Raw genomic sequence first — 144179 nt, forward strand, 5'->3', positions numbered from 1 at the left:
TTTTCTGCTACAAGTTGAAATCGAGGATCATCATGTTCCACAAGAGATCGGAGTGTCTCGGGGGAGGGGTGGGGGGTGGGGGGTCACGTTGAGAATGCATTGCGTAAAGCCTGCCTTCAATCCAGCTACACAGATGTGGGGAGCAGAAATCTGCGACTGGCTGTTCCTGACGCTGAACTGTATGGTATAAAATTGTATTTGAGTGACTGTGGAACGATACTGGGCAACTTACGCAGAATTTATATTTGGTGTGATGAGTGCCAGCTTGCTCTAAATGTAGAAAAATGTAAATTAATACACTTGAGTTTGAATAACAACCCTGTATTAATCGCGAACTGCTTGACGCAGGAATGTCAATTAACGATCTAATAACAGCGACTATTACAGAGATGGTTCGTGGACCTGGAGGCAAGAATACGGTCTTTTTGCGAAGCGATTTTGAAGACAACTGTAGAACCGGCATTTGCGACTGACTGGAGAACGATTCTATTGCCGGCAAAATGCATTTCGTGTAAGTACTACGAAGACAAGGTACAGAAATGAGGGCTCATTCAGCGGCAAACTCCGTTTTTCCCTCAGTTCATTTGCGTGTGACTAGTAGTGATACACGGTACCCTTCGCCGTGCACCATATGGTGACTTGCAAAGAATATGTCTAGATCTACAAGCAGTATGAACGATACGGCCGATGTTCTACGATGAAGCAACTATATTAGTTGTAAATATTGGCTGGGATACTTTTGTAGCTGTTGTACATAAGTGCGCAGATGGTTCGATGACAAATGAACAAACTCACGTATCGGTCGAACAAGTGCTTTCTAGTTACCTTCCTTCGTGGATGAGTTACATTTGCTTAAGATTCTTGCTATGAATCTGTCTGGCATCTGCTTCTCGTACTGTTTGTTTTACGTGATCATACCACTTAAGATCGCTCTGGATTGCTACTCCTGGATATTTCACGGTAAACACTGTTTCAAGCAGTCTATCGTTAACATTTTACCGATAGTAATACAGTAATGGTTTTCTTTTCCTATGTATGCGCAATATGTTACATTTATTTACGTTCGGTGTCAACTGCCAGAGCCTGTAGCATTCACCAATCTTCTTGAGGTCATTATCAAAATCGATACAGTCTTAAGGCGTTACCACTGGCCTGTAGACAAACGTATCATCTGCGAACAGTCTTCAAGAGCATCCGACGCTTTTTGCTATATCATTTATATACTATACATTGTAATTAATAGCAGTCCTGTCACCCTTGCTTAGGGTACTCCGGGAACTGCCTCTACACTTGTCGACTTTGTTCCGTTAAGAGTGAAGTGTTGTGTTCTATCTGCAAAGAAGTCTTGGCCTCAGTCGCAAATCTAGTCCAATAATTGATGAGCACGCCTTTTTTTCACTAAACAGTAGTGCAGGACGGCGTCAAAAGCTTTCCTGAAGTCAAGGATCACGGCATCAACCTGAACTCCGTTGTCTACAGCCCTATGGAGGTTCGGTTCGTAGTATATAATGCTTCTAGTAGAGGAGCAAGTTCTTTCGCTTAATATTTATAGAATCTTACATGCATCTCCTCTGTTCCTGATGTCTTCCCACTAGAACGATATTACAGTTACTTTACTATTCCACAATCGGTTATCCCGGTATCTCCCTTTCGACTTTCGTACGATGACTGAGAGGAGGGACTGTGTCAGGATCTTCCACGATGAAATAATTTCGGGAGACCGAATTCAGTGTTTGGACCTTCTCTCTGTTATCTTCAGTTTCGGCGCCAGTATGGTCTCTGAACGAATGTATAGATGATTTCGAGCCGCTTATTGATTTTTACATAAGACCAAACCTCTTATGGTTTTTACTCAGATAGATTAGTAGATTAGTAAAGTTCTACTTTCAAATTCAATGAAGCTTCTTTCATTGCACTCCTTATGCTTATTTCTCTACCTTCAGATTTTGTTTGTAGCTGTATTTTTGACATTTGTTGAATCTGAGATGAAATTCTCTAAAATAGACAGTGTTTAAAAAAAGTATCAGATATTTCCTACAGTATAAGGTCAAAACTACAAGAAGAGTTCCTGTAGTTATATGTGCCTGTTATATGTACCTGTTGAGACAATCAAGTGATTTTTGGACGTGGTGAAACTAATAACAGACTGAATTAAATGCAGTGCCAGTACCGATGTGTAAACCTTTCTAGTAAATCACTGTAGATCAGTGCTAAGTACAAACTGTAACATTTAGTGTGTGAAATGTGTTTTTGTGTCGCAATACAACAATTAACTTTACCATTGTAATTGTAGCGCTGTCCTGCTGTGTGCACTTATTATTTCTTTTGTATCTGGTAAACTGGTCACCCTCCGAACGAAGTCTATCAGTAGTTTAGTTTTGAAGAGTGATGATAAGTAAGCTGGTCCATAATAATATTGTAAGTGCAAAAGTAACGCTTCGTTTCCACGTATAAACCGCTTAAATGATTTTGATGACGTTTGATACGAAGAAATTTTGATCGAAACGGTGAGGAAGAACATAGGCTACTGGTACTTTAGAAAGTAGAAGAAAAAAAATCAATGAATCGAACATTTTTTCATTTTTTTTTCATTTGTGAACATATACCATATTAAAAAATTTCTAAGACTACTGTTCCATTTTTTTAAAGTTGGTTAGTTGTATTATCTTTTCGAGTATCTTCTTTAAAAAAAAATACACTTGAGTGGGATGCTGGCGATGCATGCACCAAGTTAGCGACTCGGGTGTGTTTGAAGATTACAAGCTGACAAACCCGGTTTTGCTGGAGTATTTATTTTGACAATTTTCTGTTAGAAACGACAGCAAAATATGAACTGTTTGTAGTGCAGTTTCGAAAAAATTTCATTTCCATGAATTCCTGACAATACCGTTCATCTTAGGCAGTACGCTCGGTGTGAGATGGTTCCGGATAGTCTCTGCAAGCTTGGCGCAGCTGCTTCGTGCGTCCTCAACGCGATTTTGCAGACGTCTCTATGGCAACGCCTTTTCATAGCCCTATTGACGGACATTGTTTTCGCATACAGCCGTTTGCGCTTCACAGTTCAAAGCTGCCAAAAGCGCAGCTAGGTGTCAGGGGTTTCCTTAAGTTGATTCGTCTATAGCAGTGTCTTAGTAGTAAAGAATAAATGTTTTAAAACTTCATACACGATGAGTCATTTTTTCACACATCTCAAGTGTTTATGACGTCATACCTCTTGAACTATGTCTCGTCCCACTATATATTTGTTTACGTACATTCAGAGGCATATGTAGATACTGTCCGCGAAATACGTTGCGACTATAGTTAGTAGCGAAGAAGTAATAAATTCAAACGTCATGCATGATGCGGCATTTTCTCACGGATCTGAGTGTTTCCGACATATCTCGTGATCTGTAATTCTGATCTACAGATCATAGGGTGCTATAATTTTGTAGATACATTCAGTGGTATTTATGTATACAGTCTGTGAAATATGTTGCGAATAAAGTTAGTAGCACACAAGTAATAAATTTAAACGTCTTACATCACTGGGCAGTTTTTTCATGCTCCTCATTATGTCGTCATATCTTCTGAACTGTGATTGGTGGGTGGTTCTTACCCACACAGCGACTGTTGCTGGACAATAAGGGTATGTGTACCAAGTTTGGCCGGAATTGGTCCAGACGTTTAGGAGGAGATGTGGAACACGCACACACATAAATCCATTTTTATAATATGTATGGATTCCGTGACAGTGGGAATCTAATGTTTACTCGAGTGCACATTTTCTGTCCTGTCACTCCCATCTGTGTGTTACGTGGAGAGAGACACTATAGGCAGTACTGCAAGTCGTTACCGCACATCCTGAAGCATCTTCTAGTCCTTATTTGCCGTGAAACACACACTCTTTCAAGCACACCTGGCTCCATTCTGATTGCGTCTCTTGTACTGGTCACACATTCCTATAACTTGTGCACATTTTCGATGGATTGTGCCTATACCAAAGCCTTTACATGCCCCCATTGCCAGAAATCCTGCGGATTCAGGCCAGGTGAATAGGGGGGTCATGATATAGGACCTCCTTACCAGTATAGCTCATTAAACGTTACGATGAGATACTGTCGCTTGATCCTTAGAAAATGGGGTGGTGCCCCGTGCTGCTTAAGCCACACTCATTGTCGTTCAGAAAGGGAAGGTTATCCAGTAGCGCTGGTAAGTCATTACACAGAATCCGTTAATCTGGTAAAGTGTACTACACATTACTCATAACAAATAAAACGTCTCACATCAGGTAATGGCTCCCTGTCAAATAGCTGTGGGAACCTTTATTCTAGTTTTGACCAATACTACCTCTTGTAGGAATAAGTGACAACTTTCTAAAAAACACCGTGTACGAGGGTGGTTTGGTAAGTTTGGTAAATTTTCTTGAAAGAATGGAACATTTCTGTTGTGCCTTCACGGTTGGTAAGCTTGTTTATTGCAAGGGCAGTGTAACGAATTTCAACAATGTTAATAGTATTATTCATTGTTGACAGCCGTCTGAATTCGTCAGTGTGTCTACATACTGAAAATGGAGATAAACGGGTTTCGTGCTGTTATTAAACAGTTTCATGTGAAGGGATGGAATGCCGCTCAAATCAAAACAGAATTGGATGGATATCACGCGGACTCCGCAGCATCATTGAAGGCCATTTACGTTTGAATTAATCGATGTAAGCGCGGTCGAACTAGCACCGAACACGTATCGCGCTCCAGCCGCCCATTTTCCACCACCATAAAGGAAACCTTTGACAAAATCCTTTATATGGTAATGCAAGATAGCCGAATAAAAATTCGTGAGGCTGCTGAGACTGCAGATATCTCAACTGAGCGACTGCATAATATCCTGCACGGAGAATTCGCTTTGCAGAAGCTGTGTGAGCGGAGGGTGCCGCTATTGCTCAGAGTCGACCAAAACCGCATCCCGGACAACATTTCGACACAATGTCTTGTGGCGATTTGTGACATTACTCACTAGAGTCAAAACAGCAGTCAAAACAATGGAAGCGGGTTGGCGAAAGAGCACCGAGAAGGTAAAGACCAGTTTGTCAGCTGTTATGATGATGGTCACGGTTTTTTTTTTCTTTTTTTTTTAATTCCCAGTGAATAAGACTCATCGATGACTTGGAAAAGGGCATAAACGTAAGTGGTTCAATGTTTGATCGCTTGAAACTTGCTTTGGCTGAAAACAGACCAAGCCTGGCATGCAAAAAGAAAGATGTGCTTGTTCATTAAGGTAATGCATTATCCTACACGTCAGCGATAACAATGGCGGAAGTGCATGGACTCGGATTGAAATTAGCTCCCCATCCTCCCTATTCACCAGATTGAGCTCCACCCTATTCACCAGATATAGCCCCAAGTGACTTCTTTCTGATACTTACCTTGAAACTTTGGATTGCTGAAAAGAAATTTTCATCAAATAAGGAAGTTGAAAGGGTCCTGTAGCCACCTTTCATCAAATAAGGAAGTTGAAAGGGTCCTGTAGCCACCTTTCATTAGTCCGGTAGCCCATTTTCATTACCATTTCTCTTTCTTTTCCTTGTTTCTCTTTTCTCTTTACTCTCATAGTGGCGTGATTCAATGAATGTGGTTGTGTGTCACGTTGCTAGACGGTGGCGTAGTCTGCTGCAGAAAGTCTGCGATACCGAGCGAGGTGGCGCAGTGGTTAGACACTGGACTCGCATTCGGGAGGACGACGGTTTAATCCCGCGTCCGGCCATCTTGATTTAGGTTTTCCGTGATTTTCCTAAATCACTCCAGGCAAATGTCGGGATGGTTCCTCTGAAAGGGCACGGCCGACTTCCTTCCCTAAACCGATGAGACCGATGACCACGATGTCTGGTCTCCTTCCCCAAACAACCAACCAACCAAAGTCTGCGATAGTCGTACAGATTCAGCAGCAGTTGTACAGAATAGCCAACTCGCGTGTTGGTCAAGTAGGCAAAGAGGTTTGCGCTACTTGTGAGAAATCCACCTGCGTTAGGTTGGTGGCGGAAATGGCATCTTTGGGTTTTCCGGGCCACGCGGAGCGTGGAAGAGGCTGATGAAGAAGCGGGAAGGCAGTCTGCCGCCGGTACGGGAAGCGTCCACAGCTGTGCTCCAGTCGAAGAAGGGTGAGTTAGACTGACCGCGTGGCGCGTTGTTACTTGGCGAGGGGAGAGCTGTTAGCTTTTGGTCTCGCTTTTCAAATCTGGAAGACTGCTTTACCTTGTCGCAACAAGGAATGCAAAACTTTGGCAGATTTTTCTTTTAGCAAATTTCTGTAGCAGACTTGGATCCGTCGGAAGAGCGCCACACAAAGGTGTCGATAAGAAGTGAGCACTCGCTTCTGTATGAATGTCTGTTTGCCTTCAGCTGTGCCTGCATCAGCTTTCACCTTTCTAAATATTTAGAGCTTTGCCTTCTCCTAAATTTTCTTTGCTTTATGTGTCTTTTGTCCGTGGGGAGCCAACCACGTGGTAGAACATTATAGTTGTTGGGCTACCGGCATCACTAACTGTCCGATCGCATGTTTGTTTTAGATAATGTTAACATGATTGTGTGATGTGATATTGTTGGAATTTGGCACTATACCTAGAAATTGTGTCTCCACAAACCATGGGTTATCAGGAATCGTGTACATGCCTCACATCCTTATCTTAGGAATAAATGATTTTATCTACAATGTTCTCTTGTGTTCCGAGATTACGTTTTTGCACCTAAGCCACTCACCTCGTAGCTTTCCCGTTAGCATATCCAATGCTTTTCCTTATGCACAGGTCCAGTGATTAGTCTCCCCTTGTATTTCATAACAAATTCTTTAGGTTAAGTCTTATTTTCAGGTGTGTTGCTGGGAGCTGATCTTCTGCAGTGTTCATGCATCTTCTATTTTATTTTAAATGTTTGATTGTCGTGAACAGTGCACGGGCAGTACTATTAATTACATCTTATCCGCTATGAGCGACCTCACAACGTATGCATTTTTGTGAGCTTTTGGTCTGTGATCAAATTAATTTATTTTCCGACTCGACCAAACCTTCGATTAGTTGTATGGTTAGAGTCGGTGGCGACCCTAATCTTCTCAAGTTAACTTCAGAAGCAATAAGCATTTACATTCCCAATAATAACGTAATAATCCGTAGTAACCGGTTAGTTACAAAGTAATAACTGCAACCAACGAGTATCTGGCAGAGTTTGGTAGAATCTACTCTTCCGATGGGACGGAAAGCTGGAGGATAATTGGACAAAGTGTGTATCCGTCAGCCGGCCAGTGTGGCCGAGCGGTTCTAGGCGCTACAGTCTGGAACCGCGCGACCGATACCGTCGCAGGTTCGAATCCTGCCTCGGGCATGGATGTGTGTGATGTCCTTAGGTTAGTTAGGTTTAAGTAGCTCTAAGTTCTAGGGGACTGATGACCTCAGAAGTTAAGTCCCGTAGAGGAGACTATGTCGAGAAGTAAGGTCAGTTCTTTACGAAACATACATTACTCTTGTTTCTTTGCCAGCACTTTCAAACCACCCTTGTATAAGCTGACTCGATGGACATAAAATTCGTTAAACACGTATCATCTGTGCAGCAAAAAAGAAACATTCCTACATAAGGTTGCATCACTTTTTATATAACCTGTTGTAACCTCCCAACAGAAAAAGTTCCGAAACCTCCCTACAGTAAAAATATAATTACTTATATCATTCACATTAAGCGTAACCTCCCAATAAATGAATTCCGTAACCTACCTATAACACATTGTGACTAACCTCTCAATAATGACTGTGAATTTAAACTGGTAAATTTTGGACGTCAGTAGCGCTGCGTCATGGCCCTGAAAGATCATTTTGAATAAATTGAAAATTGTTACCTCAATAAGGTCGCCGGATAACGCGTATATATCTGCTCCTATAAGAAATTTTTTTGGCACAGCTCAGTGCAATGCTGGCCGATGGATTTGTCATGTATAAAAAGAAACAACTGATTTTTCTTTACGATAATCAGGATGACCATGGATTGGAGAAATTAGTAAAATCTTTAAATTGAGTTGAATGATTGTCAAAAGTTAATTTTTATAAGAAAGATTACTATTAAGAGATTTCTTGTTTAAAGCATTTACATGAGACTTGATATAACAATCTACATATGTGCGAGGCTGCTTTTACCTTATACTACAACGCTCAGGCTCTTCCATCGCTCCCGACGACCGGCCCAGCCAACTCCACACACACGACTGCTCGCTACTACTTACTTCTACATCTGCTACACAGTTCCTACTGCATACAACATTGCTCTCTGGGCTGAGATTCTCTTACAGCTTACAAATCGCAGGCAGTCGGTGAGCACCTCATCTGCTCGAGTGCGCTAGCAACAAATTCCATAATCATGGACCTCTTACACTGTGGATATCATAACGTCCGTGTTTTCCAATGAGTCATCTTTGGAGTAATTACAAAATGAGCAACCTCTTTGTTGATTCTTGTAATTAGCCGCTACGTACGTGCGACTTTTTCTGAGAAGTAATTTCCACTAATTCGGCGGCTGGCAGCTTTTGTGCTATTTCTTCCCGTCGCAGAGTTTAAAAGAAGAACGGCGTCCTCGTTGCGACTATTAGAAAAACCGTCCCCGTAATTTCTGGCGGCACTTGAGTTAGGTACACGGCTGTTAGCGGCGTTCGGGCGTCCACCAAGACCCGTGTTTTTAAACAGTGTAGCTGCTCTCGTATTTTGCCGTCGCCGCTACGCGCAGGTAGCGAGCGGCACAGGTAGTCCACCGACGTAGCGGCTGCTGCGGACCGTATTTCTGGTGGCTCGACGGGGGTGGACTGCGCGAAAGGGTAGAAGGGCCGAGCGGAGGGTGGAGAGAGAGAGGGTTTGCCGGCGACGTGGCGCAGTTAGGCAGCGGCGGCCCGGACAATACCGCGGGGGTCATCCCCGTGTCCTGTTTTATCTCCGGAGAAAGTCCAGCGCCACTGCTGCTGCTGCAGCGCGCGCCGCGCCACCGTAATTACCGCACACAATTTATTTTCATTGCAGGCCCCGCGCCGGCCCTGGCTAACTTTATGTCCTGGGATCGCACATAAAGCACACCGAGACCCGCAAAATTCTGCGACCGTACCGGAGGAGCGCGGCCACCACCTAGGCGCCACGCCTTCCGTGTGTGCGTCCGTGTGTGCATGTGTGGTCCGAGCGGGCCCGGCCTCGCAGCGTGTACGGGCTTTTCGGTGAGGATTACGTCGCCACCCGTTGTCCCCGGCGGCGTGCGGTTTCGGCGCCCCTATCGGAGTGCGCGTACGATTAGCATATCGGCCGATAAAGTGTTCTGCGCGCACCCGGCGGCTTCCTCTCTTCAGCGCCGCCCCCCGCCCCACAGGGCGCGTGAGATATGCCTCACGCGGCCGCCTCCCGCCGCCCGGCAGCCTGTGCAGATAACGGCCGGGACACGCTTAGCCAAGCGTCCCGCGAATCGCGATCTGCTCGCTCTGGGGCCGATACGTGTGAGGTAGTGCTACTTGCTACTAAAGCAACAAGCGCCCTTGTAATTGCTCTTCAGCAGGGGTGTGTGATACTAGAGAAAACTCTGGTAACTGCTTTGCGTACCTTAGCTTCCTTCTCTAAGCTTATCTCCTGCTTATAGTTCCACCCCACCTGCGAAGTCAGGAAGCACTCATGAAGCTATAAATAAAAATCAAATACAATCCTGAACTCTCCATCCACCCAGGTAGCAAGAAATCGGCTAATTTCCTGAAACCTACTCTGACGTCTTGCTCAAAAGTTCATTAGCGACGGCATCGACTACGTATGTTGGGTGCTCCCCAACTGTATGCATTTGATAAAGGAAATCTTACTGCTCACCCTGAACTGCACTACAGAAGTATTTTCTTCCTAGTTCGGTAAAAATGCTGCAGATTTCTGGGAAGCTCTTCTTTAGAAAAGTCCCATTATCCATGTGACCGCTGTAGTATTCTGTTACTGTCCGCTTTTCCATTGGCTGAAGGCTGTCCCTACCACAAATACAGCATTCTTAAGTTCTACACCTATGATTTGATTCAACTTGGTCACTTCCCAGTCTAATCAAGCATATTACAATAATACTTAAATAAAGAAATGTTTTAAATATTCGGTCACACAATATTTCACAATAATTATCCATAAAGGTTTGCTCATGAGTAAGTAAGTTAGTATCCTGGTTCAAGTGCGCTCACGTTAAATGACAAGGAATTATCGCTAAATATTGTTAAAATATTTTGACTGGAATACTCTCTTTCAAATTCTAAAGGTGGCAGGGGTAAAATACAGGGAGCGAAAGGCTATTTACAACTTGTACAGAAACCAGATGGCAGTTATAAGAGTTGAGGGACATGAAAGGGAAGCAGTGGTTGGGAAGGGAGTAAGACAGGGTTGTAGCCTCTCCCCGATGTAATTCAATCTCTATATTGAGCAAGCAGTAAAGGAAACAAAAGAAAAATTTGGAGTAGGTATTAAAATCCATGGAGAAGAAATAAAAACTTTGAGGTTCGCCGATGACATTGTAATTCTGTCAGGGACAGCAAAGGACTTGGAAGAGCAGTTGAACGGAATGGATGGTGTCTTGAAAGGAGGATATAAGATGAACATCAACAAAAGCAAAACGAGGATAATGGAATGTAGTCGAGTTAAGTCGGGTGATGCTGAGGGTATTAGATTAGGAAATGAGACACTTAAAGTAGTAAAGGAGTTTTGCTATTTGGGGAGCAAAATAACTGATGATGGACGAAGTAGAGAGGATATAAAATGTAGACTGGCAATGGCAAGGAAAGCGTTTCTGAAGAAGAGAAATTTGTTAACATCGAGTATAGATTTAAGTGTCAGGAAGTTATTTCTGAAAGTATTTGTATGGAGTGTAGCCATGTATGGAAGTGAAACATGGACGGTAAATAGTTTGGACAAGAAGAGAATAGAAGCTTTTGAAATGTGGTGCTACAGAAGAATGCTGAAGATTAGATGGGTAGATCACATAACTAATGAGGAAGTATTGAATAGGATTGGGCAGAAGAGAAGTTTGTGGCACAACTTGACCAGAAGAAGGGATCGGTTGGTAGGACATGTTCTGAGGCATCAAGGGATCACCAATTTAGTATTGGAGGGCAGCGTGGAGGGTAAAAATCGTAGGGGGAGACCAAGAGATGAATACACGAAGCAGATTCAGAAGGATGTAGGTTGCAGTAGGTACTGGGAGATGAAGAAGCTTGCACAGGATAGAGTAGCATGGAGAGCTGCATCAAACCAGTCTCAGGACTGAAGACCACAACAACAACAACAACAACAACATTGTTAAAATAATTATTTATGCCTCCTTAAAGAAGCATCTTTTAGTTTTCTTTACAATTGTGGTATCTGTTAACAAATGTGATTGACCACTTTTAAATTAGCACAGTTTTTTAACAGCAGTTGCAGTCAAAATTTAAGTAAAGCTACTGGCATTACATAACTACACAAGTATAACAATAGGTATTCATGCTGTGTTCATTTGTGGAGAATACGATGTTCTGACAAACTTTAAAAGGCGTCAGAAGTCAATAAATAAAACAGATGTAGGTTAGTGCCTTTCAGGGATATAACTATGGTGCAATGTTGTCATCTGAGACATTGTTTGTTGAATTCTCGTAAAGCGCTGAAAAGTTTTTGATTCAGAAATTCACTGTGAAAATGATTATTCCCTGTGAAGCAATAACTGCTGCGTTTTAAGCAGAATGAAAATGTTGTCGTGTCATTGAATGCACCTCATTTTTCTCAGATTGCAAATGTATTCAGGTTTGCTTTAATAATTGCCTGTAAATTATTATAGGTTCTCAAAGAGATGTATGAAGCCATCTTTCAGCTTACCATTTTTGGTGCATCTCCTGCACGAAGGCCAGCGAGGGACAGCCGCGCAAATTTCCAGCTTTGGGGTTTGCCCATTTCAGGCGATACTGCTCCACTTTGTACCTGTACTCGCCCATACCAGTCACCTAGCCGAACAACCGAGGCGCGACCTGATCCCTGGACCTGCTTGCGTGCAGCCATACAACAATTCCACCTTACTTTGTGCCAATACTGGGCGGTCGATTATCTCACCTACGTATGCGTAACGTTAAAGTGCTCCCGGACATGTTAGAGAGCCACAAATTTTCGCGAGATGTTTGAAGCACATTCGGAACAAATCGGGCGAAAGATATGTTCACAGATTGCTCGACATGAATCCCGTCGATCAGTTGTGGAACATAATCAAGAGGTCAGTTCGTGACCGAAATCCTGCACAGGTAACACATTTGCAATTACGGACGGCAATAGAGGCAGCATGGCTCAATATTTCTGCAAAGGACTTACGACGACTTGTAGAGTCCACACCACCTCGAGTTTCTGCACTACGCCGAGCAGAAGGAGGTCCGACACGATATTAGAAGGTGTCCCATGACTTTTGCCACCTCAGTGCGTAGCCCACAGTGAAGGGTAATCGTGAAATCACGATCGTGTAACTTTACTTGTGTATTGTTGTCTTCCAAACTTAACGACAGTTCTCCAGGGTCTCTTCTATTGCCCAATACGTCAAGAAGTTGAGAACATTTTCGTTGTGCTTTCTGTGATGTTATATCGATACCACTGCGCAAACCAACATTTGTCTAGCCTCCTTCCGGAATAGTGCGATAGAGGCAAGATGGTTGCCGGCTTATATAAATTTGGCACTCCCTTCCCCGGAACTTGCAAGCACCTGCGTCACTTGACAGCTTAGAGCAATCACCAGCCTCATTTTACAACCTTTTAAACAATACCACAATTTTAATTCTGAGCATGTGCATGTGCTCTAAAAATCTGAAAGCGCTCGACCAACACAATGACTTCAGGACAGTTTATAGTACGTTGTTTCACAAGGAGCAGGCTCTTGCAGCTTCCACCGTTATTCAAAAGCTAGTTTATACGTATCGTGAATAGTGAGGGTCTTATAAAACTCCTTTTACGTCAACTGGACCTGCTTTTACGACCGAAAATTTCTCTCTGTAAAGAACGACATACTGCCTTCAGTTTTCTAGGAACTCTTCAATCCAAGCTCAAAGGAAGTTCAATATTTCACTTGCTAGTAATTCGGTTATTACAGAAACCAGACGGCAGTTATAAGAGTCGAGGGGCATGAAAGGGAGGTAGTGGTTGGGAAGGGAGTGAGACAGGGTTATAGCCTATCCCCGATGTTATTCAATCTGTATATTGAGCAAACAGTAACGGAAACAAAAGAAAAATTCACAGTAGGAATTAAAATCCATGGAGAAGAAATAAAAACTTTGAGGTTCGCCGATGACATTGTAATTATGTCAGAGACAGCAAAGCACCTGGAAGAGCAGCTGAACGGAATGGACAGTGTCTTGAGGATATAAGATGAACATCAACAAAAGCAGAACGAGGACAATGGAATGTAGTCGGATTAAATCGGGTGATGCTGAGGGTATTAGATTAGGAAATGAGACGCTTAAAGTAGTAAATGAGTTTTGTATTTTAGGGAGCACAATAACTGATGATGGTCGAAGTAGAGAGGATATAAAACGTTGACTTGTAATGGCAAGGAAAGCGTTTCTGAAGAAGAGAAATTTGTTTACATCGAGTATAGCTTTAAGTGTTAGGAAGATGTTTCTGAAAGTATATGTGTGGAGTGTGGCCATGTATGGAAGTGAAACATGGACGATAAATAGTTTGGACAAGAAGAGAAGAGAAGCTTTCGAAATGTTGTGCTAAAGAAGAATCTTGAAGATTAGCTGGGTAGATCACATACCTAATGAGGAGGTATTGAATAGGATTGGGGAGAGGAGACGTTTGTGGCACAACTTGACTAGAAGAAGGGATCGGTCAGTAGGACATGTTCTGAGGCATCAAGGGATCACCAGTTTAGTATTGGAGGGCAGTGTGGAGGGTAAAAATCGTAGAGGGAGACCAAGAGATGAATACACTAAGGAGATTCAGAAGGATGTAGGTTGCAGTAGGTACTGGGAGATGAAGAAGCTTGCAGAGGATAGAGTAGCATTGAGAATTGCATCAGACTAGTCTCTGGACTGAAGACCACAACAACAACAGTAATTCCGTCATAATACACGAGAGTAAAACGTGTTGCAAAATTCGGCAAAGGATAGTCGTCAGCGGCTGGTTGGTTGGTTGGCTGATTTGGGGGAGGGGATCAAACAGCGACGTCATCGATCCCATCGGATTAGGGAAGGATGGGGATGGAAGTCGGCCGTGCCCTTTCAGAGTAACCATTTCAGAGTAACATTTTCCTGAAGCGATTTAGGGAAATGACGGACAACTTAAATCAGGACGGCCGGATGCGGGTTTGAACCGTCGACCTCCCCAATAATAGTCCTGTGTTCTAACCACTGTGGGCCACTTCGCTCTGTATGTCAGCGGTGTGTTGTGTGCGTCGGATGGATGACGTGTCTGGTAACCGGAGTGACTTGGACATTTTTACAATCACTGCAGCACTCTGGTCCTCCAATGACTTGCGACGGACTGGTTGTAGAATAGGGGCCAGTGCCTTCGCAAACATTTTGCAGGATAGCATAGTAGTCCTGTCAGGTCCAGTCGCCTATCTCTGCCAAAAGATTTTAGTTGATTTTGTAACCCACAGTACGATTTTCTGTCGCGTCGGTATATAAAATTATGCCTTGTAAATTTGTCAACACTTCGCTCATTTTGGTTTTATTGAGTTTTTGCTTCTCAAAAAGGCTTTGACTACGTTTAGATATGTGGTGAAGGTCTCTTTGATTTCGGAGAAACATCGTAACATGGTCGTTTAAAGCTTCCACAGCTTCACAGCTTGTCTAAGGTGCCGTGTGCAACACTACTGAACTTTCTTGATTTATACTCAACACTGACAGTATCAGAGATGAACAGTGATGTTGAGTCCTCAGATAATCTGAAATCAGTTTCTCTTCGCGTTCGCTAAGTTGAAGTACCATACTACATTTGTTAATATTCCTATTCACACCCGTGGTCAGTGATGCTTCAACAAACCTGAGTCGAAAAGCTGTACTCTGTTTGTAATTAGCATATCTAAGTCTTTACTCACATTGAATTACCAAGTGAAGGTAATTTTCAGACAGGCATTTAGAACAATGTCACACGTATCTCTGTACATACCACACGCTCTAGTGACTTGAGTCCCTTTTTCTATAGCTAATAAACATAATCTCGTCCTCATACTGCAACATAAACATGCATCATTCTTCAAGTTTTCTTTTAAATGTGGTACCATTGCTGCTCCTGAAGCAGGGAGTCTATGCAAGTACCCGATTACCATTTATGATCAATCTTTAACACTTACCTGTACCCGAATTTTTCAGTATTTACTGCACTCACTACGTATTATCGTTTTAATTACGGTTATAAATATGCTTCCACCATCGGCATAAATCCTCTCATTTATCCAGATCGTATAACACCTCTGTGCCATAGATAAACAGACTTGTCATCCGATTTCACATAGTGCAGAGTCATCATATACTGTTGTAGTAGATAGTGTCCCACCAATAAGGCGAATGTCTGGATAGCTACGAGTTGGATAATACTCTGTAGTCATCTGCTGATTGATGTAGCGCTCTGTACGATGTATTTCATCCCATTCGAACTCAGAAATAGGAAGTTTAACACCCTTCGATGCATTTTCAATTTCTATCGTCGCATGCAAGCCCCAGTCATCATGTGCTTCTATACCCACGTTTACATGTTTCCTTCCACTGGGAGTTAAATTGTATGTAGAATTGAAAAGCATGGGTACACCTAATGCCTTCTTATTCACAGAATCTGCTCTCTGTGCCTACACCAGCGAGTGATGTCCTGTTGGGATGGGTTGTATATCAGTGACCAGTACTGTCCTCCAACTTGCTGTAGTTTAGGACCGTCAGCAGCATTCGATGTGTTGAGAGCAAATCACGGGTCCTCACAAACTGATGAGAGGGACAAACAATATCAGCTCCATGTCCTGCTCCAGCAACTGGGCTATGTGCGCTACAGGATCCCAGGTGGCTGGTGCAGGTTCAGACATGCTGCAGGCTGTTGCTGCCGCAGGTCGAGAGGTTGGTGAAGGTCTCGACAAGATGGCAGCCAAGGTTGCTGCAGGTCTGGAGGTGGCATAGGTCGATATGTTGGTACTCGCCCCTGTAGGCCTGGAACTGTCGCTGGCTACTGCAGAACAAAGAGGAGGAGGAAGCGTTACATACGGACCAAGGTACGAAAACATCCAATAATAATAATAATGCTAACCACAGACAAAGTTGTGATATGGGGTACTTACTTTTCCTTTTCTTCCTGTTCTTCATTTGGAGGGTATGTACTAGCAACACACAATATCCTGTTGCAGAGCATGCTCAACAACATGACAGTCATCATCGGTGCTTGTTTCACTACATGTGCCGTCTGGATTGCGACTGCTGTTGACACGTCATAGTTCTTCTTCTACTTCTGCTTCTGCTGCTGTTGGCTGACTGAGCGAGACTGAGGTCGCAGAGCTGTTGAGCCTGCCCCATACTCCCCCTCCCCCCCCCTCCAGTAACACGTTACCAGATACTGCCATCCTTTTGGCTGATGTCTAACACATGACAGGGTTCAGTGCTCCTATTGGTTACCGCCGTTTTTTTCCCAGACCGCCATCTTGGATTACGTCATGGGATGGATGACAGTGCCCTCTGGTGGCGGTACTGTCTACTAGGTCAGATGGACTCCTTATCTCATGGTGAACACACTGGATAGAGCTACTGCCTATATGAAATTGTTTAAATAAACAATGCATGCAAAATAAAGACTTACATCCATCATATCCAGCAGCCCAGCACAGGCTGAGTCCTTTTCCTGCCAGTACCGAGAAAGAGCTGGTGGTTAGATGACTTAGGTTAGTGGAGGTAGCCCAACTGATCTATTTACCCGCCAAAAGCTGGACTTCCCGTCATTTACTTGGGGGGGGGGGGGGGGAGGGGATTAATTTAGTGAAGGTAGCCCAATTGACCTATTCTCCCCCAAAATTTGTACTTCCCACCATGACGTCATTGCGACGTTGCAACATCTACCGCCGCCATATTGGATCCACCATCTTGAATAAATTTGGCAACAGTTCAGAGAGGGGTGATGTCCTTGTTGTCCCACTATTGAAGGAGCTTTGGAAAACTGTTAAATAACTCCGTTTTAATAGCGCTGTCATTAGTAAAATTACTGTCGGCATTGAGGAGTAAAAGTATTGACTGTGTATTGGCGATGGTGTACTTTACATAAGACAAAAATCTCTTTGAATTTTCTATTTCTTTGAGTTTAAGCCACATCTGGTCTACATGTACGTAGTTAGTACACTGGTGGGGATCCAAATCGCTGTAGCAGTACCCAAAGTGGGTCCCAAATGTTGGAGGATTGGTTTTCCTAGTGATCTGCGTTAACTTATATTTAGAGTATTCATCACTCTCGTCAGAAATTCTGTATAAGTCATCTTGTATTCTTCTACAGTCACTCAAAAACGACACCATTGTATGCATCACAGTGTCATCAGAATACAATTGCAGGCAGATGTTCTCCATGTCTGTCAGACCATTTGTGTATAAAGAGAACAAGAACGGTCCTATAACACTTCCCCTGGGGACTCCTGATGATACTCCTGATGACACTCAGTGTCAAGGCCACTCACATATTCCGATGCTCGAACCTTCCTTAACAGTCTGCAATGGGGCACCATATCTCAAGCTTTCCTAAAAAAAGAGGAGTATGGAATCTGCTTGTCACCTTCCATCATGGCTTACAGGATATCCTGTGAGAAAAGGGGAAGATGAATTTCGCACGAGCGCTGCTTTCTAAATCTGTGCTGATTTGTGGACAGAAACTTTCCTGTGTGAAGGAAATTATGTATTTCAGCTCACAATATGCCCAAAAATTCTGCAGCAAAGTGACTTTAAGGATATTGGTCTGTAACTCCTGGAGTTCGTCATTTTACCATTTTTATACACAAGAGTCACCTGCGATTTCTTCCAGTAGTTTGGGACTATGCGCTGGATGAGAGTTTCGCAATAACTGCAAGCTAGGTAAGTGGTCACCGCCGAAGAATAATCCCCTAATATGAAAGTAGGGCTACATCCGGACCTGGCGATATGTTTGTTTTCAGCTGTGTAAGTTGCTTCTAAACGCCAGGAATGTGTCTTTCTACTTCCTCCATATAGGAGTCTGCGCGACGGTCAAACGATGGAATGTCTATACGATCATTTCAGCAAATGATTTTTTTAAACGCGAGATTTTAAACTTCAGCTTCAGTGATAGTCCGCAATATTTGCAAAACGGCCACAGCAGTGTATTTCGTACCACCATAACTAAGTACCATATAAGGAAGTGGGCACTAAATACGAAGAATATATGTAGTATATAATGACAGGTAATACGTGTGGGTACCAGTAGTACATTCACAGAGAAGCAGAGCATGAGACTATGCTTTGGCAAAAGGGACATACTAGGGGCTGATCAGATGACAGTTTTCTATTAGAATTGCATTAACTTGAGACTTTCGTAAGGTAGGTTCTTTTTACTATAATTTATTTCGTTGCATAATTGATGTAACTTTTTTCTTCTGCAATTGTAACTTATATGACTGTAGCAGCACTGAAAGTTAACCATATGGGGCTGTTATAAATGATCGAGAATGTATGCAGAATTTAGGTTACTAACAACATTTATTTTCCCAAAACAAACACAGACATAAATTATGCTAAAAAGTAATCGATTGAATATCCTAAACAACTAACAATCGGTTTAAGGGTACAGTGGACAAGGATCCTGGGTGGGAGAAGTGAGTCAAGTACTCCGGCCCTAAAAATGTACATAATGCAATCTGACGTGTTTTTACTGCTTATGTGCAGCTGAGAGCAAGTGGTGATTGAGATATGTACGCCCTGACAATGCCGAAGCAGCAGTACGTTACCCTGTTTGCTTGTGTGGCGATATGACTTGCTGCAGGCGAGATGGGTGAGATGGAGGTGAGACGTGAGGCGGCATCTGTGAATCGATCGTGGCCACAAAATAAATGCAAAAATCTCACGGTCTAGTGATCAGGCAATTTACTCTCTACCAGAGCCCTGAAATCACGGTAGATTTCAGTGTGTGACACACCCCATTTGCTGGTCGTACCAGAGAGCAATCTGGCTCACTTATACTACAGAGTGCACAAGTATACCAAACGTCAAGACTGGTAAACCAAAAACGAATAAGTGTGCCCTCGGCAAATGAGTAGTCCAAGGCATTTGAAGTCACACTGTCGGTACAGTAAGAACTTCACCACAGGCTCTCCAGTCTAAACTACTCGCAATTGAAGTCAGTCTCAGGACAGGTCCCAAGCACCAACTACACATGCCAGAGCAGGGTCCAGAAGGCTTCTTACCAGACAAAAGTTCGGCACCCGAGTGCTTCCCAAACATTTAAAAAAAAAACTGTTTTCCCACAAAGCGCACAAACGACACCACCTTCACGCCGTCTTGAACCAATCTTAGGGCCTTTGAGGCGCTAAATCTCCCCTCACACATGACAGCACAAACTCCTGTCGAATCAGGGCAAGAGTTAATAAACCTGCATGTCCGGAAAAAAAAACCACCAATTACTGGTCATTTAAGTTTTCGCAGAGGGGAAAGATGATTTTCTCCGAAATCGCGTTGCTTTTCATGGGAACAAACAAACAGATACAATCTTAAAGATCTTTGTCGAAATTACCTGTGCCTTGAAAAATTATAAATACATTGTTTGTTCTCTATCAAAATCTTTCATTTGCTAACTATGCCTACCAGCAGTCAGTGCCTTCAGGAGTTAGAATCTTTTATTTAGCTGGCAGTATTGGCGCTCGCTGTATTGCAGTAGTTCGAGTAACGAAGGTTTTTGTGAGGTAAGTGATTCATCAAAGGTAAAGGTTATTGTTAGTCACGGCCATTCTTTTGTGAGGATTATTGAAAGTCAGATTGCGTTGCGCTAAAAATATTGTGTGTCAGTTTGGTTATGATCGGAATAAGTAAAGAGAGAAATGTCTGAGTACGTTCAGTTTTGCTCAGCTGTTTGAAAATCAAATAACGTAAGAGGTTTACCAGTATAGTCATTCATAACTTTTTAAAGGGGACGTTTCAAGGTTGGACCACCATTTGCGCGTAAGGCAGCTGCGATTCTTCTTGCAATACTGGCATGTAATGCTTGAATAGCCTCCCTTGAAATGTTATGCCAATCTTCGATCAGAGCCTCTTCTAACTCCTGTAGTGACGAGGCAGACGGAAATCTGCTCCGGAGTCTGCGCTCCAATATCGCCCACAGGGTTCGATAATGTTCAATTCTGGGGACTCCCGTGGTCAGGAAAGACGCTGCAGTTCAGTTGCATGATCCTCATACCACGATTGTACTGCCATAGCTGTGTAAATGGCTGCATTATCGTCCTGAAATATGGCACAACATTTGAATCATAGGGTGCACCTGATCACCTAAAATTTTCACACAATCCTTGGCTGTAACAAGGCCTTTGAGAACAATGATGGGACCAGCAGAATACCACGGTACGGCTGCCCACACCGTCACACTTCCAACTCCATGCTTAACCGCTGGAATCAAGGCTTCTTTTGGCGTTCTCAAGACGTAAACCCGGACCGATGTTAGAAATAACGAAAACCGTCGGACCATATGACGCGTTTCCACTGATCAGTCCTCGAGGATCATGCTCCTGACACGATGTTTTGCGCTTCTTTTCGTTGGTTGTCGTCGCTAATAGTTTCGGTATAGCAGCTCGTCCATGAATATTCACTTTATGGAATTCTCGGCGTAAAATGTCGATAGACACGGGGTCTCGAAGATGGCTATTGAGTTCTGGAGTCACTTTAGCCGCCCTAGTTTTGTGTTGTTTTGGCACAATTGGTGTTAGCGTACGACGATCTCTGTCATTTAGTTTTGATTTGCGCCCACTGTTACGTATAGGCCGGCCGGTGTGGCCGTGCGGTTTTAGGCTCTTCAGTCTGGACCCGCGTGACCGCTACGGTCGCAGGTTCGAACCCTGCCTCGGGCATGGATGTGTGTGCTGTCCTTAGGTTGGTTAGGTTTAAGTAGTTCTAAGTTCTAGGGGACTGATGACCACAGATGTTAAGTCCCATAGTCGCTCAGAGCCATTTGAACCACTTGTTACGTATACACGACGAAGTCTTTCCGTGTTTCGTGTAGGCTGTCATGACTGTTGAAACAGTTGCTCTTGAAACATTCAATAAGTTGGTTGTCTTGGGCCTCGCGGGGTAGCCATTCGGTCTAGGCTGCCTGAGGCATTTTGTCACGGTTCGCGTGGCTCCCCCCGTCGGAGGTTCGAGTCCTCCCTCGGGTATGGGTGTGTGTGTTGCCCTTAGCGTAAGTTAGTTTAAGTTAGATTAAGTAGTGCGTAAGACTAGGAACCGATGACCTCAGCAGTTTCGTCCCATAGTCCTTACCACAAATTTCCAATTTGGCTGTCTTGGTTACTGATGCTCCAGCCAATCGAGCCCCCACAACCTGCCCTCTCTGGAACTCTGTTAGCTCTTACATTGCAAATCGACCTCGGCCTCTGAATGCAAACACGAAGTGTACTACTCGTAAGCAACTTGCACTGATGACTAGTTCGTACTGAGCACACACAGTTAAGCGCAACACGTGCCTTTCCTGCGTTGTTGATCGTCAAACAAAACCATCCCATTAGTACCACTGTTCACATTATTTTGCTATCCCCTGTATGTCAGATTGCTTTCTACCATAGCACGTATCACTACTTTCTTTGTTGGTATGAATATGTCCCTACACCAAAAGATATAATCTAATGACGTAACACAGCGGCTCACATTCTTTTTGAGCAATTACTCCTGAGTGAAATAAGATATTACGTAATACCTCCCTCCTAACCCCCCCCCCCCCCCACCTCCGTCCCGCACCCCCACACCATAATCAGTATTGGCTCCTAACTAAACTTTAGAATGAAAAAGAATTTTCTATGAACACTTTTATTTTTAAAATGATGGGAGATAACTAATATTCAGTTTTTGTAACTGTTTTCTGAGACCACTAACTAATGAGCCAAATAGACAGCTAATATAGCTTATTCGTAACAGCTTCTCTTTCATAAAAATCATATACAACCGCCCAATTGCCGAAAGGTGTGTTCCTAAAGACTGGAAAGTAGCACAGGTTACACCAACATTCAAGAATGGAAATAGGAGTAACCCATTGAATAACAGACCCATTTCACTGACCTCAATTTGCAGTAGGATTTTGGAGTATATACTGTACTCGAACATTATGAATCACCTTGAAGAAAATAACTTATTGATACATAACCAACACGGATTCAGAAAATATCGTTCTTGTGCAACACAGCTAGCTCTTTATTCCCATGAAGCAATGAGTGCTGTTGACAAGGGATCTCAGATCGATTCCATATTCCTAGATTTCCAGAAGGCTTTTGATATTGTTCCTCGCAAACGACTATTAACCAAATTGCTTGCATATGGAGTATCGTCTCAGTTGTGTGACTGGATTTGTGATTTCCTCTCAGAGAAGTCACAGTTCGTAGTGATAGACGGTAAATCATCGAACAGAACAGAAGTGATATCTGGCGTTCCACAAGGTAGTGTCATAGGCCCTCTGCTGTTCCTGGTTTAGAGAAATGATCTAGGTGATAATCTGAGCAGCCCACTTAGATTGTTTGCAGATGATGCTGTAATTTACCGTCTAGTAAAATCATCAGACGATCAATTCCAATTCCAAAATGATCTAGAGAGAATTTCTGTATGGTGCGAAAAGTGGCAATTAGCACTAAACAAAGAAAAGTGCGCGGTCATCCAGAAGGGTAATAAAAGAAATCCGGTGAAATTTGGGTATACGATAAATCGCACAAATCTAAGGGCTGTCAATTCGACTAGATATCTAGGAATTACAATTAAGAGCAACTTAAAATGGAAAGACCACATAGATAATATTGTGGGGAAGGCGAAACAAAGACTGCGCTTTGTTGGCAGAACACTTATAAGATGCGACAAACCCACTAAAGATACATCCTACATTACACTTGTCCGTCCTCTGCTGGAATATTGCTGCAAAGAAGGGCAGCCCGTTTCGTGTTATTGCGCAATAGGGGTGAGAGTGCCACTGATATGATACACGAGTTGGGGTGGCAGTCACTGAAACAAAGGTGGTTTTCTTTGAGGCGAGATCTATTTACGAATGCGAATATATTTTGTTGACACCCACCTCCGTAGAGAGAAATGATCAGCATAATAAAATAAGAGAAATCAGAGCTCAAACGGAAAGGTTTAGGTGTTCCTTTTTCCCACGCTCCATTCGAGAGTGGAATGGTAGGGAAGAAGTAGGAAAATGGTTCGATAAAACCTCTGCGAGGCATTTAAGTGCGAACTGCAGAGTAACCATGTAGATGTAGATGTGTAATGAAATGAGACACAATTTTCAGTACATCGCGGGTGCTTCTACAGCAGACACTTGTTACAAAACATATTTCACGTGCACCAACACCCTCCGTAGTGATACTTCCTTAACCCGCAGCCTGCACACCCATTTAAAATGAACTGAATCAAAGTTTTACTCTATACTTACTGTATCACTTGATTGCGGCACTCCTTACCTCTCACACGGGAGACACTGGTCGACTTCAAGTTGCTAATGCCGTGTGTTTGACCACTGCCACTAATAATAATAATAATAATAATAACGATGGCAGTAATGATAATAATAATAATTTCACAACATTGTTTACACCCTGCAACCGTGTTGTAGCTATTACATAGTTACTGCTGTGGTGTCAGTTAGATCGTTTATTTTTGCGAAGTGAATAATGAAGCAATTTCTGGACTGTATCTGGAACTATCAACAGCTCGAACAAGGTAATGTCATCAGATATTTCAGCATATGTGATACATGTATCTCAGATATCCTGCCGCAGATGCATGGTAAAAAGCAAAAGGTATGTGTGTAGCTGTTGAGCTATGTGAGGAGGATGCTCATACATTCGTTTCACAAGCTGCAACCTCTACGACACTGTCTCACGCGTTGACGCTAGTATTTGCAACAAAACTGAATTAGTAACTCAAGCATACGGAACAGTGATCTTCCAAAAAAATAGCTCGAATGGCTCTGAGTACTATGGGGGTTAACATCTGAGGTCATCAGTCCCCTAGAACTTAGAACTACTTAAACCTAACTAACACAAGGACATCACACACATCCATGTCTCGCGTCCGTCGGCCGTCGTAATTTAATATATTATTATTATGTTGATTGTTGGCGACTTACGTGGTGGGCCTTAATGAAACTGATATTTCATTTAATTTTGATTTACAGTTAGATGCTTTTGGGAAGTTCCCCCCTTTTTAACAATATTAATCTTCAGTATAAATTATTTGTTACGTTAATGAACGTTAGACTCACTGAATCTTAAAACATGAGCATGTAAGTTGAACAATGGAATAAGCTTTTCATATTAATTTCCTCTGCTAGTCAGTACACTTTAAATCAAAAGATCTTCAGTTATTAATTACAACTACGGCCCACACGCGTGCGAGAGTATTTTTTCTTACCTCCGTTAACCATTGCCTCATAGTCGAAGTCCTGGCTCTGGCTCTCGGCTGTTGTTGTTGTCGTGGTCTTCAGTCCTGAGACTGGTTTGATGCAGCTCTCCATGCTACTCTATCATGTGCAAGCTTCTTCATCTCCCAGTACGTGCTGCAGCCTACATCCTTCTGAATCTGCTTAGTGTATTCATCTCTTGGTCTCCCTCTACGATTTTTACCCTCCACTCTACCCTCCAATACTAAATTGGTGATCCCTTGACGCCTCAGAACATGTCCTACAAACCGATCCCTTCTTCTAGTCAAATTGTGCCACAAACTCCTCTTCTCCCCAATTCTATTCAGTACCTCCTCATTAGTTATGTGATCTATCCATTTAATCTTCAGCATTCTTCTGTAGCGCAACATTTCGAAAGATTCTATTCTCTTCTTATCCAAACTATTTATCGTCCATGTTTCACTTCCATACATGGCTACACTCCATACAAATACTTTCAGAAACGACTTCCTGACACTTAAATCTATACTTGATGTTAACAAATTTCTCTTCTTCAGAAACGCTTTCTTTGCCATTGCCAGTCTACATTTATTATCCTCTCTACTTCGACCATCATCAGTTATTTTGCTGCCCAAACAGCAAAACTCCTTTACTACTTTAAGTGTCTCATTTCCCAATCTCATTCCCTCAGCATCACCCGACTTAATTCGACTACATTCCATTGTCCTCGTTTTGCTTTTGTTGATATTCATCTTATATCCTCCTTTCAAGACACTGTCCATTCCGTTCAACTGCTCTTCCAAGTCCTTTGCTGTCTCTGACAGAATTACAATGTCATCGGCAAACCTTAAAGTTTTTATTTCTTCTACAATGATTTTAATACCTACTCCGAATTTTTCTTTTGTTTCTTTTACTGCTTGCTCAATATACAGATTGAACAACATCAGGGAGAGGCTACAGCCCTGTCTCACTCCCTTCACAACCACTGCTTCCCTTTCATGTCCCTCGACTCTTATAACTGCCATCTGGTTTCTGTACAAATTGTAAATAGCCTTTCGCTCCCTGTATTTTATACCTGCCACCTTCAGAATTTGAAAGAGAGTATTCCAGTCGGCTATGGTACTGAAAATAAAAATCTTAAAGCTACGTATTTTCTGCAGCGTCGGTCGGATGTGGAGAAAAATGTATATTATGTTAATAGCGGGCGAGTTTTTCGCTTCCGCTAATTTTTTTATAAGTTAATATCCCCACGTAATGGCGTCGTTGGCTGCATCGGCCGCTGCGGTTGTTGAACTGTAAATTACTCGAATGCAGGTTAATTCAAAGGAAGGTGGACATGAAATTGGGATTACCTCTTACAAATTAGTCCGCAGCTCGTGGTCGTGCGGTAGCGTTCTCGCTTCCCACGCCTGGGTTCCCGGTTTCGATTCCAGGCGGGGTCAGGGATTTTCCCTGCCTCGTGATGACTGGGTGTTGTGTGCTGTCCTTAGGTTAGTTAGGTTTAAGTAGTTCTAAGTTCTAGGGGACTGATGACCATAGATGTTAAGTCCCATAGTGCTCAGAGCCATTTGAACCATTTTCTTACAAATTAAAAGTGAACAATAATATTAAATCAATATATTATTATCTTAATTAGTAAAGATATGCTTACATTTGCCAGCACTCGCAAAATGTCCGTCTACGCGCAACGAAGACAAGAGAAGAAGTGAAGACGACTAAAAAATTAACAAAAGAGCGTATCTTGTCGTCTGTTTAGATCATTTTGTTATATTTCTTTGCACTCGAAATTTACACAGAGAAATTATTATTTTACGGGTACATGATAAAAATTATTCAATTTTTAAGTGTCTCTTCTTTATAAATACTGTTTTTAAGTCTTTTCGTATTATTTCACTGGGGACGCTATACATGCACGAGGCAGGATTCGAATCTGCGACCGTAGCAGTCACGCGGTTCCAGACTGAAGCGCCGAGAACCGCTCGGCCACAACGGGCGCCTAGTGATCTTCCAAAAATAATTTCTTTTCCTCAGCCAAACACAACTGAAATCTTTCCTTTATTCCTCTCATAAAATTATATTTTACCCCTCTCGGAGTAATAACCCCCAGTTTGGAAACCATTGATCTAATAGCTACCCTCGCCTGACTTATCCTGCGGGATATGACCACTTCGCAGTGGTCAGTCTTATCGATTAGTAAACCCAGACACTTGAACACTTTCACATTTCTTGCCCGGCCTGACTCAATATCAAAATTTTCACCTTGCCCACTTCGAGCGACAAAATATTCCGCCTTGTCTACAATGTCTACTGGTCCTAATTGTTTATAAGCATCCATTAACTTTCTCATTCGATGCTTAGCATCATCCTTACCCAGAGCCATTAGTACTAATTGTCGGCAGACAGTAATGAATGTAAACGTTGAAGCCTTACCGCCACACCCAACTTTCGGCTCTGCCTGTTCCAGTTACCAAGAAGATCTTCGAAATACATTTTAAATAAGATTAGAAACATAGGACATCCTTATCTTTATCCTTTACATGTTTTAGAAGACCATTCAGCGAATGATTGACTGTCGTGTACTAGTACTTGTAGTAGCAGTGGCACTAGCAGCCTGTAACAGCCACCTCTCGAAGCTGCAGGCAACATCGCGAGGCAGTAGCAGCCGCGTTTCCGGTACACGGCGCGCTACAAGAGAGCGGCCGACCGCGCTATTATTTCCTAAGTAATTTATGTCGCTAATAAAGTTCCCCCTGTGGCCGAGAGGTGCGCTGACCAGACCGGAGAGCAGAGAGAAGGAGAGAGAGAGAGGCTCTCCGACAGAGTTCTGCTCTATGTGGTCCGCGGGGGCCTTTATTAATGGTAAGTGGTACGACGGGCGCGCGTTAGTACATATGCCCGACATCAATTCTTCAGCATCCCTCCTCGCCTGCGCTTCCTTCCGCCTTCCGCTCTGCGCCAGTCGACGTCGGCAGACACCCGCGGCGCGACCGTTTTCGGGAACATCGGAAAACTACTCTCGTTTGGCGGTCGCCGCCGCTCCCCACCCCCGCCGCCCCATCGGCGGCTCGAGTCTTGCTGCCATCTTCCCCGGCGCCGGCTCCCCGTTTTTGCGCCAACTTGTAAGATTTATAAGCTTAATAAGCTCTCTTATGATAAACTATAATCTATAGCCACAGGGCCCATTAGGAAGGCGGCGCGGACGGCAGATAATGCCGACCAATAAGTGCGCGGGCGGCAGGGGTGGGCCTTATGAGGAAATATGGCGGCGGCACTGTGCGGTGCGCGGCGTCGCTGGGCTGGGAGAGTGCGGCAGGCCGCGGAGACGACCCTGCGGCTTTATTGTGTGTGTGTGTGTGTGTGTGTGTCCGCCGGCCCGCCTTATTGCTTTACGGCACTGACCGATACCTCGCCCTGCGCTCGTAGGGGAACTCTTCCCGGCGCCATCTTCTGGTAATGCACACAGCCAGTGGGCAGCCCCTCCTCGACGCCTGTACACTGTGAGAGTTGCCTGTTCATTTGGGCGCTACAGTCTGGAACCGAGTGACCGCTACGGTCGCAGGTTCGAATCCTGCCTCGGGCTTGGATGTGTGTGATGTCCTTAGGTTAGTTAGGTTTAATTAGTTCTAAGTTCTAGGCGACTGATGACCTCAGAAGTTAAGTCGCATAGTGCTCAGATCCATTTGAACCATCTGAACCTGTTCATTTGGCACTTTAGTTTCTTCCCCTCACATTTAGCTTTTAGTAAATAGTGACATTCAACTTTGCACCGAATTACCCGAACCTTCTATAATATTCGATTAATCGATGTAAGCACTGCAACAGTCGCTTTGCATGGGCACTGAACCAATTTATATATCTCTGGGGAATCTGGTTGTTGTAGGCCAATGGGAATAGTTTGTGGTTGTAAGCTAAGAGGTCGTTACTCTATGTTCTGTTCCGTCTTGGGTTGGATGCTAGTTTTTGGTAATGTGTTTCGAGCAGGTCTGTACCCTATTTGTCCGCTGGAGATCCATGCTGTTGTGGGGACTCTACAGTGAACTGTCAATTGAGGCCATTTCAATTTATTTGCCGTGCTGAAGCTTAGTTAAAGTGATGTGTTTCTAATGGCATCCCTGGTCGCGATTACTCCAGGAGCACTAAAACACCTACTTGGGCATCATCATTTGTTGCAGGTCGTGGTTGACGTTTCGCATGTGGCTATCACTTTCTGTTTCCTTAAATAACCTCACTATCCGACGAACGGTCCGGACACTTGGATGATGTCGTCCAGGATACCGAGCAGCACACATAGCACACGCCCCGTTGGGCATTTTGATCACAATATCCATACATCAACACGATATCGACCTTTTCCCAATTGGTTTTATTTATTTATTCATTTATTTATTTGTTGTTCCGTGGGACCAAATTAAGGAGAAGTCTCCATTGTCATGGAACGAGTCAATACATTAAATTATAAAACTATATTAGAAACAGATAAAATGAAATATAAAAAAAACATATTCAGGTGACAAGTCGTAAGTTTAAATAAAGAAAATCAACAATGTAACACTGGAATTTGCTTAATTTTTTAGCTCTTCCAGGAGCTCCTCGACAGAATAGAAGGAGTGAGCCATGAGGAAACTCTTCAGTTTAGACTTAAAAGAGTTTGGGCTGCTGCTAAGGTTTTTGAATTCTTGTGGTAGCTTATTGAAAATGGATGCAGCAGAATACTGCACTCCTTTCTGCAGAAGAGTCAAGGAACTGCATTCCACATGCAGATTGGATTTCTGCCTAGTATTAACTGAGTGAAAGCTGCTAACTCTTGGGAATAGGCTAATATTGCTAACAACAAACGACATTAAAGAAAACATATACTGTGAGGGCAATGTCAGAATTCCCAGACTATTGAATAGGGCTCGACAAGAGGTTCTCGAACTTACACCACATATAGCTCCAACAACCCCTTTTTGAATCAGGAGAATTACCCCAAAAAATAATACCATACGACATAAGCGTATGAAAATATGCGAAATAGACTACTTTTCGTGTTGAAGTGTCACTTATTTCAGATAGTGTTCTAATAGCAAATAAAGCAGCATTTAGTTTCTGAACAAGATCCTGGACATGGGCTTTCCACAACAGCTTACTATCTATCCGAACGCGTAGGAACTTGAACTGTTCCGTCTCGCTTATAATATGCCCATTCTGTCTGATCAAAATATCGGTTCTTGTTGAATTGTGAGTTAGAAACTGTAAAAACTGAGTCTTATTGTGATTTAGCATCAAATTATTTTCCACAAGCCACGAACTTATTTCATGAACTACATTATTTGATACTGTTTCAATATTACACACAAGATCCTTCACTAACAAGCTGAATCACCTGTAATACTAGAAGGCATATCATTTATATAAATAAGAAACAGCAGTGGCCCCAGCACCGACCCTTGGGGAACGCCCCACTTAACAGTGCCTCATTGGGACTGAACATCACTACCACTCTCAATATTGCGGAGAATTGCCTTCTGCTTTCTGTTCTTAAAGTAAGAGGTGAACCAATTGTAAGCTACTCCCCTTACTCCATAATGGCCCAACTTCTGCAGTAATATTTTGTGGTCAACACAGTCAAAAGCCTTCGTTAAATCAAAGAAAACACCTAGCGTTCGCAACCTTTTATTTAATCCGTCCAAAACCTCACAGAGAAAAGAGAATTTAGCATTTTCAGTTGTTAAACCATTTCTAAAACCAAACTGAACATTTGACAGCAAATTATGTGAATTTAAATGCTCCAGTAACCTTGTATATACAACCTTCTCGATAACTTTAGCAAACACCGATGGCATAGAAATAGGTCTAAAATGTCAACATTATCAATGTCTCCCTTTTTATAAAGTGGCTTCACTATCGAGTACTTTAATCGGTCAGGAAACCGACCACTCCTAAAGGAAAAGTTACAGATATGGCTAAGTACTGGGCTAACATACGTAGAACAATACTTCAGTATTCTGCTAGATACCCCGTCATATCCATGAGAGTTCTTGGTCTTTAGTGATTTAATTATTAACTCAACTCCCTCTTGTCAGTATCATGGAGGAGTATTTCAGGTAACAGTCTCGGAACACTTTTTTCTAAGAGCGCTATATGATTCCCTGTTGGGACTAGGTTTCTATTTAGTTCACCTGCTATATTCAGAAAGTGGTTATTAAATACTGTACATATATGCGACTTATCAGTAACACGGACATTCCCACTACGCACTGATTCTATATCCTCGACCTGTCTCTGCAGACCAGCCACTTCCTTTACGACTGAGCATATGGTTTTAATTTTATCCTGAGACTTAGCTATTCTATCTGCATACCACATACTTTTTGCCTTCCTAATAACATTTTTAAGCACCTTACGATACTGTTTGTAATGGGATGCTGCATTTAGATTTTGACTGTTTCTATCGTTTTGATACAATTGCCACTTTGTTCTACAAGATATTCTTATCCCTCTAGTCAGCCACCCAGGCTGCCTGTTTGTGCTAGTACCCTGTTTTGAACGTTCTAACGGAAAGCAACTTTCAAAGAGCACGAGAAAAGTCTTGAGAAAAGCATTATATTTATCGTCTACTGTATCAGCGCTATAAACATCTTGCCACTCTTGTTCCTTGATAAGGTTTACAAAGGTCTCTACAGCAACTGGATCAGCTTTCCTAAATAGCTTATGACTATATTTAACACGTGTTGCAGCACAAAAATCTTTTAGAGTTAAAAATTGTGCATAATCATCTGAAAGGCCATTCACCTTTTTGCTAACAGAATGCCCTTCTAGTAATGAGGAATGAACAAAAATGTTGTCTATGGTTGTTCTACTGCTCCCTTGCACTCTCGTTGGAAAGAATACGGTTTGCATACGATTATATGAATTAAGGAGGTCTACCAGCATCCTCTTCCTTGCACAATCACTTATACAATTAATATTAAAGTCACCACATGTAACTAACTTTTTGTATTTCCTATAAAGTGAACCAAGAACCTCCTCTAGCTTTAACAAAGATGTTGTGAAATCGGAGTCTGGGGATCGATAATAACAACAGTTAGAAGTTTAGCTCCATTACATTTAACCACACCTGCACAACATTCAAACACCTTTTCAGTGCAGTACTTTGAAACATCAATTGACTCAAATGGGATGCCGTTTTTCACGTACATGGCTACTCCCCCACACCGCAAAGAGCTCCTCGAAAAGCTGCCAGACAATCTGTATCCTGGTAAAGGAAACCTCTGAATTATCTCCTTATTTAAGAAGTGTTCAGATATACCCAATTGGTAAACGGTCCATTTTAATACGGGTAATGTATCACGAAGCAAATACCGTCCGCGCTGGAGGAATGTTACGTGATACCACGTACTTACACGTTTGTGACTATTACAGCGCCATCTGTCACAAAGCGACAAAAGTGGTCCAACTAAAACATTCATATTTTTTTACGTACTACACGAATATGTAATAAAAATGGGGGTTCCTATTTTTAAAAAACCAGTTGATATCCGTTTGACCTATGGCAGCGCCATCTAGCGGGCCAGTCATACGCCATCTGGTTTCCCCCTTCAAGCTAGACGAGTTTCGTTCTTTGTAGATTTTTTCGTTTGATGCTTATTTCGTGAAAAATTTGGCCCGGTCACCTTCAGTGGACCACCCTGTATACATTTCCTAGTACAAATGAAATTATGCATTTCCTACTCGTTGCTGTAGAGCTAGTCTTTAACTGGGTTGCAGCCAGTCGGGTGCAGCGCTTGCGTTCTCTTCGCCTAGAGGCCGCTGCTGCCTTGGTGTCGTCCTAGAGAGGGATCTGTCAGCATGCTATTGGCTGACGTCTTCTTCACAGCCCTCGCCGTTTCACCGTTCCAGACCGGCGTGCCCGCGCATTCGTTATCATTAATTATTATTTTACATATGTACTATTTGCGTTTTATGCCTGATTCATTATCACGGGTATCCTTTTTCTTTCTTTTTCTTGTCATCAGTCTTCTGACTGGTTGCACCACGAATTCCACTCCTATGCTAACGTCTTCATCTCAGAGTAGCACTTGCTACCTACATCCTCAATTATTTGCTGGATGTAGTCCTGTCTCTGTCTTCCTCTACAGTTTTTGCCCTCTACAGCTCCCTCTAGTACCAAGGAAGTCATTCCCTCATGTCAACAGGTTTCCTATCATCCTGTCCCTTCTCCTTATCAGTCTTTTCGACATATTCCTTTCCTCTCCGATTCTGAGCAGAACCTCCTCATTCCTTATCTTATGAGTCCACCTAATTTTCAACATTCGTTTGTAGCACCACATCTCAAATGTTTCGATTCTTTTCTCTTCCGGTTTCGCCACAGTCCATGTTTCACTACCATAAAATGCTGTACTAGAGACGTACATTCTAGAAATTTCTTCCTCAAATTAAGACCGATATTTTATGTTAGTAGACTTCTCTCGGCCAGGAATGCCCTTTTTGCCAGTGCTAGTCTGCTTTTGATGTCCTCCTTGCTCCGTCCGTCATTGGTTATTTTACTGACTAAGTACTCAACCCATACTGTGTACTCATTAGACTGTTCATTCCGTTCAGCAGATCATGTAATTCTTCTTTCAGTTTCAATCAGGATAGCAATGTCATCAGCGAATCCTATCATTGGTATCCTTTCACCTTGAATTTTAATTCCACTCCTTCACTTTTCTTTTATTTCCATCATTGCTTCCTCGAGGTACAGATTAAACAGGCTATATCCTATTCTTGCACTGTTTTTAATAAATTCCACTCCTTCACTTTTCTTTTATTTCCATCATTGCTTCCTCGAGGTACAGATTAAACAGGCTATATCCTATTCTTGCACTGTTTTTAATACGAGCACTTCGTTCTTGGTCGTCCACTACTATATCGTCCTCTTGGCTTTTGCACATATTGTATATGACACTACTCTCCCTATAGCTTATCCCAACTTTTTTCAGAATTTCTAATAACTTGCACCATGTTACATTGTCGAATGCTTTTTCCAGGTAGACAAATCCTATGAACGTGTATTGATTTTTCTTTATTCTTGCTTCCGTTATTAACAACAACGTCAGAATTACCTATCCTAAAGCCAAACTGATCGTCATCTAGCGCAACCTCTGATTTCTTTTCCTTCCTTCTGTATATTATTCTTGTAAGCACTTAGACGCATGAGCTGTTAAACTGATAATGCGATAATTCTCGCACTTGTCAGCTCTTAACATCTTCGGAAATGAACTGTGTGGGTGATGCTTTTCCGAAAGTCAAATGCTATGTCGCCAGACTAATACATTCTGCACACCAACGTGAATAGTCATTTTGTTGCCACATTCCCCAATGATTTGAGAAACTCTGATGGAATGCTATCTATTTCTTCTGCCTTAATTGATCTTAAGCCCTCAAAAGCTCTTTTAAATTCTGATTCTAATACTGGATCCCCTATCTCCTCTAAATCGACTCATGTTTCTTCTTCTATCACATCAGACGTATCTTCCCCTCGTAGAGGCTTTCAATGTATTCCTTCTACCTATCCGCTCTCTCCTCCGCATTTATCAGTGGAATTCCCGTAGCGCTCTAAATGTTATCACCCTTGCTTTTGATGTCACCGAAGGATGTTTTGACTTTCGTATATGCTGAGTCTGTCCTTCTGACACTCATTTCTTTTTCGATCTCTTCACATTTTTCCTGCAGCCATTTCGTCTTGGCTTCCCTGCACTTCCTATTTATTTCATTCCTCAGCGACTTGTATTTCTGTATTCCTTATTTTCCCGGAACATGTTTGTACTTCCTCCTTTCATCAATCAACTGAAGTACTTCTGTTAGCCATGGTTTCTTCGCAGTTAGCCTCTTTGTACATATGTTTTCTTTCTCAACTTCTGTGATGGTCCTTGTTAGAGATGACCATTCCTCTTCAGTTGTACTGCCTGCTGAGCTATATCTTATTGCTGTATCTATAGCCTTAGAGAACTTCAACCGTATCTCGTCATTTCTTAGTACTTCCGTATCCCACTTCTTTCGTATTGATTCTTCCTGGCTTATGCCTTAAACTTCAGCCTACTCTTCATCACTACTATATTGTGATCTGAGTCTATGTCTGCTCTTGGGTACACATTACATTCCAGTATCTGATTTCGAAACCTCTGTCTGACCATGATGTAATCTAACTGAAATCTTCCCGTATCACCCAGCCTTTTCCACGTATACCTCCTCCTCTTGTGATTCTCGAACAGAGTATTCACTGTTATTAGCTGGAATTTGTTACAGAACTCAATTAGTCTTTCTCCTCTTTCATTCCTTGTCCCAAGCCCATATTCTCCTGTAACCCTTTCTTCTACGCCTTCCCCTACAACGCCATTTCAGTCCCCCACGACTATTAGCTTTTCATCCCTTTTTACATATTGTATTACCCTTTCAATATCCTCATACACTTTCTGTATCTCTTCATCTTCAGCTTGCGACGTCGGCATGTACACCTGAACTATCGTTGTCGGTGTTGTATTGCTGTCTATGCTGATAAGAACAACTCTGTCACTGAGCTGTTCACAGTGACATACTCTCTGTCCTACCTTATTATTCATGACGAATCCTACTCCCGTTATACCACTTTCAGCTGCTGTAGAATTTAACCTACAATCATCTGACCAGAAACCCTTGTCTTCTTTCCATTTCGCTCCACTAAACCCTACAGCATCTATATTGAGCCTTTGCATTTCCCTTTATCCTTTCGTTATTTAGTCTTTCCTCATGGTAACCTCCCCTTCCCCACATGTCCTGTGAATACACGTTACGTGTCTTTAATGCAGTGGTTTCCATTGCCTTGTGGATCCTCATGCCGTTGATCATTGCGGATTCGTCTGCCTTTAGGGGCAGTTTCCCACCCCTAAGACAAGAGAATGCCCTGAATGTCTGTCCGCTACTCCGCCCTCTTTCACAAGGCCGTTGGCAGAATGAGGGAAGTCTTCGGCCCACAGGTATCTTATTTACTGTGATATGTCATCTTCCTCCTCCTCGTCCTCTCTAGTGTCACTGTCACTGTGGATGTCGCTAACCACTCTCTGGAGATTGTGGTTCTTTCGGACATCTCCGAAAGAACAGACACAAAATATATATAATTTAGGCGAGGACGACCAAGGATCTCTTCACTGCAGATGCAGCCAGTTTCGAACTCTTACGGGAATCTCCGAAATGCCACGAGTGATGAGATTAATGGACAAGGGGCACTACGTTAGTAGCATGTAGATAAGTTGAGAATTTGCGTCTGACAGGAGGCGTGCCAGGGTAGTCTGTCAGTTGCGAAGATTATTGTGTCCAGATGGGGCAGTGGTCATCGCATCTGTCTAGTAACGAGGAGACTTGGGTTCGAATCTCGGCCTGGCACGAATTTTCCACTTTCCCTATTATTTAAACCAGTGCCCACTCCCAGCCAATGTCTGAAATTCCTTTGTGTCTTGTTCGTTGTTATACTGCAAATAGACAATTCTGTTACGTCATGCGCCGGCTGAAGTGGCCGTGCGGTTAAAGGCGCTGCAGTCTGGAACCGCAAGACCGCTACGGTCGCAGGTTCGAATCCTGCCTCGGGCATGGATGTTTGTGATGTCCTTAGGTTAGTTAGGTTTAACTAGTTCTAAGTTCTAGGGGACTAATGACCTCAGCAGTTGAGTCCCATAGTGCTCAGAGCCATTTGAACCATTTTTGTTACGTCATGCGCGCAGGAACTCTTCATGTGTTGTTTTTTAAATACTTTCTCTTAAGGCATTTAATTGTGCCCATTGTTCTTAGTCTCTTACTGCTATGTAAATATGTATTTTTGTTTCTGTGTAGTCTTAGTGTATGTCTATTGTTCGCGTATTGTCGACGAAAGAAGACGGAATGTTATCGGGAACCTTCTTCCCCCCCCCCCCTCTCCCCCCCGCCCACCCCCCTCCATGTGCATGTAGATGTCTGTCTCAGATTCGCACTGGGATAAAGTCCATGTCCAGTTAAGAAATGTGCCATATCACTGCTGGGATCGTTATGTTTCAATTTCAACCGCTCCCCTGTCAGGGAGGAAGTTGAACACTCTTCGTCCCTTATCACTTACAATCTACTCACCTTGGTACAATGTGGACAAACCGGAACTTTTAAGGGTGACGTGTCATCTGTATCAGTATACCAGTGGCTGATTCCTCACAAGACCCACGCAAGATAAGCTACTTTCTTTTTCTAAGCGCTTGGCGATCTGGAATTCCTAATTCTGTCACTTTCTGTTCAGGCCAAGCCCAGCACAAACCATAAATTTGGACGAAATCGGTGACGATGAGTAGGTGCGGTTCCCTCGTGAGTCTGCTCGAAATGTGTTTCTGTTAGATATTACGTGGGGAATAGTGCGAACTGAGAAACTTTTGGAACCGTAAAGAATGAGGCATGTAAGCTCCAGCAGTGTTTACTGGGCAGGTACGAGGAGAACGGCGAACGCGGCGTGCAGGTGTGGCTGGTTCGGCAGCCGCAGGTACGCACATTAGGGCCCAGCGTCGCGGCTCGGCGCGGGTAAGTGCCTCCATTAATTAATTAGCGTCTTGTCCGGGGACGCCAATAAAGCGGCGTGGGACGTTGCCGGACGGCCGGCGTTTTATCTCGAGGGCCCGCCCGATAGCGACCGGCCGTCGTGTGGTTCGACGCCAGCCGTTTTTGCTGAGGCTGCTGCGCAGGTGGCATAACGGCCAGGGGCTCCGCACTCAGTGGGATGCCTCGGCACACTGGTGACAAATTCTCACTATACCTGTGTCCGTGTCTTTTTGTGTCCACTGTAACCCTTACGAACGATGGCTCTGAATTGAAGTTGGCTATCTCACGTGCATGTGCACCACGTAAACCAGTGTTTCCCAAATGGCTCTGAAACATGATTATACACGACAGGCAAAGCAAATAAATAAATACAAAATATATACATTAAAAAAAGAAGATTAAAATTCGCTTGACGCCTTCGTAAGAGGCATCTTCCGCTCCTTCTCTCCTAACTATGTAAATGTAGACGAGATGGGGCTTAAATTCTAGGAAATAATATCTGAGGCACTTGAGAGATTTATACTAAATAATTTAATAAAAGACGGTGCTGATCCCCCAAGGTACACGAAACTGGTCACGACACTGTTGCAGAAGCAACGAGAAAAACATGCCAAATTTATATGAATCTCCAAGACCGGCAAAGTTTTACTAAACTCGAAATTTACCACGTACTTTAGTGCTTTTAATACCTTCCACAATGGAACTCTGCCTCGAAATCTGACATAAAATAAAATGAGATTCTGATCGTATGTAGAGTACCCCAGTGGCAAGACGTAATCAATACCTTCAATGCGCGGTGCCAATGGTAATATAACCGATGACAGCGCCACTAAAGCTGAGTTACTAAACACAGTTCACCGAAATTGCTTCACCAAAGAAGATGAAGTCAGTTTTCCAGAATTCGAATCGAGAACAGCTGACAACATGAGAAACTTAGAAGATGTTCCCAGCGTAGCGAAGCAGCTTAAAGAACTAAATAAAGGGAAGTCTTCCCGTCCAGACAACATATCAATACGTTTCCCTTCAGAGTATGCTGATACAATGTCTCCCACTTAACTGTCACATACAACCAATCACTCGTCAAAATATCCGTACCTAAGGTTGAAAGTTACACCGTTCACATCAATACTTACGAGAGGAAATAGGAGTAATCCGCTGAATTACAGACCAAGCGATTTGCAGTGGGATTTTGGAACGTATATTCTGTTCGAACATTGATCTACGAATTAGCGCGAAAGTAACGGTCTATTGGCACACAGTCAGCACGGGTTTAGAAAATATCGCTCTTGCGAAACATAATCACTTGTATATTAGCACGAAGCAATGAGTGCTGTCGACAGGGGATCCCAAATTGATCCCATATTTCTAGAGTTCCAGAATGCTTTTGACACAGTTCCTTACAAGACACTTCTAATGAAATTGCATCCCTATGCGACTGAACTAGAAATTTTCTGTTAGAAAGTTCACAGTATGTAGTAATCGATGGAAAATCATTAAAACACGAGGGATACCCGGCATTTCCTAAGGTAATATTATAGGCTCTAGGCGCTCCTGATCTCTGTAAAGCAATTAGGAGATAATCTCAACAGCACTCTTCGATTTTATTCAGTTTACTGTCTTGTTATGTCACCAGAAGATAAAAAAATCTCCAACATGACATAGATGCGACATCTGAATGGTGTGAAAAGTAGTAGTTCTCTCTCAATAAGGAAAATTGTGAGGTCGTACATAAGCACAAAAAGAAATCCGTTAAATTTCGACTACACAATAAATCACACGAATTTAAAGGCTGTCAATTCGACTAACTACCTATAAATTACAATTACGAGCAACTTAAGATGGAACGATTACGTAATGTTGTGGGGGAAATTAAACCAGAAACTGTATTTTATTGGCAGAGCACCTAGAGGATCCAACGTGTCTACTAAGGAGATTGCCTACACTACTCTTATTCGACTTCTGCTAGAGCAATGTTGTGCTATATGGGATCCTTACCGGACGGTGTTGGAGAAGGAATCGAGAAAGTTCAACGATGGGCAGCTCGTTTTGTGTTATCGCGAAATGTGGGAGGAGTGTCGCTGAAATGATGGCAGTCATTAAAACAAATGCGTTCTGCGTTGCGGCGACACCTTTTCACGAAATTTCAATCGCGAGCTAGCTCCTATGAATGTGAAAAGATTTTACCGTCGGCAACTTGCATAGGGAGGAATGATCATTATAATAAAATTTAAAAAATCAGAAAGATTTAAGTGTTCATTTTTCCCACGCGCTGTTAAAGAATGAAACGGCGGAAAAATAGTCTGAACGTGGCTGGAAGAACCCTCTACCAGGCACTTTAGTATGAATTGCAGAGTACATATGTAGATGCAGATGTAGATGTAGATGTAGAGGGCTAGACATATTGTTAAGAGGGTTGGGTTCCTTGTCATTTGGAGCTCCAGTGTTAGGCGGGTGATTGAGCACCTTCGGCAAGTAGCGGATAGGTCGGGAACGAAGTCCTGTGTTCATACTGCTTAGCTGAAGGTCACGTCCAAGACGTGGAGCACGCTATGCGGGTAGCGAGAGACCGCACTGTCTGCACCCGGCTGCAAATCGTGACTCAAGTCGCACCACTGGTGCCTGCCGTCTGAATTGGAGGCCTTCCTCGGTTTCAACAGGCGGCTGGCTGCTTGTGTGAAAATATGCAGTCTTTTTCGGAAAATGGATCCAGAGCCAGCGTTTGGCAGCGTCATTCGCAGAACCGATCACGGTCCTCTGGTTCGAAGCTGAGGGGAAGGTTCAGGCGATTCTAGGAGGATCTTCGCTGCGAGTTTCTCGATCTCCGATATGGAGTAAAAATTTGTAGAGCCCCTCGTAGTTATTCAGGCGTGGGCTAAACGAAGAATGCGGTTACTCGGTAGTGGAGTAAGGGTGGCAGTCACACGAGTTTTTCTTATTTTTTATGTTATTTATTTATTTTTGGGATAGACCTGTCAACCACTTTCTGATTTCGGACAGGGAAGATTACTATCCCCATTAATTAAAACAGTAGTATTTGTCATGGCAGACCGGGAAAACAAAGTGTTAGTATAGTGTTAATATAGCGTCTCTGGAAAAGCCCTAGAACCCTAGAATTTGTCTCGCTCACAAACGTTAGTAATGCCCTTATAGTGTTAGTAACAGAAACCTGTTTGAAATCAAATGTTAATACCAACGAAATTCTTAATTCCGACTGGAAAGTGTATCGCAAAGATACTTTGAGTGAGCACCGGTGGTGGATGCCTGTCTATATCCGTTACAATATGGTAATATCTGGTGAAATTAGTAGACCCACAGATTCCGAATGCGAAATACTTTGGGAGAAGCGAATTGTTAAAGGCGTACCAAAACTGATCGTGGCATGTTTTCATAGACTCTCTGCGTCACGAAAAGTAGTGGCGGAACATTTGAGGGGAAACAAGACAAACTTTTCTTGTAAATTTTTTGGTGTCATTACACTGTTAGGTAGAGATTTCATCTTACCATCTATAGACTGAGAGATTCAACTGATTAAGACGCGTAATATGGATAGCGAACCTTTTGAAATTGTTCTAAACGTTTTATCTGGAAATTTTCTTGAGAACCGGCTCGTGAAAATGACATGTTGGATGCCATGGTCACCAACAAGTTAGAACACCGATTCATTTAGCGTAGAATTGGAAATCAGTATTCGTAAGTCAGTTACAGCATCATTGAAGACGGCTATATAATCGAACATAAAGGGGGGGATGGGATGATGTATCTGATAGACAAAGGCGACGAGACACAGGCTTCAGATTACTAAGCGGTCAACATGAAACAATTATTTTCAGCACTGACGATTTTGAGAATGGACCAAGTTCGGGAGCATTGCACAAACTGCTCTACAAATGCAAAATTGTGGGGGATGGAAAAACCGCGCCGTGGGTCGACAACAATCTTAAAAAACTGCTAAGAAAGCTTTTTTCGTGAGTACTTCGAAGACTTGACAACAATGTGACTAAACTGTTGTCAAGACTTTGAAGTGCACACTCCACAAAACGTTCACGGAATCCATGTACTGATGACTTTGGTTATACATTCATCGGTGTATCTCATTCCCTATACATGGAGTGCACAGGGGCCTGAAGATGACGTTAATGAGATGCCAAACTGGTCGTGTAAATAAAAAACAGCTTCTGAAAATATACTGCTGTTTGGTGATTTCTCGTTGGTAAATATCTGAGCAGCCGCTGTACCGTGTCCACGATGGATTAACGGAAGTAGATGTAAATAGTTTAAGCCAACAGAAATTAACTACCACTACTAGTCATTTCCTTTGCTGTTCCTCTCGCATATAGAGCGAGAGGAAAACGTCTATGTGTCTCCTATGAGCCCTAATTTTTCGTGTCTTCCTCGTCCTTAAGCAAAATGTATGTTGGGGCAGTAGAATAGCTCTGCAGTCAGCTTCTGATGCTGGTTCTCTGATTTCCGCAATAGTGCCTCGAGAAAAGAACCTCGCCTTCCCTCCACAGATTCCCATTTGAGTTCCCGAAGCATCTACCTAATACTTGTTTGTTATTCCAGCTGACAGGTAAAAAATACAGCAGCTCGTCTCCGAATTGCTTCGATTTATTCCTTCAATCAGGCCTGGTGTGGATTCCAAACACTTGAGCAGTACTCAAGTATCGGTATCACTAGCGTCCTATATGCGGACTCCCTTACAGATAAACCACACTATCCTAAAATTCTATTAACAAACCGAAGTCGACCGTTCATCTTCCCTAGCACAATCCGTACACGTTTGTTCCTTTTTACATTGCTTTGCAACTTAATCCCAGATATTTACACGATGTGACTGTCAAGCCAGACACTACTAATGTTTTATTCTAACGTTGCGGCTTTGTTTTTCCTAATCATTCGCATTATCTTACATTTTTCTAGATTTAGAGCTAGTTGCCATTAATCACACAAACTGTAAATTTTGTCTACGTCAACTCGTATCCTCCCACAGTTACTTCGCTTCGACACCTTTCGTACACCAAAGCATCAACAGCAAACAGCCACAGATTGCTGCCCACCGTGCGCGCCAGATCATTTATGTATATGGAATACATGTAATGATTGTGGGGACCAAATGCATGTTACTGTATCACTCGTCAAACGTCTTCAATTCTTCCTGCGTTTCACCACAATTTTCTAGTGTTAGAACATTCTTATATACAACAGCATCTTATTCGACTAGTCTTACAAAGCTTCCGACTTTATCCACGAGATCAGTACTACAGACCTTGCTTTTTGCCTATAATATTTGTGGCCATCCATTACGGCATACATGGCGGCATGGATTCAGACGGAGAAGATAGAAAGTTTGTAAGGACGTTACTAAGAGTTAACTAACCGTATTCACATGAGCAGGGTACTGCCCTCACACAAATGGAAACTGATGAATGAGACATACGAATTGTTGCGTAAAGGAACAAATGGAGGTAAGAAATAACAGTCTCGTGAAGTAAGCTCTGACTTGTCCATCTGTGGATATACATATACGGAAGTATACGTTTTACGATTTCTTTCTGTAGGATGAACAGCAGATGCTCGAAGTTGCGTGAACATTTTTTATGTAGGGCTGCGCTGCTCACCCACCACTTGCTGTGATACACAGAGGGGAGGCCTTACATCCTGTTTTATCAGACGTGAGTGACACCAACAGCTGTTGTCGAAGGATCGGGCCAACACTTGGCAGACATCGACAGCCGGTTGCGCCCCCCTGCCGCCCGCTGCCGCCCCCGGCGGTGGTTTTTGTGCCCGCCGCCCGGCAGACAGCGCCCCCACACATTTCTGCTCCTCCCCCCCCCCTCCCACACACACACTCAGCCACACACGCCCGCATCGCTACGATAACACAATACTCGTTGTTTTTCTCCTCTGGGCGTTCCGCCCACGTCCCTTTCGAATGTTGCCGGTGACTATGAGTGATGCTTCGCTGCTCGTTGAGATCGAACAGAAACTTCTTGTGTCTGGAGACTTCCAGACGCATCGCCCGCCCTTATCCTCCATAACCCACCCCCTCGAGGCTCCCCTCGGCGCCGCAGTTTGTTTTTGGCTCGGAGGATGCGGGATGTTGACGTACTCCGCTGGGACACGACGAGATAAGCTACGCAGTATTCTTCCAATGGCCTCCCGTGGCGATACTTTTTAGTCCTTAGAGTGCAGAACGGTTTGTATATAGATGTTTATAGGAAGCAGAACACCGAATATTAATCCCGAAAATAAAAATTCAAACTATTTCACACATCTGAAATATTTGGAATGTGAAGTAACATAAAGAGAACATAAGAAAAAATACTCACTTCGGAGTTGTAGAAAAATATCCGCTACCAGACACAATAAAAGGTTGTTTATTCGTCACACGACCGGTTTCGGGCTGCGCCCATCTTCAGGTGTTTATACATTCATTTACATGTTTGTACTGCTGGAGATCACTATATAAATACACAAAAAAATATTTGCTGGTGACTACACAAATACAAGTGAGACAATTTTAAGTGGTAAGGCAGCATTTGACGAAAATATATCTGTACTTACAAAAAGACGAAGCACCATTATTAACAGTTATGCTGTGATGATAGTTTTGCCACTTAGTTACACACTTATGGTCATTTTCACGTCCATATATCAGGTATAGCTCCATGTTACACAATTATGATGTGCACTCGTGAAGTACACCTGAAGATGGGCACAAGCCCGAAACCGGTAGCGTGACGAATAAATAACCTTTTATTGTGACTGGTAGCGGGTATTTTTCTACAACCCCATTAAGGAACAGTCACGGAGTTCGACAGCATCCACTATGGATAAAATTCACTCACTTCGTAGACGGTAAGCAATGTGAAGGAGTACACTGAGGCGACAAAGTCATGTGATAGCGATATGCACATACACAGATGACGTTACTATCGCGCACAATGTGCTAAAGGGAAGTGCATTGGCGGAGCTGTCGATTGTACTCAGGTGATTCATCTCGAAAGGTTTCCGACGTGATTATGACCGCACGACGGGAATTAACCAAATTTGAACGTGGAATGGAAGTTGTAGCTAGATGCATGAGTACTTCCATTCCGACAATCGTTAGGGGATTTAATATTCCGAGATGCACAATGTCAAGTGTGTTCCGACCCCGAATTTCAGGCATTACCTCTCCCCACGGACAACGCAGTAGCCGCGGCCTTCACTTAACGAGCGAGAGCTGTTCGCGCTGACATACAAGCGACATTTCTTGAAATAACCGCAGAAATCAATGTGGGACGTTGTTGTTGTTGTTGTTGTGGTCTTCAGTCCAGAGACTGGTTTGATGCAGCTCTCCATGCTCCTCTATCCTGTGCAAGCTTCTTCATCTCCCAGTACCTACTGCAACCTACATCCTTCTGAATCTGCTTAGTGTATTCATCTATTGGTCTCGCTCTACGATTTTTACCCTCCACGCTGCCCTCCAATACTAAATTGGTGATCCCTCGATGTCTCAGAACATGTCCTACCAACTGATCCCTTCTTCTTGTCAAGTTGTGCCACAAACTCCTCTTCTCCCCAATACTATTCAGTACCTCCTAATTAGTTATGTGATCTACCCATCTAATCTTCAGCATTCTTCTGTAGCACCACATTTCGAAAGCTTCTATTCTCTTCTTGTTCAAACTATTTATCGTCCATGTTTCACTTCCATACATGGCTACACTCGATACAAATACTTTCAGAAACGACATTCTGACACTTAAATCTGCACTCGATGTTAACAAATTTCTCTTCTTCAGAAACGCTTTCCTTGCCATTGCCAGTCTACATTTTATATCCTCTCTACTTCGACCATCATCAGTTGTTTTGCTCCCCAAACAGCAAAACTCCTTTACTACTTTAAGTGTCTCATTTCCTAATCTAAGTCCCTCAGCATCATGCGACTTAATTCGACTACATTCCATTATCCTTGTTTTGCTTTTGTTGATGTTCATCTTATATCCTCCCTTCAAGACAGTGTCCATTCCGTTCAACTGCTCTTCCAAGTCCTTTGCTGTCTCTGACAAAATTACAATGTCATCGGGGAACCTTAAAGTTTTTAATTCTTCTCCATGGATTTTAATACCTACTCCGAATTTTTCTTTTGTTTCTTTTACTGCTTGCTAAATATACAGATTGAATAAGATCGGGGAGAGGCTACAACCCTGTCTCATTCCCTTCCCAACCAACCCCTCGACTCTTATAACTGCCATCTGGTTCCTGTACAAGTTGTAAATAGCCTTTCGTTCCCTGTATTTTACCCCTGCCACCTTTAGGACTTGAAAGAGAGTATGTCCGCAGCTCGTGGTCGTGCGGTAGCGTTCTCGCTTCCCACGCCCGGGTTGTCGGGTTCGATTCCCGGCAGGGTCAGTGATTTTCTCTGCCTCGTGATGACTGGGTGTTGCGTGATGTCCTTATGTTAGTTTGGTTTAAGTAGTTATAAGTTCTAGGGGACTGATGACCATAGACGTTAAGTCCCATAGTGCTCAGAGCCATTTGAACCATTTTTTTTAAAGAGAGTATTCCAGTCAACATTGTCAAAAGCTTTCTCCAAGTCTACAAATGCATGAAACGTAGGTTTGCCTTTTCTTAATCTAACTTCTAAGATAAGTCGTAGGGTCAGTATTGCCTCACGTGTTCCCATATTTCTACGGAATCCAAACTGATCTTCTCTGAGGTCGGCGCCGGCCAATGTGGCCGTGCGGTTCTAGGCGCGTCAGTCTGGAACCGCGTGACCGATACGGTCGCAGGTTCTAATCCTGCCTCGGGCATGGATGTGTGTGATGTTCTTAGGTTAGTTAGGTTTAAGTAGTTCTAAGTTCCAGGGGACTGATGACCTCAGAAGTTAAGTCCCATAGTGCTCAGAGCCATTTGAACCAAGATCTTATATGACCAAACTGCTGCGGTCATCGGTTCCTAAGCTTACACACTACTTAATCTAACTTAAACTAACTTACGCTAACAACAACAACTACAACCACAACAACAACAACAACAACAGCACACACACACACACACACACACACACACACACACACACACACACACACCTGCTCGAGGGAGGACTCGATGCTCCGACGGGGCATCATAATTATGGGAGGTTTACTATCTTTGGCCCGAAAAAGACGTGTTCCTTAAGAATTTTTTTTTCTCGGGATGTGTTATAGATATCAATGCCAAATTTCGTCAAAATGTTTATTGATATTTCCTCTACAAAGCGAAATTTTTTTTGACCAGAAATGTCGAAGAGCAAAGGCGGAAGTGCCGTCTGAACGAAACAAAATTTCGATGTAGACCTCCACGCGTGGTATGTCACAGGTCAGCTGGCTCGTCTTAAATCAAAAGCCGGCCGGAGTGGCCGAGCGGTTCTAGGCGCTACAGTCTGGAACCGCGCGACCGCTACGGTCGCAGGTTCGAATCCTGCCTCGGGCATGGATGTGTGTGATGTCCTTAGGTTAGTTAGGTTTAGGTAGTTCTAAGTTCTAGGGGACTGATGACCTCAGCAGTTAAGTCCCATAGTGCTCAGAGCCATTTTTTTAAAATCAAAATTGAGTTGACGTTATCGAAATATATAAGATTGTTTAGGAGTTGTGCCTCGCTTAAGTTATTTGGACCATAGGAAACAAAATGGCGGCCATTTGAAAAAAAATAGCGTTTTTTCATTGATTTTTCGACTTCGTCGGCCAAGTAAAAATATTTATAGTTAATGGATAGGAATCAAAGTGGTACAACTCCTAGACAATTTACTTAGCTTCGTCGGAAACATAGAATCATGCCAATCGGTTCAATAGATTTGATGATACCATACCGCGCGATAAAAAAATAGTCATTTCGTGAAAAACGCATTTGAAGTTTTGACTACATATAAATGCAATATTATGCAACTTAACGTTCAATCATTCCGGGTCCATAAACTAGTCCTTCCTCTTGTTCACATAGGGCGTTCTGCTCGATCTGGGCCATCCTGCGCTGCTCCAGAGCCGCTCGTACGACCGGTGACAAGCGGTTTTCGGCCGCTTGAATCCGGTGGTGGCCCGAATGCTTGGCGAATTGCATCGAATAGAGTCCCAGGGTAACGTCCATCGTTGTCATCGCCTTCAGAATTGCTGAATACCCTTCGGTGAAGCTGCTCACTGCCAGGAAAGTCGCAATCTCCACAGTCTTCGCACTTAGAAGGCAAATACTTGGGGGCTAACTTCCATACACACGCGTTCAAACTTTCATTTGAATTTTGTGTTTTATCCCAAGCACCGGTACAATAACTTGTCCTCCGAAAGAAAAAGACTGGTGTGTAAAAAAGGCCGATTTCAGGTAGGTCCATTTTTTTGTTCAACCGTGAATAACAATCATTTCCGTTCCGTATTCGGGAAACCCGTTTCAGGGGTGGATTCTAAACACTTTTATGGATCCAAAGATGCAATTTTTTAAAAAAAATCGATTTTTTGAACCAAAAGATAGTAAACCTCCCCTTAAGTATTATAGCATTATGATAACATATGGTAGATGGAATAATACATCCTCGCCAGAAATATACAAGTAGTGATGCGAGACTTTGCGAACTATAAGCAACGATTTTTGATCTCTGTTTAGTTTAGTAACCTAACTGTTCACTAACAGATGGTTTATTTATTTGAAAGTAGTTTTTTAATTTGAATGTTTTGTTATTTATCTTTAGTTTCTGTCATTTTTCTGTGATTTAGGTACTTGCATACTTCTTTTTCATTTTATATCTTTCAGTTCTAATGTCGGCTGTTCTTCTCATTCTAGACACGTTAATTATGATCAGTTTGGTATTTTTACTCACAGTTGTATGTTAGTACTTTTTGATTTAATGATAATTCGAACAGCATGTTTTGCATATTTTTTCCACTATAACCTCTTATAGAAACCCTCGCATCTTATGTAGTCGATGGCAACATCGTTTACCTTACCTCCCGTTGTTTTCATTTTCAAGATCCGCACATCGTTTCGATGAAAAGTTTAAACAAATATGTTGGTAACGAGCAGCCTTGTCTTAGCTTCTTTTTAGTTTTAGCTTACTTTGGCGTTTGGTAATGCCTATCCACACATTCTGAACTGTCTACATGTTTAGTATTGCTCAACTTTTCCTATCTAAGTCTTTGTCTTTCAGTATCATGAGTTACATCCACTTAATGCAGTCAAATGCCCTCCTGTGCATTACTTCTAATCTTCTCTCTAGCATGGTCTAGAATGCTGTGAAGGTTTCGCTACTTTACTCTCGACACATCAATGTTACAATTAAACTTCTCCGTCTCCATACACTTGATTTTAGCTGATGATGTCTACTTCCATCGCCTGAATCTGTGAAAAGCCAAATTTTCACTAAATCTGCTTATTGTAAGTAGACAATGACCCACGTTGTGCACGTTCTGACTGCAGGTGAAGTCATCAGGCAAGTACACAATAACACATTAAAAAATAGGCGATAGAACATATATGAAACATCTCATGAGCTCAGGTTCGAAAAGGAAAGCTCCAATATTTTCATAACGCCAACACCAACATAATAAAAAAAATCGCATTTATTTGTCTACAATGGATCAAGTCAACTTCATGACAATTTTGGAAATAGGTACTACGTTAAAGACAACCACATGCCAATGGTAACTGGTCATTACATTAAATAAAACGCGGGTGCATCACTTCAAAACAGAAGCGAAATAACAAAAATAGGAATGTCTGAAAATCTGAGGCTCTGTACAAGAAAGAGACAAACCATTTCATGTGCCAAAATGGTTAGCCAGCTTTTAGAGTTACGTATTTCAATCGGTAAAAACATAACCCTTACACAATCGCTTAGTTGTCCGTTTCTCGGTCTGTCTGTCTGACTGTTAAAAACGTTTTCTCTGGGAAACAGATAAACGTATCAAGTTGAAATTTATGTCACCTACTAAACCTTGTCGGTGTAAAGAATTGAAGTTTCTAAGCCTATGCAATCAATAGCTACGCCCATTCATGTACTATATTCTGATACTCACAAACTCATTCATTCTGGAAACATCCTCCAGGCCATATCTTTTCTTCCAGGTTCTTGCTAGTTCTGCAAGGTCTGCAGGAGAACTTCAGTGAAGTTTGGTAGGGAAGAGACGAGGTACTGGCAGAATTATAGCTGGGTAGCTCAGTGGTAGAGCACTAGCCCGCGAAAGCAGAGGTTCCGAGTTCGAATCTCGGTCCAACACACAGTTTTAATCTGCCAGGAAGTTAGATTCATCAGAGCCTACAGGGTATGTCCCGTTGTTCTAGAATGCTGAAATTTGACAAGAAGCAGGGTCGGAATTTTGGAGACAGTTCGTAGAGACACACGTCATATGTGGACGAGCATTGCTCTACTGAAGAATGGCACCACAATACTATCGTATAAGATGTTATAGGTCAGGAGCCAGGATATCTGCGCGTTAGATTATCCTCAATCACCAGTGGGCCCCAACCCATGATGTCAGAGGTAACACAGCTGTCCCTGAGTGTCTGGATGCTTTTGACTAGAGAATGTATATATGTAGGCAAGGTAGCATTTCGAAACGGCCGCTGACGGCCGTTTTCCTTGTCACAGAGAAATGCAAGTCTAGTGAATTACTTACTGTTTCTACGAAGTTACATTGACATCTGACCATTTCTTCTGGAGGCTACACTATTTTTTTTTCGACGCGGTGTAACTTACGGAAACGCAGCCGGGTACCTAGTCAACATAACAGAATGATAGAGCGGACGTGTGTTGCACTGTCGACTAGCCATGCACCGGGTAAGAGATAACAATGCCGAGGTGGCACCAAAGTCTACGGTCCCTGTGTCCTGCACAGGGAAATTAAGAACTGGATTGGTCGTGTTCTCCGGAAATACGTCGTGAGAAGTGTTTTTCGATCAGCTTCTAAGATCAGGGCACTTTTAGTTTCCTAAAGGATGATACTGGTTTGCACTAGGCGTATTTACACCGCATTTCTTGCCTCTCATATATTGGTCATATTATCAGGTCTGTGGAGGACCTGTGTACTAAGCACAAGCGTCACACATGCTAACAACAGCCGCACATCCGCCATTGCAGAACATTGTCTTGGCACAGGTCATCCCAAGGAGTTTGAGTACGTGAAGATTCTATCACGCATTTTCGGCTGTTGGGATAGAGTTACTAAAGAAGCAGTCGAAACAAAATTAGCGAGTAACCTTATAAATAGAGATGGTGGATTATTTTTAAATTCGGCATGGAATCCTGGTCTCCCATTGTCAACCGGCTGCATCCTCGTAAGTTGCTTGAACATTGTACTCGTCGCGAGAAACTCACGTCTCCCTGTGTATAGATGAATAGGATTTTGGAGAGAGCACAGTAATTTGACGCTGCATAGCTCTTGAAACTGCTGAATAGAAAGGCAGTGAGGGTCTGGAACATAGAGTGGCAGTGAGGGCAATACCCATCGAAACTCCAACCTCCTCAAACAGTTATCATACCATGCCTCGCCAAGCAGACATACGTATTAATTCAATATCACGTGGAAGAAATACAGCCCATGTAGTGCATAGTGACTAGTAGCAACTGTACCCAGAGCCATTTGTTCTGAAATGCCACACCTTTCTCTGTCATTTCCCGCGAATGTAACCCCGCAACCCAAGGTTCAGGCCCTGGCTACACTCTTGGACGGGAAACTGCTATCCCCACATGACGTACGTTCAAATGGTTCAAATGGCTCTGAGCGCTATGAGACTTAAGGGGGGTACGACGTCAAACGGGTCGACTTGGAGCAGGAGAAACACCAGAGGACATTTTAATTTTCACGGTCTATACTCTTACAAATAAATTCATAAAACTTTAACAGCATGACCAGGAAGGACTCAGGATTCATACTCATAGCAGTGGAAGCTCAAAAACGTAACAAAATACATTTTTTTTACATGTGAAATTTCATGATTTTTTCACTTATTACTGGCTGCATTTGTTTCTATAGGTACACTTTTCTTCCTAAGTAAGACAGATTCTTCGATGACTTTTGTGCAGCATGCAAGCCATAGTTACAGGTGTAGGAAACTTTAGAAGGTATTTAATTTATTAAGAAATGAATGAACTGTTACATTTTAAACTTCATGTTTAGAAAAAACTCAAGTTTTATAGTTAATTATATCAATTTTTTCCACAGTTTTTTAATAGATTTGGAATATTCTAGAGTTTCATACACCTGTAACTACTGTTTGTATGCTATGAAAAATTCATCGAGGAATTTCTCTTACTTAGGAAGAAAAGTGTACCTATAGCAACAAATGCAGCCAGAAATGAGTGAAAAAATGATGAAATTTGACATGGAAAAACAGGTTTATGAACTTCCACTGCGACGACTGTGAGTCCTCAATCCTTCCTGGTCATGGTTACAAAGTTTCGTGAATTTATTTGTAAAATTGTATACAGTAGAAATTAAAATGTCCTGTGGTGACTCCTGCTCCAAGTCGGCCCGTTTGACGTCCTACCCCCCTTAACTGCTGACGTCATCAGTCCCCTATAACTTAGAACTACTTAAACCTAACTGACCTAAGGACATCACACACATCCATCCCCGAGGCAGGATTCGAATCTGCGACCGTAGCGGTCGCGCGGTTCCAGACTGTAGCGCCTAGAACCGCTCGGTCACACCGGCCGGCATGACGTACGTATTCAAATAAAGGTGTCACTTTTAAACACAGGTTCCTGAACACGCAGTTGTTGCACAGTGGACGCCAGGTCTCTTATCTTCCCTCTTAATTACCTGTTTATTGCTCGGACAGGCAAAACTTAAGAGCTGAACACGGTAGTCGGGTTATCGGCAATTGATTGCCACACAGCGTGGGCGGCCGACGGAAAAACTACCGGCCACTAAAAGCGGATTCCCGACCGGCCGGTAGCCGATAACGGGCGGGCAGACAGGACGCAGGAGAGGGTGGTGGGATTGTATGTGTTTCTGCGTGTGTGTGTGTGCGTGTGTGTGTGTGTGTGTGTGTGTGTGGTGTAAGCTTGCCCCCGCGGTCGCTATCCTTTCAGCACCCGCGGCCCGCCATCCCCATACAAGGAACCGGCCGAGCGGCCGGGAAACATATTTCTACGCCGCGCAGCTTCCGTAAGTGCCAATAAAACATTTTTATCCCCAGAGTCCATCCGACCGCGGAGCATTCCCTCATATATACCCTTTCTTAGCCCCGTCTCCACCCTCTGCCGGGTTTTCCCGCTAGCCTTTTCTTTTCGGGACCGTAGCCTAAGTTATGGGGGCACTACAGGGGCCTCCAGAAGTCACTAGTCCATAAAATTCGTTTATGGCTTCGGTGGTAAAAATCGGCAGCCGTACCTCCGGATAAAAGTTCCCATTCCTCGCTCTGCCATCCTTCCCCGCGCCCCCCTGCCTCCGTGACCCTCTTCGCCCGCGCGGCCTATCCGTGTTGCCGCCGCCGCGACAGAGGGAAGGAATGCTCTCTCCGGATGCGAGTGCCCGCCACTGGATGCCATAAAACGGCTGTTGGGAGTCGTCCACCTGCCTCCCGCCACCGTCGATGTCCCATATAAAGGCCATCAATCACACGGGCGCCGCGACGCGCACGCTCTTTTACGGGCGCCTCCGTGCGTGCCCGCAGTGCCATATGTTTCCTCCCTTCTGCCCAGGTTTCGTATTGTTGGCTCGCCAGATATGACTGCGAACACCCCTGCCATTATTGCGAATATCTCCACACGTTCCTCTAATCTTCTCTTTCGTACCTCCGCGACCAGATCATCAGCGGTGGTCTAGCGGTTCCAGGCGCTCAGTCCGGAACCGCGCGACTGCTACGGCCGCAGGTTCGAATCCTGCCTCGGGCATGGATGTGTGTGATGTCCTTAGGTTAGTTAGGTTTACGTAGTTCTAAGTTCTAGGGGACTGATGACCACAGATGTTAAGTCCCATAGTGCTCAGAGCCAGCCAGATAATTATCCTCAGTCTTCTGACATCCAGTGTTAGATAAACCAGTTTTCCCGACTTCTCCAAGCGCTATAATCATTTAAGTTCTATTACTGGTGCTCCACAGGGTTCACAGTTGGGTCCATTCCTCTTTTTGTCATAAATAGGATTTTCCACTTATCTTGACCACTCCAAACAACTTTTGACCAGAAGCGAAACTGAGCATGGCAGAGGCGTGGATTAGTCGGCGGGAGGAGAGCGTACTGATGGTATACTGAAGGTCAAAAGAAATTTTAACACTTTTTGACTCTCAATAGCCCAATACAAAAGGGACATCAATTGAACACGCAAAACGTGCAATGCCAACATACTTGATAATCCTGCTTCAAATTAGTATGTGATAAAAATAATTAAAGAAAACTTTTGAAAAATCAGTAATTAAGCTCACGATCCTTCAAAAATTTTTTACAGATACAAATATGAATCCTTTCTTTATCTGTGTGTAGATATTAATTTTTATTTATAATGTTCATTAACACCTTTTGTGCTCAGATTTTCCAAAAAGAAAATAAATAAGTAGTACTGGTTAAAAACAGTCTTGGTAGCAATTTTAGTTCTTTATTTTTCAACTACGCGTTTCGCCTTATTTAGGCATCTTCAGGCTACCTACATAGAAAACAGAGAACAAATACATCTATTTAAGAATCGCAATCGCGTTGTGCAGGCTTGGATAACCTAAAAGCATGTATAAACAGATCAAATACTGAAAGAGCAAATACCTTAATTCGGTATTTCTTAGAAGGATCCTTTAGTCAGTGTAGCCAAAGGGCATCGTCGAATATATCAGGCCAACATCGCCGTCGTTAAACTCAGTAAAAACTCGAAATATAAAATAGTAAAATCGGATAAAACTTCACTAGTGATCGGACACTCAGAAATGCAATCATATTGCCGAAGCCTTATGATAAGGCTTTACCTTTTCTAGATGGACTTCTCCAACCAATACTGTCTGACCTGTCTCACTGATGGAACCTAGATCCAGCGATTGTATCATGCACTCCGCCGTGAATATATTGGAGAGAATCTCTAGAGACGTCTGAGGTGTGACAAAAAGACCACATAACATGGTTCATAAATAAAATGTATGTCAAGCATATGCTGTTTGGCTTCCAGAGGAAGATGGATGCCTTTCTTATAACTTTGTTCGTAACGAATATATGAGCAGCAGTATGTGTTTTTTAAATAGCGTACTACATTTTTTGTTCGTTAAACCACTTCCTCGCTTCGATGTCCGTTCAGGAATGAGAATATAACGTTTTTAAAGCCGTAACACAAAACTGACTTTCACTTTCGCTACGGTCGCAGGTTCGAATCCTGCCTCGGGCATCGATGTGTGTGATGTCCTTAGGTTAGTTAGGTTTAATTAGTTCTAAGTTCTAGGGGACTGATGACCTCAGATGTTAAGTCCCATAGCGCTCAGAGCCATTTGAACCATTTGAACTTTCACTGCCGTGCGGGATTAGCCGAGCGGTCTTAGGAGCTGCAGTCATGGACTGTGCGGCTGGTCCCGGCGGAGGTTCGAGTCCTCCATCGGGCATGGGTGTGTGTGTGTTTGTCCTAAGGACAATTTAAGTTAAGTAGTGTGTACGTTTAGGGACTGATGACCTTAGCAGCTAAGTCCCTTAAGATTTCACACACATTTGAACATTTTTTTTTTTTTGAACTTTCACTTTCCTGCATTAGCACACATTGTAGGTGCGTGAGGTAACGTATCTCGTCCAGTCGCTGGCGTTGACAGTAAAGAAAAGTAAAAACAAGAAAAATGCACTCCAGTCATTTAGTCAACTTTGAAGTTGGTGTGAGTATAGCGTTCACCAACGAAAGGATGCTACAAGGTTTACTTGCTGCGAGGAATGTAAACCAGTAAGTCAGGTATTGCAATAATATTTACGTTAACAAATAAGGTAAGAGGTGCCGATTAAACACAGTTACGACAAAAATCGCTCAAACTCTGTAGATCTCGCCAGATCTGTGCGGGTGCTCCACAGCAGCTATTTATCATGAAAACTGCAAAAACGAAATGATCGTGACGAGAAGTCTCTAGGACTGCGTGGTGTATCGGTGAATAATTCGTGCTATTGTACACTGCTGGCCACCGTAAATGCAACACCAAGAATGACAAGAGGTAGCACAACAGAATTTATTTTGTAGATAACATGTTGACCAAGTATCAAATGATTACGTTTACAGACGTCTGTGACATGTGGTTCCTGCCAGAATCAGTAGCCAGAGTAGCCGCCATTGTTGGAGATCACCGCTGCCACACGTCTCGGCATTGAGTCAAAGAGACGTTGGATGTGTTCCTGGGGCACAGCAGCCCAAGCAGCTTCCACACGTTGCCAAAGATCACCTGGTGTGGCAGCTGGGGATGTAATCTGGGTCACTCGTTGAGCAACCATGGACCACATGTTTTCTATCAGCGAAAGATCCGGAGAGCGAGCCGGCCAGGGACGCACTTCAATCTGGTTATTGACGAAGAACCTTTGGACAATGCGTGCCACGTGTGGTCGCGCATTATCCTGTTGAAATATGGCTGTGGCCGAGCCCTGAAGGTAAGGAAGGGCAACTGGCTCCAGCACTTCGGATATGTAGCGCCGGCTATTTAAAGTACCGGCAATGCGTACTAGAGGCGTGCGAGAGTAATATCCAATACCGCCCCATACCATAATACTCGGTGCAAGACCAGTGTGGCGGTGCATAATGCAGCTGTCCAGCATCCTCTCTCCACGGTGTCTCCACACTCGAATCCGACCATCGTGGTGCTGCAGACAGAAGCGTGCCTCGTCAGTAAAGACAACGTCATTCCATTCTGCCGTCCACATCCGTCTGTCATCACACCATTGGCGACGGAGACGTCTGTGGTTCTGCGTCAATGGTAGACGAAGCAATGGACGTCTTGCGGACAGACCACTCTGCTGTAAACGGCGTCGAATGGTACGCGCAGACACTGGATGATGCGTTACAGACGCAATGTGCTGTGCTATGGTTCGGGATGTCACTGAGCGATCCGTCACTGCCATGCGCACAATTTGCCTATCAGCACGTGCAGTGGTGCACCGAGGTGAATGCGATCGACCACGTCGGTCCGTCGTACCCTCCTGCATCCAACGGTCACATATCCGCGTTACAGTTGTTTGGTTTCGTCCAACACGACTAGCGATTTCTCTGTATGATAATCCACAATCTCGGTAAGCCACTATCCTTCCTCTGTCGAACTCGGATACTTGATCAAACGATGTTCGCTGTTGTCTACGAGGCATAACTGATCGTCTTGTGAAACAACCACAAGGTAAACACACGTGCCGAACGTATACTCGTCGAAATCGCCAAGCCTTAAATGGCGCTATGAGGTGGCGCCACAGGCGCGCATGATGTGCGTCTGCGCTGAAATTCTAATCAGTTGCATATCTCATAGCTGCAAACCCATTGTGTAAATTTCACTTGATTCGGATGCTTCCTTCAGGGTGTTGCAATTACGGTGGCCAGCAGTGTACTTGGCAGATGGCTGTTTTATTTTGATGCCAGGAGTTTCCATGTGTTCACTAAGATTTTTAAGCACTGCTCCCAGTATTTCGAGAACAATGGGACCATCCTCACTGGTTTGAGCGGAGTCGCTGCAGGTCGATATTCTGGGCCTCATATCTGGTAAATGAAACCACGGCATTTTCCTCGATTCTGCTACCATTTTGGATAGCAATGTCAGTGAGCCACACTTTCTTTTTCTCCACATTTATGACACGTTTTGTATTGTGTAGTTGTCTGTAATGGAAGTCTAACAGTAATTTGGCATGTCCGTCTTCGATTACTTTTTCTTCTTGTCGTCCCGTCAGAAGCTACTTTTTTCTTACGTTCCACTGATGTTCCACGAGGACGAAGTGGCTGGTGAATTTTAACAGGGGATGTAATCTTACCAGATGAAATAACTGAATGAGTAAAACAGAAAATTAAAAATTATTTCTAAACGGATTTTGATGTGAGAGAACACTTGCACAAACATCACTTTAAAAAATCTAAAATAAATAAAATTAATTACGCGACACGAAAGCGGCAAAACGAATTTCACGACACTAAGTCACATAAAAAGGGAAAGGAAGAACACCCAAGAAAACGAACTCACACTACTCTAAAAATTTTATAGTATTGATATGCGTAATCGCAATTCTGACTTGTTTAGCAGAGGATGCTTGGAACCACTTTCACAATATTTCTTTACGGTTCTGCTCTCGGATAGTACGTGAGAAATAAGGCCATCTAAATCTTTCTTACTCGGTGAGCTTCCTCTTATTTTATCACGATGGTCATTTATTATTACGCAAGTCTGAGTCAGCAAAATATTTATGTCATTTGGCGCAGAAAGCTTTACACTGAAAATTCGTAAAAAAGCCTGCCGCAATGAAAGATTCCCTTGTTTTAATGATTGCCACCTCAGCTCCCCTATTTCTCGATGGTAAAAAACGAGCTGCCCGTCTTTGAACTTTTTAGATGTCCTCCGTGAATCTTGTGTGGTAGGGATCCCATACCGCGCAGGCAGAGAACGGAGAAGTGTAGTGTAGACAGTCTCTTTCGTGGATTTGTTGCATCTTCTAAGTTTTCTAACAATAAAAGGAACTCTTATGTTTCATATGATGGTTCCAATTTGTTTCTATTTATAACCTCTACTTGGTTGAACTGACAATGTTTAAATTTGTTATTTATCGTGTAACCTAAATTGAAAGAGCTTCAGTTTCAATTGCCACCATGCAGATAGCTTGTCTAAACCAGATTGAAATGCCTATTGATCTTATAATGACTTTACTGGACGCTAATCGACAACATCATCTGCAAAAGGATATAAGATTGGTGGTCTGATTGCCTACTAAATCGTTTATGCACTGATGAGCTAAAATATTATGACCACCTTAGTAGCGTAGTGTTCCACGTTGGGGACGCAATACGGAAGCGATTCTGCGTGGAATGAATCCGAGAAGTCCTTTGATATGAGATCCGATTCTCTCCCGGCGTGTGTAATGTATATCCTCGCACAGAGCTTAGTTGCTGCAGTTTCGCCTTGAAAATGGCAGGGTGTCCTCTTGTCGAAATATCGACGGTTGACAGCGACGTCACCCGGCTGCATTACCTAAGGTATCTCAACAAGTCCTGGATAGATCTCTATACACAGATCAAGTAATTACCGTAAATTAGGGGCCCTTGATATGGAGCCTGGAGGTTGATGTTGCACCGCTTTCAAAATCAGGTAAATTTGGTAGCCGAGACGTCAACGTGAGTTCACCGCCGTGCTTCTCAGACCACTGTACCGCTATTCTGACCTTGCGACACGGACAGTTGTACTTCTGGAGGCTGCCATAGCCGTTGGGGAAGACATCAAGTGTGAAGATATGTGGGCGGTCGCATTAATGTTCATTCTGTCTACAACTGTCGTGGCGCCTTCTATAATTACTACTACAGGTGATATCGAAGACAAGGCAAATATCTCCCATTGAGTATCTCCCACAGCATAATAATGCCCTCTCCCCCTGGCCTGCGTCCGAGATACGTTATATGCCCAGTGTACCCACTGCTACGTTAATTGACAGTCTCATTGTGTCAAGATGTGAACACATAGGTGTCATCTGCTGCAGAGATCCAAATTCGAAAATATGTACTGAATGGTGCGATCCAAAACATTTGTGCCTGCACCAGAATATTACTCAGTTTTTGTAGATCCATCGTATAGATGTGGATGTGGGACCGCAACTGATTAATAAGTAGCAAAAAAAAAGAATACCAACAGCCGCAATTCGTCCTAAAAAATTCAACCTGTTTCGACACTTTATCAGCGTTATCTTCAGGCCCTTATGCGAAAAACGAATGGAGACTTACAGATATTGGCGCATGTATATAGGTACCATGCTGAACTAGATACTGATCAGATCTATTTATTACACACTCCAATTGCTCGTCTGCAACAGTTGTTGACATGCGCTTGGAGTGTACACGTCAAATACGTAAAATTCCACAGTATTCATCTCTATATATGGTACCTACCCTATGTGCGCTAACGTTTGGATGTCTCCATTCGCTTTTTGCATAGGTGCTTGAAGCTGATGTTAATGAAGTTTCGAAACTGGTTGCTTAACTAATGAAATTTTTGGGAACAATTACGACTGTTGGTATCATTTTCTACGGTAATTGTATTCTGTCATCGTATTTGCCGCAGGTCATCGTCTATACCTCTTTACGGAGTGGGCAAGCCTCCCACTTCCACATCCTGACTCGTCGATATCCCGCACCTTGTAGCTTACTTGTAGCTCAATTATCCTTCATCCACTTTCTTATATACTTACGTCAGTAGCAAGTGAATAGCCAACAAGCTTTACCGTTTTTGACATGATCACCGTCGCCCCCAGGTGCCAGGCCATAACATTCTGCCCTTTCCCAATGTCGCTTACATAGGGGAGACAGGTTAGTTGTTACAATCTTTTTCAACAATTTTTGTGCATCATGGTTTTAGAGTTATTTTCATTTGAGTACTTTATAATGAAGCACCGTTGTCGTATATTCACCTCATATTCCTTTTTTGTATGGTCAGCTATATCCAGGTATATCACTGGTCAGCTATATCATTGGTTTGACATTAGTTCCGGTTAGACACTGTAAAGGTTCACCCCATAACGGGACTTGCTGATACAGCGGGTGGTGAATGTGTAGCCCATTAAGTACTGATCGAAAATGTTAGAGTTTTGTATTTTTGTTATTGTTTTTGCCTTACCTCTAATTTGCTATCAGTATTACGGAAAAGTCTGCTCCGTATTTACAAATTTCTGGTAGTGTGATATTAGTCGCTTTGCCATTTTGTTATAAGTTTCTTTCGATTTTGTGCCTCTGTTTGTTTTCTTTTTGTAATTTTCGTATCACCTTTACAAGGAATCTACATAATGAAAAACTGCGTGTGATACGGGGCAGGTTCTTACACAGCAAAAAGAAGCCCCAACAAAGCTGTAACAAATTACCCCATACATTGCAATTTCATGTTCGCTTGTAGATAAACATCAATTTTCAACTGAAATTTTAAACGTTTTGTAACCCATCTGAAGTCCAGACTTCCACACATGATATAACACTTGCACTGATACTGGCTATATCCCTATTAAGAAAATACTCAGAGAAGAAGAAATTACGGATGGAGAAACAACATTGCCTCTTGCAGTCTCCCTAGTACTGACAGTCTGCCGTCCAGCAGCTGGGAGGAGAACAGTAGCATCAGGTGATACCAGTAACTGGGTGGAAAGTGCATTGCTACGAGCAGCTGATTCAAATTTCACTTGTAACAAGTTGCCTTGTATAACAAGTAGCCCTGGCCACTACATCACATGTGCACAGTGCCACCATATGACATTCAGTGTCTCAGTGGGTGATGGTCGTAATGTTCTGGCTCATCAGTGTATACTTTAAGAGCAACAGTGAGCCTTCCTTGTAGAACCACAGATGAATCTTACTTCTGAGTAGCTGACACACTGTCATTTACTGTTGCAAAGAGCCGCGACTATGAGCTTCACAGTCGTCAGAATAGCATCATGCGGATTGTAGTAGTGAGAATCTGTATAACGCCTGAAGGTGCTAATAAGACACTGTTATCAGAATACACATCTAGTAATCAGAGGTACACACTTGTCTTTCTCTGTGGCTTTCAGCAGTGCAGGAGGCAGAAGGGCGCTGGTCACATCCCTATGCACTGACACAAGCATGTCTCACAGTCTTGGCTGCCACAGGCGAGCGAGGCATACACTCAATTTCTCTTGACATCACAGCCTCCGTGGCCAGCTGCACAGCTAACAGATTATCACAGTGGTTTCACTAACATCTTAGACTATACCGCAGCTAATGGTTCTACATAAGGTGGCCATAGTCATGGAGAGTTAGTCTTGGCCTCTTTGCGACAGACTGGCCTCCAACATTGGGGTCTGTTCGTAGCTTTGATTCAGGGGGCAGCTTTCATTCTGCTCCCTAGGACCATTTTACCTGCCATAGCAAGGTGCCAAAGTCTTCCCATCTGCGAAGACGAAGATGAGTGCACGAGATCTAGATGGTGGTGGCATTGTAGAAATATAGTCATCTCAGTAGACTGCAAATGGGGTACCCTAGATTCCATCTCGATACGGTTTAACCGCAACACTAGGGTACACTGAGCTAAAAATGAGTCACAACTGAGACCTAAGCCACGTGAGTTAGGCTATATGTATTTGCTGGGCTATGCCAATGACATTACCATTCTGCAGGGATGACCAGACTTACCTAGTTTCCTGACCTCATCAGCACTCTAGGTCACTTCAGGGTGCCACTATGGCCTTCGGACACCCTTCTCTATCGTCTGCTTATGAACAGTTGATCTTGCATTCGATCTGAGCTTTTTTGCTGCACTTGGCTCAGTCGCCATTACGACCATATCCCTCAGCTGCCACTACGCCGAACTGCAACGTTACATGCCTGTGCGCTTAGTCTGTTGAGGGTATAGAGGTTGCTTCCCTGTTTGCTGCTACTCCATCAGCATTTGTCTCTCTCTCTCTCTCTCCCTGGTATTCTGCCTCGCCTTGATACATTTTGCGCTGAATCTTGAATTGGAAAAGGGGACTTAAACAATTTTTTTTAACATCCACCTGGTATATTATTCTGCATCGCAGCACTTTGAACTATTATCTTGTGAGCGTGTGGGTGCTATTCGGTCATTCTGCGCAACAGATTAATTGAGATGTACCCTTTACCCTGTGGCTCCTGCAAGATGCAATTTCCACCCCCACAGTACTACAGAAGTCAGACAGACGATCCTAACGTTCTAAAGAGAAATGCCTGAAAAACTTTCAGCAATAAATATCTTCTGGAGTCGTCCACTGTAAGGAAATGACAAAAAATTCACAAAATTTCTTATGTAACTAGTGGGATACTTGGGTACTGTAGTAGTGCTAGTTAGTGTAAGAAAAACATGAAAGTAACGAAAATCATTATTTATTTTGCAAAATTCTGAGAAATCAGAATGGCACTTTTAGTTATGAACTGAACAAGTTATTTCCAGTTTTTTTTCTGAATGTGAAGTTACCTCTTAAGAATAGGATTCACTAATGAAATTTCTATACAAAGTTTAAGATTGTTATTGACTTGGCAGAATGGCTGAGAGCCGCGTCTACTCAACTTGAATAATTATCCTTTAGAACGTTGCTAGGAACGGTCGAGGCTGTCACAAGTGAAATGCAGTGAAGTGTATTGTTGTGGAGGAAATATGGGGCATCACAAGAGCTGTAGTGCACAATACCATAAGCTGTGATGACTGCTGTCTGTGCCGCTCGCTGCTGACAAATAAGATAACTCATTCTATCTGGATTGACTTTTGCCAATCAAACTCTCCCTACACCTTGATGAAGTCAAGGGCTCCTATTCCCCCCTCGTGGTACACCGGTCAGATAACCAGTCCACCAAGATGCCATTCAAAAATTCGCTCGCAGGCGTTTAACTATAACTCTGTCCGTTCACACCGCACAATAAGTGTGGCGGCCAACACAGTGAACAACGCTTAATCGCAAGGATTCAATATAGAGTCGCACTCCAATTTGCTCTCGACGGAGGTGCTCTCCCAGTGAAGTACTGAGGAGAGACTTGTTCCTCGCTATTTGAGTAACATGCTCTCGTTACGTGTTCTCGCTCCAAGAGCGACAACGGAATGGCCCCTCTCCATGCCAGACGTGACCAGACGTGAAGGGGTATATCTTTTGGTCTCTTCCATTACTCCTTCAGCTCAAGGCGTTAGAAATATCGTCTGCCAATCAACATTGCTCTTCTGAAACTGGAGAATGAGTTTCGTTTAAGGTGACCAATCCAGAAATCTGTAGCATCGGCGTTTGGCGTTTGCTGTCTCCATGTGAAAACCTCTGAAACTGCGTGCTATGTTTGTAAAGAATGCGTAGGCTGGGCGCTCCCACACAATGTAGCGGAATTTGCTTTTAAGCTGAACACGAGGTCGTTCTTCCCTTTCACTCGGGCAAACGCTGTCCGCTCCACGGGTGGTCGCTGTCCGACGTAGATAGTCTGAATCGTCCTCTGAAGGGACCGGCCTCTCGGCCTCTCGGCGTGCGGTCTGCCTCTCCCGAACTAAGAGCTCTTGTGACCGTCATGTCTTGAATGTGTGTGTGTACGCCGGCGGAATATGTAAGCAATAAAGTTCAGGACTCCACGATGTCTTACAATCTTTCTGACAGGAAATCGCGAATACAGTTGCAGAGCTGAGACAGTACTTCATAGTGCGACGGATTTTTTATGTGCGTACGTGCGATGCACCAGTTGTGACGGATTATATGTTGCTGCTGCAATGCAATTTCTTTTATAATTTTTGTTCACCTACATCTTCACAGCGTTAGATCTTCACACGTAAACTCCTGACTTCATCGACTTATGAGATCACAGAAAAGCAGGGTTGAGGAAACTATAACCTCACAGCTACACACCGGAATGCACTATAAGTAAAATTTGCTGAAAATTGTCCATGTAGTTTAAAGAAATGATTCGGAAAGGGGCTGTCACTCGTACTTTAAACATGAAGTTCAAATTTAAACCTTCAATAGATCTTTATTGCCGTTAAGCAAGATCATCAGCCCACATTTAAGAAAATTACTAAAGTTTCTGCTCACAGTTATCACCATACCTAAAACAGCGAGAACTTTTACCTTCCCAAATTCCGAAACCAATTACTTGTAACACAGTCAATGATCGGCCAATTACATCTGCAAACGATAATCAGTGGTTGTCTTTAGTAAAAGTTTATGCTCGCCATAAAATACTCAGTAAGAATATACTCAGTATTGCCATGCTATATAATTCAAAGTTCACTCGCGATTTTCGTCGGAACAAATTATCACAACACTCTAAAGTTTTCATAAACAGTTTCTGGTCACTACCAGATACCATTAACACTGGACCATAACGCGGAAGTCATCCCAAGACTTCATCTTACACATAATGCGAAAAGTCACATCCAGCATAACCGCCTCCAATCAAAGCTAGCTCGCGACTCTCTTCTCATTCTCCCACACTCAAAACTATATCTCCTTGCTAGGGCGGCCAACCGTCTCGCTTCTCATTGGCTGTCAGCACTTACGACAATGAGAACTCACTTCTAGGGCGCGGCTCGCGCCAAAATCTAGCAAGCACCAACCACTTCTCTAGGCTCATTGACGTCATCAAATTAAGTAACGCAAAACTCTCTAATTAAATAAAAAAAATGAACTATAAGCTTTACTCTACATCTGGAAATTTATTATGTAGTCGCGAATGTTCTGGCTGTCTTATACATAAGCATACATACTTGGACATCCGACATTCACTAGTAGGGGAACCACTAGTGGATTCGTTCCCACGTTACAGAGTTGGAACACTTGCCAGTTCCTGTAGAGAATTACATGAATGATTTTTAATAATGCCGAACGTCCCACATACTCTCACGCACGCATTGTCATTCACACGCACCCTAACACATAATACACATATTTACTTAGAATTCTTGAAATTATTATTATAGAAAAGTCACAGAGGTTTTCTGAAACTAAAAACTTTCCAAATTTATATATGAACACTGGAAGTGTTATCAGATCATCGTACATAGTCACTGAAGGTGAACTATTACATCACTGTATTTATTTAAATTCTTGACTGTTACCGAGCGAGGTGGCGCATTGGTAGCACACTGGACTCGCATTCGGGAGGACGACGGTTCAATCCCGCGTCCGGCCATCCTGATTTAGGTTTTCCGTGATTTCCCTAAATCGCTCCAGGCAAATGCTGGGATGGTTCCTTTGAAAGGGCACGGCCGACTTCCTTCCCCATCCTTCCCTAATCCGATGAGAGCGATGACCTCGCAGTTTGGTCTCTTCCCCCAAACAATCCAATCCAATCCAATCTTGACTGTTGGAAAATTACGTTTTTTCTTAGAATTTTACTAACTTCCAAAATACAACTATTTTTGATCTCAGACTTTGACATATTGTTTGTTTTCACAACAGAAGGATGTACATCAAATATGACGTTCCTCAGGTTATTCCTTTATTAGTTGTTAATATTTTTAGTTTCGTATAACGTAAGTGGCCTGCCAGCGCTACTCCACTGCTTTCACACGCGCAGCTGCAACAGATGGTCGTGACGTCAGTCTGCAGGACATAACTCGTCCGTTACTGACCATATAATATTCTACCGGCTATCATTGCAGCCCACATACATTTTGAAGTAAAGATTTTAATAGACAAATGGGCGATCGCGCACTAGTTGCGACGCCACAATAGGTCCGCAATGTAATTAGAAGCCGCACTGTAGCGAAAACGACTGTGCCTTCCTCGCGGCGGGCCTTCTCCGCACCGCTGCGTGCTCTCGACAGGCTCCACGTGACCTGGAGCTGCGCGGCCGGCTGTCCAGTAGCTCGGCCAGTGGCGCGCGCCCCACGCGGCCCTGCGGCCTCTCGGCGGCCGCTGCAGCGACGGCCCATACAAGACGGCGTAATGGGGCGCGCCGGCCGTCCCGCGCCGCGGCCCGTTGTCCCGGCGGCCTTTGATGTCTCGTCGGCGCTAATCAGCATGAAATAAGGTCCCCGTCCCCGCGCCTAACGCGATTACGCGATCCGGCCGCCACCGCCGCGGTGGAGCCCTGCCCGCACGACGCCACCGCCGCCGTCGCAGACTTTGTCGAGGCGGATGCCGTCCGTCGGAGAGCACTCCCCTCCCTGAATATTTATGACTGCTGCCCCGAAGAGTATCGACTGTGATGGAGGTGGGCACGGCACACTCATCAATAATGGCCGTCGACGACAAGTGGCAAAGAGGTACGGTATATGCTGAAGGTGCACGCACAGTGGGCATTGGAGCCGGTCAGTGTTCAGAAATGCACGTGTACGTGTCGTCGCTGTGTCGATAAAATTGCAGTCACGCAATGCAACAGGTCAAGAGCCAGCCCCTGACATCTGTCGCTATGTACCTGCGAGTTCGCACTGCGCTCGTTGTGTAGCGTAAGCGAGAGAATAACACATTGTGAATCCTACGATACCACTGGTTATCGGTATCTTCGTTTACATAACAAAACATTCGTATAAACACTGTGTCAATAAAAACTGATATTTTATGTCTTAAAATTAATATTCCGTGTATTTACACTACTGGCCATTAAAATTCCTACACTAAGAAGAAATGCAGATTATAAACGGGTATTCATTGGATATTTAGAGCTGATATGTGATTACATTCTCACGCAATTTGGGGGCATAGATCATGAGAAATCACTTCCCAGAACAACCACCTCTGGCCTTGATGCGCCTGGCGTTGAGTCAAACGGAGCTTGGATGGCGTGTACAGGTACAGCTGTCCATGCAACTTCAACACGATACCACAGTTCATCAAGAGTAGTGACTGGCATATTGTAACGAGCCAGTTACTCGGCCACCATTGACCAGACGTTCTAAATTGGTGAGAGATCTGGAGAATGTGCTGGCCAGGGGAGCAGTCGAAAATTTTCTGTATCCAGAAAGCCTCGTACCTGCAACATGCGGTCGTGCATTATCTTTCAGAAATGTAGTGTTTCGCAAGGATCGCATGAAGGGTAGAGCCACGGGTCGTAACACATCTGAAATGTAACGTCCACTGTTCAAAGTGCAGTCAATGCGAACAAGAGGTGACCGAGACGTGTAACCAATGGCACCCCATACCATCACGCGGGGTGATACGCCAGTTTGGCGACGACGAATACACGCTTCCAATGTGCGTTCACCGCGATGTCGCCAAACACGGATGCTACCATCATAATGCTGTAAACAGAACCTGGATTCATCCGAAAAAATGACGTTTTGCCGTTCCTGCACCCAGGTTCGTCGTTGAGTACACCATCGCAGGTGCTCCTGTCTGTGATGCAGCGTCAAGGGTAACCGCAACCATGGTCTCCGAGCTGATAGTCCATGCTGGTGCAAACGTCGTCGAATTGTTCGTGCAGATACTTGTTGTCTTGCAAACGTCCCCATCTGCTGACTCAGGGATCGAGACGTGGCTGCACGATCCGTTACAGCCATGCGGATAAGATGCCTGTCATCTCTACTGCTAGTGATACAAGGCCGTTGGGATCCAGCACGGCGTTTCGTATTACCCTCCTGAACCCACCGATTCCATGTTCTGCTAACAGTCATTGGATCTCGACCAACGCGAGCACCAATGTCGCGATACGATAAACCGGAATCGCGATAGGCTACAATCCGATCTTTATCAAAGTCGGAAACGTGATGGTACGTATTTCTCCTCCTTACACGAGGCATCACTACAACGTTTCACCAGGCAATGCCGGTCAACTGCTGTTTGTGTATGAGAAATCGGTTGGAAACGTTCCTCATGTCAGCATTTTGTAGGTGTCGCCATCGGCGCCACTCTTGTATGAATGCTCTGAAAAGCTAATCATTTGCATATCACAGCATCTTCTTCCTGTTGTTTAAATTTCGCGTCTGTAGCACATCTTCGTGGTGTAGCAATTTTAATTGCCAGTAGTGTAATATAAAGTTAAAGATTCAATATAGAATTTAGTGGGCTCAATTTCATTAATTTTGCTAAGTATGCACCAGCGATTATCTCTGATAAACATGTAAGTTCTTTGCTTTGTATAGTATCTTTGTTCGTCTTCATTTCTTCATTTTGTGCAGTCTTGGCGAGATGTAGTAGTAAATGGAAGTCAATGCTGAGAAAGTTGCAGAAGGGAGATGGCTTTTTCCTTTCGTCTGTTCATCTCGTGCCTTCATACAACACTGAACAGCCAAGGAAACTGGTACACCTGCCTAATATCGTATAGAGCCCCCGCGAGCGTTCAGAAGTGCCCCACCACGACGTGGTGTGGTCTCAACTAATGTCTGAAGTAGTGCTGGATGGCACTGACGCCTGGAATCCTACAGGGCTGTCCATAAATTTGCAAGAGTACGAGGGAGTTTAGATCTCCTCTCAAAAGTGTCTGAACTCAGAAGAGTGCTCCTGAAGCCACTATGCAGCAATTCTGGAAGTGTGGAGTGTCGAATTGTCCTGCTGGAATTGCCTAACTCCGGCGGAATGGACAATGAACATGAATTAAATCAGGTGATCAGACAGGATGCTTCCGTACGTGTCACCTGTCGGAGTCGTATCTAAACGTATCAAGGGTCCAATATCACTCCAGCTGTACAAGCCCCACGGGAGTACCGAGCCTCCACCATCTTGAACAGTCCCCTGCTGACATGCAGAGTCCATTTATTCATGAGCTTGTCTCCATAACCGTGCACGTCCATCCGCTCGATACAATTTGAAACGAGACTCGTCTGACCAGGCAACCATGTTTCCATTAATCAACTGTCCAATGTCGGTGTTGACGGGCCCAGGCGAGGCGAAGGCTTTGTGCCGTGCAGTCGTCAAGGAGACACGAGTGGGTCTTCGGCTCCGAAAGCCCATATCGATGATGTTTCGTTGAATGGTTCGCACGCTGACACTTGTTGACGGTCCAGCACCGAAATCTGCAGCAATCTGCGGAAGGGTTGCACTTCTGTCACGCTGAACGATTCTCTTCAGTCGTCCTTGGTCCCGTTCTTACAGGATGTTTTTCCGGAAGGAGCAATGACGAGGATTTAATGTTTTACCGGATTTCTGATATTCACAGTACACTGATGAAATGGTCATACGGGAAAATCCCCACTTCATTGATACCTCTAACATGTGTTTCCCATCGCTCTTGCTCTGACTATTAAACAACGTTCAAACTCACTTAAATCTTGATAACCTACCATTGTAGCAGCAGTAACCGACCTAACAACTGCGCCAGGCACTTGTTATCTTATATAGGCGTTACGGACAGCAGCGCCGTATTCGGCCTGTTTACATATCTCTGTGTTTGAATACATATGCCTGTAACGGTTTCTCTGGCGTTTCAGTGTATGTAAAATGTTTCAGAACTCTAACGTTTAAAAATTCACACACTTCATTTAGTGTTTCGATAATCACCCGATTTCCAAAATCCTTTCATAACTCAATTTTCTTAGTATTAGAAGGAAACCTGTGGACGTTAATATGCCTCCAAAGAAGACAACAAATCCAATATCAAGATAAACAGCTAAGTAATACGTCATATTTTCATATACGAATGTGACATTCGACGTAACTCATTCCAAAATGATATGAGGATAAGTTGCTGAATATTCGGCTCCGAAATTACGCATTGCGGTTCTCGACTGCTGTTTGACACAGTACTATGACGAAGAAGGACGTTTCTACGAAAGTTGACTGGCTGGACGTATATTCTATTGCATGGTTCCAGCTACAATAATTTCAAGTTACTACAGCGTGGCTAAAACAAAACCGGCACAGAAAATATTCCCTGCAACTAAAGATAGGCAGATGATGTAAGAAGTTTTGCCTATCTTTAGCATGAAATAGTTTCTGTGCCGGTTTTACTCTAGCCACAGTGTAGTTAATTAGTTCTTTTAGGAGTTCGTATCATTTATTGTCAGTAGAACGTGGTACCCAAGTCAGTTTTATCGGGTTTTTCTTACATTTCCTATTCAGTATTAGAATTATTAGAAGGGACAGTTCCGAAGTTTATTTTCACACCTCTTGCAATTTCTGAATAGTTGCCAGCTAAAATTATATATATATATATATAAATGAAGGGGATGCACTTCTTTCACTCGTCGTCATATTTAAGATACGTCGGTTCAATGTAAAGATGTAAAGCGCAATTATGGATGAAATTTCGGGAGTATAGCCAGACGTTTTAAAAAAAGTTAAAAGAAGGAGCTCATAACGGATTTACGAAACGATTTCCTTAACTTCTTCGAAAAATGTTAGTATCATTTATTCGAGTGCTGTTATAACAGTGCTATGATGAGGAAGAAGGAGGCTCTACGAAACAGGCAGAACGTACATTCTACTGAACAAACGCAGAATACACAAGTGTGGTTTCAGTTGGGACAATTTCAAACTACTAAAGGTTGAGTGAAATTAAACTGACCTAGAAAATATTTCATGGACCTTGAGGTTCAAATTGTTCAAATGGCTCTAAGCACTACGGGATTTAACATCTGCGTTCATCAGTCCCCTAGACTTAGAACTACTTAAACCTAACTAACCTAAGGACATCACACACATCCATGCCCGAGGCAGGATTCGAACCTGAGACCGTAGCAGCAGCTCGGTTCCGGACTGAAGCGTTTAAAACGGCTCGGCGCACCTTAAGGTAGGCAAAGCGACTTACATCAGCTGCATTTGGGGCAGATGATGTATGATGGGTTGTCTACCTTAAAGTGCGTGAAATATTTTCCAGAGCAGGTTTATTTTTCCGATGTGTAGTCATTTCATTTATCAGGAATTTGCAGAACGAGGTGCCCAAGTGAATGTTATCGCATTTTCCTAATGTTTTCCTTGTTCACTCTTAGAATCATTTCAAATGGGAGTTCCGAATTTCATTTTCACACCTCTTACAGTTCCGTGATAGTGGCGTTCTAAAATCACAAATACTGATGAATTTTCTTCCCTCATTATCTTACTTGAGTTACTTCGGTTCGATATAACGTTAAGACGCTCAGGTAAGGGCGAAGGTTAGGAAATAAAGTCAGACGAGTAAAAAGGAAACTGTAAAACTGAATCTGAAGTAAAATAAATTTTGATAATGGAATTGAAAAAATTGTTTTTTTTTCATTTCGTCAAATAATTTGAATAATATTTGTTGTTTACTGTAGGAATTCTTTCAACAATAATTTTGTCTTTTCTTTTTTCTTTCTCGGTGGTTTCTAAAGTGATCCTTCATGACTTTCAAGTGGTAAAAGAATGAGATAAGGGGCTGCATTCGGGAAAACAAATATATGAGAGGTGTTGAAAAGGAAAGGTACGACACAACACAGTGGATATAATTTGGAGTCTTTATTCAAAAGAAATTACTAAAGGCCGGAGCACAACTATGCCACAGTTTCAAGGGGCAAAGAATTTGCTGTTCCCACAATTCCTGCGGCTGTGACAGGAACCAGTCCTCCGCTGTGTTCTTCAGTTCGTCGTCCGTGCTGTAACACTTCCCTTTGAGATGTTTTTTGGCGGACCAAATACATGGGAGACGCAGGGGCTGTAGGGCGGATGTTCAAATTGCCCTCACTTGCATTTGGCCATTACACTTTGTCTGACCTTGGAGACGTACGGACGTGCGCTATCGTGGAGCAGATTCACTCCCTCCATGAGCAGCCCAGGAGGTTTTCTCTCGAGGGACTTTTGTAGACTAAAAAGTGTTACACAGTACACGTCACTGTTAATGGTTTTTCCGTGCTCGAAGAATCTGACGAGTATCTAACCTTGGACGTCGCCTGTGAGGGTACAGCTTACAATTTTTAAGGGGGAGGTGACGACACTACATTCGTATCCCTAGGTGTCTCACTATGTTATCTCAAAACGGTATATGAAAATTTCAACCGGTTTTGTTGTTACGACGTTTCGCACCTTTATCCTTATATGTTTATACAGTTCCAGCGTTTCGTTCTCACAAAGGACCGACAACTTATTCAGACAGAGGGATAGAGAAACAATTAAAATCGCTCAAAAGAGGAAAGGCCGATGGACCTGATGGGATACCAGTTCGATTTTACACAGAGTACGCGAAGGAACTTGCCCCCCTTCTTGCAGCGGTGTACCGTAGGTCTCTAGAAGAGCGTAGCGTTCCTAAGGATTGGAAAAGGGCACAGGTCATCCCCGCTTTCAAGAAGGGACGTCGAACAGATGTGCAGAACTATAGACCTATATCTCTAACGTCTATCAGTTGTAGAATTTTGGAACATGTATTATGTTCGAGTATAATGACTTTTCTGGAGACTAGAAATCTACTCTTTAGGAATAAGCATGTGTTTCGAAAAAGACGATCGTGTGAAACCCAGCTCGCGCTATTCGTCCACGAGACTCAGAGGGCCATAGACACGTGTTCCCCGGTAGATGCCGTGCTTCTTGACTTTCGCAAGGCGTTCGATGCAGTTCCCCACAGTCGTTTAATGAACAAAGTAAGAGCATATAGACTATCAGACCAATTGTGTGATTGGATTGAAGAGTTCCTAGATAACAGAACGCAGCATGTCATTCTCAATGGAGAGAAGTCTTCCGAAGTAAGAGTGATTGCAGGTGTGCCGCAGGGGAGTGTCATAGGACCGTTGCTATTCACAATATACATAAATGACCTTGTGGATGACATCGGAAGTTCACTGAGGCTTTTTGCAGATGATGCTGTGGTGTATCGAGAGGTTGTAACAATGGAAAATTGTACTGAAATGAAGGAGGATCTGCAGCGAATTGACGCATGGTGCAGGGAATGTCAATTGAATCTCAATGTAGACAAGTGTAATGTGCTGCGAATACATAGAAAGAAAGATCCCTTATCATTTAGCTACAAAATAGCAGGTCAGCAACTGGAAGCAGTGAATTCCATAAATTATCTTGGAGTACGCATTAGGTGCGATTTAAAATGGAATGATCATATAAAGTTGATCGTCGGCAAAGCAGATGCCAGACTGAGATTCATTGGAAGAATCCTAAGGAAATGCAATCCGAAAACAAAGGAAGTAGGTTACAGTACGCTTGGTCGCCCACTGCTTGAATACTGCTCAGCAGTGTGGGATCCGTACCAGGTAGGGTTGATAGAAGAGATAGAGAGGATCCAACGGAGAGCAGCGCGCTTCGTTACAGGATCATTTGGTAATCGCTAAAGCGTTACGGAGATGATAGATAAACTCCAGTGGAAGACTCTGCAGGAGAGACGCTCAGTAGCTCGGTATGGGTGTTTGTTGAAGTTTCGAGCACATACCTTCACTGAGGAGTCAAGCAGTATATTGCTCCCTCCTACGTATATCTCGCGGAGAGACCATGAGGATAAAATCAGAGAGATTACAGCCCACACAGAGGCATACCGACAATCCTTCTTTCCACGAACAATACGAGACTGGAATAGAAGGGAGAACCGATAGAGGTACTCAAGGTACCCTCCGCCACACACCGTCAGGTGGCTTGCGGAGTATGGATTTAGATGTAGATGTAGATTCCTGTCACAGTTGCACACATGTTCCTTAAGGGTAACTAGTTCCATACGAGTAGGTTCATATCCGAACAGCTGCCTGCGTCTTTGGTCTGTGATTGTCAAATAAATCCTCAGCTAATGTAGCTGAGTATCACAACGCTGAATTGACCTGTTGAATAGAAGTTATTTTTGCCAAGGTCACACAGCTGCCTTCCTAAACATCGCCGCTGACGTATTGGAGACTGCCCCTGTAGAAGTGTGTCGAGCGATGAAGGGCGCACACAAGTAGGATTACGAATGTAAACAAAAATTCTTTACCAAACGACGTGTCATTACGTTAATGAACTACGGTACACAACAGAATAAGACTCACATACCTGCTATTTGATTTTTTTTGAAAACCGCACAATCATTTAGGAAGACATGCTGCATTTAAACGATAATCATTATTTGAAGACACAAAAGTTTTTCGTGGTTTTACATCACGATCAACTATTTACTTAGAGAGTAAGGGAACCTTGCAAGACAGCTATTGGGGGGCACTCAAAGCCGGCATATCCTGACTGTCGCTTCGCTGCGGCGACCACAGACAGAGTCGGTCCGTTTGCCCAGGGGCCTCGGCAGCGCCGATTGGCTTTCCGTTTGTCTTTGACGGGCCTACTGTGCTACCACCACCCCCTCTGGCCGATCCGACAATGGCGGGGGCCGCTGGACGCGTTGCCCGTCGCCGGGACATCAAACACGGCCGGCGGCTCCTCGACTTGCTGAGGTTTCACGTCCTCTCTGAAAGCGCACGCCACTGAAACAGCCCAGTGCCAGCTTCTCTAAACTGTGTCCTCGGGAACAGGTATTCACACGCAGATGAAGCTGCTGCAAAGCTTCGAGAGATTACAAATTGTCGAGACCGACAATAAATTGTGAAAATGAAGTAGAAATTTGGAAAGGGAATTAAAGTTTTAGGTTTGCTGACAACAGTGTAATACTGTCAGAGACGGCAAACGATTTGGAAAATCAACTGAAATGAATGGATATTGTCTTGAAAAGAGGTTATAAGGTGAGTCAAAGATCGAATAACTAACGAAAAGGGTTACGTTCTACGAATCGTGGAGTGGAATGTCAGAAACTTAAACATGGGAGGCAAGTTAGAAAATTAGTAAAGGGAAATTTGTCTGGATATTTGTCTGGATATTTGTTTGGATTAGTAGGGGTCAGTGAAGTGAAACGGAAAGACGACGAGGGTTTCTGGTCAGATAAGTATCGGATAAAATCGACAGCAGCAGAAAATGGTATAACGAGAGTAGGATTTGTTATGAATAGGGAAGCAGGGCAGAGAGTGTGTTATTGTGAAATGTTCAGTATAGGGTTGTTCTTATCAGAATCGACGGCAAAAAATGGTTCAAATGGCTCTGAGCACTATGGGACTCAACTGCTGAGAACTTAGAACTAGTTAAACCTAACTAACCTAAGGACATGACAAACATCCATGCCCGAGGCAGGATTCGAATCTGCGACCGTATCGGTCTTGCGGTTCCAGACTGCAGCACCTTTAACCGCACGGCCACTTCGGCCGGCTGAATCGACGGCAATCCAACACCAACATCGAAAGCTCAATATGAAGAGATCGAGAAAGTATATGAGGATATTGAAAGGGTAATATAGTATGTGAAGGGAGATGAAAATTTAATAGTCATGGGGACTGGAATGAAGTTGTAAGGGAGGGAGTAGAAGAAAAGGTTGCAGTAAAATATGGCATAAGGTTCTGTAATACATTTCTCCTAGTAACAGTGAATACTCGCTTCAACAATCACAAGAGGAAGTGTACTTGGAAAAGGCCCGGTGATACGAGAAGATTTCAATTGGATTACATCATGGTCATACATAGATTCCGAAATCAGATACTGGATTGCAAGGCGTACCCGGGAGCAGATATAGACTCAGACCACTATGTAGTAGTGACGAAGAGTACGCTGAAGTTTAAGAGATTAGTCAGGAAGAATCAAGTGGGATACAGAAGTACTAAGGAATGACGAGATATGCACTAAGTTCTCGACAGCTATAGATACAACAATACGGAAAGGCTCAGTAGTAGAACAGCTGATGAGGAATGGACATCTCTAAGAAGGGCAACCACGGAAGTTGGAAAGAAAAAGGTACGTGAAAAGAAGGTAACTGCGAAGATACCATGGGTAACAGAAGAAATGCTTCAGTTGGTCGATGAAAGAAGGAAGGACAAAAATCTTCAGGAACATACAAGTATACAGAAATACAAGTCACTGAGGAATGGAATAAACAGTAAGTACGGGGAAGCTAAGACGAAATGGCTGTAGTAAAAATGTGAAGAAAAAGAAAAAGAAATTACTGTCGGAAGGACTGACGTAGCATGTAGCATTACATCTTCACCGATATTAAAAGCAAAGCTGGGAAAAGAGGGAATAATAAAAGTGCACGAACAAGAACGAAGTGCTCGGTTAAAAGCGATGTAAAACAGGGGTGTAGTCTTTCGTCCCTACTGTTCAGTCTGGACGTAGAAGAAGCAATGATGGAAGTAAAGGAAAGGTTCAGGTGTAGGAGTAGAATTCAAGGTGAAGGTATATCAATGAAACAATTCGCTGATGACATTGCTATCCTGAGTGAAAGTCAAGAATAATTACGTGATCTGCTAAACGTGATCTGCTAAATGGAATGAACAATCTAATTAGTACAAAATATGGATTGAGAGTGGATCGAGGAAAGATGAAAGTAATGAGAAATAGCAGAAATAAGAACAGTGAGAAACTTAACATCAGGATTAATAGATGATGAAAACTATGTGGACCGATAAGGTAAGGTATGAGGAAGTTCTGCGCAGAATTGGAGAGGAAAGGAATGTGTGAAGGAATGTGTGAAAACACTGACAAGTAGAAGGGACAGGATGATAGGGCATCTGTTATGGCATGAGGGAATGACTTCCGTGGTATTAGAGGGAGCTGTAGAGGGCAAAAACTGTAGAGGAAGACAGACTGGATTACCTCTGTCAAAAAATTGACGACTTAGGTTCCTAGTGCTACTATGAAATGAAGAGGTTGTCACAGGATAGGAACTAGTGGCGGGCAGCGTCTAACCAGTCTGGTAATTGATGACTCAAGAAAAAAAGAGTAAAAACAAAAGTCTAACAAAGGTAATTAAATGTAGTCGAATCGAGTCAGTTAATACTGAGGGAATTAAATTAGATGACGAAACGCTTAACGTAATGGATGAGTTTCGGTATTAGGGCAGCAAGATAAGTGACGAAGGCACAAGGAACTATTTTATTGTTTGTTTTGCTTTTGAGTCATCACTCTTCTGACTAATTTGGTGCGGTCCTCCACGAATTCCTCAACTGTGCCAACCTTTTCATTTCAGAATAGCACTTGCAACCTACGTTCTCAATTATATCTTGGATATATTCCAGTTTCTGTCTTCCTGCACAGTTTTTATCATCTACAGCTCTCTCTCGTACAATGGAAGTTATTCGCTGGTGTCTTAACAGATGTTCTTCCATCTTTTTCTCTTTTCTTGTCAGTGATTTCCATATACTCATTTCCTCGCCGATTCTTCGGAAAGCCTCGCCATTACTTACCTTGTCAGTCCACCTTATTTTCAACATTCTCCTGCAGCACCTGTCTCAAATCCTTCGATTCTCTTCCACCTCTCCTACAGTATAAAATACAGACTGGTAATTACAAGAAAAGAGTTACTGGAAACGATTAATTTGTTAACATTAAATATATATTTTGGTGTTAAGAAGTCTTTGCTAAAGGTATTTGCCTGAAGTGCTGTCCTCTATGGAAGTGAAACGTGAACTGTCAACAGTTGAGACAAGTAGAGAAGAGAAGATTCTGAATTGTGATGCTACGTACGAATGCTGATGATTAATAAGTGACTAGACCGGGTAACTAATAAGATGAGATGAGGGGAGGAATCTTGACCAAGAGAAGGGATCGATTAATTAGACATATACTAAAGCATCAAGGAATCGTCAGTTTTCTAACGGAAGAAGTGTGGGGGTGAAAATCGTAGAGGCAGACAAAGATTTGGGTACTCTAAGTAGGTTGAAGTGGATGTAGGATGCAGCGGCTGTACAAATAAGAAGAGTCTTCAGAGGATAATTGCATTAAAACAGTTTTACTGCATTAAATCGGTCTTTGCACCTCGGACCATGACAGCAGCAGCAGCAACAACAACAGCAACAACAACAACAACGACCTTTTCTCAAATGTGCTGTACTTGCGACAATATAACTGGTAGAAAGAAATCGAATAAAGTTTGTCTGGCAGGTTTTAATAACAATGCTACACTGTAATACTTGTGGTAGCCAGGGAACTGGAAACGAATCAGGGAAACTCATTACGATGTTGGTTAGTCTCTGCTGCTCTGTAAGTGCTACTCTGAGATCAGCAAAGGAGCGGGAATCATGAAGGACTGCCTCAGACCGGTGTGATGACCCAAAAAATTTGAATATAGAGGTTTGGAAAATTTGCTCATATTTCTCTGTTGTATTATATATATTCTAATAACGTTTGGTTCTTCCCTGATTTGTTCTTTACTAATGCTGGTCTCAACGTCTGAAAACTTTCCATTGCTTAGAAATATTTCAGCTGTCCGTATTTTGATCTTACCTCTCTGCCATATAACAGAGACCTCAGAACCAGAATTCTGTACGACTTTAATATTTTTCTTTCTTAACGCCTTTTTGTAAGGCCTTGGTAGTAATGCCGCATATGTAGTGAAGTCGATACAGCTTGTTGGCTATATCTCTATTACAACAGCTTGTTTCATGTCCTAAATAATTAAAACGATTAACTTGTTCATTTATTCTGTTGTTGATAATATTTTTTTCATTTGACTGGCTCCACTCTTCTAAATGTCATTACATTAGTTTCATCAACTTAGATTTCCATATCGTATTCTTTCCCGCTGTATTCTTTTCTTTCGATAGCTATTTTAGTGTCTGTGTAGGGACATACACATTTTTCGTTCCTCTAGTCTGTACTACGAGTCATACAAGACAAACGGGATTATCCTAAACACACCACAAAGGATCTTCAAGATAATGTTCACATGCACTAAAACGAACTTTAAAAGAAGTGCAAGAATTTTCGATATGTGTGCATCAGGGTGTCAGACAAGAGGGCAGTTTACAACTGACGTTACGTAGTTTATACACAGACGGAATCTTCAGAAGAAAGAAACGAGAAGTATACCCTCAATCACAGGTATCACAGTATGGAACCACCTCACTGTAAACGAAGAGTCATCGTATTTGAAAATGGTTCAAATGGCTCTGAGCACTATGGGACTCAACATCTGAGGTCATCAGTCCCCTAGAACTTAGAACTACTTAAACCTAACTAACCTAAGGACATCACACACATCCATGCCCGAGGCAGGATTCGAACCTGCGACCGTAGCGGTCGCGCGGTTCCAGACTGTAGCGCCTAGATCCGCCTCCACGCTACAGACGCGTGATTCTTTGGCAGGCAAAGCATGCCAACATGGCCACTTTCCGAGTACACAGACTACGGGTGCGTCTAACTTCATTTGGTTTATCTTGAACACCCTTTAATGTAACGGTACTGAGTTCGTTTAGAAGTCGAATGTGTTGCAGAAACCTCCGGTAGCCCAGACGTCATACTCTTAGCGCTTCCCACCTAATCGATCGAAACGTTTCACCGCTGGACGTGGTGCCGAGTGCTGGAGCGCGCAGTAGGCCGGCCGGGCGGACACGGAAGATGCTCCCGTGTTTCGACATCGAGGCCGCGTGCTGGGCGCCGGATCGATGTGTGCGCCCGGTGGCGTCGGCGTCGGCGTCGGCGTCGACATCCGGCAGGCCGATCACGTCTTAGGCGCCACGACGCCACGCGCCTCCCGAATAAAACTCACCGGCGAGAACAGGGGGTCGCGGCGTGGCGGTATGGATCTGGTCCGCAGCGCGAGAGCGGACGATCCCTCCGCACGCAGATGTGTTCCAAATCAGTACACTGAAGATCTATACTGAAGAGCCAAAGAAAGTGATACACCTGCCAAATATCGTATAGGGCCCCCGCGAGCACGCAGAAGTGCCGCAACACGACGTGATGTCTGGAATGGTACTGGAGGGAATCGACACCATGAATCCTGATGGAATATCCATAAATCGGTAAGAGTACGAGGGGGTTGAAGATCTCTTCTGAACAGCACGTAGCAAGGCATCCCAAATACGCTGAATAATGTTTATGTCTGGGGAGTTTGGTGGACAGCAGAAGTGTTTAAACACAGAAGAGTGTTCCTGCAGACACTCTGTAGCAATTCTGGACGTGCTGGGTGTAGCATTGTTCTGCTGGAATTCCCCAAGACCGTCGGAAGACACAATGGACATGCATAGATGCAGGTGACCAGACAAATGGCTCTGAGCACTATGGGACTTAACATCTGAGGTTATCAGTCCCCTAGAACTTAGACTACTTAAACCTAACTAACCTAAGGACATCACATACGTCCATGCCCGAGGCAGGATTAGAACCTGCAACCGTAGCGGTCGCGCGGTTCCAGACTGAAGCACCTAGAACCGCTCGGCTACACCGGCCGGCCGGCCGAAGTGGCCGAGCGGTTCTGGGCGCTACAGTCTGGAACCGCGCGACCGCTACGGTCGCAGGTTCGAATCCTGCCTCGGGCATGGATGTGTGTGATGTCCTTAGGTTAGTTAGGTTTAATTAGTTCTAAGTTCTAGGGGACTGATGACCACAGCAGTTAAGTCCCATAGTGCTCAGAACCATTTGAACCACACCGGCCGGCAGGTGACCAGACAAGATGCTTATGTACGTGCCACCTGTCAGAGTCGTATGTAGATGTATCAGGGGTCTCATATCACTTCAACTGCACACGCCCTACACCATTAAAGAGCCTCCACCAACTTGAATAATCCTCTTCTGACATGCAGGGACTGCTCCGTTCTAAACAATTTCAAACGAGACTCTCCCGATCAGGCAACATGTTCCCAGTCAACAGTCCAATGTCGGTGTTGACGGGCCCTGGAGAGGCGTAAAGCCCTGTGTCGTGCAGCCATCGAGGGTACACGAGGGGGCCTTCGACTCTGAAATCCCATATTGATGATGTTTCGTTGAATGGTTCGGACGCTGACACTTGTTGATGGCCCAACACTGAAATCTGCAGCAGATTGCGGAATAGTTGCACTTCTGTCACGTTGAACGATTCTCTTCACTCGCCGGTTGTACCGTTCTTGCCGGATCTTTTTCCGGAACGAGCGATGTCGGAGATTTGATGTTTTACCGGATTTCTGATATTCACAGCTCACTGGTGAAATGGTCGCACGGAAAAATTACCATTTCCTCGCTACCTCGGAGATATGTTTCCCATCGCTCTTGCGCCGACTATAACACCACGTTCAAATTCACTTAAATATTGATAATCTGCCGTTGTAGCAGCAGTATCCGATCTAACAACTGCCACAGACACTTGTTGTCTATATAGGCGATGCTGGCCGCAACGCCGTATTCTGCCTGTTTACATACAGTATCTCTGTATTTGAATAGGAATGCCTATACCACTTTCTTCTGCGCTTCAGTGTATTTAATGGAGATCAGATGGGCTTTAGGAAATATTTTTTGACCCAGAAGGAAAAAGTGGGACGGCAGCGTTTCCTTCGATTGTCCGGAGCCGCTTGTACACAATGACCAATTCCTTGCGTTGTGTGAGAATTGCTGAAAGGTGACTACGTCCTCGAAGACTTCTGATGTCACCTCATATTTTTTTATTAATGCACAGATGCTTAAAATTCTTGATTCTAAATGAAAAAAATGTTCCCCTGATCTTAGAGCCGCTTTGATCTAGCTGCCCAGTTGTAAGAGTGCCTTAAAGTATGCTCCTCTGACGATCAAGTGAAAGGCGCATGTTTTGCTTATACCAACTGCTGAGCGGTGCTCACGTAATTACGGCGTGTGATACAGGACGGAGCACACGAGGGAAGCGACGCCAACCCGTCGAACGGTAGTAGTGTGACCGGATCAACAAAGAAATTCGTGGGAGTGTATACAAATACGTTGATAAAATTAACGTTAGTTATACAGTGTGAAGAAAAGGTACGAATAATGTTATTAAAACAATGAAACAATTATATCTGACAAAGAGTGTGATACGATTAACCAATTTTGTACTATTCTTACAAATCAACAGGTGGTGTCAACAAACAAACGGCGAAAAAATTTTTCAGCTCAAAACGAATAACTGTCGGGGTCTTCCTTCATTGAATTTTTTCTCAGAAAACGTCACTACTCTAGGAACAACGCCCTCACTCAGCGCTCACCGTCATCTTGATAGAACAATTTCTTTGAATGCTCTGGAAACTGGCTACGAATGTGTAGAAGACAGATCATGGCAGACTTTTAACATAAGGCCCATGGAAGTCAGTGGCCTTGTATAAACATTACATATCGCAGACAGTCAGATTATGTTGTTGTTGTTGTTGTCTCCAGTCCTGAGACTGGTTTGATGCAGCTCTCCATGCTGCTCTATCCTGTGCAAGCTTCTTCATCTCCCAGCACTTACTGCAACCTACATCCTTCTGAATCTGCTTAGTGTATTCATCTCTTGGTCTCCCTCTACGATTTTTACTCTCCACGCTGCCCTCCAATGCTAAATTTGTGATCCCTTGATGCTTCAGAACATGTCCTACCAACCGGTCCCTTCTTCTTGTCAAGTTGTGCCACAAACTCCTCTTCTCCCCAATTCTATTCAATACCTCCTCATTAGTTATGTGATCTACCCATCTAATCTTCAGCATTCTTCTGTAGCACCACATTTCGAAAGCTTCTATTCTCTTCTTGTCCAAACTATTTATCGTCTATGTTTCACTTCCACACATGGCTACACTCCATACAAATACTTTCAGAAACGACTTCCTGACACTTAAATCTATACTCGATGTTAACAAATTTCTCTTCTTCAGGAACGCTTTCCTTGCGATTGCCAGTTTACATTTTATATCCTCTCTACTTCGACCATCATCAGTTATTTTGCTCCCCAAATAGCAAAACTCCTTTATTACTTTAAGTGTCTCATTTCCTAATCTATCAGACAAAAATACACTCCTGGAAATGGAAAAAAGAACACATTGACACCGGTGTGTCAGACCCACCATACTTGCTGCGGACACTGCGAGAGGGCTGTACAAGCAATGATCACACGCACGGTACAGCGGACACACCAGGAACCGTGGTGTTGGCCGTCGAATGGCGCTAGCTGCGCAGCATTTGTGCACCGCTGCCGTCAGTGTCAGCCAGTTTGCCGTGGCATACGGAGCTCCATCGCAGTCTTTAACACTGGTAGCATGCCGCGACAGCGTGGACGTGAACCGTATGTGCATTTGACGGACTTTGAGCGAGGGCGTATAGTGGGCATGCGGGAGGCCGGGTGGACGTACCGCCGAATTGCTCAACACGTGGGGCGTGAGGTCTCCACAGTACATCGATGTTGTCGCCAGTGGTCGGCGGAAGGTGCACGTGCCCGTCGACCTGGGACCGGACCGCAGCGACGCACGGATGCACGCCAAGACCGTAGGATCCTACGCAGTGCCGTAGGGGACCGCACCGCCACTTCCCAGCAAATTAGGGACACTGTTGCTCCTGGGGTATCGGCGAGGACCATTCGCAACCGTCTCCATGAAGCTGGGCTACGGTCCCGCACACCGTTAGGCCGTCTTCCGCTCACGCCCCAACATCGTGCAGCCCGCCTCCAGTGGTGTCGCGACAGGCGTGAATGGAGGGACGAATGGAGACGTGTCGTCTTCAGCGATGAGAGTCGCTTCTGCCTTGGTGCCAATGATGGTCGTATGCGTGTTTGGCGCCGTGCAGGTGAGCGCCACAATCAGGACTGCATACGACCGAGGCACACAGGGCCAACACCCGGCATCATAGTGTGGGGAGCGATCTGCTACACTGGCCGTACACCACTGGTGATCGTCGAGGGGACACTGAATAGTGCACGGTACATCCAAACCGTCATCGAACCCATCGTTCTACCATTCCTAGACCGGCAAGGGAACTTGCTGTTCCAACAGGACAATGCACGTCCGCATGTATCCCGTGCCACCCAACGTGCTCTAGAAGGTGTAAGTCAACTTCCCTGGCCAGCAAGATCTCCGGATCTGTCCCCCATTGAGCATGTTTGGCACTGGATGAAGCGTCGTCTCACGCGGTCTGCACGTCCAGCACGAACGCTGGTCCAACTGAGGCGCCAGGTGGAAATGGCATGGCAAGCCGTTCCACAGGACTACATCCAGCATCTCTACGATCGGCTCCATGGGAGAATAGCAGCCTGCATTGCTGCGAAAGGTGGATATACACTGTACTAGTGTCGACATTGTGCATGCTCTGTTGCCTGTGTCTATGTGCCTGTGGTTCTGTCAGTGTGATCATGTGATGTATCTGACCCCAGGAATGTGTCAATAAAGTTTCCTCTTCCTGGGACAGTGAATTCACGGTGTTCTTATTTCAATTTCCAGGAGTGTAAAAGCCGTTGCACAAATCAGGGTCATAAACACCAAAGGAGAGTTTTTACACAACAGAAGCAACATACGAAAGTGGTGCAATTAATTAACTATACTAAGACTGCCAATTAACTACGAAGGAGGTTCAAACAGTGTTAGTACACATGTCCGACAGTAAGATATTCTCCAGAATGTTTTGGAGAAGAGAAATGTATGCACCACATTTGTTCCGCCCCCTTCGACTCCTAAACGAAAACAACGACGCGTAGACGTCCGCCGCAACTTGATTGAGATGCAAAACGCGTGCATTTCTTTTCTGGAATAAAGATCATCACGGATATCGGGAGTTGGTTTTATCAGTACGAACCCACCACAAAACCATAAAGTGCAGCAATTCACGTGAAGTGTTAACCGTTTGACGACATTCAAGCCAATACGACGTGCGAGTTGAACATCATTCCAAAGAAGAACTTCCCTTACAGTTTCACATGATTGTATGAACGTTCTGTGCGCTGTACTAAATTGGGGCAGAATGTGTACAACAGCTGAAGCGTTAAAACTATCGTCATAACATTTATCTATTTCTATATTATTTATGGTCCAAATGGCTCTGAGTACTATGGGACTTAACTTCTGAGGTCATCAGTCCCCTAGAACTTAGAACTGCTTAAACCTAACTAACCTAAGGACGTCACACACATCCATGCCCGAGGCAGAATTCGAACCTGCGACCGTAGCGGTCGCACGGTTCCAGACTGGAGCGCCTAGAACCGCTCGGCCACCCCGGCCGGCCTATTATTTATGGATTGACTCTCCTAGGAATGTACGCTCTCGATATGCCCTCTACCACTCCTATCTGCTATGGATACCAGACTGACGAGGAATAGTCAGTAGTCAAAACTGGTCGAACGGACGTTTAAGCTACCTTCTCTGTGGGTGGGCTCCACCTCTTCACGTTCTTTCCTGTGAGTCTTAGTCTGGCATCTGCCTTACCCGCTATTACTTTTTCGTTGTCGTTCCACTTTAAATCGCTCCGTACCAGTACTCCAAGGTTGACAACGCATGAACTTGGGTTCGGTGTATGCCGCCTTTAGCATCTGAAGATGGTCATTGTATGGCCGAAATCGGTTATGAGAATGTCATAAACATGTGATTGTGTCTATAAATAAACAAAAAAATTTTACAAGAGAATCAATCACGCGCTCCGTTGACAAAATGTCGTTTTTTCCAAAATCTCCAAGGTATTTAACGGATGTGAACGATTCCAGTGACTGTTCTGGAATCGTACAATCGTACAATACTGCATCTTTCTGTTTATGCGTTACATTTATTTATGTCGAGCGTCGTCTGCCAATCCCCTGCAGGTCTCCCCCACATTTCGCTACGAATCTTTGATTACTGACCTGTTTTCATTCTTTCTACACTCTCCAAGGCATTAGAAGATACAGCGTGAACCACCTAAAGCTTGCACCGCAGATATTGCGGATATGGAAAGTGTTATTTATGTGCGGTCCATACAGAATGGACTCGTAGTCAGGGGCTCGTATTGTTAGCCAATAAACAGATTGTAATAACAGTTAGAAAGTGTATTTTTGTGAAAACATACACTTGTTAAACGGAGCAATACCTATTGACGTTAACAAACAAAAGGTAGGATAAATTAGAATCTCAGTGGTGAATGTTGCAGGACCCTAATGCGAGTCGTTTACTAGATGGCGTATTTTGAAAAGTGTTCGCCGCGCGGGATTAGCCGAGCAGTCTAGGGCGCTGCAGTCATGGACTGTGCGGCTGGTCCCGGCGGAGGTTCGAGTCCTCGCTCGGGCATGGGTGTATGTGTTTGTCCTTAGGATAATTTAGGTTAAGTAGTGTGTAAGCTGTTAAGTCCGATAAGCAGTTAAGTCCCATAACATTTCACACACATTTGAAAATTTTTTTGAAAAGTGTTCACACCGACACTTGTACAACACCTGTGTCAGCGCGCACTAAAGAACAACACACTAATTACGTAGATTCTGACCATTCACGAGAATCAGTAAAGAGACAATTGCCCATCACAGGTTATGTTCAAAACGACTACCGGCAGTGGCAACATATGCTTCCAGTCTGTTAAGGAACGACTATGCACACGTGCTAGCATTTCAGCGAAGATGACCGAGCATGCTGCACTAAAACGTCGTTGCATATTATTGGGTATAGTTGGTATGACCTTGTAGACGACATCTTTAGGCTTTCCTTACAGAAAAAAGTCTACAGGCGTCAAATCCGGGAAACGGACCGGACAAGGTACAGGTTCTCTGCGTCCAATCCAAGGACTTGAAACAATTCATGAAGTCATGTTGTATTAATTTGTGCACTTTGGGCTGGGCAGTCATCATGTTGGTACCACAGGTTTCCCCTAGTCTGGGGAGAAGTGTCTTGTAGCATTAATGGAATGTAGCTTGTTAGAACGCTGCGATACGTGGGCGCTTTCAGTGTTCCGTCGAAACCAACGGGGATTGTCAACATACCAATAGTGCTTGATTCGGAAGGTAACATGGCTATGCTTGGTAAATGTGGCTAAATCACTGTACAAGGTACATGATACATGTGGACTGTCCTACACTAACTGCATACCAAGCCGCAATGCACTCAGGGAACACACAAGCACACTGTAAGCAAACATAACAATGTCGTACTTTGCAACTACGCGGATTGAATGACCATGTGCAGAAGTAAGCATGATTCTCATAGTCATTTCCATGCATCTCTTGATCCAGATGGAAAGTATGTCGATGGAGAATGCAAAGTACACTTACCTGACTTATGCAACTCCTTCGTTGGATTGTGCGGGAACCAACGTGCGGATCAACTGCAACAGCAGCAAGAACATTAATTTCCTCCTCTTCCTTCGTCACATGTTTCCTTCTGTTACGTTGTCTAGGTGTTAAGCTGCTACTTTCATGTAACTGGTTGGAGAGGTTGATAAGTGATTTCCCAGATGGTTAACGTCAGTTGGACTACTTGCCGCATATACCGTACAAGAACAAACTGCATTCTCCCTACAGTCTGCCTACACCATTAGCAGTTTCGTCTTTTTGCATTAGTAAATACCATCGCTCACTCGCGACCTACTGCTTGGACTGTCCTACACTAACTGAATACCAAGCCGCAGCGCACTCGAGGAACACACAAGAACACTGTAAGCAAACATAACAACGTCGTACCTTGCAACTACGCCGGCTGAATGACATAAACGAGTGTCGGTGTGTAAACTTTCCACAATGTGATATCTCGTAAACGACTCACACTGGAATCCTGCTACAAACAACTGACAATTTAATTTGCCCTTCGTTTAGTTTGTTAATGTCAAAAGGCAATGTTCCATTTAAAAATTTTATGTTTGCCCAAAAAGTACACCGTCTAAATATTGTTACAATCTGCTTACTGCATAGCAATAAGAGCCCATGCTTACAAACCCATTCTGTGGAAATCGCACATTAATAGCACTTTCCATTTCCGCACTACGGGCGGTGCAAATTTTAGTTGATTTACGCTATATAGTGCACGACTAGCTAACAAACTATGTAACTACAAACAACCTCCTAGATGAATATCGATCAGGTTACCATAAGCTATAACAACAACTTTAATAAAGGTAACAGATGACATGAAGTTTGTTGTGATTGCACAGGAGGCAATTACTACGTGCTTCCTAGACTTCAGCGAAGCCTTTGATGACTTCGCCATTTTACTTGCCAAAGTTACTTAATTAAAAAAAAATAGGTGGAGCCCCTCCACGCCCACACCGGCATGATGGTCAACTCAATAGGTCTACTTCCATCTCTGCATAACGGTTAGTTTTCACGAAAGTGAGGTGTCGCAGGATGTGGGTACTGCGATGTTTGCGTACGTCTGGTTAAGGTTAACCATTAATACGCGCGCATCTGGAGATAGATTGGGTCGAAGTCGAACGATAGGTAGCGGTTTGAGGGGCAAAGGAAAAAAAGTGCCAAGGCAAGAGACTAGGGAAAAAATCCTCTGCGTTAATTAGGTCGGGTGGTAAGAGCAGTAGCGCATGTCTTGCTGCCTGCGATAGGCCGTGCAAGGGTAGGCTTTGTTAGTAGTGGGTATCATGCGTGTCGATACCTTTGACGTTGTGCGGTGGTGTTACTCTGAGGCTGCCGCTAGGTGCATGTGTAGAGCTCTCGTTCAGCGTCAGCAACCTGTAACATTTAGGTTTTTTATCGTTTTGTGTCCGATAGGTCATATATCGGATGCACAGTGTAGGGTGATGTTGGCGAATTGTTTGTGCGCCGGTAGGAGAGCTCGTCGATGTCCCTACTGTGGCCTGTTGGTCGGCTCTAATAGCAGCTGGTAGTTGCCAGTCAGTGTTGCTGCTATGCATGGGCTTGCCGACGTTTGTCGCTTGTTAGTGTGTGTTAGTTTACCATAGGTGGCTATGCCCTAGCTAGTTACTTCATTACTTACTTACTTACTTACACTGGCCACACAAACCGCAGCTGGTCATTGGCCTCACTCAGTCCAACTTTCCACACTTTGTTGTCATCTGCATCTTAATCTCCCAGACCCATTATCTGCATGTCTCCCATGGTATTATCCTTCCACGTCATTCTTGGCCGTCCCCGTGGTCTCTTTCCGTCAACTTCTCCATCCACTTCTGCCTTTATTACCGTGTTCTCCTCTCTCCTCCTCACATGTCCGTACCATCTTAGTCTCTTAACTTTCACACTCTCTAAGACGTCAGGCAGCGTGTATAATTGTCTGGGTTCTCTGTTTTTCCTTATTCTCCACTGATCATTTTCTTTCACCGGTCCACATATTTTTCTCAGTACTTTATTTTAAAAAGTGATGAGTTTTTGTTCTCTGTTTTCCTTGTCAGGGGCCCGCATCTCGTGGTCGTGCGGTAGCGTTCTCGCTTCCCACGCCCGGGTTCCCGGGTTCGATTCCCGGCGGGGTCAGGGATTTTCTCTGCCTCGTGATGGCTGGGTGTTGTGTGCTGTCCTTAGGTTAGTTAGGTTTAAGTAGTTCTAAGTTCTAGGGGACTGATGACCATAGATGTTAAGTCCCATAGTGCTCAGAGCCATTTTTGAACCTTGTCAGGGTCCAAGTCTCCCCTGCATAGCACAGTATTGGCTTGATGATGGTCAGATATATTGTTATTTTTGCCTGGCTGGATAGTAACTTCGATCTTATGACGTTGTGCATTGTTCCTAGACATCTTCCCTCAGCTTTAATTCTTGTTACTATCTCTCCTTCTACAATGTTTTGTTAGTTGATGTTGACACCGAGGTACGTGAGTGTCTCTTCTGTATTGTTAGATTTCCGATATTTAGATGGTTTGGTCCTAAATGAGCTCTTCTTACTACTACCATGCAGTTTGTTTTACTTTCATTTATACTTAGACCTACTTTCTTACCTTCCAGTAGCAAAGTCCCCACATTCTCCAGGTCTTCCATGTTCGTTCCTATCAGCACAATATCATGTAAAAGCCAGGACACTGCACTTTCACATGTTACTCACTTCAGGGTGTTGTTGAGGGCCAAACTGAACAGGGTTGGTGATACAATATCTTCTTGTCTCACTCCTGTTTTTACTTCAAATGCTTCTGAGAACTCCCGCTATACTTTCACTCTACATTTTGATTCCATCACACACATTTTTGTTAGCGTTATCAGATTTTCAGGTATTCCATACTTGCTTAAGTTAGCAGCATAAACTTCTTGCCAAATGCAGCGAAGTGGTTCCGCTGATACCTGACGGTTCGAGTCCTCCCTCGTGCATGAGTGTGTGTGTTGTCCCTAACGTAAGTTATTTGAAGCTAGATTAAGTTGTGTGTAAACCTAGGGACCGATGACCTCAGCAGTTTGATAGAAACTTACCACAAATTTACAAAAAAGAAATACAGAAATAAGGAATCCAGCCAAAATCCAAATGGTACTGGTTCGTCAATCTAGGCTCGTTAGCCCGAATTATCCGGAATCCCTGCCATCTTTAACGCTGCATGGGACAAATATCAACTTCTTCCTTCCAGCAAGGAGTCTAGGAGTAATAATAGCCGACAATCTAAATTGGATTGGGACCAGCACTGAATTGTGCATAAATGTAACTGGGTAACCTCTTTTGATGCTAGTCAATTGTCAGGATGAGCATTACTGAAAAGGGCATTTGATTCTAAAGCATTATGTCAGGGTGAAAAACACTAAATAAATTACTTTTTCTCTCTTAACAACATGTGGGCAGGGTGGGTTCTTCCTTGGCTCGGGTATGAGGTAGAATGAAACAGCATTTTTACATAAGATAAATTTTATTGCAAGTTTTGTGCAATGGTTTCCTTACTGGATTGTTCTGGCTGAGAGAGCGGCAGCTGTGTCGTTTGCGAAGCCTTCTGCTGCGTGAGCAGCGGCGTCTCATTACGCCTGGCGGTATGCATCTCGTGTCGCTGTTTCGCCCAGTTGACTGGAGCCGGCTTCGTGAGGTGGCCCGTTTAATTATTGAGAACGAGGTCGTAAATCGGATGGTGATACCTTGGATGTGGCGTCCCAGTGTTTCTCTTCTCTATGCGGCCACGTGTGTCAGTGTTGTGCGTCGGCCAGCGGAGCAGCGTGGTGGGGGAAGGCCAGTGTCCCGGACTCGAACAACGTCTTCGGCTGTCAGATCTTCATCACGAGCTCACAGGTGACTGCTGATGTGAGGCCATCTCCTTCCCATCCTCACGAGTCACCCGGGTACGTAAAAATCAGTCTTCAAATGCCTTCTAACTTCTGTCTTCTGGCGGCGAGGCTGCTGCTTGCCATTCCATTACAGCGGCGGACTTGGTGCTTCTGTGTACGATGTAGTCTCTTCCTGCATGATGGTCTTCAGCACCGACTGAACTGTACTGGAACTGAACTCGAACCGAAACTGAACTGGTTCAAATGGCTCTGAGCACTATGGGACTTAACATTTATGGTCATCAGTCCCATAGAACTTAGAACTACTTAAACCTAACTAACCTAAGGACATCACACACATCCATGCCCGAGGCAGGATTCGAACCTGCGACCGTAGCAGTCGCGCGGCTCCGGACTGAGCGCCTAGAACCGCTAGACCACCGTGGCTGGCGAAACTGAACTGAAAACTACTGTCGGGCCCACTGCATCTCACGTATTTATTTACTTCAGTTCACTTGAGGTGAACGACTTCACGGACATTGCCTCTTCTGTCACGTTGAAAAGCTTCTCGAAGAATCTTCGTAACGTCGGTCATTGGCTCTTGGAATGTAGGTGAGGGCCTTTGATCACATGTGAGAATTGAGAAACACGTGTGCTGGTCGGGCGATGGCCTGACGGCTGAATCGACAGCTTCTGCTTATGTGGAGAGGGCGATGGCTTCTCCAGAACGTGCTGACTTGCAAGCGCCGGCCGTTGCCACTGCTGCTCTGCCCGCTGTTTGCCAGTGTGTAACTAAGTTTTTCATTTATTTTCTAATTTCTACTTCACTTAACATTGATTTCACTAATTTATTTACCTATCTTAACTACCACTCAGCACAAAGGTATCAGCATCTCTCCATGACCTACAAATATAAAAAACTGATCCCTCTTGACCTGAAAAATACACTAGTACGAACACTTATGCTTCCAGTTACTGATAACAGCAATGTTGTCCTGGAAGGCCTTTCTCGGGAAAGTTCACAGTACCTGGAATTGGGTATGAATGCCTGTGCTCGTTAATACAGCGATTTTCGGCTCTTTGGTCATATTTCACCAACATATGGCTACTATCTAGGCTGTGTACAGACAAGCAAAGATATTTCCATAACCTCTGTCTTCTCTATTGTCTTATCCTCGACCTTAATGCAATTGCCTCAACAACACGGAAGAAACGCTGGGTCCCATCACAGAAAAACCCTCATGGGTCCTACTCCACTCCTTCTCAGTAGTAGGAACGCGACTTTGGAATATGCTCCCGCTTTATTTTACAGAACTTAACAGCAACTTCAGAAGACAGTTAATGACATATCTACTAAAGCAACAATAAGGACTCCCTGTACGCACTCGTTAGGCTTGTACATCCTTCTTTCCAACCACCTCTTCCTCATTTCCCAATATTCTTAGCTCCAGCAGTCGGCTTCTTTTCCCCAGAACTCGCTAAGACACTAAACACCTATTTTGTACACCTACAAACTCAGTTTATATCTGCAGCTATCATTATTGTTATTATTGTCATAGTAATAATTATACTATTGGCGCTATTAGTGTCAGCAACTGAAATAATACAAGTATTGCCAGTATTAACTTTACTGCGTCTTAATCACTGTTATTTACTCAAATCATTTAAGAGGACCTGGACGTGTCCACCATCTGAAAGGCAATTTTACCCCATTCCAAAAATTGTATTTTTTATCTACTTTTCAGTTGTTGATTTGGTCTTAAACGCTCTTTGAACAAATGTCTGCAAACCAGCCACGCCCATCCGACTGGCAAGGAATATTACCATAAGCATTTCTCGCCCGTCAGAGTCATTGAAACAGTAAAGCCAATATACAGGGACCTTTCAGATAAAAAATTACTTCTCAAATGTCTACATGGACCGGCCGGTGTGGCCGAGTGGTTCTAGGCGCTTCAGTCCGGAACCACGCTGCTGCTACGGTCACAGGTTCAAATCCTGCCTCGGGAATGGATATGTGTGATGTCCTTAGGTTGGTTAGGTTTAAGTACTTCTAAGTCTAGGGAACTGATGACCTCAAATGTTAAGTTCCATAGTGCTTAGAGCCATTTTTTGTCTACATGGCCGTACACAAAGCCCTACTGAGAGTTTCAACAGCTGCATGTGGCAACGAGTACCAAAGTGTTTGTTGGATGGACAGTCCTCAAACTGGGTTTATGGATGCTGTCATCTATTTCAATGATGGTGTAATCAGCAGGACAAAAGTAATGGACAAATCTGACATCCAGCCAGGAAATAATATGATAGCTGCTCTGACTGCCATAGATCGTCAGCGACTAGTTGAAGCTGAAAGGGCTGTGGAAGCCACCACTAATGAGTCCAGAGTAAAGAAAAGGCCCCTGCAGAAGTCTACAGAGGATAAAGAAGCAGCTGGCTAGCAAGATTATGCTGCTGGAATGTTCTCAAACAGGCTCACGGTGAGTCAAAAATCTGTGAACATTCTTTTCTCATTTTCTCGAAACTAAATTTTCAGAACATAAAGTACATATAACTTCACAATGGTTTTATCCTTGTTTACCAAATTTCTCTCAAGTGAAGAATGGGTTAGTATCTTTCTCTTTTGTGTAATACATCGTAGAAATGATCTATGTGTGTCATTCTGTATATAATTTTAGCTGTATTTTTAGACAAAATAGTAATGTGGTATAATAAGGGGTTTTCTATTTCCTCAGCTATGCTCCAAAGTACAAAACTAGACACATAATGTGTTCATATGAATGTTGACAGCAGCCTGCCACAGTTTGAATTCTATTACACTGATGATGGTACCAGAATGGGACGGTGTATTATAAAAACATAAGTTAGGCAAAATACTGTAATTCTTAAACTATAACAGATATTTCAATAAATTTCTTTTCACAGCTTGAGTCAATGTCGTTCATTGTTGGTAAAAAACCACAACTTCCTCCGTATTGTAGATCAAGAGTAATGTGTACTGAGAGCGAGGAATAAAAATGCAGCCCGTTCACGTCCAGGTCCCCTTAAATATATCTGACGTATTATAACTGTAATTACACGGGTGACTATAATGTGAAAAACATACTGTATGTGTGAAACCCTGGTCGGGCGCAGGTCTGATAGTCCTTAGTACATCAGGTTAAATGAAAAAACAAATAAAATAAAGTTCCTACCTTTCCGACTCGTTGGTATACATCAGCATAGTCCGCGAGGAAAACATAAACTTCCGACTTTTCCAGTAGCTCATTCATATTTGTATATCGTGAGCAGTAATAGTTCTATGACTTTCTGACACGTGACATGTACGTAAGCATCCTGTCTGATCACCTGCATCCATTCGTGTTCATTGTGGATTCCGACGAACTTGACCAATTCCATCAGGACAATGCCACATTCCACACGTCAGATTTGGTGAGTGGGGTTGTGCACAGGTGTGGCACAGTATTGCTTCTAAGCCTCTTGGAAGGGTTGTGAAATTCCTCTGCTTCCGGCCGGCCGGAGTGGCCGTGCGGTTCTAGGCGCTACAGTCTGGAGCCGAGCGACCGCTACGGTCGCAGGTTCGAATCCTGCCTCGGGCATGGATGTGTGTGATGTCCTTAGGTTAGTTAGGTTTAATTAGTTCTAAGTTCTAGGCCACTGATGACCTCAGATGTTAAGTCGCATAGTGCTCAGAGCCATTTGAACCATTTTTTTCCTCTGCTTCCTCTGTGTGAGCATATACTAGAGATAAGACAAAACGTTTCTACACACTCATCCTGTAGGTGGTGTGGCTTTGCACTCCCTGGTTCGAAATATCCTGCTACTCCCGTCAGCGCATCTCCACGGTACGAAGTATTGAAGAGAGCTCCCTTACGAGTGAGGGAGGGCTAAGGAAACGAAAGACGAATCCTCGAAGGGAGAGCGAGGGCGCCCTTAATTATTTCTTTCCATATTCCTACCCTGCACGAGCAGCGTGCGCGCTCGATAGTCGCGGCGGCAGGGGCGGCGAATGAGCGTGGAGCGGCCGCCAGTTGTCGAGTTCTCGCCCCGGGGCGGGCCGTGTCGCCCTCCGCGGCCGAATCCTCCTCACGTCTGCGGCTGGATATGCCCTGCGGCGGAATAATCCATTAAATTTTCTTTCCCTTTTCTTTTCAGTTATGCCGAGGAGGAAAAATTGGAGACGGATAGCCGCCAGCGGTGAACACTGCCCGTGGTCCTCGACATCGCCAGGTGGACGATTCCAGCAGGGGCAAATTTGTCTGGCTCTAGTTAGAACCACTCAAGTATGTGTACCGGTATCACAGTGCTGATGGGTCTCTTTTCACCTTTTTAAACATCTGGGTTTATTGAACTACTGGCCATTAAAACTGCTACACAAACAAGAAATGTAGATGATAAACGGGTATTCACTGAACAAATATATTATACTAGAATTGACATACGATTACATTTTCACGCAGTTTGGGTGCATAGATCCTGAAAAATCAGTACCCAGAACAACCACCTCTGGCCGTAATAACAGCCTTGATTCGCCTGGGCATTGAGTCAAACAGAGCATGGATGGAGTGTACAGGTACAGTTGCAAATGCAGCTTCAACACGATACCACATACATCAAGAGTAGTGACTGGCGTGTTGTGACGAGCCAGTTGCTCGGCCACCATTGACCAGACGTTTTCAATTGGTGAGAGATCTGGAGAATGTGCTGGCCAGGGCAGCAGTCGAATATTTTCTGTATCCAGAAAGGCCCGTACAGGACCTATAACATGCGGTCGTACATTATCTTACTGAAATGTAGGGTTTCACAGGGATCTAATGAACGGTAGAGCCACGGATCGTAACATATCTGATATGTAACGTCCACTGTTCAAAGTGCCGTCAATGCGAACAAGAGGTGACCGAGACGTGAAACCAATGGCACCCCATACCATCACGCCGGGTGATACACCATTATGGCGATGACGAATACACGCTTATAAATTGCGTTCACCGCTATGTCGCCAAACACGGATGCGACCATCATGACGCTGTAAACAGAACCTGGATTCATCCGGAAAAATGACGTGTTGCCATTCGTGCACCCAGGTTCGTCGTTGAGTGCACCATCGCAGGCGCTCCTGTCTGTGAGGCAGCGTCAAGGGTAACCGCAGCCATGACCTCCGAGCTGATAGTCCATGCTGCTACAAACGTCGTCGAACTTTTCGTGCAGATGGTTGTTGTCTTGCAAACGTCCCTCAGGGATCGAGACATGGCTGCACCATCCGTTACAGGCATGCAGAAAAGATGCCTGTCATCTCGACTGCTAGTGATACGAGGCCGTTGGGATCCAGCACGGCGTTACGTATTACCCTCCTCAACCCACCGATTCCATATTCTGCTAACAGCGAGCACCAATGTCGCGACACGATAAACCGTAATCGCGATAGGCTACAATCCGATCCTCATCAAAGTCGGAAACGTGATGGTACGCATTTCTCCTTCTTATACGAGGCATCACAACAACGTTTCACCAGGCATCGCCGGTCAACTGCTGTTTGTGTATCAGAAATCGGTTGGAAACTTTCCTCATATTAGCATGTTGTAGGTGTCGCCACCAGTGCCAACCCTGAGTGAATGCTCTGAAAAGCTAATCATTTGCATATCACAGCATCTTCTTCCTGTCGGATAAATTTTGCGACTGTAGCACTTATTCTTCGTGGTGTAGGAATTTTAATGACCAGTAGTATATATTATTAATGTACAAAAATCTTCCCGTCATGGATCGAGAGGGGTGGGGTTAGAGGTTGTCGTGGGGGTCATGATTCCCTCTCCTCCAACCAAAACCAGTTTTACACTCAGTTCCACAGGAGAGTGTACGACTTTATCTGTACGAAGTAGAAGACACGATCATAAATACACTGAAGCGCCAAAGAAACTGGTACAGGCGTGCGTATTGAAATACAAAGATACGTAAACAGGCAGAACACGGCACTGAGGTCGGGAACGCCAATACAAGACAACAAGTGTTTCGCGCAGTTGTTAGATCGGTTATTGCTACTACTATGGCAATTATCAACCTTGAAGTGAGTTTAAACGTCGTGTTATAGTCGACGCACGAGCGCTAGGACACAGCATCTCCGAGGTAGCGATGGGGTGGAGATTTACCCATACGATCATTTCATGAGTGTACCGTGAGTATCAGGAATCCGGTAAAACATCAGATCTCTAACATACTGAGGTCAGACAAAGATCATACAAGAACGGGAACAACGACGACTGAAGAGAATCGTTCAAGGTTACAGAAGTGCAACCCTTCCGCAGATTGCTGCAGATTTCAGTTCTGGTCGATCAACAAATGTCATACTGTGAACCATTCACCGAAACATGATTTATATGGGCTTTCGGAGCTGAAGGCCCACTCGTGTACCCTTGATGACTGCACGACACAAAGTTTTAAGACTCACCGGGACTCGTCAACACTGACATTGGACTGTTGATGACTGGAAACGTGTTGCCCGGTCGGACGACTCTCGTTTCGAATTGTATGGAGCGAATAGACGTATGGAGACAATCTCATGAATCCATGGATCCTGTATTGTCATTAGGGGACTGTCCAAGTTGGTGGAGGCTCTGCAATGATGTGAAGCTTGTGCAGTTGGAGTTATATGGGACCCCTGATACATCTATATACGATTCTGAAAAGTGACATGTACGTAAGGATCCTGTCTGATCACCTGTATCCATTCGTGTTCATTGTGCATTCCGACGGACTTGACCAATTCCAGCAGGACAATGCAACATCCCACACCTCCAGAATTGCTACAGAGTGGCTCCAGGAACACTCTTCTGAGTTTAAACACTTTCGCTGGCCACCAAACTCCCCAGACACGAACATTATTGAGCATATTTTGGATGCCTTGCTACGTATTGTTCAGAAGAGATCGCCACCCCCTCGTACTCTTACGGACTTACGGACAACCCTGCAGGTTTCGTGATGTCATTTCCCTCCAGCACTACTTCCGACTTTAGTCGAGTCCACGACACGTCACGTTGCGGCACTTCTGCATGGTCTCGGGGGCCCTACAAGATACTAGGCAGGTTTACAAGCTTTTTTGGCTCTTTTATGTATATGACAGCTGCTTCAAAGTATATACTGGCTTTCCATTAAGCCTAATCATAACATACAACCAAATATTTTCTATCGGATTTGCATCCGGTGAACACTGTAGGCCAATCCATCGTGGACACCCCATTGTCTTGTTTCCACGCTGTACAGAGACGTCTGCGATGTTTCGGATCATTATTCTCTTGAAGCACCCAGTTGGCCTCGTTTGAACCAGATAGCTTTTTAACGGACCTCAGAAGGCATGTTTATTACATATTGACATTTTTCAGAGTTTAAATAAGAGCAAAGAGCCAAAACTGCAACCGACAGAACAAAACATTCAACGCTTTCACTATTTATCCATACACTGTACAAAAGCGCATTGAGTACCGATTCGAGACCGCTACCAGAGATGTCGCTGCGGACGTTACATTTAACATTATGACGCACACTTTCTTGTGGATCTGAGTGTATGTGGGAGCATCTCAAATCTAAATAATAAGACATTGCACCAGTTGCGTTCTCTTCACGCACAGCGCAACATGTTTCGAGAACTTTATTTCATTAACAAATGCAAATTTTTACATTGGTACTTTCTGCGGTGTTTTCGTATGTGTTGTTCTGCCTCTCTTGCCCTACATTCGTTCTTATATAGCTTTAGGTCAAACAGAGTAGCGGAAGACGTAGTTATTGTCTTATTTTAGATGCTGGAACACCTTTGACTGTGTCCAAACTCTTTGCAAAGGCCTACTGTTTCATCATCTTTGGCTCTGGTTCAAATGGCTCTGAGCACTATGGGACTTAACATCTGAGGTCATCAGTCCCCTAGAACTTAGGACTACTTAAACCTAACTAAGCTAAGGACGTCACACACATCCATGCCCGAGGCAGGATTCGAACCTGCGACCGTAGCGGTCGCGAGGTTTCCTGACTGAAGTGCCTAGAACCGCTCGGCCACAAAGCCGGCACATCATCTTTATACCAAACTTTGAATTCATATAAACAACACTGCGAGTGACTGACTGTCAATGTGTTATTGGATTTCTGCGCAGTGCAGGTGGCACGGTATGTGTAAGTAGACACACAATAAAACAATATTTTCTAACAAAAACCACAACAGGGCGACTGCGGAGCAAGAGAGGAAGAACAGAACACACGAAAACATCACATAAAGTGTGACTTTAAATATTTGCACTTGGTACTGAGAAAAAATCCACGAGTTGCGATGTGTTATCCACTAAAGGAACGAAACTGTTGCAGCGTCTTTTTATTTAAATTATCAGTGACACAGCTGAGGACTTTATGAAAACATTGATTAAGATGAGCACAATGAAGGAGCTCTACTTTGCACATATTTCCAAATTTCAGACGTAACTTTCGTAGAAAGAAGTAACATAAAATCGGTCTCAAAAATGGAAATGAATGCTACAACTTAAAAACTGCGTTTAACACTGGGTACTTTTGAGTTGCTTGTGCGAGGGCACGGGTGTGCGGTCTGACTGGTAACATTCCAGTCAGATAAAGGCGCACATACGCTGCCTGACTTGTCTGCTGTTAACAAAGTAATCCACACTGGTTTTTGAAAACACGAGCGGAATCGCCCAACTACAGGAATTTGAGTAAGGGAAGACAGAAGAGAAAATACGACTTGAAAAGAAAATTGAATGAAACAGCATTTTTGACGCTAGTGTAGGCAGATTTTGCAACCAATACACATAGTTATAGCGCTCAGTGAAATACCGACAATTTTGAGTGTACACTTCGATTTTACATTGTGTATATTATGATGTGAAGTAGAGAGGATATAAAATGTAGACTGCCAATGGCAAGGAAAGCGTTCCTGAAGAAGAGAAATTTGTTAACATCGAGTATAGATTTAAGTGTCAGGAAGTCGTTTCTGAAAGTATTTGTATGGAGTGTAGCCATATATGGAAGTGAAACATGGACGATAAATAGTTTGGACAAGAAGAGAATAGAAGCTTTCGAAATGTGGTGCTACAGAAGAATGCTAAAGCTTAGATGGGTAGATCACATAACTAATGAGGGGGTATTGAATAGAATTGGGGAGAAGAGAAGTTTGTGGCACAACTTGACAAGAAGAAGGGACCGGTTGGTAGGGCATGTTCTGAGGCATCAAGGGATCACAAATTTAGCAATGGAGGGCAGCGTGGAGGGTAAAAATCGTAGAGGGAGACCAAGAGATGAATACACTAAGCAGATTCAGAAGAATGTAGGTTGCAGTAAGTACTGGGAGATGAAGAAGCTTGCACAGGATAGAGCAGCATGGAGAGCTGCATCAAACCAGTCTCAGGACTGAAGGTAACAACAACAACAACATATTATGATGTTATCAAAGCTGTGAGAGTTCTTTGGTGTCATAGTATTTAAATGTGTGATAACTGTACTTCACAAATTTTCAAACATACCATTTTCAAACACTACTATTTAACATGTTTTTATTAGGTTGCTTGTTGTCTATCTGTCTGTTTAGTACAAATTTTGTAACTGATTTTTAACTAGCTTCTTGACTGGAATGTTAAATATAATTCAGAACTCGATGACAATACAATATTTATTCGCTTTCTTGTCATTCTGTATGTCATGGGTAGGGGTAGGGATGGAAAAGGTTGGTAATTCCTGACATCTAGGCTGCTCTGCATTACCAGTGTGTTTTGTGGGTTGTACAGAATGGAGAATATGTAGGGACCGGTGCAGATGAGCTGAAGAGCATGGGGGATGGGATGGACAGAGACACGGGGAAGAGGATGTGGACAGAGGTGACAGGTGATGGAAAGAGAGAGTGGGAGAAGGGGGTGGACGGAGTGAGAGAAATAGAGAAGATAGAGAGAGGGCGTTGAGACAGGCAGAGAAAGGGGAAGTGGAGATGGTCAAAGAGAGAGGGGGAGGACTCAGACAGGAGGGCGGAAAGCGATGAACAAAGAGAGGGGCAAGGAGACAGAGAGAGAGAGAGAGAGAGAGAGAGAGAGAGAGAGAGAGAGAGGTCTGTGTGAAATATATGTGACATACTCCTATAAGGGCTAAGCTGTGGCTGTAAAGCTAATATTGAAATAAAAGTCTTATAGAAATATACATAAAAATTAATTTTTGTTGCTTCTTTATTTTATTTTTTTGGTAAATAGCGAGTGAACTAATATATTGCTAGTAGGTAGGTACAACACTATTCTATTTCAGACTGAACAGGTGAAAAGACACTGAAATAAAGTCGAAATGTAACATACATCTCTGTTATAATCTCATAAAAATGTTTAAAATCCACTGAGAAAATGGACCAAACAGCAGAAACTAGTTACTTATATAAAAATAAATTTTTGATATAACATGTTTTTAAATCGGACAAAAAGTACAAACAAATTTTTCCTAACTCCATACTGGTTCCTAACATTTTTCTACAGATGTGGTTATTCCACAAAAGCTTCGTACAGAGAAACAAATACTTAAGCCCTGAACATCATAAAGTCGTTTAACGTTTCAGTGAACGTTTATATCAACACATGATAAAAGACTGAAATTACAATAGTGTTCTCCTCTGTTGTTATATACGGACAGTGTGTGTGTGTTTGGGGGGGGGGGGGGGGGGGAAGAAATGTATTCGAAGTACGAGGACAACAACGCACTCTGCAACCTCTACCGTTTCCTATGGTCAGTCAAGTAAAGCACGGTTTGGAACCAAATTAATTTTACAAGATTTTTCTTAAAATATTTTAACGTAATTTCACAAATGAAAATCATATGAAGACGTCATCAACAGTTATATCTTAAAATAAAACGAATCTATAGTCCTTGCACGCCTGATTTAGCATTCAAAGTCAAGTTTCTAACATGTATACTTACAAAAATACTTATATGTAATATATAGGGTGAGTCACTACCTATTGCCACCAAGAATAACTCCGAAAGTATGATAGCAGCTGAAAGGCTTGTGGGACAAATGTTGCATGGAACAACGGGGGCCATTTCTTGTTGCTAGGTGGGGTCTCTTCAGAGATACGAAGGTCAACTTTGTTTTTTTAAATGGGATGCTATAGTTTGTTACTTAATTTCTGATAGCTGCTATCGACACGTAGCCAATGATGTGCAACAAAATGTCTTTGAAGGTCAACGAAGGTCACAAAGGCAGCATGAACGTCCATTTACAGAAGGTGTTCGAAGTGATGACCATAGGGATCAATGCAGTGCTGCAATCTTATTATGATGGATTGAGTGGTATTCCTCATCACATCGGTACTTATCGAAGCACATGCTCTGACAATTCTCTCTCGTACATATTTACAGTTTAAGATTCGTTGGTAGACATTCAGCCGAGTTTTTAGATTCTCCCAACTGTCCACCGAAAGCTGTCTAGTTTCTGTGGTGCCGTGAGTTACTGATAAATTTACCATGTGCTGGTATGTACTTTCAATGAAATGTTAAACGTATTTACGACGTTCAAAGTGCCTAACTGTTTCTTTGTCTGTACGAAGCATTCTGTGGATTAAGCACATATGAAGCTGGGAACTATCTGCCGAAACTGGTATCACTGCTAGTTTTTCTACAGTTGATTTCTGTAATGTCATTTTAGAAACTTAAAATACGTCTTGTCTACCTAATTGTCGTAGTGAATTTATTTAGGGAATAATATCACCTAGAAAATATTTAACTTCACCTGGCTTCTCGGGCCATTTCCTTCTTACGTTTTGCCAGTGCACAAAAATGTATCCAGTTACTGTGTTTCCTATGATGAAACCAGGACAAAATTATCCTTGATAACGAACTGCTCCATACCTCCTGGGACTGATATCATTTGCCGGCCGGTGTGGCCGAGCGGTTCTAGGCGCTTCAGTTCGGAACCGCGCTGCTGCTACGGTCGCAGGTTCAAATCCTGCCTCTGGCATGGATGTGTGTGATGTCCTTATGTTAGTTAGGTTTAAGTAGTTCTAAGTTCTAGGGGACTGATGACCTCAGATGTTACGTCCCATAGTGCTCAGAGCCATTTGAACCATTTTTTGAACTGATATCATTTGTATAAATATTGTTTCTTAGGGCCTCAGTGGGTGAATTGCTGTCATCGCTTGCGACAAAACTCAATCCTTTACCAACACCAGTATGGCGCACGGAAGATGCAGCCCTGCTTTCTTGTGAGAAACTTACGCTCTGGTATCGATGTACCGATTTGAACGTTTATATTGGAACTATTATTCCCTTTACTTGTCTTAGTAGCAAGTTAGAAATCTACGTCTGTCACTCTGATGCTTTGCCCCAGTCCAACTCCATCATATTACGTCTTGCAGCAGTTATTCCCTGAGTGACATCACGCTGCATTCCCTAAATCTGCTCTGAGAAACCATCATCAATCAGACCAGAGATTAACTCTGTTTCAAAATAGAGGCAGGCTTCCAATCTGTTAAAGTGGATATCTTCCAGTCTTCTGGAAGCCTGCCTGAAGATTTTTCTGCTCATGCTGCGTGCTCTCCATCAATTACTTAATAAGTATTCGTAACTCATTCTTTAGTGTTGACGAACATTGACTGTTAGTAACAGTTCTTTTCAGCATAAGTGTATCACATACACCACGTAGTAGCGAATGTTTAAAAAATCTCCAGATATGTAAGAAACGAAATTTGCCATACAGTTATTCGTAATTAATCACAGTCTACATAAACTTATTCTGTTCTTTCCAGCAGGTCGTTAAGTGAATTGTACAGATAAAAGTTTCCAACAGCTGAAGAAAATCAGCAAGGTCGGTCAAATGTAAACAAGTGCGTACCAACAATGCAGCACACTGATTCTAATCTTCTGAATCCGCTGCGTAAAAAATGTCTTTCAAGGACACATTAAATTTTGTTTCTGGTCTTACGCTACTATGAATATTATTTTAATGGGAACTACAGGCCTATTTCAGCTACACAGCCATCATCATGCTGTTTTGGTACATTTGTTGTATTACGTGTGAGTTACTTATGAATGATACGACTTTACATACGTTTTCAAGTCCTGTCTTGCATGCAATATCTAGTTTCTGTTGCTGCCTGTTTGTTACTCACTATATTTTACGTTAATGTAACAATAATTATCAGTTTTGTAATATGTTGTGACTTTTCCTTTAGCAGTGGTCAGAAATAAATCTTAGTCTCTAGTTGACATTTAGTGACAGCTGTTGGGACAGGCATGGATGTGTGTGATGTCCTTAGGTTAGTTAGGTTTAAGTAGTTCCAAGTTCTAGGGGACTGATGACGTCAGCAGTTAAGTCCCATAGTGCACAGAGCCATTTGAACAATTTTTTGTTGTGACAGGTGATCAGATATTTTGTTATTTCTGTTGATGTCTTTGTTTACCGATTATATATTTTGGTTGTTATTCTGGTAGTAATCGGATGTCTGTTATGTTGTGACTCGTTATTAATAACTGTCGAAAATAAACTTACTTTCAAGTTGAAATTACATGACAGTAATTATGTCAGGTGAAGCGCGATACTGTGTGGTTACATCTACTTGTTGACAATGTTGCTAGCGATGTTACTCGGTTATACTGAATGGATATCTGTAGTTGTGTTATTTAAGTTAAATTTCGTCTCTCTACTTGTATTATAGTTATCCGGTATCTTGGTTGATAATGTCAGTAAAATTTTCAATGAAGTGTTAATATCTTAGGTCAATTTGATGTTTTAGGATTAAATGTAGATTTTTTGTGTTCAAATTATATCTCAATTACCTGCAATATATTCATCATCCGTGCGTTCGGTGTTATGTGTGAAATATCGTCAGTGTAAATTTGAAAACTTAATAAACCACGGAACAATGTAGATAGAGATTAAAAAATTGACACACATGCTTGGAATGACATGGAGTTTTATTAGAACCAAAAAAGTACAAAAGTTCATAAAATGTCCGACAGATGGCGCTAGACAGCAAAACGTCAGTGACTGCTATCCGTACAAAATCCATCGGCATCATGAACTGTCACCTGGCGATTTAGTGAAGCGGAAGGCATTTGCGGTGTGGCTGTTTTAAAAGATGGCGGAAGATGACGATTGGTTGAATAACGTGTTGTGGACCGACGAAGCTCATTTCTCGCTCCGAGGGTCTGTCAACGCCCACAACTGCAGAATTTGGGCTACCGAAAATCCTAGAACTGTCGTGGAAACTCCATTGCACGACGAGAAAGTCACGGTATGGGTTGGATTTACCACATCTGCCGTTATCGGGCCTTTTTTCTTCGAGGAAATGCGTGATTCTGGTTTTGTAACTGCTACCGTGACTGGTGAGAGGTACGCCGATATGTTACAGAATCGCATCATCCCGAGCCTGGCTGATAAACACCTGCTGGAACGTACGATGCTTAAGCGGGATGGCGCTCCAGCCCATATTGCTAGACGCGTGAAAGATCTCTTGCGCGCGCCGTTTGGTGATGATCGTGTGCTGAGCCGCCACTTTCGTCATGCTTGGCCTCCCAGGTCCCCAGACCTCAGTCCGTGCGATTATTGGCTTTGGGGTTACCTGAAGCCGCAAGTGTATCGTGATCGACCGACATCTCTAGGGCTGCTGAAAGACAACATCCAACGCCATAACTCCGGACATGATATACAGTACTCTTCACAACATTGTTCCTCGACTACAGCTGTTGTTGAGGAATGGTGGTGGATATATTGAGCATTTCCTGTAAAGAACATCATTTTTGCTTTGTCTTACGTTCTTACGATAATTATTGCTATTCTGATCAGATCAAGCGCCATCTGTCGGACATTTTTTTAAATTTTGTATTTTTTTTTTTTGTTCTAATAAAACCCCATGTCATTCCAAGCATGTGTGTCAATTTGTACCTCTCTATCTACATTATTCCGCGATTTATTCAGTTTTCAAATACACTCCTGGAAATGGAAAAAAGAACACATTGACACCGGTGTGTCAGACCCACCATACTTGCTCCGGACACTGCGAGAGGGCTGTACAAGCAATGATCACACGCACGGCACAGCAGACACACCAGGAACCGCGGTGTTGGCCGTCGAATGGCACTAGCTGCGCAGCATTTGTGCACCGCCGCCGTCAGTGTCAGCCAGTTTGCCGTGGCATACGGAGCTCCATCGCAGTCTTTAACACTGGTAGCATGCCGCGACAGCGTGGACGTGAACCGTATGTGCAGTTGACGGACTTTGAGCGAGGGCGTATAGTGGGCATGCGGGAGGCCGGGTGGACGTACCGCCGAATTGCTCAACACGTGGGGCGTGAGGTCTCCACAGTACATCGATGTTGTCGCCAGTGGTCGGCGGAAGGTGCACGTGCCCGTCGACCTGGGACCGGACCGCAGCGACGCACGGATGCACGCCAAGACCGTAGGATCCTACGCAGTGCCGTAGGGGACCGCACCGCCACTTCCCAGCAAATTAGGGACACTGTTGCTCCTGGGGTATCGGCGAGGACCATTCGCAACCGTCTCCATGAAGCTGGGCTACGGTCCCGCACACCGTTAGGCCGTCTTCCGCTCACGCCCCAACATCGTGCAGTCCGCCTCCAGTGGTGTCGCGACAGGCGTGAATGGAGGGACGAATGGAGACGTGTCGTCTTCAGCGATGAGAGTCGCTTCTGCCTTGGTGCCAATGATGGTCGTATGCGTGTTTGGCGCCGTGCAGGTGAGCGCCACAATCAGGACTGCATACGACCGAGGCACACAGGGCCAACACCCGGCATCATGGTGTGGGGAGCGATCTCCTACACTGGCCGTACACCACTGGTGATCGTCGAGGGGACACTGAATAGTGCACGGTACATCCAAACCGTCATCGAACCCATCGTTCTACCATTCCTAGACCGGCAAGGGAACTTGCTGTTCCAACAGGACAATGCACGTCCGCATGTATCCCGTGCCACCCAACGTGCTCTAGAAGGTGTAAGTCAACTACCCTGGCCAGCAAGATCTCCGGATCTGTCCCCCATTGAGCATGTTTGGGACTGGATGAAGCGTCGTCTCACGCGGTCTGCACGTCCAGCACGAACGCTGGTCCAACTGAGGCGCCAGGTGGAAATGGCATGGCAAGCCGTTCCACAGGACTACATCCAGCATCTCTACGATCGTCTCCATGGGAGAATAGCAGCCTGCATTGCTGCGAAAGGTGGATATACACTGTACTAGTGCCGACATTGTGCATGCTCTGTTGCCTGTGTCTATGTGCCTGTGGTTCTGTCAGTGTGATCATGTGATGTATCTGACCCCAGGAATGTGTCAATAAAGTTTCCCCTTCCTGGGACAATGAATTCACGGTGTTCTTATTTCAATTTCCGGGAGTGTATATATTGTCTTTTTGATCGCCCGGTATATCGGTCGGTTCCAGTTGCTTGACTGTATTTGCGTTTTTATGTTATATCGTGTTTGGTAAGAGAAATGTGTACTGGTGTTTTTCAGTAGTGCTTTAACTTCGTTTGATGCACTTCCCAGGTATGTGGTAGGTATGTGCGTAATTTTCTGTTTCACTGGAGTTCAAATAAAAATAAAATTCGTAGCAACTTAATTGGTTGTATTTATTTATTTGTGTCCTTAAAAAAATGCTGCACATGTTATCAGGTTTCAATAAGATTATTGTAGTGTACTGAGCTGTCCTTTGCGCATTGTTCCAAGAAACGTCTCCGTAGGAGGAACGAAAATACTAGCTGAAATTGATTATTTCCGAGTCGCAGTCTGATGCGGTAAAGCGCCAAGAGTCTTGCGCCACTCCTGTGAGAGCGAGCAAGGTACCGACGGACCAGCGGCTGCTCATGGCGTGACACGTCCACCGGCCACTGGACAACGGGGTCCCCAGGGAGTCGACGCCGTGACCGGCCACCGTGAGGCCCGCGCGCCAGACACTTTGAGGTCTCCGCCACTGTATTGTCCATTATTAATCTGAGGCATTTGGGTGCAATAGCCCGCGACAGCGCTGCCCGCCGGCGCCCACGGGGCTCGGCCCTTTGACCAATTACGTCGCGGCCCGGTCCCCTGAGCAGAGGGCTGCTGCCGCCCTCTCAGGCGTCTGCCTGCGTCAAGCTTAATCTCTTGGGCCACTTCCTTCGTGTCTGGTCAGTTTCGGCCAGTGTTGTAGTCTGGCGAGAACTATTCGTCAGAGAGCGGTCATAAGTGAAATACTGGTGTTCCACAAGGTTCCGTATTGGATCCATTCCTTTCCTTGATGGACTATTATGCTGATACAGCGGAAAACTCTTTTCTAATGATGCAGGCGCCACAAAGAAGCGCTCTAGAGATTCACCACCGCAGGCACTAAGACTTTTTGGTGAATAGCCTATCAGTTAATTTAGAAAATAGTTATCTTCTGCAACAGTAATGCACGGCAAAAAGTAAGTTAATAAAAAGAAATGTTCAATATTCCTAGGTGTGCCCATTAACAGAAACTTATATTGGATACCCATACTACAGAGTTCAGCAACATCGTTCACTTTCTGAATTCAGTAACGAAAGGTACATTCCCATTCCTTAATGTCATATACAAAATATATGTTATACAACATAATATTCTGACAATTGCATGCAAACGTATAGTGAAAAAGCAGTGGCTGCACGGAAATTTTTTGTAACAATAATGTATGATGTACTTCATCTAACCTGCTATAGGTACATGTCTAAAACAAAAAAGACCTTTGAATACCAAGACATTTACCCACTTACGAAACTTATTGTTAAGAACCAGTCACTATTTTAAAATAACAGTAGCATTTAAACACATAACACTAGGAACCAACACACTTCTGCTATTTCCAACTTATCCTTACTCTTTCAAGAAAAGGTAAGAAAGTGTGCACCCAGAACATATACTGACGTATGCTTCACGTCAACTGAAGGTTCTGATAGACTATGAAAACAGTATTAAAAGGAATTGATATAATTTATGGTTGACAACGCCTTCTGGTCGATTAATAAATTTTTCTGTGTGTTACTGTATTTAAACGCAGAAATGAAATTGAAAGCCAATAATGTATATGATTGGCACAGCGAAATTTTTTCTGATAAAATGTATTGCAGCTGTAAGCCCACTGTCTCATTCTACTATATTTTGATATTGCGAATGTAAACCACGGAATACACAAATTTTACAGTACGGGCAAAGAACTAAACAAAGGATGAACATTTTAGTGAAGATCAATACAATGAAAGGACATAACTTTGTGGATGATTGTCGTATTGCAGTGTCAATTTTAATGATACCATAACCGAATACATTAATTTTAATTGGTTCTGTAATGATATTCTTAAATGATGTAGCAGGAATTACCCAAAAGAAAGTTATGTAATTCAGGCAGCATCTAACTTAAGCTTGATCAATATGATTCTGTTCTTCTTTATTTTCAGTTAATGAACGTATAAACGTCATGTGTAAGCAGCTAGATCAGTTTCACTCTTTCTCAAATATTTTGACGTATAATAATGAGTACGTGAAGAGCTAAATATTGCAAGACTTCGCAAAAGCAGGAAATCTGCAAAATCTTGGATGACATGCTTATCTCAATCGCCTCATCTCCACCTATATCGGTACTTTACAAATGTATTTGTTCATTGTTTATAACTTTGGAAATGCACATAACAGTGCTAGAATGACTTTAAAACTGATGGTAATACGTTCATAACTGATTTACATGTCTGTGTACAATAAACGTCTGAGATTTAACCAGATTTTAAGCTTACTAGAAAACATCGTTATGAAAATAATGATTGAACAGGCAACGCAAGAATATCTAATTATTTTAAATTGAAATACGGGTATAAGTGCAGACATTTCTGTTGGTGACTGAGGTCGGTGTACTGAACAACATTACATCAGTATTTACGTCTTTTGTAGACTAATAAATATAGCTATTACAAATCACATGGTTTTAGATTGGTTAGAACCTTCAAGTTCATGCGACAAGAGCAAGCCATTAATGCTCATTTTCCCCTGTGCACCAGTATATGTGCTGAAGTGTGAACATATGTTCATCTACACTGACAGAAGTAGTTCACTTAGTAGTGCAGTTACGACTGTGCAGGTAACATCAGGTAGTAAATTAAGTGACATATTAGTGATAAGACTTTAGATGCAGAGGAGAAACAACAAGCACACTGTTGTGTGTTCATCTTAAGGTATTACATATAAAAATATTGGCACTTACCCCCGTTCTACGCTGCCTACAAATAAACAGGGTGATTCTGTGATGATGTCACAAAATATCAGGAATGTTGCAGGAGAGTGCTGGTATCAATTTGAGGTAGGGAACCCTGGTACAGAAACCACCGAGTCCAAACTTATATGCGAAAATTGTTTAGATTTCTCTGTCAGTGGAACTAATATACATCATAATCAGAAAACAGAACATATCACCTGCATCCTGCCTATATGTGTCTTGACACAGAAGCTGTGTAATATTTAATCAACTTTCCTTTTCTTACCTCTCTTTTGCTTTTTATTTTCTTCCATCATATCTTGTATATCTTTTTACACTGAAATACATTTTGTCTTTACGTTATGTTCTGCCTTTTACTTTTTGATTTAAACATTCACCATTTCGTCCAGGCCATCTGTTTCGCTAAGTGGGATTTAAGGTTTCCAAATTTACATACGAAGTGGAAAAGCAATAGCCTCGAAGTTTTTGTGTGAAAACTCTTAAAGCTTTCCTTCATGTCTACATATACATTCCTCACCATAATCACCCTGACGAGGAACACCAGTTGGCTGATACCGTCGGTGTAGAATGTTCGACGTTGTTAACGGAGACACAACCTCACCTCTTCATCACTATCAAAGTAAAGTGCTCGAAGGTATTCTTTAAGTTTCGGAAACAAATGAAGGGGCCAAGTCAGGAGTGTACGGAGGATGATCGATTGTTGCAGATAACTCAGCATTCATGTCTGGTTTGGCACTGTAATCCAGAAGGAGAGGTTGATCCATGTGTCGACGAATATTCGAAACTCATTGGCAGCACGCTGTTTCTCAAGCACCGACATGGTTATGTTACAAATCGACGTGTTACACGCTCGAAATTGGAGCCCTCTATCATCAGAGGACTGCAAATATGTAGATATGAAGAATAAAGATGTAGAATGTTAATGATGTTTGTTTTATATAAAAAACTTTAACTTTATACTTTTTGTTACAAGCCTGCTAGGGCTCATTTCTAAACCCTTATTGTTAATTTCCATATTCAATAGTTTTCTCTCTACATTTTTCTTTATTTCATTGTTTCTTCAGAACTGAAATTTTTATTCCTTCATTCTTTTGTGTAATATCTCCTCACAATCGTTTCTTTGTTTTTAATTTTCTCCTGACACTCATTCCGTTAGCTGATCTTTCATGTCGTGTTCTTGAATGCTTCTGTTCATTCTAACTTCTTCTCTTATATTTCTGAATTTGTCATTTATAGGGAGTATTTTTTTTATTAAATAAAAACCTTTTGTTGAGTTGAATCATTCATCTATTTTTCGTAATCATCTCTGCCCTCTTTCATGAGGCTGTACGACTTTTCTTAAATACCTAAGTCTGTTCTCGTGGTGCTTCCATACTAAGTTCTTAACTTCTTTGCCAACAGCTACGTTACCTAACCTCCATTTTGACTCACACTTTTATTTCTGCCCGTTTATGAATTTTTAGTTGTATTATGTTACTTCTACCCTGTGTATCGAACTTCTGAAATATCACCAGCTGTGACATAGTCACGTACACAAACAATGATCCAATACTGTCAAATGTTTTTTATTCCGGTCTCTGATCACAATATCAATTATTTAGACGATGACCGGTTTCAGTCCGTCATGATCATCCTCAGATATTTTTTACCCCATGTCCGATGCCATTATGGCCTTATCACATTAGAACATAGTGTAAAAAAGATCTGAGGATGGTCATTACGGACTGAAACAGGTCATTGTCTAAGGAATTGATATGGTGATCAGAGACTGGTATAAAAAACACTTCTGAAATATAGTGCTGATTTATATTAATTCCCATACGGATATTTTTACTAATATTAGTTTTTTCTATTCGGAACGAGCTAACGTACATGACGAAGTATGGAGACAGCGAATGGTGTTTCTTTGTACCATAAGTTGTTTCAATTCTACTACAGATCATTGGTGGCCACTAAAAATGCAACACCAAGAAGCTAGCAAATAATGAAATTTTACTTGTTGTGTGGTTACAGTGTAGCAGCAAGAATAAGTGACTTAATTTGTATCTGATTCAGAGTATCAGGGTAGGACATTCAGAACGCAGAGCTCCCGCTTATCCGGCAAACCAACCAACAATAGTCGTAACTAGGTTGGGCGTAAAGCAGAGCTGAGGATGGATGGCAGATGTGACGTACGTCACTCCACGCTGTTTCATCTCCATGTCAGAATTCATCAACCATAGTGGCTGACAACACTGACAACAGGTGACTTGCCACTCTATCGGTGACCTTTGGCCAAACTCGTTTAATGGTGAGAGATCATGAGAACGTGATGGCAAGAGCGAAAGTTGACCTGTATGTCGCTGTAGGTCAGGCCACCACAGGCTACATATGGTAATGGAACTTAGCCGACTTAAATCAGGCGATGCTCAGGGAATTAGATTAGAAAATTTGATTCCACAAGCAGTACATGATTTTTGTTATTTGAGAAGCAAATAGACTGAAGGTGACTGAAGAAGAAAGGATATGAGTGCACATAGCACATAGCAGTATAAGAATTCCTGAAAAAGTGAAGTTTCTTAAAATCTAACATGGTAATCTGGCATCGAATATAGTAATTTTGAATTTAATATAGTAATCTGGTATATCTGCAATTCGGTCGGATTAAGGAGATCGTGCCCAAGTTTGCTGTGACTAAACATCACGTAAGGTCGGCAGGAGTGAATAATATTTTACAGATGAACAGTCTGCCCACCGTCAAAGAAAGGATACACGTATAAGGTACGAACCGGATACCCATTCACGCTTGTTATATTATTTCCGTCTCTTTTTACTTGCATTTCTCTCATCTCTCGACTGGGAGTGGGTCGATATATCGACGGCAGCTTGCCAAAGAGCTCATTATAGAAATACAACGTCGAAACAAACAAAGAAAATTGAGCAGCTTTCAACCACGCAAATATAGGTGTTATCTCATGGAACGGTATGCACTGTCATTAACCTGTCGGACAAGAACCTGGACGAAGCAGCCATCTCGGCCCTTAATAAAAGATTGAATTTCGCTCCTAAGTCACGCACTGCATCACTCGTGAAGTTCGTGAGTGAAGTGAAACAGGCGTTGCGGCATCTCTCACAAGACAACGCCGACGACGTATGAGTTACCACCATTCTCATTTTGGCTTCAGCCAAGCCGCTCAAATCTAACATCAGCATAGCAAAGAGAGAGGGGCTTTGTGGTACTTCCCGCTGACAGGGGAAATGCCACGGTTGTCCTTAATGGTTCAAATGGCTCTGAGCACTAGAGCTCTATGGGACTTAACATGTGAGGTCATCAGTCCCCTAGAACTTAGAACGACTTAAAAACCTAACTAACCTAAGGACATCACAGACATCCATGCCCGAGGCAGGATTCGAACCTGCGACCATAGCAGTCGCGCGGTTCCGGCGTGAAGCGTCTAGAGCCGCTCGGCCACAACGGCTGGCGGTTGCCCTTAATACCACAGCAAAGTGGCATCGAAAGATAGCGTGCACAAATGCCTCAAACAGGACTCAGCTTAGTCGCACAGCAGAAAAACGGAAGAGCTCCTGAAGAAATCCGGTCTACCAGAGGATGTCATCAAATATCTCCTAGAACTCTTGGGCTGTAAGGATTACCTAAAGTCCATAACGTATGTATCATCCCACTGATGCCAACTGTTAGCGCTATCAGCTCTCCTACCTACAGGCTGCCAAATATGTAACCTAGTTATGAATATCACATCAAAGACTCTCAGGTGTTCATTGAGAAGTTTACACAAATTACAGTTAGCCCAAACGATATTTTAGTCAGCCAATACGTGGTCTCACTATTTTCAAAAGTTCCTGTAGAGGACATACTGAAACAGTTGGCACAGCATTTTCCTCCTGAAACGATAAAGTTGTTCCGACATGTTATGACGACCATCGGGATCTTCGTCGTTGGTAAATTTTATGAAATGATGGGTGGAACAGTTATGGGTTCTCCACTGTGTCCCGCAATGGTGAGCTTTTATGGAACATTTTGAGCAACGTGCATTACATTTGGTTCCCGCTCGTCCATCTTCATTTTATCGTTATGTTGACGACACGGTAATGGTCGAGCCACACGTCATAGAAGATCTTGAGCACTTCCATGAAAGTATGAACAGTATGCAACCAAACTTCCTGTACACCGTCGAGACAGAGAAAGAGGGAAGGCCGACATGTTTAGATGTTTTGGCAGAATGCAAGTCGGATGGGCATCTTGGACACTCTTGTACCGCAAGTCGACCCATATTGATTTACATCTTAGCGCCCAGAGTTTTCAGCATCCAGTTCAGAAGACAGCGGCTTTAAATACTCTGCAACACAGAGAGAAAACTGTTTCTGACGAAGACCATTTGGATTCCGAAGTTAATCATCTGAAGTAGGGTATGGGTCATGTGATATGAAGTCAATGTTCTCCAAGAAAAGGGCGCGTGAAAATGTTGAACATTCAAGTGATCATCCACGATAATCCACCGACTGGAATCCTACCTGCGGCGCTACATCCAGCAATATAGGCAGCGTCGTGAAAAGACGAGGTATCAGATCTATTTTATGACTTCCTAAGAAGATGCTACGCCCTGTTCAGGACGGTCTCGGCCTCAGGATCCCTAGGATTTACAACATTCCTTGTGAGAGTGCCAGCAGTTACACTGGTCAGTACATCCTCATCGTTATCGACCACTGTGTGGAGCATCGACATATTAAAAACCATGGACTGGAGAAATCTGCAATTGCTGTACACAGCCTCACAAACAAACGTAAGATACTGTTTGACGAAACGAAATTTGTGTCCCAGGCTGCTTTATACTGCTAATCTCTAATTAAAAAGGTTGTAGAAAAAAGGTTGTGTGAGAAAACCTTCAACTGTGATAGCTGATATAATGTCAGAGGGGCATGGAAGTGAACTGTGGTGACTGTACTGCCTTCTTCACGGATCACGCTACAGATATAGCAAAGCAAATCTTTTCACACAATGGCACTACTTTTTCTGGTAACCTTCCCATAGATTCGGACCACAGTCAAATAATTCTGTTCAAATGAAAGTTCCGCCAGTTGACTGTATAGATTGTTTATTCTTTTGTACACTCATGGTTTTGGTCTTAGGCCACTTTCAAGTACCAAAGTGTCATGCATGATCAGACGTCTGTAAACCAAGTCATCGTCGAAATACATTAGACTTGATATAATACATGCAGATTGAAGCGATGAATGAAAATTTGCAAGAAAACCGGGTTCGAATCCCTCCCTTCGTACGAATTTAAATTCACCGATTCGACCTGCATTTACACGTCATAGATGTTAAAAACCTAAAAAGGTCTCTGGAATCTTATAGTTTCACTTGATATTAGACTTTGTCTGCCAGACACTTGGTGGACAAGTTCTCATTTATAGGGTAACTCCGGGTGACCACAAGGTGAGACAGAACAGTGGCGTATTTCACGAATGTGCCGCTAGAGAGCATCACCCACTATTGTGAGGAAGCTCTTTTCTGAACAAACATGGTGCAAAAGTGTTGCTGTTATTTTCGAGTTAGTTTGGAGAAAAATTACTCTGGTGAGCCGAAAAGTTTTGTTGTGTAGTTACATAACTTCAGTATCAAGGCTCAGTTTGCGCAATGTTGTTGCATTATTTTTACTGCGAGATTGACAGACGTGTAGGCATAAATTTAAGGTATAGTCGCCACCAAGTTCGCTAGTTGCAGACAGAAGTCGGGATGATCCATCTCTCTCAGACAATGGGGAGAGATGGACCAGTGGTTTTGTAGGTTATCCACTTTGTGGATGATATGGATCACAATGAAATTTAGCTTCAAGGCGTGTGGAATGATTTCAGTAAAAATGGTCGCGGTATCAGGCTATGCCTATTATGTCTATTTTTCGGAAGATACCGTACATCTACTCCAGCAAACTACAGAGCAGAATATCACACACAAGTCATCCAACAACTTCAAAGTTCAACAAAATACCTAGCGAAACCAAGCACACCAATACAGCAGAGTTATCTGCAGAAGTCAAATTCCTTCATTGACGTAACTTCGGACTCCACGCCCACTAAACCTAAAACTTCCAAGATTGCCACTACTGAAAAGGCTACTCCTAAGCCAACACAAACAAAACTTTTGGATGAAATAGCTCCTCTCCATTTTATTGAGACATCCACGAATTTTAAGAAGAAGAAAGCAACTGGATCCAAAACTTTGCCGAAAATATTTGAACTGTAAAGAAATAAGAGGAATAGTAAAAGCAAGCAAACAGAAAAAAACGCAAAAATAATAGGGAAAAGGAAAACATACCGAAGAAGCTGAAAAAGAAAAAATTACAGAAAATAGCTCACCGTCTTCATCAGATGCAGAAAGCTACGACACTGAAAACTGTAAAAGATTACGAAAGTAACTTTGATGAATGGCATGAAGATGAATGTGCTGGGTACGGTGAAACCCATTACGAAACTAATGAAAAAGACTCTTCAGAACGAAAACAGCCTCGGTTGCTAAATTGTTTAATGCAAATGGCGTGTTTCACCCTTTTGGGACATCAGATTGTATAAAAGTAAACCATGAAGAGCACCTTGAAGTGGTTTAGGTGTTTCATGGCGGATGGATTATATATCCGATTACATTGGTGACTATTTTACATTATATGTGGTTTTACAACTGATGGGTCACGAATCCAGCTACTTTTACACAATATAATGATGCCCCAAGAGGCTGAAACGCGTCAATGACATTAAATAGTTTCGCCACTGAGTGTGTTTTTGTTCTGAAACACTTTGAAACCGGTTGCTGTAAAAGCCTGTCGCAATGGAATGGGAAATTTTTTTATAAAAATGACGTTTGGATTCAGTTTGTTTCCTATTCACGATGGTCATCCGAATGTTGTTTAATATTTGATGATAAGCCTAATTGCTATGGAGAGATAAAGATAGGCTAAAACTGGGAACTCATTAGAAAATACAATGTTCAATTAAGATTTGTAATAAACTAGAAAACTGTTCTGGAGTAAAATATTTCATAGTATAATTCTGTATTCATTATAACGTATTCCAAATAAAAATACGTAATTTTAATCGACTCTTTTCTTCAGATACAGTTGTTTTTATACGGTACGTCTCTCCTAGTGTATCAGTCCATGTCATCCATATACCTATGGATGAGATGGACCACTCATGCATATTTTCATTTTATCATATCTCTTGCATTTTAAGTATCAGTGCCCCATTAAAGTACTGTACTTAATTTTACATGACATTCTATTCGAATATGCTGAAAGGTCTCTGTTGGATTCCTCTCATGTTAATTTCTTAAATCTGTGTCATTTACGGCATACATTCCACTTCTAAATTTACTGTGGTGTTTCTATCTGGGAGAAGACTGAGCAGTGGAACGTGTTACTTTTACACATAATGAAGGATGATCTGTCACATTACTACACTTTAAAACACAGTTTATATGTAATTCATGTCACACAGTCTCATATGGAACCTACAAGCGCTTGTTTTTATATAGCGTATATGATAAGATACTGTCATCCCCCTTCCCTTCTGTGTGAAAGGATGAATGAGCAAATGTATTTCTAGTTCCATGCTTGATGGTAGCAGACAAGTCTGTCTGCTAGAGAACAGTAGGACCAACGTCGGAACAGGTAGCTACGCTTTCTAAAAGCAAAGAGGTTTCTATTCTTAGTATGGTCCTGTCCGTCCCTTGTCATGTTGGTATAGGACGCTGGCTCTCTGGTCACTTCCGTTTGTATCTGTGAAGCACCCTTGGTAGGGGCCCAGGCCAGTCTGTCCACGGTGAGCGTTTGAAGTGGTAAGAGCTCCAGCTAAGTGCGTCTCTGCTAAGTCAGTAGGACAATGGATTTCTCATGTTCAGCCTAACTGGAAATTTAATCACCTTTGTTTCAGGTTTAGATCTAAAATATCTTATGTTATCTTAATTGCAACACAGTGTAATTCGAGTGTGAAGTGCAGAATATCTTCCAGTAGTTGGTTTGTCACTACTTTGTGAATAAAGTGGAACCACGTGTTGATGATTCGTAACTCTAAATAATATCATCAATCTCAAATGCGAATATGCGTGAGATTATAACGTCTCGTCTTGAAAATATTTTTCAGTATAGCAACTTTTCTTTATGTTCAACCCACGTGGGGTGTACTTTTTGAGACCAGTACCACGTGCTTATAGAATTGTTTGACCCATCAGGTTAATAGTAAGACAATAGTAACCAGTTCGAGGTTTTTCTTTTGTAAATTGCGTTTCGATGTAATTTATTTTAATCATCAAAATTATTGTGGAGTTACACTCTTTGTGTAAACCAAGTTGACCACGTGAAGCATGTGGTGTAATCATCAAAGTAGCCCTCAGCTATTCTTTTCGGGAAGATTTCACAGGGAGTTAGTATGAATTTAGTATACCAGTGTGTGGTAATTTCATGATGGACAGGATTGCGCTACGAACGTAACTTCTTTGGGTGAAAATTGAATCGGTTGGTTGTAGTTAATTTCCTCTTGCATATGTTTCAACGTTCTTCATGTGTTCTTTTATGAATGCAGTGTTGTATGCAGTCTCCCAATCTTGGCTCCATATTTGATGTGTTCCGTAAGATTACAAACCCACATTTTCACAATCCTAAATAAGGCACCAGTTTAGTTATGAATAAAGTTTAATATGCTGAAATTGATAAATGTTAAAATAAATGTCCAAACATAAACTGATTTATTTCCTTTTATTTAAATTCTCTTTTTATGTATATATATCACCGGTTGCCGTAAGATGACTATTAAAAGATTATAATTAATGTTAGTCTGGTTGGGAATTTGGTAAGCTAGACTGGATACCTGGTGAAACAGTTGCTCAGTAAAGCAGCGTTAACTTCCCCAGATAGCTCACAGCTTTTAACCCGCTTTTATTGTATGGAATATCAGTACCGCTTTCAGAACAACTTAATGCATCAACTTTACAATGCTGAGAAAAAATAAGAACGTAAATAGTTTTCTGAAAACAAACTGTGGCCCATCTGTTGCACAGTTACCCTGTACTATGTAGCTGCGATATATAACCAAGTTGAACATACACTTTGTTTACAGAAGTCTGGTCATGCTTAACATTGTGTACCTGAAGGTGGCCAAAGGCCAAAATCATTATTGTACAGTAGAATAAACAATATATACAGTCATTTAAATGACTTTATCTGATGGGCTGCATCCCTGTATCACTCACTGTGTTCGAATACCGTAATTTCCGCTGTTGCTGAAAGCTGCAGAGAGGTGTCCCAATTAGAGCCAATCGGCCCCGCAATACTAAGACAGCTGCAGAGAGGTCCCCGTAGTCCGGCCCGTGCATTCCGCTGGTCCACGGGGCACGCATTCCTAATAAAGACGGGCCCCTCACCGCGCATCAACAGGTGGCTTCGGATTCCGATCGTGCCGCGGCCGGTATTGGCCACTCCGTCTCTGTCTGGTCAATAGGCGCTCCCCCGGGCCCCCACTCTATTTATTTTATCTTTCTCACAGTCCCGAGCAACCGGTGGGGCCGCCGACCGAGGGCGAGAGACGAAACCAATTTGGTTGTGTCCGGAAGAAATTGACAGCCGACGCAGAAAAATTCTTTTCCATTATTTGCCGTATTCTGCTGCCCTCTTCCGCCGCTTCCCTCGTCTCCTTTATCGCGCCAGTGCCCGCCAATTTTTTATCTCGTTTTTTTTTTTTTCCTCTCTCCTCTCGCATCGTGTGACAGCGACCCTGCTGCGCCGCCCCGACCCTTCAAACCTCTTCGGTGCTCCCGTCTATTTTCCTTCGACTTCTTTCATTCCTCCTTTTTTTTTTTGCGCCTTTTCTTTGGTTCATTTGAATGCGAGAGCAGACAGAATTCTTAAAGCAGTGAAGACGAGTAAGGAATTCCCCCTCCTCCTTTTCTCGGTTTTCACGCCTGTGCCTCCCGTCACTCTTCAAATTGCCCCCTTTACTTTCTTTTCAATCTTCGACACCTTAACCAGTGATTTTCCGAGCTCGTGATTCTAGTCGAGGGTGGAGAGAGGAAAACGAGGGGCTGAGGTGGGGCATGGGGGAGGGGATGCCAGGGCAGGTGGGCGAGGGGTGAGGGAAATTCTAACTGGCGGCGTGGCGAAGGAGCAGCCAACTTCTCGATTCTTTATAAGTGTCTGTGAAACAGGATCCACTACAAACGCATTGCCGCAGCCGTGAATGCGCTCTGGTGGGCTGGATTTAATTTCCTCTCTTTAGCAATCGCTACGGGACAGCGTTGGGGGTGGGGGTGGTGAGTCGGATGAGGGAAGCCCTTCAAGCAGGCGTCAAGATTTGCAATTTAGAGGGTGGAGTGTCGGCACCTGCTTTCCTCGTTATTAGCTAACTACGGCCCCCAGTTTGGATAAGAATGCGCAAGATCCGACAGGCGTGCCGATGAAATGCTTTCCTCCTTTACGTAACAAGTAAGCCTTCAAACACTGAAATGTGTAGGGTAGGACGAATCTGTTGGACAATGACCTGTTTTGACACGTTATGTACGGTGTGTGGCGGAGGATACTTACCCCATTTCCAGTTCTATTCGAAAATTATACGTGGGAAGAACGGCTGTCGCTAACATTTCTTATCAGCTCAAATTTCTGTGCTTTTCTCGTCGTCATTAAACACAGGTGCTAGTTTCGCACCGATTCTTCACTCTCACCATTTCGTTTACTGTTACATGAAAGAAATCATCCTATAGAATCGCGAAGAGCTGCTCGTAAGACAATCTGTATTAACTACCGTTTTCCTATCGCCTGAGCATCTTCACCTATCATAAAACTAAGCACCACCTTGAATGGCAACCTTCTTATTACGGCATCTGATCGTCTTCATCTATCATAAAAGTGTTAGCACCAGCTTGAGGACAATCTTATTATGAGACGAAAAATAAAATAAAAGCCACTGACGCCTTAATAAGACCGTTCCCACACTTGCTCTTGCAAATAGTTTTATGAGACATGAACACAATCAGGCGGAGCAAAACGACAGTAAATGAGGACTAATTATCAGCATCTCTTGGTGCCTCTGATTTTTATTTCTTTTTCAGATTCTTACGATTTACAGGGTAACAACTGCACAAAGCTTATTATTATCGTCTTCTGTCATTCTTCCTCATGGTCCTGTCTTCGTAAATACTGCTCCCAGTATCACATATAAGCTATTTAGGGTATTTCAGTCTTCTGCTACCTCTGCAGTTTTGCCCCTTACCGTCCTTTTCATTGCCGCAGCAAGACCTCGTACTAGGCTATATATTGTTTTCTTAGAATTTTACCAGAGACTTCTTTCCTCGCCTATTACCTTTTCTGGTTATTAATGTAGTATCTCATTTGTTTACTTAATTTGTAGCGTTCTTTGACACTATCATTTTTCAAATCATTTTTCTTTTCCAAAATTACAATTCTGGTCCACATTTCACTCCCGTGTAACGATGCACAGTTTCAGGAACTTGTACCTCAACTCGGCCGCAACGTTTGATACTAAGCGAACTCTTTTATCGAAGAAAGATTTTTCTTCCCCGTTATTCTACTTCTGATATCTTGCTTCGATCATCCTTTGTAATATTATTTTCTTGTTAGGAAAATTCGTAAACATTTTGTGCTCTTGTGTCATTTCAAATTCTGATGACGCTATAAGCTCGACGAGGCTGTTCGAAGAAGATACTTTTGTACGAGAGATAATCCGAAACGCTAGAAAATTGTAACTAACTCGGAGAGATCTGCAAAGTGTCGACTGTGGAGCGAGGAATGGCATAAGCAGTTGTATCCTATTATGTATAAATAGGTGGTAAGACGCCTTACTTAATGATCACACGACTGACGAATACTCACCGGAAGCAGTCAAATCCATTCAGTATCTTGGAGCATGTGTACGCAATGATTCAAAGTGGAACGACAACATAAAACTAATAAAAAGAAAGACCGATGTGAGACACTGATTCATTGGGAGAATATTCAGTAACCACACAGAGTGCTCGTAATAACCTCTATCGACCGATACCGGTGTGTGCCTCGTCACTGTGACAGCCTGGCGCCTTATAACGTTCGAGATGTGTCGAACAGGGTTCAGATTAGATAAATTTGGTGGCAAAGACAACTAGAGTTGACTCATGTTCCTCAAACCACTGTACCAAGATTCCTACCTTCTACTTCTACATCTACATCTACGTGATTACTCTGCTATTCACAGTAAAGTGCCTGGCACAGGCTTCAATGAACCACCTTCAAGCTGTATCTCTACCATTCCACTCTCGAACGGCAGCGGGAAAAACGAGCACTTACATTTTTCTGTGCGAGCGCTGATTTCTCTTATTTTATCGTGATGATCATTTCTCCCTATGTAGGTGGGTGCCAACAGAATGTTTTCGCAATCGGAGGAGGAAACTGGTGACTGAAATTTCGTGAGAAGATTCTGTCGCAACGAAAAACGCCTTTGTTTTAATTGTTGCCACTCCAATTCACGTATCATGTCTGTGGCACTATCTCCCCTATTCCGCAATAATACAAAACGAACTGCCCTTCTTTGTACTTTTTATATGTCATCCGTCAGTCCCACCTGATGCAGATCCCACACCGCATAGCAGTACTCCAGAATAGGGCGGACAAGCGTGGTGTAAGCAGTCTCTTTAGTAGACCTGTTGCACCTTCTAAGTGTTCTGCCAATGAATCGCAGTCTTTGGTTTGCTCTAACCACAATATTATCTATGTGATCGTTCCAATTTAGGTTATTTGTAATTGTAATCCCTGAATATATTTAGCTGAATTTACAGCCTTCAGATTTGTGCGACTAATCGCGTAATAGAAATTTAGCGGATTTCTTTTAGCACTCGTGTGAATCACTTCACACTTTTCTTTATTCAGGGTCAATTGCCAATTTTCGCACCACACAAATAACTTATCTAAATTATTTTGTAAGTCGTTTTGATCATCTGATGACTTTACAAGACGGTAAATGACAGCATCATCTGCAAACAACCTAAGATGGCTACTCAGATTGTCTCCTATTTCGTTAATATTGATCAGGAACAATGGAGGGCCTATAACACTTCCTTGGGGAACGCCGGATATTGATTCTGTTTTACTCGATGACTTTCCGTCTATTGCTACGAACTGTGATCTTTCTGACAGGAAATCACGAATCCAGTCGCACAACTGAGGCGATATTCCATAGGCACGATGTGTGGTAAGAAGGCGCTTGTGAGGAACGGTGTCGAAGGCCTTCTGGAAACCTAAAAATATGGAATCAATTTGACATCCCCTGTCGATAGCACTTATTACTTCATGAGTATACAGAGCTAGTTGTGTTTCACAAAAACAATATTTTCTGAATCCGTGGTGACTATGTGTCAATAAATCGTTTTCTTCGACGTACTTCATAATGTTCGAATACAGTATATGTTCCAAAACCCTACTGCAAATTGATGTTAGTGATACAGGTCTCTAATTCAGCGGACTACTCCTACTTCCGTTTTTGGGTATTGGTGTGACTTGAGCAGTTTCCCAGTCTTTAGGTACGGATCTTTCTGTGAGCGAGTGGTTGTATACAATTGCTAAATATTGAGCTATTTTATCAGCATACTCCGAGAGGAATCTGAGTGGTATAGAATCTGCACCGGAGGCCTTGCCTTTATTAAGTGATTTAAGCTGCTTTGTTACACCGAGGATATCTACTTCTATGTTCCTCATCTTGGCAGTTGTTCTTGATTGGAATTCTTCGTCTTCTGACTAGGCCGGTTATTCTGCCGGAAGATGACATCGCTGTGAGTGAAAGACGTCTAACATGAGGAGAAGCAGAGGTCTGCAATATTGTTGGCTCAGTCCACAGCTCAGATTACTACCACAAGTCGCTTGGAAGTCCCCCCTAGTATAATACTGCCCCTCTCACCGGTTGGGTCCGAGCAGCCTGGGTGACAGTGTATCTAGACACGATTATCGACGTGGTATAACAAGAAATTTGATTCACCCGATAAGGTGAGACATTTCTATTAGCCCACGGTCCAGCGTCGTTGATCCCGTGTCAGCTACAATCGTTATTGTCGACAACGTTGGGTCAACAAGGGATCAGATAGGGGTCGTCTGTATCGGAGCGGCTTGTTAGACAACGAACCCTGAACAATGTGCCCCGGGATTACTCTCTGGCGCCAAATCTTCCAGAGATCGTCGCCTGCCAGTATTCTGCTTTACAGAACAGCAAAGCCTCCGACTGCCATTATCTGTGATGTGGCGTAGACGTCCAGTATCTTGTCGCCTAACCATAGTTTCATGGTCGACTTAACGATTTTCCCTAAATCCTCACGACATGTGTAGTATCGCTATCTATCCCGCATACCTGTACCAGAGGGCGTCTGGGCTGTACCTCCGTGGTGCGTGTATCATGAATGTTGACGATGCGGATGCAGGACGCAGTCTACAGCAATCTTGTCGAAGTAATTAAAATTCTTGGTATGTAAGTTGTGATTTTCATTCAGTGCTGACAAATCGGTATTGGTGATTTATTTCAGAGTGATTATTACGAAATAGTGCGTCGTGCCGGTAGAACAACAATCAAACGTGTCGCGACGCTTACGGAACAAGTAACACGTACAGGACAGTTATCTGTGTGAACATCAAAACTGAGATATATATATATATATATATATATATATATATATATATATATATATATATATATATAATCAGATTCTTCGTTTGTGTCGTCATATTGTCCGCAGATGCTTTAACATTCCACTGGGTATTTTCGTTCTGCCGTTGCAACTACAAGAAAACGTGTGGTTTTTTTTTCCATCGGGGGCGTTTCGCTTAACAGAGGCTGATGTCTCAGCACAGCATGGAATTCAACCTTTTACACAACGACACAAGCTCAGCACAGTAGGCTGTCGGGTGGTAGGACTGGACCAAGTAACACATCAGGCAATCACCATCGACAGTTGCAGTGAACATTTATTTGGTACATTTAAACAAGACAAATAACAAATAAAACCATCAACACATTTTTAAAATTACCACACATCTTAAAATTTACCAGTTAGATGAGAGAAAGTTACTTCAAAATTTAAACATTCATAAACCACGGCACTTATGGCCTATTACACATTTAGTGAAATGAGTTAAAAATTATTTACTCAAAAACTATGATAAACCTGAAGAACAATTTACTGAAATTTAACGAGAAAATGTAGTCTTTCGTTACCGCCGTGATTGGTATTACCAAAGTAATTCAGAGTAAAGGCAACACAAATCAGATACCATGGCACACACCCACGTTACTTAAATGGCAGGCACCCTACAATGTAGGATATAAAATATGAAATTTCATGTTACCAAGCAACCCCGTGGGATTCAACAAACTACCCCCAGAAGCGGACGCCCTCCCACTCAGCTGTTTTCAATACAGGCTCGTCATGGACCCCCCAAACGGGAGCAGCAACGGTGACGAATAGGCACGAAAAATGCCAGAACTAGTGGGTATCTACTACAGACTGACATCTGCCTTAAGTAACTAGAAACACAATAATTCATTACAGCACATCATCTGTAGAATTAATCAACCTATTAATGAACATCAGCTAAGCAGAGCAAATCTATTAAGTGCGTAAGGCAAATTATACATTAAGCCGCGAGCGAACTAGATAATACGGCCAGCGGGCACGCGCGGGCAAAAAGGGCGGAAAATATACAACAGCACAAGCAGGACACAGGCCAGGACCCCGCACCCGCTACCAAATAAAACGAAATCAAAATGCAAGTAATTAGCGTGAAGGCTATCGGTAAATCAAGTCCCACCCCCCACCTCCCCGAGCGACTTACAGCAAATAGCCACACTTAAATCTGTGACTAAATCAGAATTAATTACAATATCCACATACTGTCGTTGAAGGAATTCTTGTAATTTCATTAGTAGAATCAGTTTCAAACTATTTGAAGACACAGTAAGAACTGGCCTGTCAGTAACTCGTAACAATTTGTGAAACTACTCATTTAGAATTAGACACGTTTTAGACACACTATTACTTCAGATAGAAACGTAACAGTAATGTTATGGCAATTCACGGCAAAATATATCCAGGGAAAATTTTATCCATGTATATCTATAGCAATTGGCCAGCTTAACTCCGTCGTGTGATATATATATACAGGGTTATTACAAATGATTGAAGCGATTTCACAGCTCTACAATAACTTTATTACTTGAGATATTTTCACAATGCTTTGCACACACATACAAAAACTCAAAAAGTTTTTTAGGCATTCACAAATGTTCGATATGTGCCCCTTTAGTGATTCGGCAGACATCAAGCCGCTAATCAAGTTCCTCCCACACTGGGCGCAGCATGTCCCCATCAATGAGTTCGAAAGCATCGTTGATGCGAGCTCGCAGTTCTGGCATGTTTCTTGGTGGAGGAGGTTTAAACACTGAATCTTTCGCATAACCCCACAGAAAGAAATCGCATGGGGTTAAGTCGGGAGAGCGTGGAGGCCATGACATGAATTGCTAATCATGATCTCCACCACGACCGATCCATCGGTTTTCCAATCTCCTGTTTAAGAAATGCCGAACATCATGATGGAAGTGCGGTGGGCCACCATCCTGTTGAAAGATGAAGTCGGCGCTGTCGGTCTCCAGTTGTGGCATGAGCCAATTTTCCAGCATTTCTAGATACACGTGTCCTGTAACGTTTTTTTCGCAGAAGAAAAAGGGGCCGTAAACTTTAAACCGTGAGATTGCACAAAACACGTTAACTTTTGGTGAATTGCGAATTTGCTGCACGAATGCTTGAGGATTCTCTATCGCCCAGATTCGCACACTGTGTCTGTTCACTTCATCATTAAGAAAAAATGTTGCTTCATCACTGAAAACAAGTTTCGCACTGAACGCATTCTCTTCCATGAGCTGTTGCAACCGCGCCGAAAATTCAAAGCGTTTGACTTTGTCATCGGGTGTCAGGGCTTGTAGCAATTGTAAACGGTAAGGCTTCTGCTTTAGCCTCTTCCGTAAGATTTTCCAAACCGTCGGCTGTGGTACGTTTAGCTACCTGCTTGCTTTATTCGTCGACTTCCGCGGGCTACGCGTGAAACTTGCTCGGACGCGTTCAACCGTTTCTTCGCTCACTGCAGGCCGACCCGTTGATTTCCCCTTACAGAGGCATCCAGAAGCTTTAAACTGCGCATACCATCGCCGAATGGAGTTAGCAGTTGGTGGATCTTTGTTGAACTTCGTCCTGAAGTATCGTTGCACTGTTATGACTGACTGATGTGAGTGCATTTCAAGCACGACATACGCTTTCTCGGCTCCTGTCGCCATTTTGTCTCACTGCGCTCTCGAGCGCTCTGGCGGCAAAAACCTGAAGTGCGGCTTCAGCCGAACAAAACTTTATGAGTTTTTCTACGTATCTGTAGTGTGTCGTGACCATATGTCACGTATGATGAAAGACACACAACACCCAGTCATCACGAGGCAGATAAAAAACCTGACCCCGCCGGGAATCGAACCCGGGACCCCATGAGAGGGAAGCGAGAACGCTACCACAAGACCACGAGCTACGGACGTATACACAATAACCAGGCGGCACTTACCCAAGGACGAGCCAAACTGTTTTCAATGACGGTTAAACACTGACAGTAGCAACCTACAAACAGAACGTATCAGAACTCCAGGCCCTAGTAAATGTTAATCATCACATCACATACAGCTCTCAATAGAACACTGAATTTATGAAATCGCTTCAATCATTTGTAATAGCCCTGTACAACGAAATGAAATGATCGTATGGCATTGTTGGCCGGGAGGCCCCATGCGGGAAAGTTCTGCCGCCGTATTGCAAGCCCTTTTTCAGTTGACGCCACTTTGGCGACTTGCGAGTCAATGATGATGAAATTATGATGAAAGACACACAACACCCAGTCATCACGAGGCAGATAAAAAACCTGACCCCGCCGGGAATCGAACAGAACGTATCAGAACTCCAGGCCCTAGTAAATGTTAATCATCACATCACATACAGCTCTCAATAGAACACTGCGTACTAAGCAAGTTGAAATTAAACACATTCGAGGACTGACTCAGCAGGAGTAGCCGGCCAAGAAATTGCAGTCAATAGCACAGAACCCAGTAGTCGATTCCGGCCACAATTTACAGCACAAGCAAGGCCCTTACTCTCTTGCTTGTTCGACGAAACCAGCCACCGCAGACCCCGGTGCCAGGAGACATATAGCAAGCGAAATACGCCAACGGCTTCCCAGTAACGTGACTGCCTCCACGCCGGCGATTTTTCCTACGGAGCCGTCACCCTGGTAAACAGCCTCTTTTAGATGTGCTCTTCCTGCTGCCTCGCACGGCACCTGTACTGTCCGCCAGACTTGGCAAACTACGTCACTGCTAGGCGTCACAAAGCAAAATTCCCCGCTGCTTGCCAGAGCTTACCGCTCGCTCCCCAATCGGCCCGGTAGGTGGCGCCACCGCGCGCTCTGCGCACACCACCGGAAAGATGACCCGTACCGGCGGCGGGAATATCGCTGATCGAGCCACACGGCTCAAAGTATGATCGCTGGTGGTGATTTACGCTTGGTTTCTCACCTACCTCGGAAAAAACCGTCCGGTATCACATCTTTGGTGTCTAACGAAGAAAAACACCGAAGATGTGCTAGGAGACGGCATTTCCCGATGGAGCGAGAAACCAAGCGGAAATCACCACCACTGATCATGCTTTACCTCAGTAAAGCAAAACGCATCTGGTGGAAAGAAAAAAAAACGCGCATTTTCTTGTAGTTGTAACGACAGGGCGGATATATTCTCAGGGACGGATAATCAGTTTGACCAAATATCACTTGCGTAGATACTTTTCGATCGGATACCGTACCGTGAAATCTTCAAACTACCGCGTCGCGATCGGTCACGTGTAGGCTCGTGAAAATAACTAGTGACTCCACTAGACACTCACAAGGGAACCTCCCCATCGCACCCCCCTCAGATTTAGTAATAAGTTGGCACAGTGGATAGGCCTTGAAAAACTGAATGTAGATCAATCGAGAAAACAGGGAGAAGTTGTGTGGAACTATGAAAAAATAAGCAAAATATACAAACTGAATAGCCCATGCGCAAGATAGGCAACATCAAGGATAGTGTGAACTCAGGAGCGCCGTGGTCCCGTGGGTAGCGTGAGCAGCTGCGGAACGGAAGGTCCTTGGTTCGAGTCTTCCCTCGAGTGAAAAGTTTACTTTCTTTATTTTTGCAAAGTTAAGATCTGTCCGTTCGTTCATTGACGTCTCTGTTCACTGTAATAAGTTTAGTGTCTGTGTTTTGCGACCGCACCGCAAAACCGTGCGATTAGCAGACGAAAGGACGTGCCTCTCCAATGGGAACCGAAAACATTTGATCGCAAGGTCATAGGTCAACCGATTCCTCCACAGGAAAACGTCTGATATATTCTATACGACACTGGTGACGGCATGTGCGTCACATGACAGGAATATGTTGTCGACCCACCTAACTTATACACTTGGCGAATGGGTAAAAAGATTCTTCTAGCTTGCCTGATTTAGGTTTTCTTGTGGATGTGATAATCACTTCCAAAAAAGTGATGAAAACATAAGAGTTTGTCATGTAAACCGAAAATAAAAAATTAAAATTTTCACTCGAGGGAAGGCTTCAACCAAAACCTCTCCTTCCGCAGCTGCTCACGCCAACCACGGGAGTACCGCGCTCCTCAGCTCACACTATCCTTGACGTAGCCTATCTTGCGCATGGACTACTCAGTTTGTATATTTTGCTTAGTTTTTCATAGTTCCACACAACTTCTTCCTGTTTTCTCGATTGATCTGTGTTCAGTTTTTCAAGGCCTATCCACTGTGCCAACTTATAACTAAATCTGAGGGGGGTGCGATGGGGAGGTTCCCTTGTCAGTACCACTTCCAAGAACTGTGCCACTTGTCTACCTGGTAAGAACCTATTTGAGCAATGGATTTCGTGTGTTAGCACGCCAGTCATCTGAGAAGAGAGTTTAACGTCCCGACAACAGACTTCAGTATACTTCTGTTGACTGTGTAGCTGTAGTGTCAATAAATAACTACGTCCAACACGTCATAATATCCGTTGTGGACAGTGTAGCCCAAATTTGCAGTCTTTTTACTAACTGAATATTTTTGGATTTTCCACATAACTTTGGATCTTACTGTGTGGATGTTTTCCCAACTGGACACATTAAAATTACAGGACCATAGTTTTAGCTGGCATTGGGAGAACCGAGAGGCCAACAGCTTCAGAGAAACCTGGCACACGGTCATAAAGTATCTAATCTCGTCCCTGTCTTTACGCGACGCAGTGCAGAATTCGAAGCGAGAAAGATAAGTTTCTTCAGGAAATGTTATACCCCGGGCGTGTTATAGGCATCAGCACGTGAACAGCCGACCAGGTCGGCCGTTTCCGCCGTTTAACATGCACCGAACAATAACAATCAGCAGTTTTGTCAATGCCGCTTATGTCAGTGGATTTTCTCATTTGTCACCCGTATCGTTGCTAACGTAATTCTCTATTAGTATGTGCTCTGCTTATATACGGTCCTTACCGAGTCATGTGGCGCTTCTCCACCAGTAAACCCAGTGAGTAGTGGTCATGACGTTTTGTTTCATCATTGTACTCGCATATATTCTGCTTGATGTACGTTGTTATTGGCTACAGCGATAGACTCCCCAGCCCAAATAGTAGGCATTTAGGTTTTCAACGATGTGACTAGCATTATTTTCTTTGCGGTCCACTACTTCAGTCACTATGTCGAATGATGCAATGCATTTCAACCATTATATACTGCAGTTATGGGAGTTCTGTAATGAACTGCATGCTTAACTAAATATTTTACCTATCTGTTCGTAGATAAGGCTGTAAGATAGCAAGATTTTACCGCCATACATTTAATATTCTGTATTATTTGCAGTTATGCAATCAAGTTATTAACCATTTCATTGGCTGATACTGGCTAGCACCACGTACTATGAGCTTCTGTAATACTGCATGTCTGGTAGTTAAGTAGGGCTGAGCTTTGAGAGGAAGGGCGACATGAGCTACGCATTTCTCAGAAGGTGTTATTGGCTAAAGACGGTCTAGGAAGAGAGCTGTTGTTTTCTGCAGGGGTGGACATTTACTGCCCTGAGAGAGAGCAGAGTGTCGAACAGGTGGTTTACACTCCTGGAGACCACAGAACCCTCACAGTGCAGACAGAGCGGATGGGAGGTTGCTCTCTAACGGGACCAAAAAAAAAAAATCAGAATTGCATACCTGGCAAAAGAGCGTCAGGGATGGAACAAGACGAAAAGACCTACTTTTAGTGCCAAGGAATGTGCAGGGTCACACACAATGGTTGCAAGCTGGCTGAAAGTTTATCGTCTAACCTCCTTGCCTAGGGATGCCAGATGAAAGTTGATGTCGTCAAGCCCTGAATCAAAATTGCGCAACGGATAACTGGGGAGTGGAGCTTGAGAGCGCTACCTAGAGAGCGTGCCCTTTACTGTACGATACTAGGCAAGGGGCTGGAGGGCTCACACGCTGATGTGTGGGTCCCTGCATTCTATAGCTTTTATTTTAAATAAATTCCTTTAACTTGACTTCTTTGTGATTTTTAAGGTATGTTTAAGATTGATGACATTATCACTCGACTTTACAGCGATTGCAACAATTGTTTCGGTTTACAGATATTACAATTTTACAACTTATAGCTCGGGTATATCATATACTAATCTGCACGCACATTTCTACGGTTAAGACGGAATTGCGTTGGCCAAATGTATACCTCCAAAGTCTCCCAATATTTTACATAGTACATTCACTATGTGAGGAGGATAATGGGCAAACTGGGTACCAGATACTTTAACACAAGGGGTCAAATTTCCAGAATTAAACGAGCACATTCATTTCCTCACACAATCCGAAGCTGGAAATAAAAGAATTAGTACAAATATTCAAATACCTCACTTCCATGCGTGAACTTTGAGAGAGACGCACTGAGGGCACGTCTGCTCACTTACCCGTCTTCTCTAACCTCCTAGAATATGGCGGGCACCCGGAGGTCTTCCTGGGCCCCGGTGGAGAGGATGGTCGAACCACTTGGCCGTGACCAACCTCTCCACTCCAAATCTTGTGACACTGGAACGTCTTTGACTTTTCCCTGCCCGTGCTATCTCTCTGATCCCCTACCCAGGAGTAAGGTTGGCACTACTATACTACAGAACTACTTCCCAACAAAGATTTGGCCACGCTTTACGGAAAGGTGTGAGGAGGAGTAGGAAAGTTCATGTGCATTTCTTTCCACTCGTCCACATGGGTTCTGTTGCACCCGCGGCCGGCCGCGTCGTGTAATAAAATTGGCTGCGGAGCCGCCTCTGTTTCTATTTCCCGGTGCGAGCGAGAAGCGAAACCTGCTGCTTATAGAGCGGAAACTACTGTACCGTTTCATGGCCTCTGAGGTATTTTCTCATAGGAAGTGCTGGGGCGAGCTTCCAGCTGAAAAGCAGAGAAAGCATTTTTGACTGGTGGGGGACTAAGGATGTAAGAGGGGAAATGGAACCTTCTAGAAAATCTTCTGAAAGGAATATGAGCTTCGCCTGATTGGCTGCCAGATTCATGACTCAGGTTGTGGGAAGCAATATTTTTGTAACGGCTGCTGGGATTCATCCCCTCAGCACAAATTTAGACACCGCATTTTCAGGAAGGAGCGCACATATTATGTGGAGATGTATTTCCTTGAGGGGACTGATCGAAGACACTTCCCTGCAGGGTCGACCTAGGGACTAAGCTGGCGACAGCAATATCGGACAATCTGGCGGTTGGATTTTGAGAAGTGTTGCTTTTGCCACAACGAGCACGTAAACTCGTTTATCTGTGAAATACACTACTGGCCGTTAAAACTGCTACACCACGAAGATGACGTGCTACAGACGCGAAATTTAACCGACACCTAGAAGATGCTGTGATATGCAAATGATTAGCTTTTCAAAGCATTCACACAAGGTTGGCGCTGTTGGCGACACCTACAACGCGCTGACATGAGGAAAGTTTCCAACCGTTTTCTCATACACAAACAGCAGTTGACCGGCGTTGCCTGGTGAAACGTTGTAGTGATGCCTCGTGTATGGAGGAGAAATGCTTATCATCAGGTTTCCGACTCTGATAAACGTCAGATTGTAGCCTATCGCGATGGCGGTTTATCCAATCGCGACATTGCTGCTCGCGTTGGTCGAGATCCAATGACTGTTAGCAGAATATGGAATCCGTGGGTTCAGGAGTGTAATACGGAACGCCGTGCTGGATTCCAACGGCCTCTTATCACTAGCAGTCGAGGCGACAGGCATCTTATCCGCATGGCTGTAACGGATCGTGCAGCCACGTCTCGATCCCTGAGTCAACAGATGGGGACGTTTGCAAGACAACAACCATCTGCACGAACAGTTCAACGACGTTTGCAACAGCATGGACTATCAGCTCGGAGACCATGGCTGTTACCCTTGACGCTGCATCACAGACAGAGTGCCTGCGATGGTTTACTCAACGGCGAACCTGGGTGCGCGAATGGCAAAACGTCAGTTTTTCGGATGAATCCAGGTTCTGTCTACAGCATCATGATGGTCGCATCCGTCTTTGGCGACATCACGGTGAACGCACATTGGAAGCGTTTATTCGTTATCGCCATACTGGCGTTTCACCAGGCGTGATGGTAGGGGGTGCCATTGGTTACACGTCTCCGTCACGTCTTGCTCGCATTGACGGCACTTTGAACAGTGGACGTTACATTTCAGACGTGTTACGACCCGTGGCTCTACATTTCATTCGATCCCTGCGAAACCCTACTTTTCAGTAGGATAACGCACGACCGCATGTTGCAGGTCGTCTACGGTCCTTTCTGGATACAGAAAATATTCGACTGCTGTCCTGGCCAGCACATTCCCCAGATCTCTCACCAATTGAAAACATCTGGTAAATGGTGGCCGAGCAACTGGCTCGTCACAATAAGCCAATCACTACTCTTGATGAACTGTGGTATCGTGTTGACGCTGCATGGGTTTAGCTGTACCTGTAAACGCCATCCAAGATCTGTTTGACCTAATTCCCAGGCGTATCATGGTCGTTATTACGGCCAGAGGTGTTTGTTCTGGGTACTGATTTCTCAGGATCTATGCACCCAAATTGCGTGAAAATGTAATCACATGTCGGTTCTAGTATAATATATTTATATCTGTATATATCTAGTATAATATATTTGTTCAATGAATACCCATTTATCATCTGCATTTCTTCTTGGTGTAGCAAATTTAATGGCCAGTAGTGTAGATGTTATTCTGTGTACTCGAGTGATGATTCTTTACCTCTCTGTGTAGTCCGACTTGCACTGAAATGCTCCTCTGCGGAGGAATACTTGAGTCGTATTTCTGTTCCTAGCTAGTGAGCAAACGGAAATCTTGACCCGTGTTCTACCTCACAGTGAAGTATTTGCTGCCCTTAGAGTTTCTGGACGGCATATTCCGTCCACTGTGTAGCCAGAGAATTACAGGTACGACACGTACGCCGTCTACACTGCGGCCTACACCCCAGTGAGGAGGTGGTAGGTGCAGTGTAACTCCTATCCGTACTTCAGTAGGTGATGTATGCTCTTCGGTTCGGCCGATAGAACTGCACTCGCATTAAACTTGCTGAGTTCCATTTGCTTGTCCACTCAGCATTTCCTCAAAGTGCCAGTCAGGGTGGCTAATAACTATCAGCCAACTTTTTGTCCGTTTAATAAAGGGGGATATGGTATAAAGAAAGTCAAACATATCTTCTGCCCATCTCGAAATTACATGTATGGTTGCCGCGTGGAGTGGCCGCGCGGTTTGAGGAGCCATGTCACGGGTTGCTCGGCCCCCCCCCCCCCCCCCCCCCCCGCCGGAGGTTCGAGTCTTCCCTCGGGCATGGGTGTGTGTGTGTGTGTGATGTTCTTAGCATAAGTTAGTTTACGTAATGTGTAAGTCTAGGGACCGATGACATCAGCAGTTTGGTCCCTTAGGAATTCACACACACACACACACACACGCACACACACACACACACACACACACACACACATCCGATATTGTGTGCTTCCTATGTATTCAATTATTTTTCACTCTATATGTTTTTTGAGGAAAAATATTTTACGATATCCACTTTGTAATTCATTGTAGCAGCATTACGATAGGAACCACTGGTTTGTTGCGTTAAACTGAAGTAAAAGCGCAAATGATACTTCGTTTTACGGAAATCATTAGGTGTAGGCTGTCAGTGGCACGGTAGCCCAAATCGCTTCTAGGCTAGAGAATTGTACTGCGCAGAGAATTTTATATAACCACATACACACACATACACACACACATACGAAATGTTACGAACACCACGGGGGTTTACAGGGTACACTCGCTTTATTTACAGCGTGCGCTTAAACTTAAATTGCTTACTGCACTAAAATCGCTATTTGGGCTAGGAGAACTATCCCTATCGATAATAATTATACGAATCAAAGAGAGTATAAACACTGATTACCAAAATGTTATGACCACTGACAACGGTGATACTGAATGCCGCCTGCTGCCGGTGTGGGCACATGACGCGGTAAGGAAAGCATACAGGGTAATTCTATGATGGTTTTAGTAATTTTCAGGCTTGATGGAGAAAAATAAATGTATCAACATGAGGTAAAGGACACTGCTCCAGAAACGAGCCAGTCGAGAGTTATAAGCGAAAATCGTTCTGATGCATCTGACAGATTTTAGGATGGGCAATATTAAAATATGGTAATATCGAAATCAGCTGGAGTACTGCACAACTGCTGTACTGATCACTAAATCAGAAGCCACCAGCTGATAGACCAATGATTTTATCTGACGTTTTGGTGTAGAATCCATACTTAGACTGCCACGTAAATCTTGGTGATCAGATGTGTAAAGACAATGTTGATCAGATTTGTAAAGACAGTATGTAAGAAACAAAGCTATCTACCTGAAACGAATCAAATAAAGATATTGGTTTATCAGCTACTGGCTTCTTACTTAGTGACCAGTACAGTAATGGTGCAGTACTCCTGTTTACTTGCAATATGGTCGCAGTCTTCCAGCACAGTTTGGTTTAACAATCACAACTGGTGGTGTGGACGAAAATAAGAGTAAACAGCCCAGTAAACATGGGCTCCAAAGTGCACACCTTAAGGATTATGGCACTTGATCATCGATACTGTGAAATACATCTCTTCTGCTCAACAAGTGCCCATTGCTCTTAAGGTATGCATTTCAGAAATATTTACTGAACATTTTTTCCTTGGTTTGGTCCATACCACCTGCTTAAAAAATATGCAAACCAAATATCATGCACTAGAAGAGATGTGTTTCACAGCATAAAAGATAATAAAATGCTTATAGCTCTTAAAGTATGTATTTTACGGTCTATGTTCCTAGACACCTGTTTCTTGAGTTTGTCGTTACTACCATCCATGAAAGTTGTTTACCCCACAGTCTTAGCAAGAATAATTGCAGTACATGTACGAGGTTTGTGAGGAAAGTGATGAGACTGTCAACAGTCTGAGCAATCTGGCGGCGCTGTGTTGCTTTACTTGTGTAGACAGGTGTGTCAATCCCTTCCAAACATTCAGTCCGAGCTTTAGCTCCTTACAGCCACGACGTGATTTTTGAGAGCGCCATCAGTGAAGTTGTGTTTTTGCTGTGTGTTAGGAAATTATAACGCTGGAATTTAGAGCAACGTCATGCAATAAAATTTTGTGTTAGACTTGAGGAATCCGCGAGTGTAACCTCTGAAAAGTTGAAACACCACTATGGTGAACATTGCTCGCCAAGAGCATAAGTTTTTTCCTGGCACAAATCATTTTTGGAAGGCAGAGAACATGATGAAAATGAACCTCGCTCAGGGAGATCTTCAACTTCAAAAACCGATGAAAACGCCGAAGGTGACGTGCTCTTGTGAGATCAGACCGACGTTTAACGATAAGGATGACGGGTGACCTGTTAAACACTCTCACCGTACACCAAATTTTGATCGAAGATTTGCACTTGCGAAAGGTTTGTTTCAAACTGTGACGAAAAACTTCATAACTGCGCAGAAGGACATTCGAAGCAACATGTGAGGAGTGGCACAAGGAGGTATCTTCTCGACCGAAAAAAGATCGAATGAGCACATCAAAGATCAAAACAATGTTGATACGCTTTCTCGACTGTAGGGCTATCTTGCTTAAAGAATTTGTTACTCCAGGACAAACTGTCAACCAAGTGTTTTATCAAGATGTCCTTAATAGGCTCAGGGAAAGGGTAAATCGAATGAGACCGGACACTGCAGACAAGTAGACGTTTTCAGAAAGAGATTTCCACTCTGCAGCGGAGTGTGCGCTGATATGAAGCTTCCTGGCAGATTAAAACTGTTTACCGGAGCGAGATTCGGACTCAGGAACTTTGCCTTTCGCGGAACAGTGCTCTACCATTTGAGCTGCCCAAGAAAGACTCACGACTCGCCCTCACAGCTTCAGATCTGCCAGTACCTCGTCTCCTACCTTACAAACTTCTCATTCTGGAAACATCCCCCCGGCTGTGGCTAAGCCATGCCTCCGCAATATCCTTTCTTCCAGGTGTGCTAGTTCTGTAAGGTCTGCAGAAGAGCTTCTATGAAGTTTGGGTGGTAAGAGGCGAGGTACTGGCAAAATTGAAGCTGTGAGGGCGGGTTGTGTGCTTGGGTAGCTCAGATGGTAGAGCACTTGCCGGCGGGAGGCAAAGGTCCCGAGTTCGAGTCTCGGTCCGGCACACAGTTTTAATCTGCCAGGAAGTTTCAAGAAGATGCTTCTTCTTAACGACACCCAAAATCACACGGTCAATTTCATCAAGGAACTTTTGACCTCAAGAGGCATTCCTGATGTTCCACAGCCCCCTGTGCAGCTGATCAGAGTCAAATAGTTCAAACGGCTCTGAGCACTATGGGACTCAACATCTGAGGTCATCAGTCACCTGGAACTTAGAACTACTGAAACCTAACTAACCTAAGGACATCACACACATCCATGCCCGAGGCAGGATTCGAACCGCGACCGTAGCGATCGTGCGGTTCCAGACTGAAGCGCCTAGAACCGCTCGGCCACTCCGGCCGGCTGATCAGAGTCCTTGTGACTTTTTTCTTTTAACGAAATCGAAAATGTCTCAAAAGAACCTCCGAAGAACAATCAAGAATGTGACCGACATGTTGAAGGCCCTACGAGTTGCAGCCTTCCAGTGCTTCTGCCAAGACTGGAAACGACGGTTCCGCTGGTGTATTGCTGCCGAAGGGAACAACTTTGAAGGTGACAAAAATAAAAACTTTGGTAGACGAAAAATCAGTCTAATTACTTTTCTCAAACATCTTGTATTCCACAGTCAGAGGTATCAGAACGGTTTTCGCTTACGGCTTTCGACACAGTCGTTCCCGGACCAGGGCCCCTTACCTCAAATTGGCACGTTAATCCTTCCACATCATCCAGGAAAGTCTGTAATTCATCATGGAATCAGCATTTATAATCAGAGCAGAGACGAATGGGGAATCACTCTGGCGACGGTGGGGACCACATATGGTGAAATCCACTGACATAAGCGACTTCGACAAATGACAGGTTTTAATAGCCCAACGTATGGGCATGACCATCGCGGAAAACGGCGAAGCTCGTCGGCTCACACATCTGTTGGCCTGCTGCTGCTGATCAAGATTTTGAAGAGGCTAAATATCAAACGCAATGGGTGTCTTGTTCATCCCCCAGTACGGGATCTGTGTATCCCATCTATCTGAGTCTACAGTTAAGCGCGATGAGAATGTGTTCCAAACGATTGCGTGCGTATAGCTGCAGCGAAACTAGGTATCAGCGCACCATTCACCTACCCGGATGTGGAAAACCGCCTAAAACCCGCATCCAGGCTTGACGGCTCACTAAAGCTCGTCGTTAATCCACCAGAAGGATTCGGACCGGGATACGCTCGCCTTCCAGTGTCGCGGAGGCGGCGCGCTTTACAAACGCGACTGTCCGAGCGTATGTGTGCTGTTGTGAACAATTGCGTAAAGCGATTGGCGTACATTGAGATATTTTCTTGCGTATACTTACGTTTGTTTTTTTAAGTGGAAATTGATAAGCGGCTCCGGTGGTCTAACAAGCGTGTATCTCAAAACCAGAGAGGTTGCGGGATCGAATACTGACAGACCTCGGAAATTTTCTGTCTGACTTTAATCTACCCTTCGCTACAGTCTGGAACCGCGCGACCGCTACGGTGGCAGGTTTGAATCCTGCCTCGGGCATGGACGTGTCTGATGTCCTTAGGTTAGTTAGGTTTAAGTAGTTCTAACTTTTAGGGGACGGATGACCTCAGAAGTTAAGTCCCATAGTGTTCAGAGCCATTTAATCTACCCTTCACCTTTCAGCGATGTGAGGAGTCACTAGGAACGACACATTGTTAGGATCCCGCTTTAAACTGGAGGTCCGTAGTTGGATGACTGGGACAGATTAGCGGCAGACAAATCGCCGAAATGGCACCCAAAGACTTGCAAAGAGCCTTTGAGCCCTACACACGTTTAATTACTAGCAACTTGTTATGTCGGCATCAGTGTTAAGTACAGCGTGGCATGCCACGTAATTCAAGTGCGCTGAACACTACGTGGACTGTATTTTATTTTCCGACCAGCGGCTGATTTGCCGTCGGATCAGCAATCTATTTTAGGTAACGATCGAACGAACGTGGTCAGAGTTTTTAAGTTTCGTGAACTGTCTAACGTTTTTACCAAGATTTTACAGAAATGATTTTAATATGTTCACAGAGTGGCTGGCTCGCCCGTATTTTACGTAAATGGTCAGCCACTGACATTTTCCTGTGCCTTCCATTCAGCTCCTTTCTCGTCTTACTTTCCGGACACATGTCCACACAACATCTTTTCTTTATTTGTGTGTGAGGAATGTTTCCTGAAAGTTTGGCCGTACATTTTTGTAACACCATGTATATTGGTAAGGATAACTACCAGTCCCACCAAACCCCTAACCACCTTGATATCGTAAGAACGTCCGACAACATTTTTCTCAGTACAGCATTTTTTATTCTTTCCGGTTGCCTTAGCGTGTATGATCACATTTTGGTAATTTTTTTCCACATTAGTTTCATTTGACGAGTGCAATGGCGCTGACGACCTCTCCGATCAGCTCCCGTAAGCACCAAACAAAGACACACACACACACACACACACACACACACACACACACACACACACACACACACACACATACAGACACACACTGAACACTGAACTAGCTCAGTATGTATTATTCCAATCTTTTGTTACAGACAACTTTCTGGAGAGGACAACCACAGCTCGTAGATACTATGAATGACAATAAAAGCACTCAACGCTAAATGACCATTCAAATTATCACAAAAATTTTAACACTTAAAAGTCAAGAGTGATGAGGAATTTCTAAAGGCCGAATAGCTCTATAGAGGTGTTTTATTATCAGCTGCCAGTTTCACGGCAGTATAGACGTATTGTCAGGTCTATCTGTCCGTAATCTGAATAAATTTTTTTGAAATGATAGAATTACAGAATCATAGTATTGGCATCCAATAAAAAACATGACAAGTGTTCACAATGGTTATATATCATAACGTAGATGGGCAATTACGGAGTCCCACCATTCGGTAAGTTATCTATCTTAAGAGACAAACCACACTGGTGGGTTTTCACATTAAAATATGTAATTAGTACATTTCCTCCTGCCCCTCTCTCTGCCCATCTCATCCTCTCCCCTCTCTCTGTCAATGTCCTCCTCTTCCCTCTCTGTCCGTTTCCCCGACCTTCTCTCTCTGCCCCAGGCCTCCACCCACTATCTGTGTCCTTCTCCTCCTCTCCCCCCCTCCCCACTACTCTGTCAAAGTTATCACCACAACCCCAGTAACAGACTGGTGGTTCTTACCTCCACAGTTTTCTTTCCAGATCTTAACTAATGTGTATACCAAATTTGTTTGAAAGTGATCCAAGAACCTCTTACTCGTGGCTTTACCCGCTTACTAACATGTCGCATATATTTCACATCTTTTTAAGGTGTTCCACACATATTTATGTCTAGCGAATTTTTCCTTGCATTTTCGTTTTCACTTAGCTCAATGTTTATGATGTCATATCTCCTGAACTGAGTGGTGTACCACTATTTAATTCTTAAGGTACACCCATTGGTATATTGGGATACTGTGTGTGAAATGTGTTGCGACTGAGGTAACAATAAAGGACTAATAAATTAAAACGCCATACATCATGCGGCAGTTTTAGGCGCATCTCGGATATCATGACGTCGTGTCTCCTGGATAATGTGTGGTACAATGCTGTAATTTTGCAGGTCAATTCAGTGGTATACGCGATTAATGTCTGAAAAGGGGTATTGGAAGTAGAGTGAGCCGTGCGTGGCTCGTGTTCCCGCCATCTCGTATTTTACACCCTGTTTTTAACGTACTTCCACCTCACTACGTTAATTTAAATTAATACTGTCACAGAGTTGCTGCTTTCCCTGACCGTCAGCGGCGCTAGCAGCGCGGATCGATATATCCCCTCTCTTAATATTTTTGCTCGCCTGCTATTACCTCCCGCTCGTTGTCTCTTGTAAGTCAGTTGGTCGCAGTTCGGGTTGCGAGTTCGGGTCTGCCAGTCAGTGTGAATGCGTGTGGAGCGCAGTCCGGACCTGCCCGTCGGGGAGTTGCAATGCGGCACTAGGGCAGTCGGGTTGGAGCAGCAGTGAGGTCTGCGTCGACATGGCTCGCCCGACCATTGCCGCCACGCATCACTTGAGCCAGGCCACGGTCTTGGTGGATCGTCCTACCGGACGACGCTTTTTGGCTCGCCGATCGTCCATGAGTCGGCTGTGTGTGTGTGTGTGTGTGTGTGTGTGTGTGTGTGCATCGACTCTCCATTTGTCTTCGTGATTGCCCAGCCACTGCTTAGTGTCGTAGAAGTCTTCGTGCAAGTGTGTGTCAAACTGTGTGTGTACTTGGTGTCGTTTCCACTGACAACTTGTTTTAAATGTTGACGGCGTACTGCCAGTCAGTCGGTCGGTTGGTGCGAACCAGTCAGGATATCTTCGCGCGGTGCAGTCGGCTGGGTCCGCTGGCGGTCCCTGCGCAGTGTCAGAACGTGTGTGGAGCTGTCCGATCGCTACGAGCTTCGTGGTTCGCCGACCCAGGACGTCAAAGTTGAGTAGTGGTTTCAAGTCCCCAAGCCACGTCCACTCACTTTGTGTGGTTCGTTTCGGTGGTTCGCTGTTGGCAAAGTTTTTGCTGTGAGCAACACCGAGTGTTCTTTTTACTGAAATTTAGCCGCCATGCGGTGGAATTAACTATATTGGTTGACTACAATTGAAGTGTGCCAGCGGAATTTTCTGCCTTGTGGCCGTTAGTGTTCCGGTTACCAGCCCTGGCCACTAACGTAATTTCAGGCAGTGTCCTTTCCTCACCTGTTGTCACTGTCCAACGCGATATGTAGTTTTGACAGCTTAATACATATACATATTTGATTGTGGATAATCACACCCGCAACACTTTGATGTTTGAGTTCTAATGTACCGATTAGTGACAATCAAGTCGTTTTTGTCGGTCGGGCCGTAACTGTCCCTTGGTTGGGTTCCGACGGATCAAGTGTAGTTGAACTCACCACCTGTCTCACCGAAGTGAACGAGGGCAGACCGACTCCCTGGAGGCTTCTGAGTGCTGTTGTCTCTACTGTTTTTCTCACCGGTGTTGAGTTGTCTGTTTATTATTTTTTCAGAGCCAATGATAAAAGAAAAAGTCTTGGTTTTACCGTGTTTTATGTAAGTAAGTTTGAATTCCGGCAAGTGGTTATTTGCTGAAGGGCTATTGCCGTTGTGTTGTCTTTTCTTTTAGTTCGGTTTAATCTACTTAAAATTTAGGGCTTACGGTTATATTTCTTTCAGATTTTGGAAAATTAATTGTGGGTCTTCAGCCTTGGAACCTTTTTCTTAAAATTACCTTTCAAGCTTAAACATTGCAGCTTCGAACCTTATTCTTAAAATTAGCTTTCAAACTTAAAAATTGCGGCTTTCTGCCTTTGAAATGTTATGTTAATTTATTTTAAAATCTTGAAAATTTTATTGTGAGTCTTCAGCTGTTTGTATTGCATCTTGTTTATATTTGTCTATCCACCCTATATATCCACCCTGAATATATATAAATTATTTTATTTGCTATTTTAACTGCTTTTTATCTTATTCATTTTTATGATTTCTTGTTTGGAATAAATTACAATTTTAAGGTGAAACTGATCCCAACCTTATTTGGCGCTTTCCACAATCCTAATCACCTGTTCTGCCCAGCGGGTTAAAAGTAACAAATTAAAAGGTCATGCCCGATGGGGCATTTTATTGCTTGAACAGCGGAAATGTGGTAAGCGATAAACTTTTTCGGTATTTTGGAGGAGTGTCAGCAAGGAAAAGTCTCGTAAATGTTTGAAATTATCTGCACATTGGTTGCAGGTCTCTAATTTCTCTCATTCTCAAATACTGGATGAATATAGTATGACGATGAATATAGACGAGTATCTGCGTGTCGTGAGGTATGCTACTTCTTCACCCCTCCGCTCCCTCCCCCATCGCCGATTTTGAGAGTGGTACTTATCTCAACAGTGGTCCTTAGTCCACCAGCTTAGTTTAGTTTTCAGCACTTCTGATTGCCAAACAGCGGGCCCGGGTTCGATTCTCGGCCTGATCGGAAGTTTTCTCCAGTCGGGGACTGTCCATTGTACTGACCATCACTTCATCATCATTGACACGCAAGTCGCCCGGGGTGGCGTCAACTGAAAAGACTTACACTTCGCTGGCCTAACTTCCCCAGGTGGAGACTGCCGGCTACAGGCGCCACACGATCACGAAGTTTAGTGGTTTTCTCCAGGCAGTAAGTTGAAGGCGTACCAAGGTTGGTCGAAATCGATCCAGTGGTTTAGGAAGAGATTTGCCATATACATACATACGTCCACTTGTATAGTATGTATGGATTTACATCAAACCACGGATTATGAACTGGACATAACTGAGAAAAATGTTGTGGGACGTCCTTACGATATCAAGGTGGTTAGGGGTTTGATGGGACTGGTAGTTACCCTTACCAATACACAGGGTGTTACAAAAATGTACGGCCAAACTTTCAGGAAACATTCCTCACACACAAATAAAGAATAGATGTTATGTGGATACGTGTCCGGAAACGCTTAATTTCCATGTTACAGCTCATTTTAGTTTCGTCAGTATGTACTGTACTTCCTTGATTCACCGCCAGTTGGCCCCATTGAAGGAAGGTAATGTTGACTTCGGTGCTTGTGTTGACATGCGACTCATTGCTCTACAGTACTAGCATCAAGCACATCAGTACGTAGCATCAACAGGTTAGTGTTCATCACGAACATGGTTTTGCAATCAGTGCAATGTTTACAAATGCGGAGTTGGCAGATGCCCATTTGATGTATGGATTAGCACGGGGCAATAGCCGTGGCGCGGTAAGTTTGTATCGAGACAGATTTCCAGAACGAAGCTGTCCCGACAGGAAGACGTTCGAAGCAATTGATCGGCGTCTTAGGGAGCACGGAACATT

The sequence above is a fragment of the Schistocerca piceifrons genome, chromosome 8 (genome assembly GCF_021461385.2).
Source record: "Schistocerca piceifrons isolate TAMUIC-IGC-003096 chromosome 8, iqSchPice1.1, whole genome shotgun sequence".
Classification (NCBI taxonomy): domain Eukaryota; kingdom Metazoa; phylum Arthropoda; class Insecta; order Orthoptera; family Acrididae; genus Schistocerca; species Schistocerca piceifrons.